General features: G+C 42.9%; 2 protein-coding genes across 15 annotated transcripts; both read left to right on the top strand.

The window, feature by feature from the left end:
• The first annotated feature begins 15027 nt into the window (after positions 1 to 15027).
• On the top strand, positions 15028 to 86716 carry LOC104066636 (potassium voltage-gated channel subfamily A member 6-like). Of its 11 annotated transcripts, XM_054059434.1 has the most exons (6): positions 15028 to 22233; positions 22534 to 22620; positions 24513 to 24708; positions 26390 to 26536; positions 26942 to 27201; positions 41825 to 44339. In XM_054059434.1, exon 1 carries the CDS (start codon positions 15158 to 15160, stop codon positions 17687 to 17689), a length of 2532 nt encoding a protein of 843 aa, XP_053915409.1. In that variant the 5' UTR covers positions 15028 to 15157; the 3' UTR covers positions 17690 to 22233; positions 22534 to 22620; positions 24513 to 24708; positions 26390 to 26536; positions 26942 to 27201; positions 41825 to 44339. The 11 variants fall into 11 exon arrangements, with proteins under 11 accessions (XP_053915409.1, XP_053915440.1, XP_053915386.1 ...); XM_054059465.1 differs by lacking the exons at positions 26390 to 26536; positions 26942 to 27201 and adding an exon at positions 39977 to 40089 and having other exon boundaries at positions 24534 to 24708; XM_054059411.1 differs by lacking the exons at positions 26390 to 26536; positions 26942 to 27201 and adding an exon at positions 39977 to 40089.
• On the top strand, positions 64930 to 123398 carry KCNA1 (potassium voltage-gated channel subfamily A member 1). 4 transcript variants are annotated; one of them, XM_054059491.1, is made up of 4 exons: positions 64930 to 65013; positions 111036 to 111411; positions 113702 to 114222; positions 115005 to 123398. In XM_054059491.1, exon 4 carries the CDS (start codon positions 115472 to 115474, stop codon positions 116945 to 116947), a length of 1476 nt encoding a protein of 491 aa, XP_053915466.1. In that variant the 5' UTR covers positions 64930 to 65013; positions 111036 to 111411; positions 113702 to 114222; positions 115005 to 115471; the 3' UTR covers positions 116948 to 123398. The 4 variants fall into 4 exon arrangements, with proteins under 4 accessions (XP_053915466.1, XP_053915472.1, XP_053915481.1 ...); XM_054059497.1 differs by lacking the exons at positions 64930 to 65013; positions 111036 to 111411 and having other exon boundaries at positions 113351 to 114222; positions 115005 to 115173; positions 115270 to 123398; XM_054059506.1 differs by lacking the exons at positions 64930 to 65013; positions 111036 to 111411 and having other exon boundaries at positions 113351 to 114222; positions 115008 to 123398.
• Positions 123399 to 128759: the final 5361 nt, after the last annotated feature.

Raw genomic sequence — 128759 nt, 5'->3', positions numbered from 1 at the left:
CTGAATGCTGCACCCAAGAATGTCCAGCTGAGATGTGCTCTGTGTGACAAGAGAGTGATGGCACATTGCCACACATGGATATGGGTTTATTAGAGCATCGCACTGAGGCAAAGATAACCTCAGCTCTGGCGCTCACTCTTCCACTGACATTTTTTGTGTCCCTGGGCCCTCAGCTTGCTGGGTCATTAACCCATCTACAAAATAGGGCCCATGTAAGGTTGGCCTGTTCCAAAGCCGTATGCTTTTTAGGGATTTGTTAGTTCATCTGGAGAAGATTGCAATGGGGCTAACACACAGAGAGCGCTGAATATGCCTGCACCAAAAACACAACTGCTCATTTTCTAAAGCCATGACTTAAAGCCCACTGAGCTGTTTTCTGTGAGTAAATAATAGAACAAATTTACCACAGATTTCGTAGCCATCCAGTCCTGATTTCTCTTGAAGTAAATATTTGAAACTTCACAGTGAAAAGCCGATGTGGAGCCGTGTTATTGTACAGAGTGCTTCTGAAGTGCCTGCATTAAGGTAAGCCTTCCACTCTTCACTATTCTTGCTGTGCATTGGTCATTTTCTCTTCAATGTCTGAAACTACTGAAGCAGGAAAGTAATCCACGAAGAGAGAATAGTGAATGCAACACTTTTTAATGTGCATTTTCAGATACATTGTGCAAAAACTCCCTAAATGATGAAAAAACATTTTCATGCATAAACTTATAAGGATACATATTTCTGTAAGTAATAATTCTGTAAGTAAGAACAACACTGCAACCAAACTTTTGACAGCAATTCTAAAGGTGAGTCAAGAAGTTTGTGTGAAAGACATTACTAAACCATGGAATAATTATTTCTAAAAAGACCCTTCAAAAACAGGGACTTGCAGATTTCCAGCAAATTTTCAATACTAAACTTGACCTAACTGAGCATAACAGGGAGAGAAAAGGTGGTTATGTTCTGAGAAAGGGCCCACTCACTTAATTTGTTCCCAAACTACCCCAGAATAAAAAGATTGTTTCATCTGAAGCTTTCAGGCTCAATACACCTTTTGTTTTACACGGAGCTTGAGATATTCACCTCCTGTCACTTTTCTGGTGAAGTGTTTTACCTCCTTTATAACTTGATCAGAAGATCTTTGTACTCAGCAGGATGTTCCCTTTAATACCAGTCAGGTTGCGATGATTTGTGCATCTCAGTTTTGAAAGAAAGGACTAATGATTCAGAAGTGCATTTGTTTTGAATGTCTAAAGTCAGGCACCTTGAGGAGCTGATCCTGACAAGTGGTAAGAAACTGTTTTGAGAAAGCAGATTTCCTTTTCTCAGGGTGTACCAAAAAACCCCAAACACAGCAGTTCCTTGTGGAAATGTACTAATGACCTCATGCATAAAGTACAGTCTTCTCTTGGAGCAACATTCTTAGTGTCTGAGATCTGAATTTACACCTGAGACAGAGTGTGGTTCCTCTCCAACAAGCACAGAAGGAAAAAAGTGTCTCTGTTGGTGTCCCCTATCAGGCTATAAATAACTATCTAGTTTATAATTTTAATTTAAATCTGTGTCTGCTGAAAAGTCCGTTCATTTTCAATTCTGATCTAGGATCAAATTCTGCACATGGGTATTATTCGGGGACTGAGCAGTCTTCCCCAGTGTTCTGTGGGTCTCTTGGACCCTCATATTTACTTCAATAATGCCAATGGTTGCAGTGGAATTTCTGCACGTTTACCCAGGGATGAGCAATAACACTCTGAATTCAGAAGCTTAGTGGACGCTTCTTCACTTGTCTTCCTGTGAATCAAAAAATGGAGATCAGACATACATTTATTCAAACAATGAAGATGATAGTCCTTTGTTCTTGAGGCTGTGGAAATTAGTCTTTAAACAGGGCTGACTGGGAATCCTCTGTGAGAACAGTTTTTCTATGGAAAATGTGTGTTGTCAGACACCCTCATTTTATGGAGAGAAAGCTTTTATTTCTCCCTCTCTCACACAGAATGACAGCAGGGAGGGATCCTTGATTGTCTGCTCACAAGGTTCCAGCTTCAGAATAAGAGTGAAACTCAGGAGCCCTTCTCAAGGGGGGATGCACAGCAACCACCTTCCTGCCATCCTCACTCAGCAGCACCTTTGGCAATGAGGCACTGGGAGAGGGGAGAAGCAGAAAGATATGGGACTTTGTTCCTCAGCTATATGTTCCTATAAATAACTAATGTGAAATTCAGGGAAAATGGGGGAAGAAATAAAGGCATAGATAAGGCAAAAAAACCCCTTAGTGGCATGCATGCAGTAAGTCAGAATTTCCACTACCACATTTCTGAAGCAGAGAACTAAAAAAAACTGGAAGATGAGCACATGAAGTTCTTTCAGGTATTCATTTGATTGGGTGTAAGAGGACAGGTGAATTCATCTGACATGAGGCAGAAGTAGTCTGTGCAGCTTGACATTGCTTTTTGGCTACAGTGTTTTGCTTCAGCTAGATCCATCTGCAATTTTTCACATAACTCAGAAATAAACAGCAGACGAGGAATCTCCTCATAGCAGTATAGCAATATATAGCATGGCCATGGATATCTCCAAGTCTATCAGTATAAGCTGTATAGGCTTACCTGTAATTGAAGGAACGCTGGAAGAAAATCCATTTAATGGTTTTTCAGTAGCAATGGTGTCCTAATAATACATGCAGAGGAATGAATCTAAGGTCAGTGTTGGCCATAGTAGATGTCAAGAAGACTGGAGAAAGAGCAGTCCTATTTCAGAAACATCTGCCAAGGTGGCCGAAAGGCACTGGAACAAGCTGCCCAGGGAGGTGGTTGAGTCATCTTCCCTGGAGATATTTAAGGGACAAGTGGACAAGGTGCTGAGGGACATGGTTTTAGGGACTGTTAGGAATGGTTGGACTTGATGACCCAGGGGTCCCTTCCAACCTAGTCATTCTATGATTCTATGATTTTATGATTCTATGATTCTATGAAAGGAGAGGAAAGCAATTTGATCTCTGAAATGTTCACTTGGGATGTGGGTATTCCTGCTTGGTAAAGATCACTGGTTGGCTACAGAAAAACAAATCTGCACAAAGGCCCTCTTCAGAAAGCTTGGGAAATATTTTTTTTTGTTTAATCTTCCTTGTACATTGTTTGAGGTGCACACATTGAGCATTTTATTGGGCTACAATGGTCCCTACAGCCTGGGCATCAGGTGTTGCAAATAACTCAGCATCTTTCTTTGCAGAATTATTGGTCATTTTGAGCTCACAAAAATAGACAGGATCCTTAAGGCTCCATTCCAATAGCTGGCTCTGATGACAGCTCAAAATGCCTTACAGAATGAAATACAGTTAATGCTATTTCTGTCCTGAGCTAATCCATGGCTTGGGATTATTTTTTCTTTTTTTTCCTTAGTTTTTCTTAAATATTAATAGCAACGTCTCTATAAAAGATCTGAAGTCCAGAATTCCACATTTACCAATTAATTAGTTAAACCATTCCTCACATTAGATGCTATTTATACTCAAAAATCTAAAAGAGAGCTTCTCAACTGTGTAAAAACCAGCAGCATTAGGATCACTATCGCTACATGAAATGCTTCCCTTGGGAAAAATCCTAGAGAATCTGCTCCTGAGAAACTACTGGAAATGAGAGAGATTTTGTTTGTTTTTAAAAGTCTAGAATACTTCTTTTATTTTTAGATGTCTGGCAATTAATCCAGCTGCTTTAAGGATGCTTAACCTCTTCATGTAATCAAGTGAGGTTGCTTATTTGTCATCCAACATCAAGAAGTCAACAATGTTTTTGATTACATAGACCTGTCAGTTTGGCTATGTTTCCTGATCGGCAGTATTATTGTGATGAAATCTTGTTTGCAAATACTTAGTTCTCAGGGTCTGGCTGGCCTATTACACTGACAGGGTATAACAGAAAAGGGCTAGGTGATTGTATTTTTTGTAAAGAAAACTTCCTTCCTAAAAATCAAGAACTATACTACTCAATTGAAAAGGGCCAGTATAGGATGTTGTGTATAAGCAGAAACTGAAATATCTGTTTTTTTCCAGGGCTGTGAAACTGAAACATGACAGCAACTTAAGTGTGTAAGTTCAAAACCAGTTTCCACGACAAATTTAAGGCTGCTCTTAATTTTTTAATGAATAATTTAGGGATTTTCCTACAGGGGCTAATTGATTTCAGTGAGAGCAAAGTCTGAAAGAAATTCTGTTGTGAACTGCAGAGACTAGAGTTTAAAACCTCGCTGAAAATTTATAGGAGAGGCATAATGTATTTTTCATAGAAAGCAATAAAATATTAATTCCTTTTTAGTGATTTAGATGAGTACTATAAAAAAGTTTCAGAATTGGGGCAAAAGAACTACATTATTTAACCACAGCCTCTTCATTACATGTTATTAAAAATATGTTCAATATCTTGAGAGGAAAAAGACTTTTATAGTTCTGGTTATTAGAGTAAAAAATTAAAATCGCTTTAGTCTTGGGAGAGAGAACAGAGGCTGTAAAATGTTTCCCCCACTTTCTTTCCTTTGTCTTCTAAAGAAGCAAGCATCAACATTATAATTAAGGAATTTTGTCTGACATCTTTATGGGCACATCCCCTGTGCTGGAACAGCATTTTACAAGACTGCTCATCAGAACAATCCTCAGCAAAGTTAAAGCCTAGCTCTACGAACAGTGACACATTGGGACAGCTGTAGTCCCTCTGAGTGATCCCAAAGAGGTTAGTAGGATTCTACCAATTGAGGAAAGTTGCTCCCTTGCCTGTCCCTACAATAGTACCTAAGTTACTATATAAGGCTTCTCCCGAGTAGAAAATTGCGCAATATTTGCTTGTTACAATCATAATCCATTGGGTGTTGACATCCACACAGCAAGCTGTGATCCAGCAAGAATATACAAGGTTAACTGTATGTATGTCTCATTAAACTCAGAGGGTGATCCAGGAAGGTCCCTGCTTTATTTTGCAATCAGCTTTTGCCTGCTCAGGGCTTTTTTATAAAAAAAAAGAATGGTGCTGCTGTTATTCCTCCTCACAAGAAACGAGGCTTGGTTTGGCAGCCATTAGGAAACTTTGATATAAGCGGATAAGACAGCTCTAATAGGAGGGATGTCATGGAAAGAGTGTGATTCATTGCTTTGAGCTGTGCACAGAACTCAAATACTTGGTTTAATTTAGTGTTAGGTGCCAAACTACATATCTATAGTTCGACACCAGGACTAGGAGGGCTCACCTTTTTCTTTGCCCTTCTTCCTCTTTTAAGGATTCTTTCCTGAATGTCTCAGGTCGATCACATTTCAGTTAGACAAGTAGGTAATAGCACCATACACATGCACCGTAAGGAGCAGTTGGAAAATATACCCTCTCCTTGGAACTCCTTACATTCTAGGAAGTTTCATAATGGAGTTGAACCAGATCTGCTTCCCAGATTAACAGATAAGGCTTTAAAGTGCATTTAATGCTTAAAGTTTTGATTTTACCCATTCCTAAATCTTGAAAAATCCTAAAATTGTAGGACTTATATCAGAAAGATGTGCAGTATAGCTTCCTATTTCCATTGCTGTTTAACACATTTTTCAGGGTTCACTGAGTTGAAGGACAACGATGGTATATACAGCCAGGAAAGCATAGTGGCTGTTGCTTCCTGTATGATGCACATTTAAGCACAAGGGAACACTATCGCTGATAAATAAAAGTAAGCATCATCCACTTCTTTAGCCTCCTCCAGTGAGCCAGTCTTTTCATCAAAAAAGGGAATAAAGTTGGTCAGATGATACGATTTGCCTTTGATTAATTCATGCAGGCTTCTCCCAGTCACCTTCTCATTCTTCATGTGGCAGGAAATGTCTTCAAGCAGGATTTGCTCTATAGTCTTCCCAGAGATGGCAGTGAGGTTGACTGGCCTGCAGCTACCTGAGGCCTCCTTCTTGAAAATGGGGTTTTTATTTGCCTTTCAGACAGCAGGAACCTTTCTCTGGTCACCATGACCTTTGAAGATGATAGAAACTGGCCTCTGAATGACATTGGCAGACTCCATCAGCACCATAAAAAGCATCCTAACTGATCCCACAGACTTGTGTACGTTCAGTTGGCTTAAGGGCTCCCGAACTCCATTGTCCTCTGTTGTGGATAATGCTTCACTCCCACAGTCTATGCTTTTAATTTCAGTGTCCTCAGAGGCCTGAGGTCCAACTTTACTAGTAAAAACTAGTGAAAAAAAACCCAAAACAATCAATAGTTCAGTCTTTTCCTTGTCTTTTTTCCCTATCCTGTACCTCACTGAGCAACAGGATCACTTATCTATTAGCCTTCCTTTTTCCGCCTGTTTACTCATGGATCCCATTTTCATCGCCCTGAAATCTGATTCAGACTGAAAGCTTATGGTTCTTTAGTGGCTTTCAGAAAGCCCAGGAGTGAATAAAGATGATTTTGCATGGGTAATTCCTACCAGAAATTTCATCCTTACCTTACAAGTAGTCCTTATGGTTTTCATTCAGCTTCTGTGCAACGCCCCACTAATTTTCAGCAGTTTTTATCCAGGGGAAAAGATGGCTTATATTATAAGGCTGATGCTTACATCTGTTTCTTATTGCTTTGTATTCGAACATCATTCCAGTGGTCAAGAGGAGGGGAAATGATTTCTGTTCTTTTTACAGATTAAGATTGGAGAACTGTGTAAATGGAAACAGTCTGTGTACTGTTTTTTCTACATCAGGTTCCTCTGGTGAGTTTTAATTGTGTTTAGTGGCTAGTTGGTCTATATTCAATGCAAAAAAACCCTCCTAAAATATTGTCACTAAGCACCATGACCATCCTACTGTTACATTTGAAGAGTCTGGTAAAGCCCTCCTCACTCCAGCTAGAAGGTTTTTTAAGAGTGTTCACACAGCATTTTTTCATGTTGGTCATCTACCTTGGGGCTAATTTGCTCATTTGTTTTCATTTGGAACACTTCTGATAAAAAAGAAAAAAAAAGGAAAAAATTATTTGGCTGCTTATGAAACAAAGTTGGTAGAAAATGTTTCGCTTTGCCTGTCAAAAATTATTACATTAATTTTTCTGCAAAGCTCTACTCATCTTTGAGCAGAGATGGAAAATTTGGCAGGGAGGTTGTTCTGATGTCATCATGTGCTTTTTGCCATCCTTGAGGAAATTCGTTTAAATATATTCCTTAACATGTATTTCCTCAGACTTGTCAGAGATTTACTACCGAAATCCCTGAGGATTCCCTTGCACTGAGAAGACCAGATGTTCCACATCAGTGGGGTGGAGGCGCTGTACTGGATTAACCAAGACCTTGCTGCTCCTGTCCATGTAGGATGGATGGGATAATGGACAGCAAACCTGAGAACTGTTTCTTCAGGGCTCTTTGTGCCCTCGGGCAGGACACTGGGGAAGTGGGAAAGTGTGTGTGTCAGGTGCAGATGTGCAAGGAGTGGGATGAAGGGAAAGGCAGCATGAGATGAGAGAAGGAATGCAGTGCTGTCTGCTTTGGCTTCACAGGTAGGGACATGACTCTTCTTTGGCCAGATGAGTTCTAGAAGTTTCACTATTTCCATTCCACAGAAATTCCTGTGAATGGCAGTTACAAGTTATGGAATGGCCAAACTCTTTCCCTCCTTTTTTCCAGGTGGGATTGGGATGGACAAGGAGAGCAAGCACAGCAAGAGCTGTGTGGCTTCAGGGAGCAATATGCCCTTCTGCTTTCCCTTTTATGTGCAGCCAGGCAGTCTACTGCCTACACTCACCCTAACAATACCCAGTGAGAAAAAATGGAAAGACAACCTTTATAGACACCCTTCATTCAAAGAAAAGATAGTGAAGATGCTTTACAGGTCATGGCAGATGTAAGGCAGAGAGATACAGTGTTTACACGTACAAAGGCATTACCAGTCTATAGTATGAGGACAGACAGATATGGTCTTTGGGACACCAATGAGTTGCATGGAACCACGGTCAGGGAAAGAACTTTGTGCAGATAGAATATTCCTCACAGCACTGCGTATGCGTGGGGACACACATGGGATATGACAAGGGCTTACCTTGGGAGTTGTGGGTTTGCTTCCCATCAGAAATACACAAATCTCATTAAAATATTTCTTTATCATTCTCTCTCAGTAGTGACATGCCATGGTGGCATAAAATAAAGGAGGTGACACGTTACAACAAATTTAAATGTAACAAGTTTCCACAGGTTTTATTTTTGGGGGAGGGTGTTTCTGATTTGGGGATGTTTAATATGTTCATATATAAAAATACATTTATATAAACATTAAAACTTAATAGTGTTTAAAAGAGGCTACGTGTGCATGTGTACACATGTCTGTAGAGATGTCCTCAATGGAAGTTCCACTGGCTGACACGCTCTCAGGTGTGGGTGTTTAAGGGATGCTACAAGTGGCTGCCATCTCCAGCAGCTCCAGGATCCAGCAATTTCCTCTGCCCAGATGCTGGAGCCCAGCGCCATGTGCCCAAAGACCCAAAGGTCTCTGTCCTGGGCCACAGGACATGCCTGCTGCTTTTCCATTTGCAGGCTGGACCAGTAGAGAGGCTGAGTGTGTATCGCAGAGACACGCACACCTGTGCTATGCAAGCTGCCACAGGTGAGGTGCTCCCTTCAATAACACCCACGTGTAACCCTACCAGGACTCATGGAAAACAAAACTATCAGCTGGTAAATCACTTTCCTCTTCTTCTCTACCTGCTCAGGGTTGAAGTTCACTAGTGAAGGCACACACGGCACTCTAGGTTCACAGGCACAGGCAATTCACACTCACAAATCCCTTAAGTACCAGCTCCATAGGGCCCCTGCTCACCAGCTAGTCCAGCTTTGTGGAAGACACAAGCACTCTCCCCTCAGCAGCCACAGCCTGGGACCCACCATCCTGCTCTAGCCACCAGAGCTCAGCCCCTCACTCCCTTTGCTTCCCCCCAGCAGCTTCCCCAAAAACACACGACAGTCCTGACTCAGAGGCTAGGCTGAGCCCTTCATCCGCCCCAGCACCTGGCACCACCACCTGGGGTCCTACACCCCTTCTGACTCCAGAGCCCAGAGCTCGCACCACGTCCACTTGCACGATGCCCCCCATTGCTGGCACCTCATCCTTACAGCTCTGACACCGGACAGGGGAGAGAGACTGTAGGGAGACAGGAGTGAAGGAAAGATTTAATGAAGACGCAATACAAACCATGACAATCAGTTGCTGGGCTTGGTCAGATAAGTGTTTGCATTCCATGAGCAGCTGCTCATACATAACCCATATCTTTTCATACCCTCTCCTCTCTGTTCACTCCCCTCCCTCTAAACTTCCCTCAACGAGCTTTGCACAGTCCCCCAGGCTCCCCTCGAATATCCCAAACCCTCCTGTTCCTCTTGTTGCCCTCTTCTTACCAATTACAAAGCCCATGCTGGCCCTCTCCAAAGCTGTGCCTGGAGTTTCTAGATGTCTCATCGATTAGTGGCTGAAGAATTCTGGTCTTTATCATTGCTTTCCTTTGTCATTGTTATACCTGCTCTATCAGATTTGTGTCTTTGGCTGTCTTTCTTCCCCTTTATCACCTTTGCAATGAAAGGGGCCTTCACTGATTACCTTTATGAAGCAGATTCTTTTTCCTTCCACACACCTTCACACTAGGTCTGTAGCACTAAGGCAGGTCATTAACAGGACCACTCAGGAGAAAGTTACAGGATGTAACTTTGACATAAGACATAAGACAATGTCACTTACTTCTCTTTTCCAACATACAGCTACATAGTCTCACTTTGTTAATATTAGCTCCATAATGAATAACTGATAATGGTGGTGTTTTGTACAACACTGCTGTCTCTAACCCCCATTGCATTATACGCATGCAAATATGAGCCCACTTTAAATGTTATGGTTGCAAACTCTGCCAGCTAAAAATCATTAGAAGTGCCACTGGCAGCATGTACAATCTGATCTTAGCCAGGACTCCTAGCAAGGCCTTTTTTATTCAGGATAAAATGACTTTCCTCATCATGCACTTGCAATAACGAGGAGAGCTGTAAATATCACTTGCACACAAATGCAGGAGATGTACCAGATGCCACAAAAGGATTTTGAAGAGTTGCTTGTCATTTTGGAAACCGTGCCCTTTACTTGCACGGAAGGGGGGGCCTGTTGAAATATTCTGCATTTGGGGAACTGAGCCAAACTTAGAAGAATTAGGAACAGAAGGGATAGGAAATGAGCTAATATAAGAAAAGTGAACTAAAAGGAGTGAAAGAGGATAGAAATAGGAACAGAAGGAGCAAACATGGTCAGGAACCAAGGCACTCGATGGCAGCATAAACATTTGGGACCAGCTCAGGGGACTGTAGGGTAGAAATAAATTAAGGGATGGAAACTGAATGATGGAATGCAGGAGCAAAAAGGAGTTAAACAGTACCAAAAGAGCACAAAGTCCAGCTGAAGGGTGAACAGACATCTCAGAGGAGTTGTACCGGATACTGCAGAACCTGAATTTGGACACAGTGTTTGTACATCTCAGCAATCCTGAGCTGCCTAGCAAATAGTTGCAAAGCTTCCATCTTTTTTTCCAGTCATGTGTCTACATACTGTTGTTATCTTCTGTCTCACTCACTCATTTGCTCAGATGCATTGTGTTGTGTTGTGACACTAAAAATTGTGATCATCTAGGTAGCATGTTTTTCACCTGGTGACAAATAGAGCCCTAGAGTTCCTTGAATACTTCTAGGGGGTCTCTCTCTCTGAGAAAAAAATAGTTACATGGAAAATACTTAAAAGATTTGGAAATAGAGGTTTAGAAAATGTTTAAAAGAGGTTTACAAGTCACTCATCTGTAGGATAAAAGTTCAGGATTTTTCTTTTCAATTTTAGTTTTCTGAAAGCCCAAGAGAAAGAAAGCATTAAAAGCACTTTAGGTTTACAGAGGAAAGTAATTGAAAGCTAGGAAATGCCCACATGAAAGTGGTACAACCTGATTTCCCTTCCCCTTTTCCCTTTATGCCAGCATTGTGACAAAATTTTTAGTTACATACTGGTATATTTTTGACAATACAAGAGCCTGTCCGCGTTCAATGCACAGAAAAGACCATGCTCCAGGAACAGACCTGGGCAATACAGCAAGTGAGACTGTCATCTTCATCGTGAAAGTATAACTCTTCCTTCAGCAGGTGATGGTGGCACATGCATCCTATTCAAAACATAGTGTAGAGAGAGCCTGTGTAGGATTTTGTAGAGACTAGCGCATCGGAAACTATACACCCTTTTGTTATAAAATTGCAACTGTAACATTGTTGGTACTGGGAGACAGTTTGTGCATGCACGTGAATTCATTGTGCTATGGCTGATGATGTATCACTATAAATAACAACTCCACTGAGTTGCTGGTTTGTCTTCAAATGTGTAACTAATAGGGAAAGGAGGAAACTTTATATAGAAGAATGAAAGATGACAGAAGTTCTGAGAACTGGAACGGATTCTTTCCTATTAGAGAATAGTCAGAGTTGTTCCTATCTTGTGAAAACTAGGAAGTGTTATCACACACATTGTGGCAATGGTGGATACTGCAGTGTGTTTGGTGCACAAAGAGAGTATTGTCAGATGTGTGACATCTCCTCAACCCATTACCATCTGATGCTTTTGAGTGTGTGTAGCATTTTCCCAGATGACGAGAGTAATGTTTCAGACCTATGCACTAACTTGAGCTAGGATAGAGGCTAAAGGCACTAAAGAATTTAGCCATTACCATTTGATACTAGATCAGTTGGCTGCTCTGATGCCTGGAAGGCTGTTAATAAACAGATAGGTTTGTTACTAGTTCCTAGTAAGAGAACAAAAAAAAGAGAACTCCAGTTTCTCAGTGGTATGGCTAACAGCTTCAGGGCTTAAGCTAGTTCTGCTTCCCTCTCCTGTTTAGCACTTTCATTTTTAGAACTATGATTCTGAGTATGTAGGGAGGTATGAAGTTGGCTCTAATTACTACTTGGCGTAAATGTAAATGACCATTTCAAATGCAGATGCTTTGCCAGCTATTACATTTTTTTAATTATTATTTCCTTGGCTGTTGCTCTTTTTAGATCATCAGGATTTGTTTCACATGTGGAATATTTTGGCTCCCGGGAGATGAATTCTACCTCAGAGTCTCAAGCCTGTGAGAGGTTATGTTGTCCCTTCAAGGCTGCATGTTAAGGTGTTTATGTATGGTTTCAGAGGTCTGTAGCTCACAAAAGGTTCTGCAGGTATGAAGGATTGTTTGTTTTTCTTCTGGTCTCTTCATTTGATATGGTCACATGAGCAAAGTATCTCTAGCTGTTCTCCTGGTTGCCCGGTGTCTCCTTCTAGTAAGCCAGTGAGTCAGACACCTTCTTCATCACTTGCTGGGCAGGGTCCAGACCCAGTAGGATTTCTGCAGAAGGGATATGAAAAGTATACTTACTTTGGTAACAGGCAGCCACTGGCCTGCAAGTAAGTGAAGAAATTAGTAGGCTCAGAAGGAGGAGATGCTCCAAAACAGGGAAGAGTACCTGAATGTGGGAAGCAGGAGATAGTCCAGCACAGGAGCCATGGAGGAGAGAATTGCAAAGTTCAAGAGAAGATATGGAATGACTGGGAAATTCAGGGAGGCAGGAAGTTGCTAAGAAGTTCTCCAAGTGCTATTTGGGGTATGTTAATTTTGGAATGCTTACCTTGGGGGTCTCTGATTTTGGCTTTCCTGCAAAAATGCTACATGCCCATAATTTCGTGGCAGCTGCAGTGCTGAGCACATCAAATTCAGCAAAAGGGTGCTAAAGGAAATACAAAGGATGTCACTATTACCCAAAACGCTGACTCACGTTCAAGGGTATGCAAGACATCCAAGGAACTATTCAGCTTGTTGAAGTTGAACAGTCTGTGACACAGATTGGCAGGTGCCTGTAAGGGCCAGGCTTGGGAGGCAATGTCCCTCCATCTTATGGAGTAGGGTTAGAGCCCAGAATCAGGTGTTCTCCTGTGCTAGTCAGCAACAATTTTTCCCATATACCTATAAAGGGGGTTTTGTGCACCTTGGAATTGGTGATTGACATAGCCTGGGAGAAGATGTGGTCATCCTAAACTCTTGAACGTGACATACCTGATACTGTGAACACAGCCACCACCTCAAAGATAAGCTTAATGGCATCTTTAGGTGGCACCCATCTCGTGGTGTTCACTTCAGACCTAACAGCCAAATAACTGCAGGAAGTGTTAAGGTAATGCTGTGTGGTTCTCTGGAGTGCTGCTTTGGGGTTTGTGTCTTGCCCATTCCTGGTAGCTCTAGATCTCCCTTGCTGCTCTTCTCCAGCTTTGTAAATCATGTACCATCACAAGATGCTGTCCCAGCAAGATCCGCACGGAGGCTGAATGGTGGCAGCTGGCATCACCTCTTAATATAGAAGTGAGGCGTGCGGCTGCACAGGCAGTGTGGTGCCGATCAGTTTGGGAACAGGCTGTGTGCTAAAATGAGTTTAGTTGCATGTTGCAAAGGCTTCTGGGGTTGAGACTGCGTCTGAGGTGCAGCGTTAAGTACACACAGGGAAATACAGTGACTTCTTAAGGGCTTTCAGTAGCAAACGCAGGCAGTATGTAGAAGCCTGGGTGCCAGCTCAGAGATGGACCAGGGCAGAAAGAGAACAGAGTGGGCAGACGTGGCCGGATGGGACTGCAGCTTGCATGCAGGCACTTGAGCTATACGTAACACTGGTAGCTCAGGTAACATGAAGACCAGAGCTGTGGCAACATGAAATATCTGTGTGGGCTGGAAAAGCATCCTGCAAACCATTGTGGAGCTCCACACTGTCTCTGCTATGCTTGAAGCTTGCTCATTTAAAACCAGTACAGGATGAGCTCAATCACAGCAGTGTTTGCAATGTAGATATGCCCTGTGTCCTCTTATAAACCTCAGTAGATTTTCAATCTCTCCCCAAATCTGTTTTTAAAGGGTTTTTCAATAGTTAACCACATGAATGAATAAATCATAATTATGATTCAAATAATCCTGTGAATGAATAATTCAGTGTAATAATTGGAAAGGAATCTCAGCAAGAAGCATTTTACTATTACAAAGGTAAACAGTGATTAATTTTTTTTGAAAGAATCTCCAGTAAAGTGTTTTTCATCTGCTTGCCATACCCTAATCATGTATAATATAATAAGAAAGAAAAAGACGCTTCCTTGTGCTACAGCCACCTTCATATAAATGAAAAAATATGCCTCCTTATGCAACAGCCATCTTCAACGCTAATGAGTGGCAAAGGAAAAAGGATTAAGTGACATTTAAATCATATTCACCTCCTTCCTGAGGACAGAGCCAATCAAGGCAGCCACAGTCAGCTGGTCAAAATGTCCAGAGCGTGAAGTAACTAATATTTCCAGCTAGTTAGAGAGGAACTGGGAGGAGACGGAGAGGGGAACGTTTTCTTCTAGATCTCTGCTGCTAAGAGATAGTGTAAGCTAAGCATATGGCTCACAGCCAGCAAAGGCATACTATGATGATAAAAGCCTGCTTAATAATATTCAGCACTGACAACAGGTTTTCAAGGGGAAGCCAGACTTTTGTCCAGAGATGGAAGCAACCTCACCTGTTGGCTCCATTTTCTGGAGGAAGTCCACTGTCATGAGTTTCTCTATGCTTTCAGATGCCAAGCGCGACGTGCATGGAGGTTTCTGAAGGCAAAGAAAACCCCAAAACCTGTTAAGTCATTCCCTGTGAAATGCAGCGTTGGCTCCCAGGGAGACGAAGCGCTGACGAGGGTGGTGAACAAAAAAAATGAACAGGCTCACCTGTTTGATACCTGGGAAAATAGGCAAAACTCTATCCACTCTTAAATGAGAGGAGGGAAACTGCTTTTCCCCAGTTTGCTGTGTGACAGGTTGTTTCCATCTGTGCGGATGGTGCGATGCCACTGCATCATGGCAATGCCATTTATTAACGGAGCTCCGCGAGCCGCAGGCATGGAGTGACCGGCTCAAGGTCAACCACAGCCTGCGGCAGGGACACCAACGCCACCAAAGCCTCCCGGATCCCACCGCCCGCAGCCAGCGCTGTTTCGCAGCGCCCCTCGGGGCCCGGACTGGAGGATCGGGGAAGCTTTTCGTGGTGGGAGAAGAAGAAATGCAGGGTCGGTGCCACCGCTTGGATGAGCAGCTGGGGACCTGCAGCCCATGGCGGGTTTTCACTCCCCACCAAAAGCCCCCGGGCTGGGGCTGCTGCGGGGGAAGAAGCGGGGCTGGTGTGTCCGAGGGCTCCTACATCTCTTTCTCCTCCCTCTCGCGTGTGTGCGCGCTCCTACACCTTCTGATCCTCTCTCTGTCCCCTCCCGCATGTGTGTGGCACCTACACCTCCTCCTCTTCCCCCTTCGTGTGCGTGTGTGTCTGTGCTCCTACACCTCCTTCTCCATCCCTCTCTCTCTCCCTCTCCCTTTCCCGTGTGTGTGTGTCGGTCCTACACCGTCTCCTCTCCCCCCTTCGTGTGTGTGTGTGTCTGTGTGCTCCCACACCTCCTCCCTCTCCCTCTCCCCTCCCGTGCCTCTGTGTGTGTGGCTCCTACACCTTCTCCTCCTCTCTGTGTCTCCTCCCGTGTGTGTGTATTAAGAGGCTCCTACACCTTCTCCTCTACCCCCTTCGTGTGTATCGGTGTGTGCTCCTACACCTCCTTCCTCCTTCTCCATCGCTCCCCCTCCCCTCCCGTGTGTGCGGAGGGCTCCTACACCTCCTCCTCCTTTCTCTGCCCCCTCCCGCGCGCGTGTGTCTGTGTGTGCTCCCACACCCTCTTCTCCTCCTTTTCCCTCTCCCTCCTTCTCCCTGTCCCCTGCCGTGTGTCTGTGCGCTCCTACACCTTCTTCTCCCCTCTCTTTCGCTCATCCCTTCCCGTGTGTGTGCGTGTGTGCGCGCTCCTACACGTCCTTCTCCTCCTCTCTCTCCCCGTGTGCGTGTGCGCTCCCACACCTCCTCTCTCTCTGTCTCCCCCACCCCTCTCCCCTCCCGTGTCTCCGTGTGTGCGCGGCTCGGAGGGCAAAGCCGGGCGCGCCGCGCAGCATCGCGGAGCGCCGGCAGCGGAGCCGGGAGCGGAGCCGGGGCGCAACAGGCGGTGGGATGCCGGCGGGCAGCGCTGCCGCCCGCTGAAGGCTCGGGCGGTCGCGATGCGGGCGGAGGAGCCGCTGGCGCTGGCGGCGCCGCGGGCGGCGGGCGGCGAGGCGGAGGCGCCGGGCGAGGAGCGGAGCGGCGGCAGCTGCTGCAGCAGCGAGCGGTTGGTCATCAACATCTCCGGGCTGCGGTTCGAGACGCAGCTGAGGACCCTCTCCATCTTCCCGGACACGCTGCTGGGCGACCCCAGCCGACGGGTGCGCTACTTCGACCCCCTCCGCAACGAGTACTTCTTCGACCGCAACCGACCCAGCTTCGACGCCATCCTCTACTATTACCAGTCCGGGGGGCGGCTGCGCCGGCCGGTCCATGTGCCCCTGGACATTTTCCTGGAGGAGATCCGCTTCTACCAGCTGGGCCAGGAGGCCATCGAAACCTTCCGGGAGGACGAGGGCTTCATTCAAGAGGAGGAGAAGCCCCTGCCCCAGCATCACTTCCAGCGCCAGGTTTGGCTGCTCTTTGAGTATCCTGAGAGCTCTGGGCCGGCCAGGGCCATTGCCATCGTCTCCGTGCTGGTCATCCTCATCTCCATCGTCATCTTCTGCCTGGAGACCCTGCCCGAGTTTCGCCAGGAGCCCAAGGGCACCCAGACTGGCTTTGGGGAGTCATCGCTGCCAGGGGACGAGGCACTGCTGCTGCCGCCACCGCCACCACCAAGCGGGACTCCGACCCCCCTGCACCCTGCCGCTGGCACCGGCCCCTTCTTCACCGATCCCTTCTTCCTCATAGAGACCCTGTGCATCATCTGGTTTTCCTTTGAGCTTCTTGTCCGCTTCTTTGCCTGCCCCAGCAAGCCTGAGTTCTCCCGCAACATCATGAATATCATTGACATCGTGGCCATCATCCCCTACTTCATCACCCTGGGCACTGAGCTGGCCCAGCAGCAGCAACAGAAACAACAGCCTGGCAGCAGCAGCAACAATGGGGGCCAGCAGCAAGCCATGTCCCTGGCCATCCTCAGAGTCATCCGCCTGGTCAGAGTCTTCAGGATCTTCAAGCTCTCCAGGCACTCCAAGGGACTGCAGATCTTGGGGAAGACTCTCCAAGCCAGCATGAGGGAGCTGGGCCTCCTCATCTTCTTCCTTTTCATCGGGGTGATCCTCTTCTCCAGTGCTGTCTACTTTGCAGAGACCGATGACCCCGACTCCCTGTTCACCAGCATCCCTGATGCTTTTTGGTGGGCAGTGGTGTCTATGACCACTGTGGGCTATGGGGACATGTACCCCATGACAATTGGTGGCAAGATTGTGGGCTCCTTGTGTGCCATCGCGGGTGTGCTCACCATTGCCCTTCCTGTCCCTGTCATCGTGTCCAACTTCAACTACTTTTACCACCGAGAGACTGATCATGAAGAGCAGTGCCAGTACACCCATGTCACCTGTGGCCAGCAGCAGTCGCCCTTCTCTGAGCCCAAGAAGGGGGACAGTAATCAGTCTCTCAGCAAATCTGAATTCCTGGAAGCTGAAGACCTGGAGTCCATGAAGTATGCCAACTTCATTCCTCCCAACAACCAGGGTTACAAAGAGAAGAAAATGCTGACAGAGGTGTGATCAGTTTTGTTGTTCTGAGTCCAGACATGAAGCTGCAAGCTGCTACACAGCCGTCTTCCTACTAGCAGCTGGATCTATTCAGCATTTACATGCCAGACTGTGAATTATGATACCGTAAACAGAATGATTGTGATAATGGGCTTTTCTGTCCTGATTTGCTGTTTCTTGTTACTGTGTGTAGCCAGAAATGTTCTTGCTTTATTCTGTGGAGTGCTAGCTGTCATCCCCCACTCCTTCATGTATTTCTTGCTCTGTTTTTGAAGACTGCTTTAATCCAGTATTTGCTCTGAAACCTGGCCTTTCTATTCCACTAGCAGAGAAGCCCTTGCCACTATTTCAGCTGGAGGATCCATCAGCGAGTAAACAGTTAAAGGGGCGACAAACATCTGGCTTGAGCTGTGTCCTTAGTTCCTGTGCCAGCGCAGTGCCCTTGGCTGTGGGATCAGTCACGCCTGCCATGCCATTGCCTTTGAATAATGGAAACGCTGTAGCCAGCATCACAGTGAGTTCTGCAGCTGTAGGGGAAAGTCAGCAAGCAGATGCCTTCCTTCTTCGCAGCCCTTGGCATTCTAAAGGTCCTCTTGCTTTGTGTTTCAAAAAAGGTCCATAGTTCTGAAAGCTCTTCACTACTTGTGACCATATACCATTTATCAAAAACTGGCTTAAAGAAATCAACAGACTCGGTGCAAGATTCTCTGTGTTTTGAGCTTATTTATGCCAGTGCCCTGATGTTAATTGGGTTTTACAGTACCAACTTAATCTTCATAGTGGTAAGTGCCTTCTGACGCAAGGCACATTTCAGTAAATTCTTTTGTTATCTCCGCAGTTTATCTCCACACAACAGCACTTAATGAGATGTACATTATGCTTCAGATATCTGGTTCTGTATTCAGGCGTGTGAAAGCAAATGACTCCACTGTGTTTGCATTGAGTTGTTTGTGTAGCTAAAGGAAGTTTGCATGTTGGTATTTTGTTGACATTGCTGAAAAACCCTGACCACAGACAGTGGCACCTGTGCTGCCTGAAGATTGCACTGATTTAGCAGGTCACAGGCAGAAATTGCCCCAGGGTAAATGTGTCAACATTTGAGATTTAGACTGGCATGGATACAAACCTTCCTGAGCCATCTGCACAAATCCAACAGCATACACAGACATTTCATATGAGGGGAGAAACAGCTAGCCTTAATGAGATGCTTTTATCATATTGCTGATCTAGCCGGTTCTTGGTATTTGATGGATAGGAGGCATAGCAATGTCTTTTGCCTGCACTAGGTTTTATGAGAGCAACTTATGGTAGCAATGCAAAATGCATAGCTTGGCCTGTAGTGCTGTGTTTTCCAAGGTACCATAGATTTGCATCTCAAGATGCACATTTTGCTTCCCAGGTATTTTCTTTTTTTTTTTTTTTTTTCAATCAGCTCTGCCTTACAACCTTTAAAATGTTTCATATGCTGCCAGCAGGTGAGAAAGGCAAATGGATGCTCTCAGATTCTATTGGCAAATTTTCCTGCAAGGAAAAGTCTTCCTTGTTTTAAATCCAAGTGTATATTCTGCATTCACATGTGCACATGTGTATAAAAGCAAAGGCAGCCATTAATGCCTTGCATCATAGTGTATGATATACATATTAGAATGTACTACATATTGCATGTGACACATGTAATACATAAAGCAGACGTAATATCAAGATGCAAAATATATAGAATACATTTCTGCATACGTTTACATTATGCTTTTCAACCATAAGGCTAGGAGTGCTAAAGACATGTACTTTAATATAGTCAGAACTGACTGTAGAACTGGTTGTGAGATGGAATCTGTTTGCATCTTCATTACTCTGCTTGTTTTGTCATCTTCAGATCTGGCTCCATGCCTAGAGTGCTTTTATTGTGGCCTCTCCTCATCTGGGCCCTGATCATATGGTAGAAGTTGTTTGTGTAAATCCTAACTGCTCTGCATTTCTCCAGAGTCCTGTCATCTTCTGAAAGGTTTTTAATGTAGAGGGATCTCCCTTGGGGTCAGCACACAACTGTTATACTAAACCATCTTTTTTCTCTTTCACTAAAATCAGTAGCAGAATACTACTTGTCTTGGTTACTACAGGTCAGTCTGGGAGACAAAAGTGTGGTGTGATGAGGGCTCCATACCTTAAGAGGATTTTGCCTGAATATATAGGTGCCTGATTTCTCTTTGGTTCATCAGAACTGAGGCAAAGGTCTCTGAAAATATGGTCATTGGAAGCCATTCTGCGTCTCTTGAAGCATGTAACCAGCTGGTGGGTAAGTAATTCTGTTGAATAAGGGGAACTGAGGAAGGATCAGCATGGTGGCATCTCTGTTGACTTTGTGTAAAAAGTTGTCTTGGTCATTGAGATAATTCAGTAAAAAGCTGTTCTTGTGGTTAGTTGTTTTTCAGGGTCACTGTAATGAAATCTTTTCTGTGAGTGCGAGAGAGTGGCTCTTCTTCAAATTTTGTTTTGCTCTAGCAGGTGGTCTAGAAACTAGCAAAAGAACCTGCTATTTAAGAGGATGTTTCGAGGCTGCTGCTATCTCCCAGCAGAATGTCCATGTTTGGGGTTATTTTATGCCTGAGTGTATCAGCTGATAAAAGTTTCCTCAAAGTAAGATATAAAAAACTCAGGTTGAATGCAAGTTCGAGAGGAGGCATGAGACACACTGAGCCAGAAAATTCCCACGTTCATTTCTTTCTTGGGCCTGACCCCATTGCGCCTGCCAGGCGGGAGCCTTCCGTGCTCAGAACAGGTTGTTCTCCCAAGCAGCATAATAGACGGCTGGGTAAGGAGAGTCCAACAAAAAGACATGTGAGACGAGTTACTGGTAGCATAATCCCAATGTGTCTTAGAGATGCTCTTGTAAAGCAATTTCCTACTCTCAGGTAAAATTCAGCAGTGAGTTTCTAGCTGGCGTGTTGCCTTCATGGAGGCCTGTGTGTGCATGCAGGTGTACACACAAAGCGCTGGTGTTAAAGAACTTGGTTGCGAACAGCTAGCTTTTGTGGTTTTGCAATCCATGTTTTTCAGTTCTGAAGAGAAAGCACAAATGAAAATGTATAAAACAGGAGTAGTGTTTAGTCCGTGGGTTTTCTGTGTTAGAGCTAAGAGAAATACAAAAAGCTGACAGAAGCTCGGAAACAGTGGACTTTGATGTGGGCATGTGAATCCTTTGCTATGCATCTCGTGAAAAGCAAGGCAGTGAAGTCCCAGCATCATCAATAGTACTATATATTACAGAACTTCTGCAATTTGACATTATTATTAAGGAACCTTTCAAGTGACTGAAGTGACATAGTGGCACCTGGACCACTGACTTCACAGAAGACTTGTGTCACCAAATCACAGAGATGCTTTCAAAAATCTTACCTCAAGTTCTAAGCCCTTAGGACACCGTGCTGAATGTTTGAAATATAAATCTGTTTGTTCGTCTAGCTGTTTCCTTCTGAAGGCAGAGCACATCCTCGTGAAGCAAAGTAGACACCTCCAGGGACTTGTTTCCATAACAACCTCCCAGACTGTTTCTCTCTACCCTGTGACTTTGGCTACAAGCAAAAGCACTCGTTGAATGTTTTCTGTTCTCGGCTGTTATTACCTTGTCTTTACACTGTTTTCTTTGCTTACTAAAGATGAACCCATCACCTTATATCATCTACAGCTGTTATGTTCAACTCCAGACAGGCATTTACCAGTATTTGAAAGCAGAGACTGCAAACTAGGGAAGGAATTTTATTTATATGTCCTTGCACACAGAGAGGTGGGGAGCATGTGAAGGACAATCTGAGCACTCACAGTCAAGGGCGTGAGGGGCAACTGGCCTGTGAATCCATCATCTGAGTGCACAGTGACAAGGAACAAGAGATGCACTATCACATTAAAAAAACAATCTCACTAGGAAATAGTTTTGCTGTGGAAGAGGTTATTGCTCCTTCCTGAACCCTTGGCTGTTCTGTGACAAGCAGTTCCGCAAATGATTTTCCCAGAGGACATTTTGCACCAAGTCAGGACTGGATAGAAGTCATCTTGTTGGAGGTGAGGAAGGGAGGAGAGGAAGAATTTTAAGGAGAATATTTTTATTTTATCCACAACTTATCAACCATGTAAAAGACTAAGCACAAAAAGCATAAGACCTGCTTTGTGATATTTCGAAGTCTACATTACTGGTGGATTCCTGCACTTACCTCCAAAATAAAATTGCTATTGTGATCCTGTTTGGAAAATGTTGCAATTTAGGATTTTTGAGCTATTTTCTGGTTTGGCCCTGTTCCTTTTGATCCAGCTTTCATGGATAAAATCTCACTGCTACAGCAGCTGTGGGGGTGAAGGTACTGGACTTGATGTTCCCTCCTAGACCCTCTCTTTCAATATGCAGAGATCCCTATGGAGATGAACGATGCGTGTAAAGGAAATCCAGGGCAACAAGAGGCAGGGTAAGGCTGAAGTGTCTTCTGTACTGTGATGGAAAGAACAGCATCATCCCTAAAAGCAAAGGAAAAAAACAGCTCCAGTGTCTGCTGCTATAGCAGAAGCAGGTGAGATTTCTTTTTCTTCTGTGAAATTAACGGCTAAGGTTTTCTTGCAATTAATGAGGGAGGATTTCCTAATTAAGATTTGCAGCCTAAAGGGAGAATCTGGTTCTAGGTGAAGAAGAAAGATAATTATAAATGACAAAAATATAGTATGAGCCAGATCATCACCATCTGCTGATTCAAGTTGGCAAATCTCCATTTAATACAACTACCTTGGTTTATATTGGTCTCCAACTTCTACATCAAGTCAAAACATATGTAGTATTTGTTAAAAGGCTTATTTTTATGTGTTCTTCTCTTAAGGTCCTGCTTACATCAGGGAAAGATCTGCGGATCACATCAGGAGTTAACCACAGCTTTCCCAAAAGATCTCATCTGATTTGATTCCAAGTAAGTCAACCAAACTCAGCAAAGTTAAGTTCTGTTTGAGTTTATATTGACGAAAATAAGAGCAGCAGCATTTTATCTGGGTTTTTTTTCCCTCAGTGGTGGAAATATGCAGACAAATTCATAGAGAATTCTAAGACTAAATGAGAGTCTATCCTCAGCTGCAGCCCTAAAAGCACAAGATAGCTCTATTTACATTGCTGTAACTGAAAGCACAGTCTGAACTCTTCATCTTTCTTCACTATGAGAGTGGTGAGGCACTAGAACGGGTTGCGTAGGGAAGTAATGGATGCCCCATCCCTGGAGCTGTTAAAGCTAGGTTGAATGAGGCCTTGGGCAGCCTAGTCTAGTGGGAGGTGTCCCTGCCCATGGCAGGGGGTTTGGAACTGGATGATCTTTAAGGTCCCTTCCAACCCAAACTATTTTATGATTGTATGATTCTATGATCTGTGCTCTTTGGAGCTCATACTCCAGACAAATCCTATTCTGAAGACATTTGTAGCCATATTATCAGCAGGCTTACAGTTGAATCCCTGACTTGTAGTCATCTGCTTTACACATAAAGTTAAGGAGAGGAGCAGGTGCTTGCGGGATGAAGAGACTTAATCCTCTGATAAAATGAACAGTTGCCATTGAATGCTGAGTGTCCTTAGCTGCCACCAAACACAGATGGTTAATTACAAGAAGGAGCTCCCCTTGTGCAGGCTTAGGTCCCATATAAGGCAGGACCCTAGTCATAGAGATAAACCCAGAAAAATGTTTTTTTGGGGAAGGCAGACAGGGACTGCAGTGACATTGATTTCCAGGGTAGCTTATGTTGTTAGCACATGTCAATTCTATATGCCTTGCCTGACTGTCTGGGTTTTCACTTGCTCCAGGGAAGTCTGGGGTGTGTTGGATAACATAAGAGCCTGAGTATCATAGCATGGTTTTACACTCTGGGAAACACAGAACTGTGTCGGTGTGGGTTTTTTGTTCCTCAAGCATAAACGTTCATTGATAAACATTCACCACAGGAAATGTCCACGTGTGTAGTGCACATTAAGAGAGGCTGAAGCAATAGATTAAACTTTACTCTGTGTGACTTCTTATTGAAAGAAAAGAAAAGATTTACAAGAGGGAAAGTGCTCGTCAACTTTCATGGTCACCCAAAAATATTAAAGCTATGTTGCCTGTTCATTAGAGACAAGACTCCTGGGAAACCTTTGTCCTTATACAAAATACCATTGAAAGTTCAGTAAGTCCTTCTTTGGCTTCAGTTTCACAAAATGGATGTAGAAGAATGGAATCATTTAGGTTAGAAAAGATCTTTGAGATCATTGAGTCCAACCGTAAACCTAACACTACCAGGTCCACCACTAAACCATGTCTATAAGTGCCACTAAGGGCCACATCTGCATGTAATATATAAAGATATTTACTGTAAAGCTTTGAAAGACTTTTAGTAAAAGAGTGCTATTATTCACAAATTTACCATGCTAATTGCCAAATTTGCCTATTAAATTACCAAATTTAATTGATATTGTAGCCATTGTTTGTTTAAAGAAAATTGGAGTCTCGATTCTGCTGACTACATGAGGTTAGATAAATGTGTCCTTAAGGCTGTGAATGGTGTGACTTCTAATTTAAGTAATTTTGAGAAGAATCAGGCCCAAAGAAGAGGGCTGTAAAGCTGGATCTAGTATAGAACTCTTTAGTTGTTGTAGATGCACGTTAGTCCATATGCCTAAAAGGTTGTATACAATTTTACACCAACTGAAGATTCAGCTTTTAGACTACATATTGGTTTATTCTCTTACATTCTCTGGAGAGAAATTAAATGGTATTTTACAAGAAAACTGGAACATTACTGTCTCCTCTTGCTGCTCATTGATGCATCTGTTGTTTTCAATTAGCTTGATGGCATCCATTTTCAGGAAGCAGATGCTGCCCTCTTTTACATTGGTGCAATTCTGGAATAACTCCACTGACGTCAGTGAAGTGACTCCAAATTTATCCCCGGTGAAAGCAGAATTGGACCACAGTCTTTTTGTTTGCTTATCTGTACAGTACTCTCAGGAAGGTGCACCATTACCATACTATAAGGGGAAGGTGAGTGCCTGTCTGCTGTGCCACGCTAAAATCTTTGTGCTCTTCGCATCACTCCCATGTCTTTAGCTGGAGCAGAAGGCAGGCTGCTGTGGGGCATGCATGGTCACTAGATTTCCCATGTTGAATGGAGCAGATGCTGGTCCTAGATTCTTGACCACTTTCCCATCCCAATTTCCATCAGCCTCCTCTTGCTCAGATATGTTTTTAAAGCTAAAGAAATGTAATTGCAAGTTTTAAGAAATATAACAGAAGGGTAGCAGAGGTAGACATGGAGATGAAATCTACTCCTCCTACCGCTTTTTGCTTTTGTGCCTCTGTGAAAATTGTTGCAATCCTGGCAGGCTGGCTATAGATCTGCTGGCGTGAGACTCCATTTTCAGGGCATGCCAAGTTTAAACTAATTGGGCTACTTCTTTGCTGCGCAAACTGTGCTGATCTCAGTGATGCCATCCCTGAAACTGGACAGAAAACTTCATATAAAAGCCGTTAGCATGCTGTATGGAAAAATACCACTTGAGATGGCGCAGACAAGGGTGAATAGAAGAGGTAGTGTCGGTAAAGAACAGCTTAAATAAGCAGGCTGAAACAGTAGGGAGGATCGTAAAGGAGTTTGTTAAGGATTAGTCCTTGGATTGTTAAAAATATTACCAGTAGAGCTGAGACTATGAAAATCAGCAATTGAGCAACCTAAGTGTCATCATCAAGACTGTGGATTAGGAAACAGAACTCGATGACTGAGTGGTTGACTTAAAGAAATTGAAAGATACTAAGTAGCACATAAATTAAAGTTGTGATTGGGATTTATCAGTTTGGGAAGACGGGCAAAAAGAAAGATTGGGGGTGCTAAGATCAGTCAGAGAATCAGTTTCACTTACTGAGCCAGCAGAGTAATGCAGCCATAAAAATTGCAGGTGCATCTTTGAAAGTCTCAGAAGGAGCACATTCAGTACCATCTGGGAAATGTTAATTCTATAAAGCCTCATCTGAAAAGTGGTGTGTATTTTTGGTCACTTAAATTTTGTCAGAAAGGATGCATGGAAGATCAGCAGGAATGATCAGGTGAATGGAAAATACTTTGCAAGAGGAGGCTGGAAGAGCTTGACTTCTCTAGGTCAGCAAAAGATTTGCAAGACCTATAGTTAGAAAAATGCTAGGGGCAGAGTAGCCAAAAGAGGTAAGAGCTCTTTAAGCTAGAAGGCACCGTTGTCATTTCAACAATAGAGCAGAAACTGGCTATGAATAAAGTTGCCCTGGAAAGAAAAGGATGATTTCTAGTACAACAAACAAAGGAGGAGAAATAAAAGCTCATTCCAGGTTGAATAGGAGGAATGAATCACAGAATCACTAAGTTCGAAGACACCTCCTGGATCATCCAGTCCAACCATTCCTATCAATCACTAAACCATGCCCCTGAGCATCTCATCCATCCTTCTTTTAAATACCTCCAGAGATGGTGACTCAACCACCTCCCTGGGCAGCCTGTTCCAGTGCTCAATGACTGTTTCTGTGAAGAATTTATTCCTGATGTCCAGTGTGAACCTCCCCTGGTGCAGCTTGAAGCCATTCCCCCTTGTCCTGTCCCTGACACTTGGGAGAAGACGCCAGCTCCCTCCTCTCTACAACCTCCTTTCAGGTAGTTGTAGAGAGCAATGAGGTCTCCCCTCAGCCTCCTCTTCTCCAGGCTAAACAACCCCAGTTCCCTCAGCCGCTCCTCGTAAGACTTGTTCTCCAGCCCCTTCACCAGCTTCGTTGCTCTTCTCTGAACACGCTCCAGAGCCTCAACATCCTTCTTGAAGAGGAAGGCCCAGAACTGAACACAGTATTCGAGGTGAGGTCTCACCAGTGCCGAGTACAGGGGCAGAATAACCTCCCTGGACCTCCTGGCCACGTAGTTTCTGATGCAAGCCAAGATGCCATTGGCCTTCTTGGCCACCTGGGCACACTGATGGCTCATGTTCAGATGGCTGTTAACCAACACCTCCAGGTCCTTCTCCTTCATGCAGCTCTCCAGCCACTCTTCCCCCAGTCTGTAGCGCTGCATAGGGTTATTGTGCCCCAAGTGCAGGACCCGGCATTTGGCCTTGTTAAACCTCATGCCATTGGTCTCAGCCCAGCGGTCCAGCCTGTTCGGGTCCCTTTGCAGAGCCTCCCTACCCTCCAGCAGATCCACATTTCCACCCAGCTTAGTGTCATCCGCAAAGTTACTTAGAGTGCATTCGATCCCCTCATCCAGGTCATTGATGAAGACATTGAACAGGGCTGGACCCAGCACTGAGCCTTGGGGAACACCACTTGTGACCGGCCTCCATCTGGAGTTAACCTCATGTACCACCAATCTTTGGGCCCAGCCATCTGACCAGTTTTTCACCCAGGAGAGTATGCGCCGGTCCAGGCCAGAGGCAGAGAGTTTCTGAAGCAGAATGCTGTGAGAAACTGTGTCAAAGGCTTTACTGAAGTCCAAGAAGACTACATCCATGGCCTTTCCCTCCTCTGGTAGGTAGGTCACTTTGTCATAGAAGGTGATCAGGTTAGTTTGGCAAGACCTGCCTTTCATGAACCCGTGTTGGCTGAGCCTGATCACCTGGTTCTCTTGCTTATGCTTCATGATAGCACTCAAGATCACCTGTTCTATGACTTTGCCCAGCACTGAGGTCAGATTCACGGGCCCATAGTTTCCTGGGTCCTTCCTCCGACCCTTCTTGAAGATGGGTATAACATCAGCCAGCCTCCAGACCAGTGGAACTTCCCCAGTCAGCCAGGACTGCTGGAAGATGATGGAAAGGGGTTGAGCAAGCATGTCTACCAGCTCCCTCAATACCCTCAGGTGGATCCCATCCGGCCCCATAGACTTGTGAGTGTCTCATTGGGCAAGTAAGTCTCTAACCACCTCCTCTTGGAACATGGGGGCTTTGTTCTGCTCCTCTGTCTCCTGGGTATGAACACACAGGGAACAACTTTCCTTGCTGCTAATGACTGAGGCAAAGAAGGCATTAAGTTCCTCAGCCTTGTCCTCATCTTTTGTCACAGTTGTTGCCTTTACATCTAATACGGACCAAATAGTCTCCCTGGTCCCCCTCTTATTGATAAAGTATTTATAGAAAGATTTTTTGTATCTTTCATTGACTTGGCCAATGTGAGCTCTAGTTGGCTTTAGCCCTCCTGATTCTTCCTCTGCACGATCTCACTTCCTCCCTGTAGTCTACCCAAGACGCCTGTCCCTTCTTCCGAAGTTTATAGGCATTCATATTCTTTTTGATGTTCACCCATATCTCCCTGGTCAACCAGGCTGTTTTTTTCCCCCACCGGCTCATTCTCCGACACATGGGGACAGCTTGCTCCTGCGCTGCTAGGATTTCCTTCTTGAAGAGTACCCAGCACTCATGGGTTCCCTTGCCCTTAAGGACTGTCTCCCATAGAACTTCATGAACCAGCCTTCTGAACAGTCCAAAGTCTGCCCTCTGGAAGTTCAGTGTGGCCGTTGTGCTACCCTACCTCCTCACCTCACCTAGAACTGAGAATTGTATTATCTCACGATTGCTTTGCCCCAGGCATTCTCCACCGTCACATTCCCGACAAGGCCTTCTGTGTTCACAAACAGCAGGTCCAGGAGGGCGCCTTCCTTTGTTGGCTCATTCACCAGTTGTGTGAGGAAGTTGTCATCCACACACTCCAGGAACCTCCTAGACTGCTTCCTTTCTGCTATATTGTACTTCCAGCAGACATTGGGAAGAGTGAAGTCTCCCACAAGGACAAGAGCTAACGAACTTGAGACTTCTCTCTCTTCTTGTTTATAGAAGAGCTCAACAGCTTCTTCTTTTTGGCTGGGTGGTCTACAACAGACTCCCATCACAATATCCTCCTTCTTGTGGGCTCCTCTAATTTCACCCACAGGCACTCAATCCTGTCATCACCATAATCGAGTTTGAGGATATCGAAGTGCTCTCTAAGATAGAGGGCTACTCCACCACCTCTCCTACCTTTCCTATCCTGCCTGAAGCGTTTATATCCCACCATGGCAGCACTCCAATTATATGAGTTGTCCCACCACATTTCCGTGATGGCAACTACAGTAGCTTCCAGTTCCTCCTGCTTATTGCCCATGCTGCGTGCATTGGTGTAAATGCACTTCTGCTGGGCTGATAATCCCTCCGCTCTCATAAGGGGAGTAGTGTTCATTCCCAAATGAGTGGTACTTAGGTTATCTTACCCATCAGTGCCAGTTACATGCTTTCCTTCACCAGATGTACTTGCCCCCACTTGTTCTGTATTGATATAGTGGAGGTCCTCAGCAGTACACCATCTCTCAGGCACTGGAGTTCCACTTCCAGGCTCCCTCCTGACTAGCCTGATTTAATCCTCCTCTGCCTTCACGTCTAGTTTAAAGCTCTATTTATGAGCCCTGCTAGATTTTTGGTGAGGATTTTTGTACCCCTAGGAGAGAAGCATGCCCCATCCCTGGTGAGCAAGCCTGGAGGTGCATGGGCCAGTCCATGATCAAAAACCCCAAGGTTTTGCTCCTCACTGCAGGTTTGGAGCCAGGTATTAATCAACTGATTCTTCTTGATCTCTCCCTCTTCTTTCCTTGTTGTTGGAATGGAGGTAAACACTACTTGCACTCCAGAGCCCTTCACCATTTTCCCCAGAGCCCTAAAGTCCCTCTTAATTGCCCTCAGCGTCCTCCCCTGTATGTCACTGTTGCCTATTTGAAACACTAGCAGTGGGTAATAATCCGTGGGTTTCACCAGGGAAGGAAGTTTTCTAGTGATGTCTTTCACTGAGGCCCCAGGCAGGCAGCAGACCTCCCTGTGCAGTGGGTCCGGTCTGCTGATAGGGCCCTCTGTTCCCTTCAGAAGGGAATCCCCCAAGACAATCACTCTTCTTTTTCTCAGAGGTTGTTTTGATGTTCTTTTGAGGATGGCGCAGCCTAGGGAATGTTTTTAGGCTGTGGGAGCCATCCTCTTTGTCTGCGGGGATTGATTCCACTTGCAGTGCTTTGTATTTATTCTGCAAAGGAACTTGGGGGTTTGTTGTGTGAATGGGGACAACAGGCTTTCTGCTCCGGGCAGGAACTTGCTGCCATTCCCCATCATTTTTCTCCTCAGTCTTACAGTTGGTGGATGGGTAGTTCACAACTGTGCTTGCTCTGGCAGCCTGCTTAGTTTGTGAGAGGGTGCTGCTCCACTGGTCTGTTTCCCTCTCACACTCCCTGATAGTCCCCAGTCTAGTTCCTTCCTGCCTTAGCTCTGCCGCCAAGCAGAGGAGTTCCCTGAGTGAGCACAGCTTCCACAAGTGAAGTCGGTACCGCTGATGTGATTCAGTGTGGGAGAGGGGCACTCCCTGCAGCCCAGTGCCTGCGTGGCTGCATGTGCCCACTGAGGCTCTGTCTGGGTGGCTACCTCCATTCTGGCTGGTGCAGCACCTGGAGCAGCTTTAATTTTATGCCGGGTGGCCACCATGGTCCTCAGTCCCTTCCGGCCGGGCTCCAGCCCCTCTCTCTTCCCTCCCTGCTCACCCTGACCGCTTGAACTGCCGCTCAAACTGCCCTGTTTTTCTAACACACGTGGCACTTCTAACACTCCCCACACCTGTTCGCCATGCTCCTGTTCGCTGTGCTCCAGGTCGACATGCTCCCTAGGGGTCATTTAAATCTCCTGCGGTAGCCAGATTTCTTGTGTCCTGCAGCTCATTTGCCGTGCTGCACCCATTTAGCTACAAAATGCCAAATCTTGATGATTTTATTATTTATAGTTGGGGTGTGTGGGTAGGAGAGAGAACTGGTAGAGGAGCTGTGAGTCTTGGGAGATATTTTTCCCTATAGGACCAGGGGAAGAGAAAGGAGTTGGGTAGGATGGGGCAGGGAATATCAGGCCACTCTAGGAGCTAGTCTAGAGACAGAGAGGAAGTCCATGCTCTTTGACAAGACACCAGTCTCTGTTCACTGCTCTTCCCCAAAATGTGGAACCTCTGCTGACCTTGTCTGGCACTTTGTCCCTATCCAGAGCTCTCTGGGTCTATGATGACCTTTGTCCTTCCTGGGGTCTCTGACAATTCCTCACTATTGTGAATTCTCTGTAGTTATTGGAACAGTGTATTGCACTGGCTTTTGAGAAAAGCTTTGAGCCAGCTCTGTTGCAGCTCAGCCAACATAACTGATTTGGATGCAGAAATCAACAGTGATGCATGACCTTCAACAGCTTATGTTGAATGTAAGGTCAGAGTGGTTGATAGCAATGGCCACTCTGGCCTGAAGAGGCAATTTTCTGTTCCAGGCACTGTTTTAGCAGAGACAGAACAACGCTTTGTATTTCCTCTTTTACCTCTTTCTGTTCATTTCATCTTGCGTGAAAGTGATAAAATATCTCCTTGAGCTCAGCAGATAGAATAGATATTGGCCAAGGTGGAAGCTTCACCTATCCATCCATCTGCGTGTCACAAAATTATCAAGAAAAATCTAGTTCTTATACTTTGCCCTTGAGCCTTCTAGCATGTTGCTGCACTTGTTCATTTCTGTGAGGAAATCATCATCTTGTGATTTGTAACTAGATTTTGGCTAGCAAATTCAGCTCTTTAACTTTGAAATAGCTCTGTTTTTTCTCTCTTACATAGGAAAAAAAAAAGCAAAGCAAAGACATTTTACAAATAACCATGGACAATAATGAAAGCATGTGAAGATGGACACCACTTGAGCTTTATCAGTAACATTAGCAGGATGGTGCACACGAACCTGCTTGTCCATAAGTTGTCTAAAAGGCTTATCCCAAGTGCTTGGTATAATTTCTTGAGTTATGGCAGTAAGCAGAATTAGAAGGGAATTATTTGTAACAATTACAGAGAAAGCCAAAGAGCTTCATTTGAACAATGAACAGTGTTGCGTCTGTTTTGGAGCTTGGTTCACTTTGACATTGATGGAAAGAGCCACTGTCAGTATATGTTTATGTGCTACTTAGTTTACTGTTCTTGTATCTTGTATGCCATTGTGTATAGGAGCCTCAGTCTTGAAGCCTGCAACACTTAATTGGTAAAAGTCCTAATGCAGCTATCACTACACAAACAGAGAGCATAAAGCTGTTCAAAGGGCTTCTTATGATTAAAACAGTATATACTGCTTCAGAGATCAGAAAACTTTCCAATTATTAGAGAGCATTACTACATTTTGATTTTATAGTCAGGATAGAATTAGACATAATTAGGCATGGAGACTGGTGGAAAAGCAAGAGTCTAAGTTAGCAGAACCCAAAACTCTTTCTTCAGTGCTGCAGAACAGATCATCATATCTTGGCCCTGGCAGCCATGTCTTTTAGCAGGGAGTTGTTGACTTTGCAAGAGAGTATGGGTAAAAAGCACAGGAGCAAATCCTACAAGTAAATTTTGTTGATTCACGAGGCTATATAAGAAGCACGGAAGATGCGTTTATCGTGAATCTTCAAGTAGTCTGATTTATTTATGCATAAATAGTGTTTACACACTTTTTTTTTTTTTTGCTTTGCATTGCAAAGTAAACAGTTCAAGAACACGCTCCAGTGTGTGAAACACTAATGTGCTCTTAGCTTGTGACCAAGTTCTGACCTTATTTGCCCTTTCCATTCTTCAGTTTTAAGCTTTTCTCAGGCAAGACCTGCATTCTCATAATGGACTTGTATTTTTAAGTGTAGTGCTGTCATTAAACAGAATGGATCTCTAGGCAGAAGCTTCTTAGTGATGGAAGAACGGACCTGCTTTGAGTTTGAATCCCACTGCATCATCAGTACATAAAATACAAAGGCACAGAGTAGATATTTACCTGTTGGTCTTGTTTAGTATCAGATGGCTGAACATCTACTTTATACTGTAATTTTTCTTTAGACAAGTACCACAAATATATTGTGTATTTCTCAAGCTCTGAGTTGGTTTGCAAGCTCTTGGGGGTTTTGGTGGAGTGTTTTGGGTTTTTTAAGTGTGTGGGATTGTCTTTGGTTTAGGAGAGTTTCTTTTTAAAATACTTTTTTTTGAAGCAGTATAGGAGTAGCCATTGGTAGTTCTCTCTTACTAGTAGTGTAGTTCCAGTGTCAGCTCCAATACTTCCTTGCATTCAGATAGATGATATTCAGATGAAGTGAAGAAGAGGTGAAATGACAGACTGAATGGTATGAATACTACAGCATGTATTATGAGTGACACAAGGGATGTTCCAGTACTTTGGCTATAGCTGAGGCATGCCAGTTGTTCTCTTCTGCAGCTGGAAAACCTGCACAAGTGAAAAAGTTGTTTAATGAGCCAATACTGCTTTTAAAATGCAGTGCAACTTACTAGAATATGTTATTACAAATTCTGAGCTCTCCCTGTTTCCATTCAGCAGGTAATCTTTTCAGATATTTTTACTCACAGATTATGTAATAGGAAAAGAAAAAGATTACTGATAATTTTCTAGGTTTATTGGGAGGAAGAATGAAAGTGGAAGGTGTTTTCTGCAATGTGCTGTGTGCTGTAGCAGTCTTTAAAAAAAACTGCACACATTTCAGAACTGCCATTGACACTTAGACAAGTGGATTTCAGAGAAGATGAGTAGTAAGCTCTTCTTTGCATAGTAACCATTAATCAACATTTCCACAAATGTCTGAATACGTATTGATCAAGCCAGCTGCAGCTGTGATATAGCTATGACTGGTTTAAGAGACTGATGCAGCTTTCTTCTCCATCCTCCGTCCCCCAGTCATGTAACTTACGTAGCAGAAAAGTCATCTGTTGGTACTTCTGGCCCTGGCATTTCTGTAAGTTGAATCAAAAGGTTGCATGCAATCTTTCATTAGTTGAGAGACCACATAATGAGAGGGGTCTTGTATTTAAATATCGGACTTTGAGTCAAGGAGACAATCCCCAGTTCTATCGCTTGACATTTGGATGTCAAATCCCACATATCTCAGTGCTTCAGCAATAAAATGGGACTGCATTATGTCATTTGGGTGATCCCTTTTCCTAAACCATTTAGACAGGTAGATCTTTTTGAGTGTGTCCCATCTCTTACTTAATACCAGGCACAGATGGAGACCCCTGCTCCCTAAGGACGCTGTGTTGTATTACTGTCATAACAGTAGTAACTAACATATGGGTGGTGAGGATCAAACATACACAGAAAACACTTGGCTTTGTGCATGAGACTCATGGAATATCCAAATACTAACAAGTCCTGCTGTTACCTAGTTCGATGTTGGCTTTGGGCCAGTGCTTTGGCCATGCTGATCTGATTTCTATTTTTTTCAGGCTCAGACACAAAATACTCAATGCAACCCCCTCATTCGTGACACTCTGTTCCCTTGCAGGCTGCCTTATAATTAAAGGCATGCAAAATATTTCTATCTGACAAAGCCCAGAGCTGACTTACTGCAAGGTAAATTGAGAGCCCGTTGAATGTGCCATGGAGATAACATGCTGACATCAACTTTTCACAGCTAGACCAAAAGAAGAAAATTTATGCAGGTTTTAATTTTCGCCCCTTGAATTTCTATCAGGGACCAAAGTATTAAGGAAGCAGAAGAAAACATGCTGGAGGGAGGAGTTGTTCACCATCGCTCTCATGGATTTATATTAGCTCTCCAGGCAAGATGATTTGGATGCTAGCAGCAAACTGGTACTGAGCAGTCAAATCTGCTCTTTGAATCTGACAAGATCATTTATTTACAAATTTTCACTGGCATTGTTAAGAAGTAATCCTCCTAAATGCTTTGTTAGTTTTTGTTCCTTTATGGTCTTTCAGAGGGATAAGAGTATACGTAGAATGGCAATTATGGCTCCTGATAGTTTATATTTAGTCATATATTGGTGATTCAGAAACAAGCATATGTGAACAGGCCCAGATGAATCCTCTTTCAGATTCCTTCCTATTCTATAGTGTATTTAGGTGCCTGAGTCACTTACATTTGGAGAGGGCCCATTGTCTTTGTGCCCACTAGGATGCCTGAAAATTTTTCTTGATGGCCAAAATATTTTAACATCCCTACCATTGCAGAGATGGTTTCAGGCAAGTGAAGCCAAATTCTCAGCTAGTATTCATACATCAGCACATTTTAACTTTGATGCCAATTAGGCAGGGTGGTACAAAGTGCTATAGAAGTCTAGTTTTTCAGCTGATCAATTTTCCATCTGGTTTGGAAAGGACACCTATTATCTTGAAAATTCAGTGTCCTGCAGTATAACTGAAGTTCCTGTAGCATAACTGAAGTTCCCATTTGGATGATTTTGAGTTTTGTCTGTCAGATCTGTGACAGTACCATACGAGTCTCTGGACAGGCTGATACAGGCGTGTTCTGGGTCTGGATCTGATACGGATCTGACATTTTTCTCAAGCCTGAATTTCCCCAACTGTAGCAGGGATATAAAGTCTTTCTCTCCTCAGCATGCAGCTGAGCGTTTATCCTTGATGAGGGTCTATAGGAACAATCAATGTATTCATTGATAGACTCATTTTTCTCCAGGTGATGCAAATGGCCCTTTTTCCTACAGGGAATCACAAGCAGACAGTATGAAGCAGGGCTGGGAGGCTGGACTTTGGTTTGCAGTTGGGGCAGTTGGTTACTGTGGGACCTCCAGTCAGCTTCTCTGTAAGCTTGTTTCTGATTTCTGTGATTGTAACTTCCATAAAAAGCATCATCAATCATTTTCACAGCTGGAAACAGCATAATGGGATGTACACCCTCTTTAGTTGCTTCACTGACATTGCCAGTGTTAGTATTTTCCTGTAGCCCTATGTCCCTTTCCATGCTTCCCATCAGTGATCAAAAGCTGGCTACTGGGATTTTAGGCAGCTATAGTGGGGGTATAAATACTTAAGTAATCAGCCAGGCACTCAGAAGATGCTATAAATCTCACTCCCAGAAGTTTGATGTGGATTTGTGTAAGATAGCATTTAAAAAATTGCCACTTAACGCCTAACCACACCATGGCCACAGTGGTTGTCGGGAATTTTTGGTGGTATTTTATTGAAACAGAGTTGGACTAATAGCAAGCATGTTTGAAAATCCTGCCTCTGGCTCTAAGCTGGGTTATTATGTGACAGTGAATGAGCAACAGCAGCAAAGGGTCCTTTGAACCCAAATCACCCACTTCTTAGGGACTGGGGAGCTATAAATTAACTTGTTGCTCGTATTTACGTTGCTGGTTTTGGTCACGCTCCTTGTGTTCAGGTGGGTATTGCTTTGGTGATCCCTTGAGTGCATGACCTGCACCATGCCACCTCTACTCACACCTCCAGGTATGGAGTCCACCAAAGTAATGCCTTCCCTCACAGTGCTTTCTTTGAACTCCACAACTTCATCAAAGCATGGCGACTTGCCTACAAATGAATGCGTTTTCTTACAGTTTATTAGTACTTTACCATACCAGCCTGATGTGTCTCAGCTATGAAGGAAAAGTTAAATATTGCTGCATATGTGGGGTCAGTGTTAAGCCTTGGGGAGGAACAGAGAAAGATTTGAGCCAGAGTGACCCTGGAGAATCTTTGGAGGGGCAAGAGGTAAGGAGCTGAGATGACAGTTACTGCTGCCACAAGCATGGTAGCAGTCTTCTTGTACCCAGGCCCCTTTCCACACTTCCCATCAGCAGCCACAAGCCTGGCTTCCCAGGGCTTGGGTATATGCAGAGCAGATGTCAGGATGATGGCTACTTTGCTATACTGAATAGCCCGTTGTCCTTAGCAACTGCTGTCTTTGCCTGTGCTGTAGACGCAGCGCTAATATTTTGTTGTGATTTTGTGTCCTGGCTCCGTAGGTATGTCCATACTGCAAAAAAAACATTTGAAAAAGCAATGAAGATAAAACAGATAAGGATTTAACAGGGGATAGCAACTGAAGTTAAAGCTGATAAGGAAAGTTAGACTCAAGTAAAACTCAAGTTGCTTCACATTCTCAGCTACTTTAAGCTGAAATAATTCATCTTGCTGATTCTTGATAAGAACAAGCATATCATGCTGAATTTTAATTTAAAGTCCTTGACTCTGCAATTCTTCCAGAATACTCAGCTTGAAGGGATGCTTTGTGAGTCTAGGGAAGAATCTAAACCCTGTGTCATAGGATCCTCAAACACTGATGAGAAGGTTTTGAAATCTGACGCACAGTCCAGATTTTAATGTCTGTGGTTTGGCTCCATCTTTGACCCATAAATGGGAGAGGATTGTGAGACTGTGTGGACGCTGCAGCAGTTGAGCTGCAGCGCATGTGCCTAGTGTATCCATGCATACGCATCTACAGGCTTCAGCTCCCTTCAGTCCACGCTTGATAGCTGTAGGCTGCACAAACTCCAAGCTTTGGTGGTGATGTTAAGTAGAATGCAAATGATGTGGGAATCAGTAAACTGTTAACTGAATTTGGTTTTATACAGTACTTTGAACTTATGAAGTGTGTTGTAAGCAATAGCTGTTATTAATTAGTTTTAGGCTTACCAAATACGATTTCTCAGTAGCAAAAAGAAGCAGTTGTTCTGGAGGTTGTTGTACAGCTACCAGGCTAACCCTTTTGAGGTTAAACTTACTGTTGTTTATTCAAGCAAAATGCCTACGGAAGGCAGATGGTGATCTTTCTGAGAAAAGACACAGAGGATCAGCTGGTGTGCCAGCATGGGAGAGTCTGTGGAATTATGCTGAATTCTGGAAAGCCTCAAAATTCAAAGGAAAAACCTGTGATGTGGATAAGTCTGCCTTACACTGGCTGTTGCTGTCAGGAAGTGCTACCAAAAGCCAGGGACGCGTTTGTGGAGTGGCATAGTGCCATCTTGTGGACCACGGAGGTATTTGACAAGGCAATACATGGATCTGCGACCTGTAGTGCAACAGCATGTTGGCAGCTTATGGGAGAAGTGAGTTTGGCCATGAAGGATTTGCATGAGGAGAGTGGCCTGCCTCCACATTCAAAGTACTTTAGCAGTTTCCTTTGCTACTGGAGAGCTATCTAGATGGCCACAGCTGGGGTGTGTCATGGGGTCTCCCCAGTGCTTGTAAAGCTCTCTATCCTGGCTATGCAGAAGCAGGGCTTACAGGACAGAAACCTCCCCTGGTAATAGAGTTGCAGACTTTTATTTTAAAGCTGAGTGTGAATCAGCTCTTTCAGGTCATGAAAGGGCAGTTTCTTTTTGTGCAGCGAACAGAACCCACAGTGTTAGGAGAGTCCCCTGGCCACCAGGTATCAGAGGAGGCTGGTTTACAGGCATGTTGTCCTTGATGCTGAAGCTTCATGGGACATAGGATTAATGATGCAGAAGGCTAAATATGGTTCCAGAGCATTCCTTGATGCAGGGATTCAGACCTCTTGCTTTTCACTCCTTCCTTGTTTCTGCCAGCAACCTGTTAGATCTAACTTGTCATTCTGTCAGCGGAGCTTGAAATCTTAGCCCTCTGCAAAGACCACGTGAATAGGCAGCTCTGGGTGGCCAAATTGCTAATGCCTGTAGCTTTGGAGGCAGATGCAACATTGGAGAACACAGAAGGAAGGTGTCTGATATCCTGGTTAATCCTGAGCTGGTTTATAAGAGGAAGCAACTAACGCCCTTTGGCTCTTCCCGTTCTGGTGTGATTTGAGAGAAAGTAGTGTTGGTCAGCCCATTAGGTGTGGAGCGTGGCCTGTCAGACACGCTCATGTGTAGTGAGGTATGGGCTGGTGGTATGTGCTGGGGAGGCGTGAAGCATAAGGCAGCCTGAGTGGCACTGCCATTTGCCATAGGCATGTGGAGGAGTTCAGTGTATTCTGTGCTTTATGCATCTGCAGAGTTCTGTGGCGGCTGAGGACAAGGGTTCAGCCTTGCTACACTGGAATTAGGCACATGCAGGGGGATGGAAGTGGGACATTGTCACATGAGCTATTTTCTGGACCAAGTCAATATAGTTGTCACAAAATGTCATAAAAGACATTAAATCCAACAATGTCCTTTCTAACTGTTTATGTCAGAATTCATCAGAATGTTTGCTTGAAAGTTGAGATTCCTCAAGGGAGTTCCAGATAGTTCCTAGAAGTGCAATTTGCATGTGGTCAGCACTCTGTGGGGTTAAACTGAGGATTTAATTTGAGGAAGTACAATGGATTATTGAGAGTTTCCCTGAATATTTTGATTCATTCAGTCAAACTAAATCTACCAGTTGTCTCATGTGAGGCAGTGATGCGTCTTTCCACTTGAACAGTAACATCAGGTGATTTTGTATGTTTGTTGCCTTAGATTTTCTTTGCTGCATGAATACACTGGAAGGAGTTCGTAACTTTATCCTCACATTAGAAACAAACTTGCTTGTTTTCAGTTCTGTTGCTCTGTTTTGCTTCTACGTTTTGAGATGAGCACTATAAATACATTGGACCTAGATCATAGAATCATGGAATCATAGAATGATTTTGATTGGAAGAGACCTTAAAGATTATCCAATTCCAATTCCCCTGCCATGGGCAGAGACACCTCACAGAATCACAGAATCACAGAATCACCAGGTTGGAAAGGACCCACAGGATCATCGAGTCCAACCATTCCTAACACTTCCTAAACCATGTCCCTAAGCGCTTCATCCACCCTTTCCTTAAACACCTCCACTACATCAGGCCACCCAAGGCTCCATCCAACCTGGCCTTGAACACTTTCAGGGATGAGGCATCTAGAACTTCCATGGACAACCTGTGCCAGTGTCTCACCACCCTTATTGTGCAGAATTTCTTCCTAATGTCTAGTCTAAATCTTCCCCTCTCCAATTTAAAGCCATTCCAGCCTATCAGTCCATGCCCCTGTAAAAAGTCCCTCCCAGCTTTCCTGTAGCCCCTTCAAGTACTAGGAGGCTGCTATACGGTCTCCTCGGAGCACTCTCTTCTCCAGGCTGAACAACCCCAGCTCTCTCAGCCTGTCCTCACAGCAGAAGTGCACCAGCCCTCTGATCATCTTTGTAGCCTCCTCTGGACCCATTCCAAGAGTTCCATATCCTTCTTCTGTTGAAGATTCCAAAACTGGTAACAATACTCCAGGTGGGGTCTCACAAGAGCAGAGCAGAGGGGCAGAATCCTCACATAGACAGGCAGATGACATTACAAACTTTAACCATGCAATACGTCAAGTGCAAGAGGAGTCTTGTTTGCTGCTAAGGAGCCTTACCAAATAGATTTACAAATCATTCGGAGCATGTATTTTTCCCCTGTAGATCAGGAAATAAGCTATAAGGAAGCATAATTTATGATTTGTAAGCATTTGTTGGATTATTAATGCATGCAGTGGATAAAAGAATATCCTAGATATCAAATACTGAATGTATAGACTGTCATTTTCTACTTTTTTCTAGAAGAACATCTCTACTGACTTTGGGGAAGACCCACATTAGATACATCGGTATAAAACTAAGTACAATCAGAGCATCGAAGTGCACTGTTACTGTGCAGGAAAAAACACTGTGATGTAGGTTCACTTAATGCAACTGTTGCACATATCCGTCTCTGCCTGTGAATTGTTTGATGGGGTCTGACTTATCGAACTCCAAGCAATCACTAGTATCCAGTTATTGTTGCTCTGGATTTTTGAAAAATTTCTTTCTATCTTTACTGGCTTGTTCAGTCTCTGTAAGCCCTGTTTTGAAAACTTCCCTCTCCTACATACAAATCTGCAGGACAAAGCTTACATAAAAGAAAATTCAGTGAGAGAATTTTGCTTTGAAGATCAGTACAGATTCAGCCTGCAAATCAGAGATTTCTCACTAATGTGGTGAATTCAGAGCAAGTGGGCCACACATTTTTTGGTAGAGCTGGCCTTTTCCTAGGGTAGATTTTGAAGGGCAAATGCATTTTACAAATGTTCAATTTTTTGCGTATCTCTATATATCTGTAGTCAGTGCCTGTATATGTAGCTTCTGCGTGCCTGTGAATCTGTTTATATATATTGATAGAAGCATGAATATATATTATAGTTATATTTATACATTTCATGTAGCACTGCCATTTTCTCCTTTCTGAATATAGATAGAGCTGGTGACAAAGCTTGTTCACTTCGTAGGCTTCTCCTATGTCTCATGTTTCTCCCATTTCTTTCATTCTCCTCCTGTTGTCTGTGGCAATGTTGCAAGCAATCTTCTAGCCTAGGGCTTTCCTACTGGTCCACTAGTTTTATAGCCTAGTCTTGCTTTTCTTTTGCTGGCTAATACAGTCATTGTCAAGCAGCAGCAGGAAGCTGCAGGACCACGAGGACTAGAAAGTGTATGATCTTCATGGTGGAACAGGCTGCTTTCACACTTCTATACTGAGTGGGAAGTGGAACTGTCTTGGTGGAAAATAAGGTGTAAAAATATAAATTATATGAATTCCTCACCGTGTGAGTCTTACGCTTCTCATAGCATTTAGGCAGGCACGTACTTAACTTCTTCAAGCTCATGACTAGCTCTGTCAACTACTAACACAATTAGATTAAGTATGTACCTCAGAGTTTTGTTGTGCAAGACTGCAAATATTTTTAATAGCTCATGAAGAGCCCTTTAGGTTTCAGGTGTCACTGACATAGATGGACCTAGAGCTAGAATGGATTGCATCAAAGTGTGACAATGGAGAAGTCTCTGAAGGAAGAAAAGTTCTTGCAGGCCCGACATGTTTTCCGTTCGTTGCCTCAATAAATTGTATTGGATCTGATTATAAAAGAATTTTGAAAAATTTCCTCTCTTGCACTGACAGACTTTCCTGGCCCTGGCATGGGAGAAGAGACTTATATGCCAAATTGTTAATATAGATCTATCTTAAAAGTATTTAAAATTAGACACCAAAGAAATGACTATGAATGTAAAAATGTTCCAGTTACAGTAAAGGTCAGACCTTGGGTCTCGCTCTTTGGAGCAGCACAGCACTGCAATGCATCCTTCTAGTATGCGTATTTCATCTCCTGCAAGAAGAGACGTGTATAAATCCCAGCAACTGTAAGGAAAAAAACCCCATAAATCAAATCCCACTGGGTGTCAAGGGGCGTAGAAAATGTAGCACTTTCCATCGTAGCCAGATGTAGTTCTATCAACAAGATATCTCAAATTCAGTCCCTTCAAACATTATCATTAAGAAACAAACTTTTGGGTTGACGTGTCTTAACTGTGAGCCATGCAAACTTACACCTTTGTCTTGGGCATTTTTTTAACACGTAACTTTTTTTTTCTTGATAGACTGAATTCTGGATGCTGCAAGGCTGTCATGTCAGGATGCTGCGAAAGAGGTTGTTGCATCTTCTTACTGTAGAGTTGGTGAAGTTCCCCTGTCTTAAGGGAATACAACATTTATATACAGGAAACAGGTTTCCTTCCTTTATGGTATTCTTGTTGCTGTTGTTTTTAAAGGAGTTAAGGCTCTTGATTCCAGGAAACTAAAACTAGATGTGAATGGGGGTTGGAGGGAGGAGGCAGGGAGAATCCCATACAATATTCATGTGTCTGATTTCTGGGAAAGCTAAATAAAGCAGGATTCAGTTTCCAGCAGCAATTTTTAAGCTGTTCATCAAAAGCCCCAGATAAGCACCAAGTCCTGTGGGAAACTGGAAATGGACATGAGGCACCTCCAAAAGACTCTCATTGAAACTTATTTTAAACCCTTTTTCCAGTGGAGGATCCAGTCCTGGCAAACACTTAAGGTCAGCCGTTAGAAGAGCAAAGAACATTCTCTAGAGAACTGATCAAGTGGCCAAAGTCTGTCTGTTTGTCTGCTTGTCTTTTGGCCCTGGAATACTGTGCTTTTTAAAACTGTGTTTTCATAACTCAGATATATGGTAGATGTTCACATAGCTCTACAAGTAATAATCGTCCTATTCCTGAGTAATATGATATCTGAGGTATGGGCCCAAACAAGAGGTATTTCTCATTTAGTTATGAATTGTCTTGCTTTAGCATACATACAGTGAATTCTTGTTGTGAACATGTGAGTCTATTGCCTGTTCTAAAGGACTTAGTGACTTAGTTTCAGTGACTGTAGAAAGTTTCACTGAAGTAGCAGTGTTTGTAGTCTTTCATGTGATTTAGAAGGCACAATAGCCAGGTAGTTCTGAAAATGTAATGCAATTGTGTGCAGCATTCCCAGAAAATGCTTTGAAGTCTTTTTGCATTGCACCATTGTGATAAAAACTGCTGTTGCTTTTCAAGCTCCACAAGTCCACACTGTGCCATGCTGAAGGTGATGGGAAACCAAATTAACACTGAAAAGTGAAAGAGAGGGTTGCTCTGACCTAGAGCCCCCTCCCTTTGTCAGCGGCAAAGGTGAGCCATGCAGCCAAAAATCCACAGACAAAGGTGGACCTGTGCATGTGTTCAGCTCTTTGCATAGGAGAATTGGAGGATGAGGAGAGAGGGAATTGATTCCAGGAGGGGAGAGACTGAGAAGAAGAGTGAAGGTACTCTGAAAATGATGACTGGGATTGTAGGAGGGTACCCTGATGGATGCTGGGCATCCAACTTCCCTCAGACTCCTTATTAATAGCATCCTATACATCTTTATCAGTGACTTTAAGTCTGTATGGCAGTCATCCCAGCTGATGTGTGAGTGAAGAGTGGTAGAAGGCAGATCACTCTCATTTGGCAGCTCTCAGCACCTGTAACAGATGATGACTGTAATATCTCCTTGTGACTGCTGGCTGAGGATCTGATCCTCTGATGTGCTGTGACTTCATGACTACCTATGGCTCAAACAGGCTTATAGGATTGGGCTTACAGGAACCACGTGGAGCCAGATCAAAAGATACTTCTGGAGCAGATCTACTCAGTAGTCCTGGGTGTGGATCTGAGCCCACAATTTTCATGTGGTAACACTGACTCCACAGTCACATTGTTTGGCACAAACAGCACAGACGTACTATACATCTTAATGCAGGCCAGCTTGCAGTGTGGACTTCTCTAAGTCACTGTACCCTGAGCTGTGTGGTAAAGTCATGTTGCTGACTGTGAGTGGCCAGAATTGCCTAGGACCTTTCTTGCAAGGGCAGTTGTTTTCAGGCTCAACCTAAGTGCAGGCTGCCTTTACAAAGGTGTGAATATGCTGCAGAAGTCCATGAGTACCTTCAGATATGTGGCATGCAAGTATGAGATTTTAGACCATACTGTGTGCCAGTGCAAACAGCAGGGATGTTAGTTACAGGATCACTTTTCTTTTGCTGTGAAACCTTGTCCCAATGTATTATTTCGAGGAAGACAGCTGGGATTTGCAGGCCACATAATGTGGTAAGTAATTCCATCTCCCTGATTGGAGCTAGGCTGATGTATGCAACTCTGGTCCAGCATTTTTGAGAAAGTGTGGATGGTAGAAGGTTTTTGTTTGTTTGTTGCACCAAAAACTTGAAGCCTTTTAATTAAAGTACTCGAGGTAAAAATAATTTTTACATGGAGCATTGAAAATGCAGTTCTTAGGCTATTTTTTAGATTCAGACTTAGAGAATACAAGTTCTTTGTAGAGAATCCCACATGCGGTGGAAGAAGAGGTTATTTGGCTTGAAAATTAATCAAGGAGATAGGACTCAACTGAGCTTTGAACAGCAATCGTTGTTCTTATTGGTGGTGTCATAATATGTGCTTGACTCAAACTCAACAATGCACAGGCCCAGAACTTGATGAAACCATGTAACTAGATATTTGTGATTATTCCTGCCAGTGTGATCCACTGTTAAATAGGCTAGACGTATGAATAAAATAAATATTTTTTAAAGTGTGGTGTTTTGGGTTTTTTTATGTCAAAAAGACTGTTTAAATTCTTGCACTTCATTATGTTCATATGAAATATTCTATGTGGAATTAATACAACTGTGTAGCTTTCTTAGGACAGTTGACAGCCACTCGCAGAAGTGCATTTTTCCCCATCAGAGACAGTTACTGCCCTACTGCACTGAACACCAGCCACACGGAAAGATGCCAAGGTAACTTAGCCTATCCTCTTCCTGGTACTGCAGCGATGATCTCTCCATTCTGTGACAGAGCAGCCAAGGTCACTCAAGCATACATCAAACTGAAATGCTTTCATGGGTAGAGATCAGCATAGTGCTACTGAGGAGTGTGTATGTCTCATCACACCTGCTGCTGCTGCCTCTGTCCCTCCCCTTTTCACCTCATGGCCCTAACAGTTGATGAATGTGTTTTAAAGGACTTTCTCCTTTTCTATACAATATCTGGCTCCATTCCAGCCCTTGCCCGAGGAAAAATGTTTTTGAAGGTACCTCTGAGGTGCCTTTGCATCGTCCAGATTCTGGGTCTTGTTGGAAATGCAGGCAAAATAGAGCTGTCTCAGGCACTTCTCTGAGTGTTGCTGCCTCTCAGGAGAGCTAGTTTTGCTCCATCAGGTTTACTGTATCTGGGAATGCTCAATTGCTCCAAGTTGCTCCTCACATCTTTTGCTTGCTCCTTGACTTGGCAGCAACAAATGTAAGTCCATGTGTGCAGAGGTTAACAACCAATAGGCATTCTGTCTGCTTTACTGTCACACTGAAAGAGGGTCATAAGACAGTCAACAAAAATGCCAGACCCTGTTCCCTTCACTAGATGCAATGGTATGTATCTTGCTGAATGAATGAAGGACGATTCATACATAGCACTTGTTTTCTTCTAGCTTGACAGAGTGACAGCACTGTTACCAACGTGTATGTTATGCTCATCTGCTCCCCTCATTATGAGACCTGACTGTCTCTAATCATAGCCTTACACACCATCATTTGAGGTGCTTGGCTTTCTGATTCCTTGAGCCTTGGACTCTCACTTTCAAATTTGAGTTCCCCCCCCATCTTTTGCTTGACTTAAACAGCCTTTTTTTTTCCTCACAGCTCCCTTATTTCAAACCAATCTCATTCTGGCCCCACGTGCCTACTTGCTTCCTCTCTTTTCCTTCTTCTTTCAGTCTAGGTGATTCTTCACACCTCTTTTGGAGGAAAGGAAAGTTAATGTCCCAAAAACATCTACATTAAAGTGAATGGCGCAAATGCCATTGAGGAATCAAAATGTATCTAGGTTCCCATTATTATGGACGCTATCACTAGAATCCCTGCATCAGTGGTGGTCACAACCTGCAGCAATGTGTACAAATGAAGTTGCTTACAACTGCCAAAGTGTTTTACAAGGAGGTGCATTATGTCCAGATATGCTACAGGCAACAGCATCGGATAAAGCTTCTCCCGTTGAGTCAAAACAAAAAAAAAAGTCAATTCTAATTAATCAGGTTCAGGTTACGGTTCAGATCTAATCATGTCAAATAATACAGACCCCCATATTTTCCTATCACCACCACCTCTCCCCCTTATCTGTTTATTAGGGAAAACTCAAAATGCTCCTAGGGAAAAAAAAAAGAAAAAAGATTTTTCCTATGAAAATGCCCATTTTATCCAGAGGGCAACAAAGATGTGAAGTACTGCCCAAGAAGGAGTGGTCATCTCATCTTTCTCTGGCTACGTTAGGTGGTCGTTCATCAGAACTGTAAATGGATAATGGAGAGAAAAGCATTTCTCCTCAGGCTGTAAGCTTAGTCCTGACCTCCACTCTTTTAAATACAGAATAAAAATGCCATCCCATAGAAATACAAAATTTTGCACAGAGCCATACTGCATTTATAGAATCATAGAATCATAGAACAGTTTGCGTTGGAAAGGGCCTTAAAGATCATCCAGTTCCAAGCCCCCTGCGGTGGGCGGGCACACCTCCAACTAGACCAGGCTGCCCAAGGCCCCATCCAACCTGGCCTTGAACACCTACAGGGATGGAGCATCCACGACTTCTATGGGCAACCTGTGCCAGTGTCCCACCACTCTCATAGTGAAGAAATTCCTCCTTATGTCCAGTCTAAATCTGCCCCATGCTGTATTATCATTAGCAACTTCCTGCATGCTTCATGATTCATGCCTATGAGACCCTTCACCACTTTATCCCCTCATACTGGCACCATCCCTAATTCTATGGTCTTTTTCATTTGGACAAGCTGTCTTCTTTTATCAGGGCAGTGTGACATACAGTCTCAGTTATGGACACAAGCTGATCTTTTCTACTCTCACAAGAGAAGTAGACAGAAATTGAGGCTAATGGGCTATGCACACAAAAAGAAGGGAAGGATGCACTTTCAGTTTTAGTAATGCTGAGGGGAAAACAAATCTTTACGTGGCTTCCTTCTGAAATGTGGGATTCAGAGAGTCCTGGCTAAAGTTACAACTACTCCAGGACTGGGTCTCCAAGCCCCAGAAATCTATCTTCCTATATTTCCTCAAATGTAATGGGAAGTCCTGTGACACCTTCTCAGTCTGATTTACTGCAGTGTAACTGCTGTATGACAGATGAGCCAAAGAGCTTTTTGATCCAGTCAGATTTAGGGTAAGTTTGGGGTCTTGTTTTTCGAGGAAGAATTGAGGAAGGCACAAATTGTAGAAGGCTAATCCAGGAGCTGATCAGCTGAACTACATCTGCCATAAAGGTCTATAGAGCCCAAGGTATATGAGATCACAGCTGCATTCATGGGTAATATAGGTATAAAAGAAACAGCAGAAGAAAGAAGAAGCAGCAGCAAGGAGTCCAAATTTATTAATTTTTCAAGTATAGCATTTATATTTGCTATTGTAACTGGCCTATTATAATAGGGTAATATAATATAATATAACTGGCATAATATAATAAGCTAATAAGCTAATATAATAGGCCAATAGAAGTGAATTAGTGATCCCAGTAGATACAATTTGGAAAGTCATTGAATTAGAAAAGATGAAATCAAAGACAGACTAGTATCTCTCCTATTAAGTAACAGTGGCAGAAATTGTGTTGTAGATACAGAGAATGAATGCTGACGAATCACCAGAACCGAGTGGTATTCACTCATGACTTTCAAGAGAAATAGTGGAATTACTTACGACACTATATAATTCATTGAAGTGCAGAGAATAGCAAACATGGTGTTACTCTTTAAAATAGCTTCCACAAGGTTGTCTAAGGAACTGTGGTCTGGTAAATTTGACATTTTTGCTAAGTAAATTAATAGACAATATAAAAAAAATTGAATCCATGAATGCCTGATAAGTGATAAATATTTCTTTGAAGAAGCAAACAAGCACAATGATAATGGTGAGCCTACTTTGTTAGGTTAGATTCCCAGAAGGCTTTAGAGGGAACTGCACAGCCACCAGGTAAGAGGGAAGAACCTGCTATGGTTAAAAATGGGAAACGGGGCAGTCTCTGGCTAACTGATAGAATGGAGAGAAGACACTGTAGACAGAGTCTGTCCTGAGACTTGTGCTGTTCCACACCTTCACATTTGACCTGGCAGAGGCGAGTGACCAGTGGGGTAGTGAACCTCACTGATGATACAAAGCTCTTCAAGGCAGTAAAGAAAAAGACTGATTGTAAAAATGTTGCAGAAGGACCTTGCAAGGTTGAGTGACAGTGCAGTGAAAGTTCAGATAAAATTCTGTGTAGGTAAATGTAAAGTGATGGGTATGGGCAAAAATAATCCTAGCTTCACAGTGACAGGCACTGAGTTGGTGGACTGAGGATATGTAGTTATGATAGATATCGCTGTAACAAATCATCTCAGTGTTCAGTTGCAGTCTAAATAGCAAATCAAATGTAAGTCTCTGCTTGAGGCTTGCAAGTCCTGCTACTCCATCTTCAGTCTGTAACTGGACAATGTTAGATGAAGGTGGGTCAGCAATGTAAGCAATAGCTCTGTTTGAGCAGTGACTGAGTGGCCTGGCACTGTTCCACCTGGAAAAGAGACTGTGGTGGTATGGAAAGGATGACAGAAGTCTGTGTGAATGACATGGGGAGCTTGAATAAAATTGAGTTACCTGTTTCTTCTTAGTAACTAAAGTAGAAGTACTCAAATAAAGCTGTTGGGATCCAAGTTCAAAACATAATGAAGGAAGCAGAACTGGGGAGCTCATTGACAGAGTGGTGAGGAAGCAAGAAATTTAAATGGAAATAAGGGGAGACCTGATAAGCACATTAGAAGAGATTCATAGAATCATAGAGTGGTTAGGATTGGAAGGGACCTGAAAGATCATCCAGTTCCAATCCACCTGCCATGGGCAGGGACACATCCCACCGGATTAGGTTGCTCAAAGCCTCATACAACATGGCCTTGAAGATCATGTACAGTAAACCCTGAGAGCCAGAAAAAGTTAGAAGATGGGGAATTGCCATATATGTTCGTTCTGTTCCTGTTTTTCTTCAGGTGTCTGCTTGTGGTCATTGCTAGAGACGAGTGTGGTGCTAGATGGCCCCTTGATCTGAACCAGTTCTTATGGTTAATTCCAAAAAGGCTGGGCCTCATCTGCTTCACTTACAGTCACATAACAAGTCAGATCTTACAGTTAGGTGCAGACTACAAGTAAATCAACAGTCTAATTTAAATTGGAAAAATCCAGACAAATCACAGCTGTTTTATTTTTGTCTATTATATTAGCAAAACATTTCACCTATTGCACAACACCAAGGTCCTAGTGAATAGGACTGGTTCTTCAGCTGGTGAAATTTAACCCCATTAACGAGAACTGTTCCAGAGAAGAGACAAACTAGCAATCAGCCCCATCTATCTAGTAGGTAGCAAACTATTTATTCTTTAGACTTGCTAGTATTCATGCAGAAGATAGAAACAAAAACCTAGATCTAGAACAAAATCAGATCAACTTAAATAGTAAATTATACTAGATGGGGTTGAACAACTTTAGCCTTTCAATGAGACTTAGATCTGACCTTTCCCAAGCTCCAATGTTGTTAAAAACCTGTTTGCCAATCTTTGTTTTCATTTGAATTTTGTCTAAATATTGCTGGTGGAGATGAGAATAACACTAAAGTAAATTCCAGCTAACTGACAAACATCTATTTTTATTAGTTGCCTTTATGGAGTCCTTAAAACTTGCCCACAGGACCTTAAAAAGTCTTGAATAGTAGCTTGATGGATATAAGCTACACTATGTGGAGTTCATCCTTACTTTTCAAATTAGTTATAGGCATCAGGTATCCATTCCTGGGAAATCAGCAAGTCAATAGATACTACACTGAGCATCTGAAGTTTGTCAAGAAGGGATACAAGGAGTTGTCACCAGAGCAAGATAGGAGTTCTGCATGTATTTGTCTTTGTGACTTGGCCAAATCTGTTTTCATTAATACCCTCTCCAAAGAACTGAACTGAAGTGGTGGTGGTCTTGGTGACACCATCAGGTAACACAAGGCCTGTACAGCACACTCTTGCAGTTTTAAATGGGAAAAAAAGTCTACTCCTTCCCTCAGATCCAGCTGAGCCAGTGCAATTCATGTGTTTGCCTCTGAATGGAGCAGTCTGTGTGTTGTTTTTGTCCATATTAATAGCTCCTAATAGCCCAGGGCATTTCCTGGGTAGCAATTTGCATACTCATAAGGGAATAATTTCCTTGTTTATTAATAGAAAAATAATTTACAGCATGTTTTGAAGTTAACCAGAAAATGACCGTTTCACAGAATCACAGAATCACTTGGTTGGAAAAGATCTCCTGGATCATCAAGTCTAACCATTCCTATCAATCACTAAACCATGCCACTGAGTATCTCATCCACCCTTCTTTTATATACCTTCAGGGATGGTGACTCATCCACCTCCCTGGGCAGCCTGTTCCAGTGCCCAATGACCCTTTCCATGAAAAATTTTTTTCTGATGTCCAGCCTGAACCTCCCCTGGTGCAGCTTGAGGCCATTCCCCTTGTTCTATCCCCTGTCACTTGGGAGAAGACACCAGCTCCTTCCTCTCTACAATCTCCTTTCAGGTAGTTGTAGAGAGTAATGAGGTCTCCCCTCAGCCTCCTCTTCTCCAGGCTAAACAACCCCAGTTCCCTCAGCTGCTCCTCGTCAGACTTATTCTCCAGCCCCTTCACCAGCTTTGTTGCTCTTCTCTGAACACACTTCAGAGCCTCAACATCCTTCTTGTGGTGAGGTGCCCAGAACTGAACACAGCATTCGAGGTGCGGTCTCACCAGTGCTGGGTACAAAGGGAGAATAACCTCCCTGGACCTGCTGGTCACGCCATTTCTGATACAAGCCAAGAAGCCATTGGCCTTCTTGGCCACCTGAGCACACTGATGGCTCATGTTCAGTCGGCTGTCAACCAACACCCCCAGGCCCTTCTCCTCCATGCAGCTCTCCAGCCACTCTTCCCCCAGTCTGCAGCACTGCACAGGGTTGTTGTGCCCCAAGTGCAGGACCCAGAATTTGGCCTTGTTAAACTTCATGCCATTGGTCTCAGCCCAGCGGTCCAGCCTGTTCGGGTCCCTTTGCAGAGCCTCCCTACCCTCCAGCAGATCCACATTTCCACCCAGCTTAGTGTCATCCGCAAAGTTACTTAGAGTGCATTCGATCCCCTCATCCAGGTCATTGATGAAGACATTGAACAGGGCTGGACCCAGCACTGAGCCTTGGGGAACACCACTTGTGACCAGCCTCCATCTGGAGTTAACTTCATGTACCACCAATCTTTGGGCCCAGCCATCTGACCAGTTTTTCACCCAGGAGAGTATGCGCCTGTCCACACCAAAGGCAGATAGTTTCTGAAGCAGAATGCTGTGAGAAACTGTGTCAAAGGCTTTACTGAAGTCCAAGAAGACTACATCCATGGCCTTTCCCTCCTCTGGTAGGTAGGTCACTTTGTCATAGAAGGCGATCAGGTTAGTTTGGCAAGACCTGCCTTTCATGAACCCGTGTTGGCTGAACCTGATCACCTGGTTCTCTTGCTTATGCTTCATGATAGCACTCAAGATCCCCTGTTCCATGACTTTGCCCAGCACTGAGGTCAGACTCATGGGCCCATAGTTTCCTGGGTCCTCCCTCCGACCCTTCTTGAAGATGGGTATAACATCAGCCAGCCTCCAGAAAGTGGAACTTTCCCAGTCAGCCAGGACTGCTGGAAGATGATGGAAAGGGGTTGAGCAAGCATGTCTACCAGCTCCCTCAATACCCTCAGGTGGATCCCATCCAGCCCCATAGACTTGTGAGTGTCTCATTGGGCAAGTAAGTCTCTAACCACCTCCTCTTGGAACATGGGAGCTTTGTTCTGCTCCTCTGTCTCCTGGGTATGAACACAAAGGGAACAACTTTCCTTGCTACTAAAGACTGGGCAAAGAAGGCATTAAGTTCCTCAGCCTTGTCCTCATCTTTTGTCACAGTTGTTGCCTTTACATCTAATACGGACCAAATAGTCTCCCTGGTCCCCCTCTTATTGATAAAGTATTTATAGAAAGATTTTTTGTATCTTTCATTGACTTGGCCAATGTGAGCTCTAGTTGGCTTTAGCCCTCCTGATTCTTCCTCTGCACGATCTCACTTCCTCCCTGTAGTCTACCCAAGACGCCTGTCCCTTCTTCCGAAGTTTATAGACATTCATATTCTTTTTGATGTTCACCCATATCTCCCTGGTCAACCAGGCTGTTTTTTCCCCCACTGGCTCATTCTCCGACACATGGGGACAGCTTGCTCCTGCGCTGCTAGGATTTCCTTCCTGAAGAGTACCCAGCATTCATGGATTCCCTTGCCCTTAAGGACTGTCTCCCATAGGACTTCATGAACCAGCCTTCTGAACAGTCCAAAGTCTGCCCTCTGGAAGTTCAGTGTGGCCGTTGTGCTACCCCCCTCCTCACTTCACCTAGAACTGAGAATTGTATTATCTCACGATTGCTTTGCCCCAGGCATCCTCCAGCTGTCACATCCCCAACAAGGGGACACAAACAGTACACAAACAGTAAGTCCAGGAGGGACTGTACACAAACAGTAAGTCCAGGAGGGTGCCTTCCCTTGTCAGGTCTTCCACCAGTTGTGTGAGGAAGTTGTCATCCACACATTCCAGGAACCTCCTCGACTGTTCCTCTCCACTGAATTGTACTTCCAGCAGACATCGGGAAGAGTGAAGTCTCCCACAAGGACAAGAGCTAACGAACTTGAGAATTCTCCCAGTTGTTTATAGAAGAGCTCATCAGCTTCTTCTTCTTGGCTGGGTGGTCTACAACAGACTCCCATCACAATATCCTCCTTCTTGTGGGCTCCTCTGATTTTTACCGACAGGCACTCAATCCTGTCATCACCATAATCGAGCTTGAGGATATTGAAGTGCTCTCTAAGATAGAGGGCTAATCCACCACCTCTCCTACCTTTCCTATCCTGCCTGAAGCATTTATATCCCACCATAGCAGAACTCCAATTATACGAGTCGTCCCACCACATTTCCATGATGGCAACTATGTCGTAATTTCCTTGCCCTACAATTTCAAGTGCGTTGTGATAGTCAAAGATGCATCATGTAACCACGATCTCTATTATGCTCGCAGTGAACAAGCCTGGAGTGGACTGTGAACCCAGCTTGGTGTCCTTAGGGTCAGCAAGTTCAGCCAGCCGCGTGGGAGAAGCAAATGCTCATTTAAGACTTGCTTTGCTGTGATCTCTTGATCTTTCTTTGCATGCAATTGTGAGGGTCGAGAATAGCAGGACCCCCTCCCCAGTGATTTGTAGGAAGCAGCATGGGGATAGTAAGAATCCAAGCCTAAGTGCTCAGTAGAGCAGAATATGTCTTTACCTGAATATTGTTTGGGAGCTGGAGGTGTCTGTGGAGGCTCAGTGCATACACATCTTTGTGAAGCAGGAGCTGAAGGTAGCATAGCAACACCCCTGGTTTGGGTGACATTTAAAGTGATCTCGGGAAGGTGTAAAGGAGATCCTATGTTTCAGAAAGTCACCTCCTTTCCTAACACACTTCACTATACAGACATGTTTTGTTGCAGATACTTCCAAATCAGCCAGGTACGGTTGCCTACTGCAGTTGCTCACTTTCTGTCTTCTGATTACACTGCACATACAGTATAGTCATTTTGTTGCTTATATCACCATAAAAATAACCACCTAGGACTTTTGTTCATACCAGGCACTCCTGATGGTGACCAGGCTCGGAGCACGGTAGTTCCAAATGGGAGGGACCAAGTGGCAAAGATGCAAATATGCTGCAGTATCTTTAGTATGGGGACCAGATTTTTGCTTCCCTGCTAGGACCTGCTTGGTACTGTGTAGTCCTACTATAACTCAGCCACTCTGCCTCCCTCTGGAATTGCTTCTTGTGTGATCCCTGTTGGCCTCACTGTGGCAGTGGAGAGGGAGACAAAGGGATTACCCTTCCTGCTAGTTTATGGAACTCCCCTTCTCCCAGGGAGTCATCAGATCTCTGCATGCCCTGGTCAGGGAAACACTGTCCCTAGAAAGCAATGTGGATCTCAAAGCCTGCGGGGAAAGGTGGGGTGAAGTGCTAAGTCTCAGTGCTGTCTCACACTATGGGCAGTCCCCAGAAGTAACGTTGACTTTACCCTGTCTTTGGGAACTGCTCCATCCATGAGGTGAGATTAGCAAGGAGCTGGGGGTTGGTGATGGAAGAGAGAGATGGAGAGAGGGCGTTATTACTGCTAATGATGCTTGGTGGTGCTGTGATACTGTTTGATATCTGTGTTGTGAAAGATTCAGACTGTATCATCCATGACTATAGCTCATACAGATCAGTGTGAGAAGCACTGTGGCCCTTACAAGTGGAGTCAGATGTATCAGGGTTACTTTCATGGAGTATACACAGAGAAGGGTATACTGGGTTTCAGTCATACTAAACTACTTGGTCTGGTCTAGTTTAAACACTAATGGGATGGAGAGGGGACACTGCAGCAGGATGAAATACAGGTATGAGAAGAAAAAAGTTAATATATATATATGCAGATTCTGATTGTGCATACACTGATGTGAGTGTCTGGGGTGGCACTGCAGTAAGGCTGGCAAGATCAATGTGACTGTATTTGATTGAGAAGGAGGAAAGCTGACATATTACCTTTCCTTAGCTGCATCTGCTCTGGCCTGTCTTGTTCGTTTTTTTGTTTATTGGTTTTGTTTTGTTTTGTTTCCAGTTCTGATTCCTGTTGAGTTCCTTTCCCCTGAAAAGTGTGACTATACCAGGAAACCTTTCTCTCCTCTGCAGTTTAGTCACTGTTCAAGGCACAACTCAGCAGAGGTTTATCTTCAAGGCTGGGTGCACTGCGTTCATATGGTTTGCAGTCTTCCCAATGAGAGGGAAATGTAATGAGGGAAATATAATGCACAATACTTGGAGCGACTTTAAAGGTGGATTCTGAGTTTTATTTCCACAAGAAGCTAAGGTGGCATTTGTGCTAATAAATTAAACTGACTAGTCCTGGACACTGGAACCAACACAACACAGTGATTGCTGATGTGGATTTTGCTGATGACAACTAATACGCTCCCTAATAATTTGAGGAACTGAGAGTCTAGGAGTTAGAACAACCCCAAATGAACAGTTTGCATGGGGCCAGAATGTTTTGACAGACTTCAGGCCTCATAACTTCCCAGCATAAGGCATGTTATTGATTGTGATGCTTCAGGATGAAATTTATGACAATCAGATTAAATATGATGACTCTTGCTACTTCATAAAACTCAGGGAGAATTTCTTGCACTGAATTCAGACATTTTGGGCTTACTGGCTTGAATTAATTTAGTAGAAATCTCTAGAGAAGCATGATTCTCAAAGAAAATCCATCTTTTGAAAGAGATGCTGAAGGTTCGATCAGCTGCTCGCTCTTGGATTCTGTAGAACTGTACAACAAGCCCGCAAGGGAAATGGCTGGTGTGACATCTGTTGCATTAGATATTTCCTGGCCAAGCCAGGACAATGCTCTTCACACTTCTGAGCGAGCTCCAGGAAGGAACACTTTAGCAACAACTATTTGGTGTTGCTTATCTGCTCTTCCTCTCAGGTTTACTAAAATCAGAGGCTTGTAGAATTTTGCAAGGGACCGTGTAGCCAGAGACTTCTGCTCAAGTTTTTAGTAAATCAGCAATTCTGAAGGTCCCTCCTGCTTGCCTGCTCCACTATAGTATCCAAATTTTGGAGTCCACTCTGTTAATTCTTCTGTAGAGTGAGCTAAGATCCCTTTGTCCAACCCTTCTGCTCTAGGCAAACTATAGGAAGCAAGTCCACCCACATCAGCTGTTCTATAGTGCGTAGTTTTCCTCTCATTTATAACCCTTCTGTCACAATTATATCGCTTCAGCTTTCTCCTTTAATGGCCCCTGCCTCTCCCCAGCTCTGACCCTGTCATTGCAGACCTCTATTTTTCCCTTTGTCTCTGCTGTGGCTGGGCTGTGAGGAGGAGAGCCCTCCAGGAGAGGGCGCAGGATGCATTCGAAGATGAACTGGAGAAAGTTTGAATGCCTGATTTATTTCTTCTTCTGTTTTTTTTTCTGTTCCTCTATAGCTCTGTTTCAGGCGTGTAAATACTTATCATATGGATAAGTGTCTCTAGGACACTCTATATTTTTCTGGTTTTTTGTTTCTGTTTTTTTTTAGTACAGACTATGTAGCTGTTTGCTTTATTTATTTTATATCCTACCCCCCCCCCAAATCTGTTCATGAATTAGTGTCCATGGAGCTGCCCATGCATGCTGGTTTAAAACTCTCCAAGTGGGAAAACTATGCTGACATGACAGTATTGGTGACTTTAGACTTGTGCTGTACTGGCTTCTCCTTTATTGTTTTGGTGATAAAATGTGGGTCCTTTGCCTCACTAGTGTGGGGTGTTATGCCATTGCTGATGGAAGTAGGGGGTGGATGCCTGCTGAGGTTGTCCGTTCAGGGTAACTCGTGGATTTAGATGGGAAAGGTTCAAGGGTGACAGTGTGAGAACAGCTAGTTGCACCACAGGTCTGTTTTGTCAATAGGTTGAACTTCCACTGTTTCCTTCCCTTTTCTAATTTGATTACTTTATATGATCATAGCAGTCCTTTCTGGCTTTAAAAATGATGCCAGATACATTCCCCAGATGATGAGTCTTATATAAAATTATATGAAACATCCCGTTGAAATTGATGAGAGGGGTACTGTTCCAATTTAGAGGTTACAGGGTGACACAAAAAAGCGTAAGAAAAATTATCCTTTTCTACTTAGCTTCTGGAATTTGAGTAGTTATAGAGTTGACCTTGCCAATCCTAAAGCATCTGATTTTGCATGAAAGGAAGCTTGTTATGGACGAGGAAATGCAGCAGTGTTCCCCATATGTGAAGTGGACAGACCTGAGGCTGCAGAGGGCTGAGAACTGTGCCACCAAGGGTTGTCACCAGATTCCTTCTCATGGCAGGGCTGTGGCATTTAAAGTTTCTCTGAGAAAAAAAATATCCATTTTTGAAACAGGAATTATTCTATCATATTGCACTTCAAAATCTTTTTAATTACTGTTGCTATTAATCATGGTGGAATTTATCAGCATGAAGTAACAGCACTGTAATGCTCTCAACCCTTTTTCATTATTAAATATGATGTCATCTTATAGATGAATCTCTAGCCTCAAGATTTTACAGCAGGTGCTCTTCTGCCTCTTTGACAGTGAAGTCTTCTATTAGCTGTGGACAATGGCCCCAAGGACAAAAGCCCTGCTCTGACGTCAGCCACTGTGCTGGACCTACATCTTTTCTCGAGGGCAGTGGCAGCAGATACCTTTGTTATGGTATTTGGCAAACCTTTGTTCCCATGGTCACTTAGCTGTTTGAAGACATTGTTGCTACAAGCGACAAACACAAGTGTGGCCCAGGCTCGTGCAAGACAGTACAGAATAACCAGACTCTTTGGGTCTTAACGTATCTGGAGTCAAGAGACACTCTTTTTCCTGTCCTGTGGCTGCCACAAATGAAGTCTGTCAGAATTTGGTACTGTAGCCTGTGACTGGGGATGCTAGGGACCACAGCAAAGCAGATAGTGAGTAGTCAGGAATGGGCATGTGCTAAATCAGAGAGGTCTATTACAGAGGTCCTGATTTTAGTAACTGAAATTCTATTTATTGCCACCAGGAGATACCCAAACTGTTGCCAGCTTGTAAAAACGGCTCCTTAGTCTCATGTTCAATCAATTGCTAGGAGAAGGAAATGTATTTGGAGGGAATAGACAGAACAGATATTTAGGCACATGTAAAGTCTTTCCTTCAGGTTACAGCAGGAGCTCAGTCAATAGAATCATGTGCATACAAATTGCAGCAAGAAGTGACAGCAAACTGAGCTTATGTGCTCCCAGTGTCTAAAAGCTGTAGCTTTCTCAATGTCAGAAAGTGGCTTGTTCCTGTGAAATAGGACTGGTGTCTCACTGATGGAGCAACCACATCCTGTTGTGAGCTGTAGTAGCTAAGGTGGTATGGGAGATAGAAGGCATACCTAGAGGATTAGAGATGGAACTGGCGGGACATTTCTAGATTTTCTGCTGGCTGGATAGCTGGGATCTAATGCAAGCCAGACAAGCCTACTTGATTCCAGTTAATATTGCTTGTAGAGCCAGAGGGAACAGAACAAGCTCACAAAGCTCACTGAAGAGCACACTTTTGAGGTGTGGTCAGAATGTCTAGTAGCAGTGGTGGCCTTATGTGGTGATCCAGGGACTGGTTTATTCCTCTAGAAAAAGCAAACTCTTTCAGACAGGGAAGACTCTAACGATGTGATGAAGTTCTCAAAGAACTAACAAGAAATGGTTATGATTTTACTCCAAAAGTCATGCCAAGTAGGGATCAAAGCATTTTCTTATCTTGGCCAATCCAGGCTACACCAAATGCACCAGTAGTGCAGCTGCTGAATCTGACAGTCACCACAAAATGTTGCACTGGGGTGGATGCAGGAAACAAATTCCACTCTGACCACTAGTAACATTCCCTGCTGGGGTAGGGTGTCACTTCTAACAGGATGACTGTGATTAAGATGGTTATCCTGTCATTATCTGAATTGCATCTTTTGGGGATGGTTAAGATGACAGAGGCTGTGTATCTGGCAATTAGAGCAACAGAAAGTTCTTTGCTACTAATAAAACAATATATTTAAGGGCACTTGAACCATCTCCTCTTAAGACTCATGTCAGACCTTTGTCTTCATAAAGTTACTGTCCACTGGCCTCATCCGACAAATGCAAGACTTTAAGCCCAGGATTCATTCTGGGGCTGTTGTTTCAGTCCATGCCTCCCCTTTAAAGACTGCAGTGGCATGAAAAGGAAATATGTCAGAAAAAATGTCTCCAAACAATTTTCTCTAGGGACTGGACACAAATTCTTCCACGGGGGCTAGTTAGGGACACAGCTGGAGGTTTCCATGCTGAAACACTTTGCTGAGATGGATAATAAGTTAATGTGTCCTTTCTTCCCAACTAAGGTCAGGCAGACACTCCTTTTTTCTTGGTCCTGCTGACATGGATTTCCTGAGTCATTGCTTATTTCTTTCTCTGTGTCATTGTACCTGCTCACCTGAATATCAACTGTATGCTGCTGGCATGAGGACTTGTTTCTGCTCTTCCAAGGGCTGTATATCAATGTTGAATAATCCAGTAAGAAGTCTCTAGAGCTTGTGTACTGCAAGTTGTTAAACTGGACTGACTTTGGCTCCATGCACGGAGAAAAAAATTGCTCCTTTTAAAACACTGATTCATGTCTTAGAGTGTAGTAAATACTGCCCTACAGAACAGAAGCAAATTCAGCTTCATAGAATAATAGAATCATAGAATGGTTTGGGTCAGAAGGGACCTTAAAGATCACCCAGTTCCAACCCTCCTGCCATGGGCAAGGACACCTACCCCCAGACCAGGCTGCTCAAGGCCCCATCCAGACTGGTCTTGAAATCTTCCAGGGAGGGGGCACCCACGACTTCCCTGGGCAACCTGGGCCAGTGCCTCACCACCCTCATTGTGAAGAATTTCTTCCTTACATCTAGTCTAAGTCTTCCCCCTTTCAATGCAAAGACATTCCCCCTAGTCCTATCACTACATGCCTTTGTAAAAAGTCCCTCCCCAGCTTTCTTTTTCACCCCCTTCAGGTACTGGAAGATCACTATGAGGTCTACTTGCAGCCTTCTCCAGGCTGAACAACCCCAAATCTCTTAGCTTATCCTCGTATGGGACGTGCTCTAGTCCTCTGATCATCTTTGCAGCCCTCCTGTGGACCTGTTCCAACAGTTCCGTACCCTTCTTATGTTGAGAATTCCAGAACTGCACACAATACTCCAGGTGGGGTCTCACAAGAGCAGAATAGAGGGGCAGAATCACCTCCCTCACCCTGCTGGCCACGCTTCTTTTGATGCAGCCCAGGATACAGTTGGCCTTCTGGGCTGTGAGTGCACATTGCCAGCTCATATCGAGCTTCTCATCAATCAGCACCCTTCTCCGCAGTGCTGCTCTCCATGACATCATCCCCCATCCCACACTGAAACCACTGATGATCTTTAAGGTCCCTTCCCACCCAAACTATTCTATGATTCTATGATTCCACGATTCTATGATTGCCTTGACCCAGGTGTAGGACCTTGCACTTGGCCTTGTTGAACCTCATGAGAGATCCACTTCTCCAGCTTGTCCAGGCCCCTCTGGTTGACATCCCGTCCTTCTGGTGTGACAACTGCACTACTCAGCTTGGTGTCATCTGCAAACTTGCTGAGGGTACACTCAATCTCACTGTCAATATCATTGATGAAGATATTAAACAGCACTGATCCCAGTATGGATCCCTGAGGGACACCACTTGTCATGGATTGCCATTTGAACATCAAGACGTTGACAACAACTCTCTAAATGTGACCATCCAAGCAATTCCTATTGACCCAACACTCCACCCATCAAATCCATATCTCTCCAATTTAGAGAGAAGGATGTTGTGGGGGACGGTGTCAAAGGCTTTACAGAAGTCGAGATAGATCACATCCATTGGTTTACCTGTGTCCACTGATGCGGTTACTCCAATATAGAAAGCCACTAGGTTGGTTATACAGGACTTGCCCCTGGTGAAGCCATGCTGGCTGTCACTAATCACCTCTGAGTCCTCCAGGTGCTTTAGCATAGCTTCTAGGAGGATCTGCTCCATGATCTTCCCAGGCACAGAAGTGAGGTTGACAGGTTCCCAGGGTCATCTTGTCTACCCTTTTTAAAAATCAGGACAACATTACCCTTCTTCCAGTCACCAGGGACTTCTGACTGCCATGACTTCTCAAATATCATGAAGAGTGGCTTGGCAACGACAACAGCCAATTCCCTCAGGAACCCAGGATGCATCTTGTCAGATCCCATAGACTTATGTTTAGGTTCCTCATGTGGTCAGGAACCTGATCCTCCCCTACAGTGGGAAGGGCTTTACCACGCTGGTCACCATCTTGTTGTCCATTGACCCAGGAGGAGTGAGAAGAGCCATTGTTTTTCTTAACAGTTTGCAGTGAGGCAGTTTGTTTTAAGGTATTTGAAGCCATTTTAATTGCTCTCTTAGTTAGATTATGTTCATTTCTCCTCACTGCCTTCTTGATCTCAAGACAGGATATAACACACTGGAACATTTTTCTCCCGCCAACACTGGTGCTTTTTCATCCACAGGAAGTTCCTCCAACTGTACCTTTGTAATCTTCAAAATATCTTCCACCTTTTCCTCTTCTTCCTCACCTGTTTGACCCTCTCTTTTTGTCTTAAAAAATAAGCCAAATGCTTCCTTGAATTTTTCTAAATGCAGACTCACCATTCATTTTGCTGATTGCTTCTGGTGGACAGAAAGGTCATTATTTGCCTTGTCCAAAGGTCTTTGTGGTAAGCTAGCCCTCCCAGAATAGAAGGGATAATTGTAATGCCATTTGTGGCTGTGGTGGTTGAGGGGAGGGAAACTCCTTTCTTATGCTCATTATTTCCACAGTCCTTAGGGCTGTGGACTTTTGCAGAATGTCTAACATTAACACTCGGTTTTTGCAGCATCAGGAAAATATCTGAGGACTGAGATATCTGTTGTAGGGGAGAAGAATGGCCAAGTGACTTTTCTTATCAACCATCTTATGGTTTGGGATTTCAAATTCAAAAAGCCATATCAGGCTTCATAACACAGCAAAACTGTATTTCTATAGGTCTTGCCATTATTTTCCATTGTTTTCCCTTGGTTACATGCCATTCTTAAGTATGATGAGGTTTCTGGAAAATAATTCAGCTCAGATGTTTTATGTTTCTTTTTGTTTTGCATCTATGCATTCAGCTTGATTTTGAAGATCCTTGAGAGAAGGCCTAACACAGGCTGAAAGGTTAATCTTCTCTCTGCATCCTAGAGTGCCAGTCCATTGCACTTGCTGGGAATATCATCTGCAGAGCAGAGCATTGCTATTGGCACCTGCTAGTGGGCAGAGAAATGATAGGTTGGAGCTCTGCGGTGGATTGCACCTGGCTGTGGACCTGCTGGAGAATGGTCACTCTGCTCTATGGTGAAACAAGTGACCAATGATTTGCTTAGCTGGTTTTCAGATTTAAGAGTTTGGAATATTTTTGTTGAAATGAAGTTATGTTGGAGGCAATACGTCTCAAGAGAAGAGGCAGGAAAATGTCAGAGTGTTCAGGTGGTGAAGTCACCCTATTCTTGCTCATAGTCTGCAGGTTTAGGTATTACAAATGAAGAGAAGAACTGGAATTTCCCCTGGGAGTTCCTGCTCTAAGCTTGGTAAAGCTTCTTGTTCCACTGCAATGTTTCTCCCAGAAGCAATGAGAGCTGAGGCAGGTTGAGGTTTATGTAGCCCTGTAGAGGAGCAGACAGTGAGGGAGAACTCTGTTGTGACATCCTTCAGCTGGAGCACGCCAGAGAAACCTGGCTGCTGACCCTGCGAGGTGGGCACTGATGATGATTGGAGGTCAGGAGGCTTCATGGCGCTTCCCTTCCATGGCTCCAGATGTAACACAATTTACCTGCATTCTGGGCTAGAAATCAAAACTGGGATAATCAAAGTTCAAGTAAGGAAACCCTAGATACCAAACATGCTTACTTTTGTATCAAACATCACCTGGCAAGGAGGATCACAAGAATAAAATAATCCCAATAAAGGAACTGTTGTTGCACCTTCAGGGGCCACCATTCAGAGACCCTGCAACCTGTGATGGCAAATACGCAAGGCTCATCTTCTGCTAAGTCCAGTCCTTGGTAAATACTGCACTGTATTTGAGAAAGCACAAGTACACTTAGGTAAGTGTTCAAGTAAACAAAACATCTACAATAAGCGTTTGCTTGTAAAGCAGCTGCCCAAAGCACAGGCACAACCTCATCTGACTGAATTTTGTGACTACCTTAAAGGAAGATAATACCCTGGAGGCTCATAACTATTCTCTAGGGTGACAAAGTGGCATTTCTGGGGCTGTCCGACCTCTCCAGTACCAGTGGCTTGCCTTTCTATTGCACTTCTGCCAAGAAGTCAGGCTAGGTTTTTCCTCCCCTGTAACTCTCTAAGTCAGAAATGGATCATGTTATTTCTAACAAGTGACCATGGCCATTTTAAATGGCTCCCCTTTCCACTGGTGTCTTCCCAGATGGTAATGAGAAGGAAATCTGGTGAGGGGTAGTCTGTGAGCAAATTGCAGATTTGATATATGTGTCAGGATTTTAACCTGTGAGAATACACAGTCCTCATGCCTGTCTGCGTTGACTGGTTGCTGCCCAGGTATATCCCACCAGCTTCATCTGTCGACCCCTTTCCAAACTGTTTGTTGGCCAGTGCCAAGGGAAAGTAGGTCAGCTAACTTGGAGACCATCTCTGATTAACCTCCAGCAGTTAGATGTGTGGTTTTGGCCACTGGAGGGCTCCAGTTTTATTTCACAAACATGACAAAATGATACTTAAAACTACCATGGTAGTGGGCCAGAAGGGGGGGATCTAAAATCCTGCAGAAGCCTCATGCCTTATCCTGATGCTTGGGCATGTAAGTTGAAAGTGGGATGTCCAGCTTCCTGCATCATGAACAATCAAGGATGTGGGACATTTGCTTAAAATTCTTTGGATTATTACAATGATTTTCTCGGCCTCCTGAGGTCTGTCTCTGTGCCAGTGCAGCAAGGATATACTTATAAAATCCTTTTTTGTGTAAAGCAGCATTGGCACTGGAGAACGGAGGCAGCAGGGTGTGTGGAAGGAGAGGACGGTGGGAGAAGCAGAGATAGATACATGCCACTTCTGTGAGGTGCTTTTATCAGGGGCTGGGCAGAGGTAGGAAGGAAGGGTATCTCCTGGTTTCACCTGCTTGAATTTATTAAAATTCTGCCTTTTTCTCTCTTCTCCCCTCATTGAGGGACCTGCAGCACAGGAGGGAATTAGGGAGGAAGCTTTTTATTGCAGAGCACTGCAATGAATTAATTGCTTGTCCTTGAAGGAACCACACGTTTTATAGCTGACCCTGAGCTTTATCATCAGGAAAGCTTTTTTATTTCCTTCTTTTTTTTTTTTCCACCTCCCTCAGCTCTATTCCTATTTTTAGACCTTGCTGTTTTCTCAGGGGCTTCACAGTCTATTTTTAAAAGACTTTGCAGGCTGCCAAACCATTGTTATTTTCTCCAGGGTGGCATCAACATAGTACCTATAGTAAACATGTCCAAAGTTTGCAATACATATTTTTTTAAAGAAGACATACATTACTGTAGAATGTGAAAAATGCTTTTGCAAATGCAGTCCCACTGTGAAGTGCTTTATTTCCACAGAGCTTCCTTTTACTTGCCTCATGACTTTCCCCTTTTCCGAAACACCGTTGGTCTGACCGTCAAATTGCTCACTGCTGCATGAACCTGATCTGTACATTATTAGATCATCTACAGTGACTGTAAATCAGGTTTGGTCCAAGTTTTGCAGCACGTGTAATGTTTTTATAAAGATCTTTTTCTTGCCTGTTAGATTGGGAATGAGTTAAACAGCTCAGCTTTGAAAGCAATGTAAGGAAGAGTTTGAAGGGCTTAAAATATGTACAGTAGCAAATATAAGTAATAATTATTGTGATATCATTAATTTCAGTGGCATTTTTCAAATGAATCTGGGATAATCACAGCTTTTTACCTGTGGGGAGAAAGAAAAAAAAAATTAAAGGAAGGAAAAAGTCAGGAACAGTTATGTAAAGATGTGGGAGCAGATGTACTACTGGTGTAAGTTGGCACTGCTCCACTGATGTCAGTCAAACTAGTTGATATGGGGGAACATTTGTCTGCAAGAGAAGCTAGTCTCAGATTCATCAGTGAGCTGCAGTGGCTTCATAAGCTACCACACATCAGCTTAACCCATTGTTTGCCCATGTCATGCTCTGATCCCTTCACAAATGTGAGGTACAACGTCTATATTAAATGTCTTTCATAGATGCTTAAGCCAGTGTCTTTTCTATACTTCCTGATGCAAACAACATTTCTCAAAAGGACATTTTCTGCTCTTTAAACCATGTACGGTCATTCCTTGCAATGTAATAGCTCGGTCGTGTTGTTGAGCTGTAAGTTTACAGGCCACAGACATATGCAGGGTGTCTGCTTGACAACTTCTTCTGTGAATGCCATGGGAAGAGGACAGAGGGAATGTCTGCATGGAAGGTGGTGAGCAATCTTTCTATAGAATCTTAAGGGTATTTAGAAATGTAAAATTCCTTACTTCAGTAGAAGTTGAGATCATAAATATTTTTGTACATTTGAACTCTAGTAAGGACTATGGATGCTGGACACAGAAATAATGCAGAGGGCACAAGAACGTTTTTTTTTATTTGCACAATCCTTGCTCTGAATCCTTTCCCTGAAACATTAAACATCCGTGAGCTTCACAAGCTGGGGGTATTTGTTTCAATTACAAACAACCAAGGGGTTTCTCTCCCATGAATTTGTCCAGTTGCCTTTGAAGCCTTGTAAGCAATTACCATCTACAACATTCTGCAGCAAGGAATTCCATAACTCAGTTCTCCCACAGGGAGAATCACCTCCTCTTGTTTAAACCTGTCCCTTATTTTTTGCCTCCTCTTTCATAACTTGACTTCACTGGACTGCTTTAAGGCTCTAAAGTGCCTTGTATTTGGTTTTGGTTCATGAAAGGCCTGTCTCAAGTTCAACAGGAGACCTGTGACCTTTTGTGAACCTAACTCAAGGCTTGTGTTTGTAACCAAATCAGAGAAGTTTTGCCTAGGTTTGCATTTCATTGCAGATGACTTGTATTCTTCTAATCCCATTGGGCAAAGAACTATCTTTTCAAAGCCCCCAAGAAAGCTGCCTAACTTCAAGTTATTCTGGCACCAGCCCTCTGCACCATACCCTGAAACCTTAGAAGCCACCAGTTCTGGTTCATGCTCTTGGCAGCTGAGCAGGCTGGCTAGTTTTGAAGGTAAAATTGCCATAGCAGATGGCTGTGATGTTAGCAGGGAATTTACATATTCAGAGCTATGGATAAGCTAGGGTGTCTTTTCTCAGAGCGAATGGCAATCAAGAGCACGCTCACATACCCACCCACATCTGCACACTAACATCCCAGTGCTACGTAGTGCCTGAAGAGCGGAGGAGCCAGCCTGTCTGTCACACACCAACTCTTATGTGCTGCTGTACCCCACAGTCTGTGTCTGCTCAGGAGGGCTGTTGGCTCTGTCTGCACTGCTGAATAGCAGAGGTGTTTCACGAATAGATGAACCTGCATTGTTCATAGGGGAATAATACTGAAATGATGCAGAGCCTCCATCTTGGGCATATTCTTTTAGGTACCTTCATGACCTGTGCCCAGTCAGTAGTCCTAGGTTGCTGTTGTATTTCCACTGCAAACTGGGTATCAGCAGTTTGTAGCACTGCTTTTCTGAAGTAGTGGCTTGTAGGAGGCTCAAAGTCTGACAGGAGTCAAAGTGTTGGGACAGGAAGATTAAGAATAATAGGAATCAATGATACTTTAGATGCTGGTGTTGCAGTGTAGACGGCTGGAGAGAGAAAAAGCTGTAACCCCTCACAAAGTTTCCTCTAAAAGTGTCTGTAAGAGCTAAGTATCTAAATACAATGTGCTGAAGCATGGTCAGAGCCTGTGATGACTCAGGAAAGATACCAGCAGGTAATAAGATTTGAGCTACCAACTCCTTGAATTCTTTCCTGCCCCTAGACTAACTGCATTATTTTTTATCTTTAAACATTCCTGCTATGTGAAAAAAAAAATCCACCAATGATACCAGTTCTGAGTCCTGTCAGCACATTTTTATGCTGGCATATTTAGGATTAAATCCATTGGAGTTCAATAAGTATAAAGCAGCACTTGATAAGTGAAGTAGTGGTAGTAGTAGGCTATTTAGATAAGGGAAAGGGAGGCATATGCTGTCAGTAAGTACTTGACACCTCACAGTATTGTCCCCAATTGTCCCCAATTGGTTGGCCGAGGCGGTTTTTAAGCCACTGTATCTCTTGCAAGTTAAATTCATGTCCTCAGGCTTGGAGAACAATGTTATCTGCCCCATGGGAGGCAAATTTAGATAATGAAGTATACTTTGCTGCAGAACTGTCCTTATCACTACAGCATTTGAAGACCATATCTGCTAAGTTATATGACTCATGTATCAGCTCTGTCCTTTTCACCTCTGGCTGCATTTGCACAATTAATGACCCTTGATATGGTATCGTTACAGTATTGAATCAGCAGGACCACCTGGGTCTGAAACAAGGTATGGTGGTTTATCCTGCTTCTGCTGAACTATTGATAGCACATGTGTTAGTTGCTTGCAGTAGTTGCAGGAAGGATAGCACTCGCTCTGACACAGAGCTTGATGCAGTGGAGTTAACCTTGTACATGATGGTGTGCATTCTAATGGGCAAAGTGACTTTATATGCTTTTTCTGTGTCATTGTGCCACTTTGCTTGAGCACCAGGAGTCTTAAAAACAAATTTGCAGTATCACTACACAGAGTATAGACTCTTCCTATGTAGTATTCTTGTGCTTATTATATAGCGGGTATCAGAGATACATTTGAAGCGTGGGTGGAAACCAGTGAGGCATCCCTTTATCTGTAATGTCCTGGAGTTTTACAGTCTCTTGCTGGACCATGCAAACATGCAAGTACTGGGGTATGGATTTAGTGTCATCCTTAAGAGACGGCACTTGCAAAGCTGTTGCTCCTCATCTCCCTAGTTGCTTTATTCCACAAAGAAATGATCCCTGTGACCACACCAGCATTCTGACCATTTGGTCCTGGTTTCCAGACTGTCTTTGGCAGACATCTGCACACAACCTAGAAACTCCCTCCCCTGAAGTACAGGAGCGAAACCTTTCATTCAGTTTCTAACCAAGCTATTTCTTTAGATCTGCATGCAAAAACCTTCTGCTTCTCAGGCTGCAATTTCTGGGTTAATGCTCTGCAGAGACCTTGCTGATGTTTCAGGGGAGTTGGATAGTTTTCAGGTAATGGGTTACCTCTTTGCTTCCAGCTGCTAGACAGCGCAGCAAGAAGCTAAAAATATATTTCAGCCTACACCTAAAGTCAGTTCTCCACGTGAGGGGTTTGTGCAGCTGCCACAGGGTTCTTAAGTAATTGCACATGGGAGAGGACATAATCCTTATTTTTGTGAATAGAGGGGGAGGTGCACATGAGAAAAATCCCTCTATGAAAAGGCTGTGGAGCCCAGTGCTTTGATGCCTGTATTGAAAAAGCATCAGCTAAATGCTCACAGATTTAGACCAACCAATCATGTGTGAGTGCTATTTTTGGAAAGCACAGCACAGAAATAAGGCACATGCATCACATGTGAATTGGGAAAGTGGAATCTATTTTTGGAGCCTGTTTGCATATGTGCTGAGTCAAGGCTTGCACAAAGAGCAAGCCTGTACTTAACATCTCTTAAATCCACCTTAACAAGGTTGTTAGCTTTCAAGCAATTAGTGGGTCCCACAAAATCATCTCCCCCTCTGATTTTAATAACATCACAGTGCTGTGGGGAGACTAATTAGAAAACCCAAAAAATTAATTTGAGAAAGGGAGCCGTAAGAAAAGGGGAAACAATTTAGAGTTGAAGGGGAATGGGTTCTAGAAAAGTAAAGGCCAGGTAAGTGTAGAAAGGCCACAAAAGCATTATAAAGTAAGTGTAGAAAGGCCACAAAAGCATTATAAAGTATGGAAAAGCAGGAATGGCTCTGAAATAAGGTGGGAAATTTAAACCTTATTCTATCTTTGCTAAGGCAAACCTACATATAAGGAGCAGCCCCTTGAGAAAACAAGAATTCGAGGAAGAAAGTGGAACAGCATTGCATGAATTACAGCCAACTCTGGCTCTGTGGGCATGGAAGAAAAGCCCTACGTTACTAGGACTGTCAGGCTGCACAGCAAAGGAATGCTAGCTGAGGATAAAAGATGAGCTAGCTGGCTGGTGTTGGTTTCTGCGGATGCACTGTGTTCTGCAGGACATTTTGCAGACTGCCTTCCAGAGCAGTGCTGCTGTCATTGTGTGTGATAGAAACTAAAACAAAGGTCACTGTATGGTCAGAGGTTTTGCCTAGTAAGGAATGCTTCTTTATCAACTATTTCCAGTAGGCAAAGAACTCAAATACTGGAAAAAATTAGGCTGCTGCTGACTGGTGTGGTCATTAGAGGGGACTTTAGATCCTTGTTGTCTCCTCTCTTGCCGTGCCATTGACATCATTGTGCTCCGGTGCTACATTTTACCTTCTGCTGTTGGGCAGCAGCACAAATCTACAGAGAGGGTGAGAGTAGTGAAGACAGGGAGGCTCTGTACACTCAGGTCTGGCACTGGAGAACCTTCTTGGTCCTATATGCAAAGAAATGGTGTTGCAGGAATGGAGGACCTCGTGCTAGCACACTAGCAGGAACAGCAGCCAGCCAGAGGGGGCTGGAACACGGCTTGTCAAGGGCAGGACTATTCTTTATGAGCAGATAGTCATAACTGGCAAACCACACACTGCATTATGAGCATTGGATAAAGATGATGAGGCAAAGTGAATAGAGCAAGCTGGGGCTGCTTGCCCAGTTGTCCTGTTTTACAGCCAGGATAGCACACAGATGAGCAGAAGGTGAGCTAGGATGTGGAGCAACTTGACCTGGACCCTTTACCTGCCCACTCTTACCGTCCAGCAAGTCTCTTGACTTGGAGGGAAGTGGTGGTACGAAATGACATAACAACTACAATACAGATAGCTGCTCTCCTCTGGAGAGGTACCAACGACATACCTGCAGCTCACTGGAGCTGTTCCCATAGTTGAGGAAAAGGCTGGAAGGACAAAGATGGGTTTCTGTTCAAATGAAAACCAGAAGGTGAATGGAGTCAGACAATATTTACAGCTTCCACTCATACAGCTCTGTGGGGAAGGGAAAGTGTTTTTATACTAAACAAGATGGGAAAGACAGCAAGAGCAATCTGAGAATTGGCTTGTTGGTGGAGGTCCAGATCAGGTCTGGAGCAGGAACACTCTATTTTTCACATAAAAACCAGCCCTTCAGAGTTTGTAATTATGTTTTAAAGCCCTTGTCCTGGTGAGGTTGGTTGCAGAGATTGACCTGAGTGCCATCTAGTGATCTAAAGGCATAAATAAGTGGTATTCCAGCCAAAAGACCATACCACATTGCAGCAGTCATGCTGCACAGTTCAGTCAGGAAAAGCAAAGAAGCAGCTCAAGTTAAGGAGGTAGATCTCCAGTGAGTAGATAGCAGTTTCCTGGAGGCCAAGTCTAGTGATGTGCAGAAGAATAGTTTGACATCAGACACGTGAGCAGCTCAGCTGTGTTCAGCTGATCCCCCAAAAATCTGCACTGCTGCAGAATGTGCAAAGTTCTTGTGTTTCCCAGATTGGATAGCAAATGAAAACTCTTCTGTTACAATCTACATGAAAGCTGACAAGATGTATCCGTGAGCAGGACGCATTGGGTTTCATATATTCACCCAAAAGCCTTCTGAGGGCGCAGGTGTAGAAGGATTTGACTAATATCGTCTTGTGTTTCCATCTGATGATACTAGATCACCCTAGAGGATGCCTTTCAGAGGTTAGCAGTGCTTTCTGAAGGCCATCAGTTGCACTGCTCATTCAGGTCTTGTGTGGCTGCTTCACATATGCACAGCATATTGTCTGTAGGACTGTAGGTAGATATCACATCAGCAAGGGGGAAAGACATTAGCCCCGTTTTCCTGCTCCCCTGACAGGAGTGGCACTACCCCTGTGTATCCTCTTGCAGGCTGGTGGAGAGGTATGAAGAGCTGCAGCGGTGTAAGGTGGAAGAACCCTTACACTTCCACCTTAAGTGATGTATGATTTGTACATACTTAAGGATATAGAGGCTTATAGCTATAAGGCTATAGAGAAAAAGGGAGCAGCAGTACCCTGACACAGCTAGCATCCTTCTTGTGCTGGTATTACCATGTCGTTCAGCAGGATAAGGTGAAGAGGTAGGATTCATGCTGATCTCCGTAGAGGAGCAGTGTTGACTCAATTTATTTATTCAGTTGCTAGAATAATAATGTCAACACGGAGACAGATGTCAACACAAGAACTGACACATACTTATAAACAGGGTGACACATGGCATGAAGCATGCCTGGCAGACTGCCTGCCATGTATGCACTCCTCGTGTGTTAAATTGAAGTGCAACTAGACCTATGTGGTCCTCTTGGGCTCCTCTCTGTCTTAGGTAGATGTGGTTAGGAGGACGAGTCTGTTCAAATGACATATATTCCATTTTTCCTCTTGTAATCAGAGAGAAAAAAAAGTGAAATCCACTTCATTGTGTGATTAGGGATTTCAAGACCTAGTCTTGAAGGTGAGCTTGAGTTTAAAAGCAGAATGGCTTAAAACAAGAATAAAAATAAGCAAATATTTGTATCATTTCCAGATTTGGAAAGTGGATACCAGTCAAACAAATGCCAACATAACAATGCCCACAGTACAAAATAAATCAGAATTCTCCTCCAGTTTTCAGTGTACGCTATTAAGGGCTTGAATACATATCCAAAATGTGGAAAGGCAGAGGAAAATGACAAAGATCTCCACTTTTAAGCAGTTCTACTAGAAAACCTTTTTCATTTGGACACCATCTTGTTCTTCTTTGAGATTGATCAAGAAGATAACAGAAAGCGGCACCTTTGCAGATCTTGGTTTAGATTGGTTTCTGATTAAAACCAGTTAATTTCATAATCTTCCTTTCTGCAACCATAAATCACCAGCCCTAGAGCCTAGGTTGACTCTAAATGTAACTTGGAACTGCTGGAAATCTGAGCAGTCATTTCATTCAATACTTGGCTTATGTTCAGGAACTTTGGTGAACCTAACCTGAGATTCATGCTTGTAATCAAATCTAAGCAGAGATCGGTTTTGCCTGGGTTTTAGTGTCCTGTAAGAAGGTACCCACCTTCCTACCTGTCTTCACCTTGACTGGACAGTGGATTGTCTATCTCCGTGCATATCATCAGTAGCCTTTCAGGTTATATAGCCAGCCTCCTTGTCCTGAAACTACTAACCCGTCCATTTGTGCTTCATTCTCATAAAACTTGCTTATTCTGCTTACTGATCCCTGCAGCTGACGTGGTTGGCTCTGTTCAAGGAATGACTCTTCACCCAGATGGTAGGAAGCCTGACAAAGATTCTTTCCAGAGCTATGTGCAAATTGTGCAGTCTTCTCTTGGATGGATTAGAGTCAAAAGCACCATAACTGCAAACCCACGCACCTACCTTTGCAAACTGGCATTCCAGGACCATACAGGAAAACAGAATGCCTGCCTGACCCACACAAGTCTGCCATGCTGACAAACCTCATGGGCTGTAAGCAGAATTAGAGATAACAGATTAGCTTAATTCACATTTCGTTTCCTACTCATAGTATCAGAATGGCCATTTTCCCCTGGAGAAACTGAAGTACAGCAAATCAAAATACTTTTTTTAGAGGTCAGGCATACATCCAGGCACAGAACATTGGACAGTGATTGCATTATGTACCGAACTGATGATCTTAGTGTTAAATCAGTATCGTCTATATTGCTTTGCAAACATATTGTGACTGAAAACTTGTGTTTGCATCATCATTACCCTCAAGTTGTCTTCACTGTCTGACTGCTTGAGTCTGAAGAATTATGACACAATCTCAGGGGACTCTATGATGCTCACAAATAGGTGATTATCAATAAATTGCTATTTAAAATCCCAGTTATGTTAGCTTACATAGATCAGATAAATGAATTACATAGTTGTTCTGTTTCTGGATTGCAGAATGTCTCAGACTCTTGCTAGTCGGGAAGAAATAATCTCATCAATACATTTAAAAAGGACTTCCTTTGAATATTGTGAATGACTGGCTTCTTTGAACTGTTTGACCACTAAACCTTTCCTTTTTTTTTCAAGAAACCTAGTTTTTAAGATAATTCACAAGGTTTAATACCAGAGCTTGCTAATAGTTCTCAGAAGCAAAGGGACCCTGGTATATAATTTTTGTTTTCAAAGCAAATGCCATGTAAGATGCTAGCAAATGCCAGGTAAGAACTTTTGCTAATAGCAGTAGGAAATGTGACACACTGGGCACATCTCTCTTGTGAGGACATAGTAAAATCCTCTGGTTCTTGACATAGACCGTCTCTTTTAGAGCTAGAAGTTCTGAAATAAATAAGCTGTGAGCTTCTTAGGGTATCCCAGACAGTCCTGGTGATTTACAGGCATGGCACTTGGCACTCCTCTATAACAGCAGCTGAAAGCAGGGATATCCTCAGTCATTTCTGGTGGCATCAGATTCCATGATTAAGCAACGAAACTGAGTCATGGAGATCCCTTTGATAGCCAAGAGAGGCCTTTTGTTTCTCTGAAGCCGGCTTTGGCTGGTGGTCAGCTGGGTCACTGGGCTCCCGGAGACTGCACTGGTTGGATTTCCTCTGATTGCAGACTAAGCTTCAACAACCAGCCTGTATTACAGACACAGTCCCAGGCCTGTGCAGATTGAAAATGCTTTAGTCAGATGTGTACCTGTCATGCATACAATAAAACCAGCTACAACAGTCCTTTTTCAAGACTAGGGCTAAAATGTATTTTGTGTTGTGAATGTCTCTTATCTGTGTGTGGCTTTGCACTGGGAGCTATAACCTAGCAAAACCTCTATTGATACTGTACGCACAGGGTAAGTCATGCAGTCTACACTAGTGATGGTAGTGAAGTACGGTTACTTCATCAGCTGAATATGGGAATAATATATGAACAATCACTAAGCTCATTTTTACTTTTTGGAAGAGGTACAGGTCCTGATGCTGGTCTTAATATCTGGATTAGAAGTAGCACCACTGAAGCTGATGAAAATTCAGTGGCGTTTGAACCCGGTCCACAGCACACACCCATCTCTCTCTGGGTGACCGAATTGGTGACAACTCCCACTGTGTGGCATCTATATCTGCAGGTACCCCATTAGATACGTCTGTGGTTAATGGCAATAGAGCTCAGTTATTGTATAGGCATGGATCCAGCAAAGAGCACTCGAAGAACATCAGAAGCATTGTTGACTTCATTAAGACTGTATGTATGTATAAACAGCTGCTTAAGAGCCCTGTTGGACCAAGCTTTATGTATCTAATAAAGAGACCTGAAGGTTGAGGTTCATCTCTGAACATGACTTTATTTGGTTTAAGTCATACGTCACATTGGAATAATGATATTGGGTAGGAGATATGACTATTTTTATGGCTATGTGTAATATTTTCCCCTCCTGCCAAAGTGCCTTTCTGAGTGACAAATGTGTAGGTTTCCTGCTTCCCTGGATCTGAAGAAGCAGAGGAGGTTTGCCAGGTGCCAGGTGGTCCCTTTCCCTGTTTAGACAAGCAGTGCCAATGGAATGATGGAAATGACCTGGCTGTAAACTGGTAATGATCAGCCCGCAGATGCACTTTCGCAAGTGGAGCATCAGCAGGCTGAGGCAGAACAGGAACTTCTTATTTACCCAGCTCACCATCTGCATCAAAGTGGCACCATCCTCCCATCCCTGTACACAAACTGGAAAGCTGCCCCCAAGAGCAGCATGCCCATTTAACTCATTGTAGCCTTCTGAGAAACCAAAACCTTCTTGTTATTCCGGCATTACCATTTTTCTTCCCCAGGACAGTTGCTGTAGTCTGGACCTGCATGACAAATTGTAACAATTTAGCACTAGAAAGATCAAGGAAACAAAGCAGTATATGGAAATGGAGGACTGATTCTATTTGCTAACTTGTTGACATTTCCCTATGATAAGTTTTAAGCATACTATTGGTCTCTGCTAGACTTTACCAAAGGAAGAGCCATTAGTTAAGATTAAAGTAAGATATTTTTTTTCTTAGGTAGTGAAGGCAGGAATGAATCGGTTGTTGTAGCCAAGTATGTAATCACCAGAGGATCTTGCCACAGATGATGACAAGGCCATCAGTTACAAGGCTCAGTTAAACACTACAGCCTCCATGGACTTAATCACTGCCAGATGCCATGCTAAACATGGCTTTTCCCTCCCTCTAGCTACAGAAACGATGATTGTAATTGTTTCAGTGAAGATATGTTCATCAGGTAGTGTGCTAATGCTGCAGTTTTCCTAGTAAAGGTGAATGTGATCCTCTAATCATTTCACAATGAAACTTAAGCTACTGGATGGAAAGTACCATGAAGCACTATCTCCGGATGAAGCCACAGTTTGTCTAACTGCTAGTTTTTTTCAAGTTTGCAGTGACAGAGAGCATAAAGAAGTGCATGCATGATGCCTAATAGGTTCTCTGTACAGGAGCTTCTTCAGTTCGAATTCTTATCTTTGTTTGCTACATGGGTGTTCTGAAGCCTGCCCACTCTCAAACTGACTGAAAATCAGATTATTCCTCTGAGACAGGTAAAACATCTGCAGGCATCTATTCTGAGCTTAGCAGGGTGGCACCTGATAGGTTGTTCAGCAAAACTCTTCCCACTTCTGTACCCATCCTTGCACCTGTATGACAAGGTAAGGCAGGAGGACAGTGAATTCACCAGATCTATGAGTGTCTGTTAGGTCATCAAGATATTGCTACTGGAAGTATCCTAGGCTTAGCCTTTGCCCAGATGGGAGTTGCTAGACACTTTTCCTCTCCTCATGACACATCCTTGATTATTTCTGTTCTTTCGTGGGTTTGGACTTGCCAAGGAAATCTTTGTCCTCTAACTTTTTCTGCTTATTTTTAATTATTCTTATTAGTAATCAAAAAATAGAAAATTATTCTGTACTTCGTGTCTAGCTGAAACAAATGATCTCTCCTTCTCTTACACTTGCTTTTCAAGAACTGAAATTCTGCCATAACTCCAGTGCTTCCCAGTGTCCTTAAATGCAGTAAAGATGTTTTCTTCTTCAATGGTTTCTACCCTTTCTGCTCCCCTCTGACAAATGAAGGTGTTTTTTTAAATGTAAAACAAGCAGGTCTTTTTCTCTGTACTGGTGAGCTGTTTATACCAAGATTACTCCCAGAGAGGATTGCCAATATCTTCAGGACAGCAGTCCCATTTTCTGTTTCTGAAGGCTTTACATCTTCCTTCTAGAAGAAGTGATTTTACTTGTCTTACTCTTAGCTTGACAATTTGTTGGAGAAAGCCAGGCACTGGCTCCAAAGAGTACCTTTGTCAACACCCATTGTGCTAGACACAAGCTATCTATATTTACAACCAGCTTTCATAAAGCAACTACAATTTCTTTCTCATGAGATTTCTGCTGCTATGTAGATCTGTAGACAGCTCTCAAGCTCTTCATTTACCAGTACAAAGACCACTGATATAAGTAATGTGTGTGGATCTGCCATGGTCATCCTGCCTGTAGTGCAGTTACCCTCTCAGTGCAGAGCAGATGTGATACAGCAACCATTCTGTGCAAGGGGTGTTCCTGTGTGCATGTCTTCACCTAGTCCTTTATCACTTCTTACCTCAGCATCAGTCTGTGTAATACAAGACTTTCTTGGAGCTTTGAGAAACTTTTTTTTTTTTTTCTTATTTTCTACCCCAGCTGCAAGGCTTGAGGTGTTTTCTTCTGCAACAGTTTCTACCACTTTTTGGTGAATATACAGACCATGATGTTCTGACACTTCTTTCAGGTCATTTCATGACCTGATTCCCACTGAGCATTAACACTCAGAGATAAATACCTTGAATTACAGGAGGCAAACTGAACTCCATGCTGCTTGCATTGGGCCTAAGAGTTTCCAGACTTTAAGTTCTTGAAACATACAGGGTTTTGTAGACTCTGGGGGTTTTTTTGTGTATATCTTGTACTTTATTATGTTTTACTGTTTTAATAAAGATGGAATTTTAAATTATGAAAATTTTCAGTGTAAAACTTTAATTAAAATATCAGTTGTTTTCATGTGTTTAACTGTCTCACTCAAGGTGCCTGGAAATTAATCAAAGGAGCAATGGAATTTGGGTCATCCTGGGGATATGCCATTGCACCCGTCAAATCTCAGCATATGCCTAAACACGATTTTGTCTGTTTCTCCATTCAGTTTTGCAGCGACCATAAGTAGAACATGAAGTATGACTTTGACCCATTGTAAAGCAAATCCTGATGAAGAAAACATGTTTCAGTTTGAAGGGAGTAAAACAGATACTTTCCAAGATGCTAGTGAAATACCTATGGGAAGACAGGATAAGCCTAGTGAAAGCTGGGAGGAGGTCACAAAGTCCTTATGCACATACAGTCTAACAAATCAGCACAATATTTTTGCAGTTTTCCTCAGCTTAAGAAAACCCACTTGATGTTTCTTACATTGGTGGAGTTTTCTTACCCATAGTGGGAGTTTGTTTACTGTTACACGTTTGTAGAAGGTGTGAAAGAGCTTTTGTAGAAAAGATGCTGATAGTGAGGTAATTAAAGGCAGGGTGATGAATGTGTGAGGCCTGCCATGCTAGCTGTCAGCACTGGATTCACGACTGTACAGCGCTTGTGTTTCCTACACCTATGCTGAATGCCTCCTCTTCTTAATGCCTCTGCTCCTTCACCCCTGAGACTCACCCCTGCCCATCTCCCAGCTCTCCGGGTGGAGTAAGAAATGAGAAGTGCAGCCTGAGATTTCCGCAGCCATCCTGCTGTGCTCATCACTGTATCATGGGCTACACCAAAAGAAGTGTGGCCAGCAGGACAAAGAAGGTGATTGTGTCTCTCTACTCTGCTCTTGTGAGACGCCAGCTGGAGTATTGTGTCCAGCTCTGCTATCCTCAACATAAGAAGGATATGAAACTGTTGGAATGGGTCTAGAGGAGGGCCATGAAGACGAAAGTGGGCTGGAGCAGCTCCCATATGAGGACAGGCAGAGAGAGCAGGGGCTGTTCAGCCTGGAGAAAACAAGCCTCCAAAGAGACCTTATAACGACCTTCCAGTACCTGAAGGAGCTATAAGAAAGATGAGGAGGGACTTTTTACAAGGGCATGGAGTAATAGGACAAGAGGGATTGGCTTTAAATTGGAGAGGGGAAGATTTAGACTAGACATTAGGAACAAATTCTTCAAGATGAGGGTGGTGAGGCACTTGCACAGGTTGCCCAGGGAAGCTGCAGATGCCTCACTCCTGGAGGTGTTCAAGACTGGATTGGATGGGGCTTGGAGCAGCCTGGTCTGGTGGGAGGTGGCCCTGCCCATGGCAGAAGGGTTGGAACTGGATGATCTTTAAGGTCACTTCTAATCCAAACCATTCTGTAATTTTGTGATTCTATGATCACTAGCCAGCTCCTTCCTCTCAGCCTGAGAAAATGGAGTGAGGGTTGCTCTGCTCGCAGCTCCAATGTTCCTACTCTTGTCACAGCTCCGAAAAGCAGAGATTTAGGGCTTCATTTTATTTCGTGTGACAACTTCCCATTTTATTTTCTGTCAAATCTTGTAGTGGGGGGCTGAGGTAAGTGACCTCCTCAGTCCCTCACTGAACCTCTGTCTCCTGTGTTGTTCATTACTTCTACTTTTCTGCTGGGAGCTGGATAGCCTTGCCAGTACTTCATTAGTCTTGCCAACTGGTGCAGCCTGAGCTGACAGAGGCAGGGTTAGAAAACATCACTTTATTTCCTCAGTAATTAATTAATGTCTGTTCTCGATCTGTTTTATGACTAGCAACTAACCCGCAATTCAGAGCACCTGTGAGGGCAATAGCTGAATTTGAACAGCTTCTGGTACTGCGGTTCCAGCCCTCAATAGCCTGTGCTAACCTATCCTTTTCCCGGAGTCTCAAATTTTAGCCTTGGTCAGTGAAGTCCAGTAACTCTAGAAGGTTATTTTCCTGTTTGGCCTTCTGAGCTTGCATGGAAATTGTGTTGCTGATTACTGAACATTCCTTAGAAATTTGGTGATAATATTGTTCTAGCCTCATAGTATCAAGTTAGCTCCTCTTCTATTCTGTGGGGAAAAATTTTGCCCTAGTCCTATTCCAGTTCTGCTGAAATCCTGAAACTCCTTTGAAAAAAATGCACAGCTTTCATTCCTTGTTTTCATTAGGGACAATACCACGGAGTGAGGGATGTGGGGACAGGTGCTATATGATGTTGGCAGTTGCCAGTCTTCCCTGCTCCACTGCTGGGGTGGGTAGCCCAGCTAGATGTTACTCCACGTTCAGTGTGCAGTACAGCCACTAATATTCTGAGAGGTGATGCAAAGGCACACGACCAGTAGAAATGCTGGGATGCGACCACGGAAACAATAAAGCAGACTGTGATTTCAATGGCCTATGCATACAACAGGTCAGTCTGAAGTAGAGATGTATCTGTACGTGTGTGTGTGTGTGTGTGTGTGTGTGTGTGTGTGTATGCACACACATACACACACCTCTCTTTGTCTGCAGTCAGCTAATGTGACTGTCTCTGCAGCACGACTGGGTGTTACAAGATTCTCTGGCTGGTGGTTGAATTCACGGCTTTATTTTGACAAAAGTCAGCCTGAAAGAAGGTCTGTATGGGGTCTTGTGGTGGAAATCAATTGGTGCAGGTCTCAGATGCCAGACATTCAGTCCCAACTAGTCTTCTGGAAAAAGGGTAAGGTACAAAGGACAAGCTAGATGTGATTTCCTTCCATTTGTGAATCAGACAGTTCCTGCAAGCTGCAGGAATCAGGACAGTTCCCATTACTTTGGGAATAAGCTATCTATGTATTTTGTAAGTATATGAGAGTATATTGAGCTAGCAGCACAGCTCCAGGCTGCCCAGTACCCCTTGCCAATGATGCCAGAGGTTTCCCTTGCTGGAAACTTTCTGCTTGTGTTCCCAGCAATTAAAGAGATATTGTACTCTTCCCATTGGAATTATGCATTTATGCCACACACGACTGTGGCTTGTTCTTCCAAAAATGAGATCCATTTCTTTATCTCACTGGTATCCCACTGCCAGAAATTTAATGATTATGCTCTTCCAGCTGTGGACATCCCATGGATTTCTTTTTTTTTCCAACTAGAAGAATATTTGTCCTTCTTATTCTCAATGTGGATAGGTCCTATAGTCACAGTCACCTATTTTTCTGCTAGACACTAAACTCTGTTTTCCAAACTTTGCCTTGCAAATGTGCTGTCATTACATCTTTTCACTCTAAGTTGTCCTCTGTCTGATTTCTACACAATAGTCTTTCTTTCACTCTAATGTGGTTTAAGGAGCTTTGTGACAAGCCAGTGTAGTATCTGCCAAGGGGTTACATTTTTCCTTTTGCAGCTTGTAACAGATGTCAGAGAACGAGAAGCCTAAAGGAGAACCTTTGTGCACAGTACACAGGCAAAAAAAACCAAATACCAAAATAAGTGGCAATTGAAGAATTTCAGCCAGCTTTCACTGTTCTTCAGGGCAGCCACAAATCAACTGCAAAAATATAGCCAAACATTGTCATGCAGAGCATCCCTACTGGTGACAGATACGCTGAGCATTGGATTGTTCATTTACAAATCTTCCTTCATTCATGCAGCTTAGGGGGATTTGCTGAATTAGTTTTAATTTCTTATTTTTTTTTTCTATTGAAATACCTACCAGCAGTAATTCACAAATGCTTTTCAATTCAGAGGACAGTTAAAGAAGATTATTTACCATATTTTGTTTTAACTAACACCATGGTTGGACTGATGGCCTCAGTCCGGCATTGACAAGTAGTACCTTTTATTAGGGCAGGTGATAAAGCTGGCAAACATAGGCAAGCTTTCTGCCACACAGTCTTGTCATCAATCTGAATGCTATGTTTATAATCATGTTACTCCGATGTAAGTCAACAGAAATCAATGGAGTTACATTAATATAATATTAGAGTAAACCAGCTCTAAATCAGACCATGAGTTTTTGTGGTTGATGAGCTCTGAAGCAGAGCTTTATTTCCTGCAAAGGTCAGGGTGATGGATTGTGCATCAAGTTTTACGTCTTCTGCTATGTATTTATTTCTAAGTGGGCTTTCATAAAACAGCAAAACAGGGCATGTATTGTCCTTCCACACAAGCTAGCAATTTTCTGAATTGATCAGAAAAACTAGGTTCTCGATCCTCCTGGATTTGATAGAAAGACTGTGTCTGTTGCAGTAAACCCATATGTGTCTGGGAGCATTCCTGGGCATTGGAATGTGACTGTCTCTGCTAGCAAAGCCCTGCAAGTGCTCAGGCATGAACTCGACCTGTCCTAACGAGCACTCTGGTTTGCATGCAGCCGTCTCATGTCGATGGATGTGATCATTTACAAGTGCAGATGTAAGTCCTTCCATACCAGCTGGCATCTGTGCCCAAGAATGCTGCTGGTTAGTCTAGTACAGTGCAGATGTAACCAAACTGGCTGCAGACAAAAGCGTATTAAAACAGTCAGAACCTCCTACACCTGACCAACGCACAAGGATCTGCTCTGAAAATTCAAGGTGTGCAAAGGAAAGATGACAATGTTGGAAGCATGTGGGGCAAAAAGTGTCAGCTCTTGCAGGGAATGGGGGGATGCTACTGTGTCAGTTACATTACTTTTACCTCCATGACACTGAAGAAAAGCTGAGACACAGAAGTTCTCTGCTGCTGGGAAATGCTTTGAAACCTGCTGATAAAAGATGCGGCATATTCGCCATCCAGGCGCCTTTGCTAGGATGCTTCAAGCCCCTTTGTTCCCAGAGAAAAGTTCCTCCAGAGTAGGGACAGAAAGATGGGAGTGATTCAGTGCAAATAAATGAGACTCCTGCTTTATTTGAGTCAACTGCTGGAGGATTCACTCCCTTTATGGGAAAACAGCATCCTAATATAACACTAAGCTACAAAATCTAACCTTCTCTGTTGTAACACAATACATCCCATACTTACAGGGTTATCTATTACAGCTGTTTGTTAATAGTGGTTAGTCCTTTTATTGGCATTATCTGCCTTGCATAAACAAGACATTCAAGCCAGAGATCAGAGCAAAAGGCTTCTAATCCAGGATAAATGTAAAACCGCCATACATAGTCTTGTTCCCACTGATGCCAGTGATAACTTTCTTGCTGATTTTAATGGGAGCAGACTCCAGGCTTCCTAAAAGAAACCTCCAGAAGCAACTTATTCGGAGAATATTTTTCTCTTCCCCTCAGCCACAAAGCTGTTGTAGTTCTTCAAGGACAAATACACAAAGTCATTAGGAAAAAATGCTGTAACAGTGTTTCAAAAGTTTACTGTCCAGGAGAGCGAGTAAAGTATATTTCCTTTGAATCTCAGGCTACACATTACCTTCAGAGAAAGCTGCAGAAGTGGGAACAGCTCTCTCAGGACCCGATGGCAGTTGGTTTATAGGATGTGTTTTAACTGTGCTAGGAGCTTTGAACTTCAAAAGGTGTCTTTGAGTGCCTGCTCTGAAATTTTTCTGTAGAAGAGACTCGTAGTCTCAGCGGGATGAAGACACCTGCTCAAGTGGTGTCTGGGCCCTGCAGCCCTATGCGTGCAGGTCAGAAGATCGTGTGGCAGGTAGTTCACAGTCTCTTTTCAATTGGGCTGCAAGCAGTTGAGAGGGCAGCACTTAATTAATTCAATAGTGAAACTTTCTGCACATTTTTTATGCTGTTAATAATTTGCTAACATTTTAAACCTTTACCTCTGAGGTTTTAATACTGTCAGGATCCACACCACCTTTTGCCAAAAGAAAAATTCATTACAGCTTTTCTGCTGAACTTTCATTCTCAGAAATCAACACACCAACTCCCCTTTTCCCCAGGAATATTCTGCCCCTCAAAATGCGGTTTCTCTGTGATAGAGCTTGCTGGATCAGCATGGACTTATACTATTTTCTGTGTTTTCAGCTTCTAACAATCCTGTCTGATAGTAGAAATCATGAATCTTTTGGTGTTAAAAGCTGTTGCAGGGTGGATGGGCACTTTGTACACTCATGGAAGACTTGACTTGTGCACCCTCATCATCCATGGCTGATCAGTTGTCATTTTGGGACATGAAAGTGCATTCCTGGAGAACCAAGGGATTCAGGGCTGGAAGTATTTGTGCATGGCAGGCTGGATAAAGCAGAGGCATAGTGATGGCAGAGTCAGAGATGAACCTAGTCATACTACAGCTCAATTCTTTACATTACAGCTTGTACTGCATTGGGTAGGAATACTGGGAAAAGAAAGGAGAATCATCATTCCTAGACCCTGTCCTTACATCCAGATAAATCTATGTGAAAAAGTCAGATCTTTTCATGACCACTGCGGAAAAATAGAATATGATAAAATAAGATTTTTGGTGCATAGGACAAAGCTGCCCTTAGGTCGTATAACTTTTCTTACTGATGCTTAAATGACCTAAATCAAGGTGACAGAGATGTTAGCAGCATTATCTGAAGTACTGTTCTTAGGAATGAGTTGTTCTTTAGAACAATTTGCATTCAGCACAGAGAGTTAAGCACAAGTGGGTTTAAAATGAGGCTCACGTGTCATCATTTTCCAGCTCTTATTATCTGTGGTGTGACTAATGCAGGATTACTCTTCATCTGTGCTCATGACTAACTTATCTCTGTCCTGTATCCCTCTGCAGAACCTTGTTCCAAATTGCCACTCAGAACCTTAATTGCTGCTCCATCTCCCAGAGAAGGGAGGTACACGTGATTGTGTTCAGTCTCTCTTTTCCCATCCATCCCAGGATAGTATTTGGGCACTTCTCAGAGAAAGGAAGACTACAGATTCTCCTGCTGGGGAAAATGAACTCACAAGGAGTACTGACTGCCGGTTTGCTTCTCTCTACTGTTCTCTACGCCATGATTATTGTTTGAATGCTTTTAAATTCCTCAAATGAGTCTTGAGGATGGCCACAATTGCTTGTGCATTTAATGGTGGGTAAGAAAACAATTAATGAAAGTGCAATGAACCTACAGAAGACCAATGCAGAAATGGAAAGATTGCCTTTGTTAATTTTTTTTCCTTTTGCTATGGATTTACTCTCCCAGAAGATGCTACAGAACCCAGACAGATGCCAGACAGTCAAAATTAATAGTGAATATGTTAGTAAGCATGGTTCTTCACTACTCTGGAACAGAAGTATTGAATGAATGCTGCCCCATTTCTCCATTGAATTTCATAATGAAGGGATATTTGCACAGTAAAGATGTTCTTCAACATCATCAAGATGGACATAAAGTAAAGCTACAAAAAATGTGTTCTGAAGAAAGAAGAATATTTTTGCTTCTACTTATTTTTGGGTAATTGTTGCCTATCTCAGAGCATTTTACAGATTGAAAAGTATTAACAACATTTTTTCCAACACACAACTTTTGCAAAAAAAACTAAATAAGTTCCTGGGGAAAAAATGAAAAAAAGATTTAGAAAGATTTTGTCTGAGAACCAGATTTAGATTTGAGGCCTTGGTTTAGTGAAATGCTTATTATGCAAATTTTTAACCTTATCCATTGGAGCATATATTACATAGACTATTTGAACTGTTCTGTTACTTAAAATCAGGTATGTTCTAAAGTATCTTGGTTAACAGAATCTTGAGTCAGTCACTATTAAACATGTCTGCTGTCTGATTAGCTAAATCTATCCAATTTCAGAACAGATTTTGCATAACAATTTGTTAATGCTATCACGTACAATACAGAGCTTTCATGCTAGAGGATAACATATTAATCATTGTTTAATCCCCTCACTTCTTGATTAAATTATAAGTAGAGTCTTTGGAATTCTATGTGAAACATAGGAAAGTATAGCAAAAGAGAGGATGAAAAATTGACCTGACAAATCAAAATTTAAAGGGAGAAAGGGGAAGAAAGAGAACTATTTTTCATATTTCCATTACCTCTTTGTTTCAAGACAATGAGTAAATAAATAAATAGACAATTTCAGGCAAACCTGAGTAGCAATTCAATCTTTTTTTTGACAACTAAATTAAACAGCCCCTCAACTTGCAAAGCTTAGTTGTGTGCCTGAACCATGTGAGACCTGATATTCATGCTGAGGCTAAATCCATTCATCAAGACTTGCAGTGTTGAACTTTCTTGGGCCAAGGAAAGGCAGCAGACATATAGATAGAGTGTAATGATACAGGATCCAAGAATGATGAGAAAAGAGCTGAAAAATCACATGCTAAGAAGAACTTGTGAGTTGGTGGGTGGTTGAGCTCAGCCTCCAAGCGATCATGACTTCAAAGGAGGCTAATTACTTTCATTTGTCTGGCATGGTGCCTGTGTAAAGGGTGCAAATAAAAGTTTTGAGTTGCCCAATCTCTATGAAAAACAGACATTCCTAAGATTCAGAGGACTGATCCAGAGACTGAAAAGATAGCTGTAGGTTTCAGGAAAGTCATATTTTGTTTAAAAATTGTATTCAGCAAATCTTTTGTGTTCTTCCAATTAATTTTCAGACAACATTTTTTTTTTTAACTTCGAAAGTTATTTTAAAATAGCTGCAGGATCCTAGAATTGGTACTTCTTTTTATGTGATCGCATGTGCAAGAAAATTAAGATCTATTTCCACTTCTGCCACAGATGTTGTGTGCTGATAGATAAGTCAGACACAGGCGGATGCATCTAACATACAGATGTGTATTATATGTTATGCATATCTGATACATGTCTCATTTTCCCATAAAACCTCCTTTCTATCTGTTTGGATTGTAGACTGTTTAGGCACGGACTATTAGATCATTTAGACTGTCTGGATGGTACCACAAAACAATATATTACAAACATGCTATCTTATAGTAATATAAGAAATGAACAGATAAGTGATCTGTGTCCTTAACTTTATGGAAATGTGCAAATATTCTAGGCTGTAAAACTCAAAACTACATGAGATGAGATGTAGGTACAAATCTCATGGCTTTGTGAGAGAAAAAACAATTAATTATTTCAAAAAGAACTCTAAGGAAAAATTATCTTCAAAAACTAAAAATGTGCTCCTAAAGAGAGGAATAAGAGAAAAACAGTAACAAACCTATCAAATAATGATTACATCATCACATATCCCATGGGGACTTCTTAGACTCCTTGAAGGAGTTTCTGATGAAAAATTCCTGCTGAGATCTGAATCCTATGGCAGGATTGTCATTGCGATCCCCCCCCCACATACACTTAAATGGAAATACCAATTTTTGCAGGCTGTAAATTTAAATGTGATTACTTTGAGTCTAAACGTCCTATGGGTACCCCCTAAAAAATAGTATTCGTCAGCTCTGCAAAGTGAAAAGTCTTCTGGACAAAATAAATGACACTGTTCTTTGCATTTCCTGATGTGCTGCTTAATCCACTGTTTAACCTGCTGCCTTGTCTCCAACATCTTCACTCCGCTGGTCAGAATCAGTATTTTCGTAGGCAGATTGCTGATACCTTCAGATCACTTTGTACTTACTCATAGAAGAGATGATGGAGTACTACATTCATTTACTTGCTTGTTTAAAAAACTTCTAAGATAAAAAAAATCACCAGGAATAATAATTATTTTAAAATGAAAAAAAAATGCTCTAATCTAACCCAAAATGTTCATTACAGAAGCAACAAATAGCAGCATTTCTATCAGTCACTCAGATTGAAAAGGTTCACATGATTCAACAAATGAAAATTTTGAACTCAGGTTTGGTTAATACAAGAAAAAAATACTCCATCTGCTATATCCTAGAGGGAATTAGAAAATTCAAATAAAAAATTTAATTTTCATGGGAAAGTGCTTAGATTTCTGCCTAGAAGGATAATATAAAAGCAAATTTCTTCAAGGTACTTATATTCCCAGACCTAAATATACGGTCTGATAATAAACTGGAATTTTTACCCTGGAATTCAAGCTGATAAATAAAATCTCTGCTTGCCTAGACCTGAGACATTTCAAGATCTGCTGGACATCAGAGCTGCAGTCTTTAGGTTGTTGGAAGCCCTGCTTGGCTGGAATACAAGTAATTCTTTATTCAACCAAAGAAAGTTGCTTTGGACTTTAGTACGGGTGTGTATTGTTTTTTGTATTAAATGGTCATTTTAGAAGAATCTTTATAAATAATTTTGTGTCCTGTCTCTCAACAAACTGAGGCCTTTGATTCCTTGTTTTCTTAGGACTTCTTTAATCTACTTAGATGATATTAATTTTCAAGCACAATATTATGGGATAAAATTCATTCTGATTCAGGTCAGCAGGACCCCATTAGCTTTAGCATGAATAGCATGAGGCACAAGTTATTTCTAAGTCTTTTACAAGAGGGTTCAATATCTTACTAAAATGCCAGTGTTCAGAGACTTTTATCTTTGCACAATACATTAAATATATGCAAACGAGAATCTGATACAAAATTCATAGAATCAGCAGATTGGAAAAGACCTCTGAGATCATCGAGTCCAACCATACCCATATGCCACTAAACTATATCCTTAAGTACCTCATCTACACATCTTTTAAATTCCTGCAGGGACAGTGACTCAACCACCTCCCTGGGCAGCCTCTGCCAGTGCCTGATGACCCTTTCAGTGAAAAATTTTTCCCTAATGTCCAATCTGAACCTCCCCTAGTGCTGCTTGAGACCATTCCCCCTTTTCCTATCACCTGTCACTTGGGAGAAGAGACCACCTCACTACAATCTCCTTTCAGGCAGTTGTAGACAGTGATAAGATCTCCCCTCAGGTCCTCTTCCCCAGGCTAAACAGTCCCAGTTCCCTCAACCATTCCTCATAAGACTTGTTCTCCAGCCCACTCACCAGCGTCACTGCTCTTCTCTGGACGCGCTCCAGAGCCTCAGCGTCCTTCTTGTAGTGAGTAGCCCAGAACTGAACACAGTATTCAAGGTGCAACCTCACCAGTGCCAAGTACAGGGGCACAATCACTGCCCTACCTCTGCTGGCCACGTTGTTTCTGACACAGGCCAAAATGCTACTGGTCTTGGCCACCTGGGCACACTGCTGGCTTCTGTTCAGCCATTGTCAACCAACACCCCCAGGTCCTTCTCCTCCAGGCAGCTTTCCAGCCACTCTTCTCCATGCCTGTAACTCTGCACAGGGTTGTTGTGTCCCAAGCAGTTTTGCGGTTGTATTGCAGTGCTACATCTGAGAGAGGAGCAGGAAATGGTGGCACAAGGTAAATGTCTTCAAGTATCCATGTTTGAACTAAAAAGTCCATAGAAAACAAATTTAAATTTGATCAAATTGATATGATTTATACAATTTAAACAATATCAGCCAATGCAGCTCAAAGTGGCCTTCCTGTCATTCTGTATACAAGTGACTGCAGATACAGTTTTTTGATTTAGTTCACAGCAGACAGCTGGTGCTCTGCCATCCACTCCTAGAGTGAAACGAAAATTTTGCATGAGCTGAGAACAAGTTTGATTTGTGGCCTGCCCAGCACTTACAGTTCCCACCATCCTTTGAAGGAAAGGTTCACCTCAACAAATCTTGTATCAAATGCACCATGTGCATGCTGATCTTAAAAATGACCTCTCTGAGAAAGTAGAAGATGCTGTAGATTCTGATAAACACCTTTGTTTTGCGCAAAAAGGGTTCAGTGCAACACTGTCCTTTCCCCCTCTCCTCCACCTTCTCCCTCCTTTTCCCTTTTCCCTTCTCCCTGTTTTCCTAAATGCTGATTGAACTCCAATCAAAAACCCTCTGAAGAGGAATTGCAGGTTGTGTTGAAGACCTGACATATACACTATGCGCTGCAGTAGATGCGTTATAATCTCAAAGCCTTTACACCAAGTAAATTCAAGAGCTCCGCTAGCCTGTAAACACTGGAAATTAATGACATGACAGCCTCAGGAAATAGGACTTCAGATGTGCAAGTGCCCCATGGGAGGAACTCATTACAAGAGTTACAGTAAATTGCCACTGAATGAATGCTGGAGGAGCTTCCCACACTTCATAAGCTTGATCGTGTCTGATTTTAAGGGCTAAGTGAATTTTGACATGATTAAGTACTAGAAACTATGATCATCCGAAAAGTCTTTGATTTCCAGGCTTCTTATATCAACTTGCGGTGATAACAAGGCACAGCATGCATTACAGAATCACAAGGTTGGAAAGGACCCATTGGATCATCGAGTCCAACCATTCCTAACACTCCCTAAACCATGTCCCTAAGCACTTCATCCACCCGTTCCTTAAACACCTCCAGGGAAGGCGACTCGACCACCTCCCTGGGCAGCCTGTTCCAGTACCCAATGACTCTTACTGTGAAGAATTTTTTTCTGATATCCAACCTGAACCTCCCCTGACGGAGCTTCAGGCCATTCCCTCTTGTCCTGTCCCCTGTCACCTGGGAGAAGAGGCCAGCTCCCTCCTCTCCACAACCTCCTTTCAGGTAGTTGTAGAGAGTAATAAGGTCTCCCCTCAGCCTCCTCTTCTCCAGGTTAAACAACCCCAGCTCTCTCAGCCGCTCCTCGTACGACTTGTTCTCCAGCCCCCTCACCAGCTTCGTTGCTCTTCTCTGGACACGCTCCAGAGCCTCAACATCCTTCTTGTGGTGAGGGGTCCAGAACTGAACACAGTACTCAAGGTGCGGTCTCACCAGTGCTGAGTACAGAGGGAGAATCACCTCCCTGGACCTGCTGGTGACCCCATTTCTGATACAAGCCAAGATGCCGTTGGCCTTCTTGGCCACCTGGGCACACTGGTGGCTCATGTTCAGTCGGCTGTCAACCAGCACCCCCAGGTCCTTCTCTTCCGTGCAGCTCTCCAGCCATTCTTCCCCCAGTCTGTAGCGCTGCATAGGGTTGTTGTGCCCCAAGTGCAGGACCCGGCATTTGGCCTTGTTAAACCTCATCCCATTGGTCTCGGCCCAGCGGTCCAGCCTGTTCAGATCCCTTTGCAGAGCCTCCCTACCCTCCAGCAGATCGACACTTCCTCCCAGCTTAGTGTCATCTGCAAACTTGCTGAGGGTGCACTCAATGCCTTCATCCAGGTCATTGATAAAGACATCGAACAGAGCTGGACCCAGTACTGAGCCCTGAGGAACTCCACTTGTGACTGGCCTCCAGCTGGAGTTAACTCCGTTGACCACCACTCTCTGGGCCCGGCCATCCAACCAGTTTTCAACCCAGGAGAGTGTGCGCCTGTCCAGGCCAGAGGCTGACAGTTTCTGCAGCAGAATGCTGTGAGAAACTGTGTCAAAGGCTTTACTGAAGTCCAAGAAGACTACATCCACAGCCTTTCCCCCATCCAGTAGTTGAGTGATTTTGTCATAGAAGGTGATCAGGTTAGTTTGGCAAGATCTGCCTTTTGTAAACCCATGTTGACTGGGCCTGATCACCCGGTTCTCTTGCATGTGCTTCATGATAGCACTCAAGATCACCTGTTCCATGACTTTCCCTGGCACTGAGGTGAGACTGACAGGCCTGTAGTTCCCCGGATCCTCTCTGCAACCCTTCTTGTATATGGGCACAACATCAGCCAGCCTTCAGTCTAGTGGAACTTCCCCAGTCAGCCAGGACCTCTGGAAGATGATGGATAGGGGTTTGGAAAGGACATCCGCCAGCTCCTTCAATACTCTTGGGTGGATCCCATCCGGCCCCATAGACTTGTGGGCGTCTAGCTGGGCAAGCAAGTCTCTAACCGCCTCCTCTTGGATCACGGGAGCCTCAATCTGCCCCTCTAACTCTTGGATTTGTAAACATAAGGAACAACTTTCTTTGCTATTAAAGACTGAGGCGAAGAAGGCATTAAGTACCTCAGCCTTGTCCTTATCCCCTGTCACTGTTATTCCTTCTGCATTGTAGCATCTTGCTTGAGGATTTGTTTGTTTGTTTTAAATTAATGGCTAGCTTCTGAGCTATGCAAGTATATGCTAGCTGAGGCTCTGCTGCTGGGATTTTAGACCAGTTTTGTATATATGTGAGGTGGTGGGAGTTCGGGAGAATGGAATTGCATAAAAGCATAGTCCACGTTTTTTTTATTTTTGGCCCCAAAAATTGCTGTTGTTGATATTTGGTATGGTTGCACAGCTGGTGGAAACAAAGCGGGAGGGGGTGTGTGGGGTGTGTGTGACATCAAAGAAACAAGGCAAAATGGAACAAACACATAGTACACATAGTACAACTTGCATGACTGTTGGTCTCCTGCTGCATGAATCCATCTCTGATAAGAGACATCTATGTAGTTTCTGAAAATTAAGGGCAGTAGGATTAAAAATTTTGAGGAAAATGTGTTCTTAACAGGAAAGTACCTTCTTGCATTTGATGAATTGCTTATTTAAGTTAATAAATAGCAGCCCTGTGTGTGTGAACAAGCAGAGCCCTAAACATGCAGAAATGCAACTGTTGGTCAAAAAGTTCACCTGTCTGGACAAATGCCTATGTTATTTGTGGGTAGGGGCCTTTCCGACAGGAACTCTTTCCTTTGTGGTGTGGGAACAGAGTCAAATGTGGTGTGTGTTAAGGTTTGGGTGACGTGTGTGATCTTGACTTCAGTGAGGTTTGTGTCATAAGGGAAGATTGCAAGTTTTCATCCTCATCTAGAAGTTGACTTACGCACCATTACTGCTGGGATTTGAGACATTGCCAGGCAGATACTGATAGGAAAAAAGTATGTTGGGGTTATCTTTGGGGCAGAATCAGTAGTCTTGCCAAATTACACCAGGAGCAGTTTAGAAACATGTTCAGCCCTGGACAGGGTTGCACTGGCTGCCGGCAGTGAACAGTGTTTCTGAGTTTGGGGACACCACTAGTTCTGATTAAAAATACAAGTAGAAGTACATCTTTTCTGACCCAACATCTGTTTTCTATCTAATCTGCTCATTGCTAACAATCCACTTGGAGTCTATGTCTGTTCTACAGTGAAATCTATGTCTGTTCTACAGTGAATCTATGTCTGTTCTAAAGTGAAAAGCTCAAGTAAAAATACAACTAATTGTTGAGAAGAAAATTTAGGCACACATCTGTATTAAGTAAGGGCATGCAATAACAATCATTGGTCTATTCGAAATAATGTTTGCTGATGGGGTAGCTGAGAGAGTGAATTGAAAAGAACCTGTGAAGAAACACAAGAGCCCTCCAGACTTCCACAAAATTTTTTTATTTGTTTTTTTTTTGTTTGTTTGTTTTATTAGCAAGAAAAGATGTGCTGAAGTGTTCTGGAAGGTAATTCTGGTGTAATCTATCACATAGATTTTTTTTTTTAATTGTTTTTTACTTCACATTTCCAGGGAGGGATTCTCCCATACTGGAATCCCACCCTGGGGTTCACCTGATGCGTCTTTTATTTCCTTCCTCTCACAAGTTATCCTCTTTTTGGTGTTAAGTTTGGTGTAAGTTCAAGTCCACAATAACATAGACATCTCAGTTTTCCATATGCTATGTGACTCAGGTGACTCAGGCTTTACTGAAATGTATGCAACATCATGCTGACTGCTTGTGGTGTAGGCCATATAGCGTAGCTCATATAGCTTCTTTGCTTAATGCCATATCTAATGAAATGGAGATAGACAGTATTGCCAAACCTTGGGAACTGGAGGAAAGGAAGGGATTATTATGAATCCCTATTTGAGCAGTTCGTCTGCTTTGACAAACACAAAAGATAATAGAGTCAGCCTGTGTACGTGCTTGTAAGGTGTTGGAAAATGTGGTATTAAGTGCTGGGTATGTGTCAGCCATTTCATTAGGTTGGTACTGAACTGGAGCACTGTGTACAGTGTTAGTGGACACTGTGGTGTTGACAGCACTATCTTTCCAGTGACACAAACTGATATCCTAATCACTTATGCTCTCTAAGAGATCAATTACACTTTTCTCAAGTGTTGTAGGGCCATTAACCTTAGCTTACCGCTCAAATTCAGTGTAGTTAATTATAGCCTAAGTAGCTAAGCTTTCATCTTGCAATGGCAAACCTGCAATTCTTCGTAGCCCAAAGTGACGCACAAGAGTGTTGTGTGCTGCTAAATGGTTGCCATGTTCCGCTCTAGAAGTGTCTCTGGTTTTCACAGTTTTAAGGTGAAAGATAGGAGATTTATATTAGATATTAGGAAGAAATATTTCTACTATGAGGGTGGTGAGGCCCTAGCCCAGGTTGCCCAGAGAAGCTGTGGCTGCTCCATCCCTGGAGGTGTTCAGGCCAGGTTGGATGGGGCTTTGAACAATCTGATCCAGTGAGAAGTGTCCCTGCCCATGGCAGTGGGGTTGGAATTGGATGGGCTTTAAGGTCCCTTCCAAACCAAACCATTCTATGATTCTGTGATACTATGATTCACGTCCACACTGGATTCCTCTCATACACATTTACCCTCCTTCCATCTATGAAAGACCAGAAATAAGATTTTAGTATTTTTGAGTCCAAAGAGGCCTGGAGACAAGACTTATTTTTTTTTTTTATCTGAGATTTCTGCTGAGCTCTTGAATGTTTAATTCATATCTTTTATACAGGGTTTCCCCATCTGCCTTTCACTTATTCCCTGAGATCCTCCCCTAGGCTGTTTTAGGGAAGCCTGGCTGCCACAGTAGTCTCTGATGAGATTAGTCATAATAATGCTGCAGAGTTAAGCTTCTTATACTGAAGCTTGGGAGAGTTGGTAATATTATCCAAAGAGCAAAAGGCTGAGCAATGTTTGGCCTGTGTTGTTTTATTTAAATTAAGGCTTGAGGTGGTGGCAGGTCTGCTACAAATACACAGGCTTCTTTCCATCAGAAGTAAAGACAAATTTCCTTGAGGGTTACTACAGGACACATGACATTCAGTTCTATATTACCTATGATACCTGGACACAAGTAGTACTTCACTTATTTCCACCTCACCTCCCACCAGACCAGACTGCTCAAGGCTCCATCCAACCTGGCCTTGAACACTTCCAGGGAGGGGGCACCCCTGGCCAACCTGTGCCAGTGCGTCACCACCTTCATCATGAAGAATTTCTTCCTAATGTCTAGTCTAAATCTTCCCCCTTCCAATTTAAAGCTATTATTACACTGAAGAGAAGTCACATTGAGCACTGAAGTTAGCTACACATCATAATGCAACAGCATCAAGAGTATGAACAGCAATAACACTGCTTAATGCTGTCTTGTATTTTTTGCAAATGAAAACAATTTCCTTTTTCCAGTATGAATTTTTTGCAGTTGCCATTTCCACCATTTGTGTGTCATCCCATAAGGGTATTGTGAATTGCTCTGAGTAATTAAAGTGTATTGTTTTGGCTATGACTGGATAAACATTATTTGATGCATTTTGTAATCCTCTCTTAAGCAGGATGCCCTGGTATGACTTTCATTTAGCGATCCCATGAAAATGTTGCTTCATTAGTGCCCTGCTTAGGCACACAGGCATGAAACTAACATTTCATGTCTATCCACGATGCTTTCTATACACTGAGAACAATAATATCTAGCTACTGTCTTTGCATGGTCAGTTTGCAGTTCCTAATTAGTCTGCGGCATTAGCCTATCTTTTACAGTAACTACAGAATCTGAACCTTGAAAACTAACCCCACAAAAAAAAAAAACCCTAAAACAAATGAGGGACATTTATGAATGAAAAGTTCTGATGGATGGAGACAATTGCGTTTGATGGTATTGAGGACCTTCTCTTCTTCAAATCTCAGAAGACAGCTCAGTAGTCAGCTCATCTCAAAATGATTAAATAATTTCAAAAGACTTGCTTTGGGTTTCTTTTATTTTTTTTTTGTTTTCCCCAGGGAACTTCCTGAGTTCACCGAGAATGTTGCTGCACTTCCATCCTCTTTCTTGTCATTATTCAGCACTGTGATGTAGAGATAGGAGTCTTGATTAATAGTGTGTAGATCAGGGGCTAGGTTAAGACTACCTAGAGAAAACATGCCCTGCCCCACCCCATCGCCATGCTCCGAAGACTTTAATATCCCAAAGTGACGAACACTGGAGCTTTTCTTCCTCTGTGATCTAGTGAGGTTTGTCAAAGGTGAAGCAGACATGAAAAGGAGCCTGGGTTCTACTAACACGTCTTCACATTCCCATTTCTTTATAACTCAGAGCTTGGGAAACTGTTCAGTTTCATGATCTGTACCCTATATTATTTCTCTTGCATCAGCCACAAAGGCTCATCTGATTGTCCGTTGCACATCTTTCTTGCCTTGTGCAGCAACTCTCAGCTTTTAGTTCTTGTATCTGAGCCTCTGGGACATTCTCGCTTACTGAGATGAGAAAGAGAATCAGGGAGATGCTCAGTCCCTGATTCCCTCTCTTCATCATCAGGGCTAAACAAAGCATGCTGCTCTCAATTAATTTTCTCCAGACCTACTTTCACTGTTGTCTTCTATGTGCAGTTTTCTGGATCTTCACTGCTGCATATGATCTCCCTTTGTATCAGCCTCGTGCTATTATCACAATAATTGTATATTAGAAGGTGCGGAATTAATATGGAGAAGATGAAGGCATACAATTTCCCAGTCACAATTGCCAAGAAGTAATGCATCCTGTTAAGTACCACAATTTAACATTGAATTGGGCTGAAACAGAAGGGTAAGAGTACTTCAGCAATGTAGTTTATTTCAGTCCAGGTTTAAGTTATACTTTTTTTAGGATATCAAATAATCCAACACATACATATTGATAAAGTTTTCTCCAAAAATGAGATTTTTGCAGAAATCACTTTTTACACTGGAAAAGAAAGCACTTTCTCACAAACATCTGCATTCATCAATGGAATTAAATAGTTAATAAAGTCTAAGTTGTTAATTGAAGGGTCCCAAATAGTGTATCAGAATTGCAGTTTCCAGTGACTGTGATCTTTTGATCCATAGACACGTGCAAATTAGATTATTGTAGTGTTTTTCACACTATTGCAATACTGTTCCTGAGTTTTGCACTGGTGACAATCTGTCATTTTCTTTGTTGTTTATAGTATCTGTACGTGGATGAAGGGAGGGGGGAGGCAGGTGCTACTTTGATTTGGTCATCCTAAATATCATCTTTCAGATTTCAGTTTAAGGTGGCAAATTGCAACTTCCATAGATTTGAATCTCAGGACTTTTTGTCAGTGTCCACACTTCATGTAAATCTGGCAACAAAATAACAGACTTATCAGCCACATAGCAATATCTTGGCTCATGCTGGCTTGAAATGTAGTTATTAACAAGTTCAAATGTGTTGATAGCCTTGATTATCACTTAGGATAACAAATGTTTACTAGAAAATGATAACACTGTGAAGCAAATAACCATGCTTAAAATTACATTTTGACATACATCTACTTGGGAAAGTCACATAAAGAAAATGTAACATAGCAAAAATACTAGTAGGTACAATTTAAGTTCAGGACAATGAACTTTACACCACAAGTCTCTATGGATAAAAAAAGCTCAAATGAAGAGCTTGTGTAAAATAGCCATTCCAGGCTTTTTCCTATTCCCATTTCCATTTCTGTTGTGTGTACATATCTCTAAAGAATAGCCTTGCATTCAAAGCACACTTTTGCCATGAAAGCTATTGATTTAAGAGATAATTCTTTTAAGTCAGGTTTATTTAAGCCTGAAAAATACACAGAGGAAGTTAAAGAAAAATATACTCAGATGTACAACATTTTAATGTGATTATTTTCATTTTTGGGCAGGAACACAGAGCACTGGAGGAAAAAATTTCTTTTTAAAGACAGAAATTCAGTGTCTGAAAACCAGTAAATATAGAGGGAAATAACTGTCTCCAAGAGCCTGAGGTATCTGAATTCATTATCACTGAATGTGATAAGGTATTATAGACCTTTAGAATTAGTTATCAGATTTCTGTCCATACTTTCCTATTTTCACGGAGTCTTGTCTAAGACACTGTGACTGAAGCCTAGTAACCTGTGACTTTCACTCTCTTATTATCTTTAGCCAGATGGCCAATGACTGTGTTCATCCACACAGAGACTTCTGTGTCTAGCATTTTCTTGCAACTCAGCAGAATAAAGTGGGTTTGGACACTGGAAGCTTTGGAGAGGCTTTTAGGAGAGCCTAATGGTGCTCTGAAACATGTACTTTGAAATATACCTCCACTTCAACAGTCTGTTGTTGCTTCACCCATAGTAGGTGCAGAATAGGAAAGCACTCTCGTTCCTCAAATTCTCTGATCTGTACTCTGAGTCATAACTTGCACTGTTGAGGAGGTGAGTTTGCTCCAGGTACACACTTCTGCCTGCTATTCCTGTTATGTAGGTGGTACTCTCTTGCAGAGGGCAGCATGACATGCTGGAGGTGATATCCTAAACTTGCACAGATTTGCAAGGCATGACAACCCTCATTTACCTGAGTCAAAACTCCAGCAAAGCTAGGGAAAATTCTGCAGAGCGTATTTAATTCCACTTTGTTGGGAAAAGTGCTCCTGACTGCAAGTAGCTTGATTTTTCTGTGGTTTTGGAAATATAATCTGATCCCTTGGACTTAGCTGAAATAGTTTGTATGGTCTTTTTTTTGCTTTCAAGTTAAAACAAGTATTTCACAAACATGCACCAGGATAACATAAAAATAAATTTATATTCCTGACACAAGGAGATAAAATTAACATTTTAGCTATGATGTTTGCATTTCCCATTTTATTCTTTTTTTTTTTTCCAATACTTAAATATTTATTCTGGATGCTGAAATGATACTATCTTTGACCTATTCTGATTTACAATATAGCATTGTATTTATTGTACATGGTAGCGGAAATGCTGTTTACATTGAGCATTTTGCCAAACTCCTTGGAAAATAATGATTCTAAATAAATTGAAACATACTGCTTTCTTGCAGATATCCTTGTTTAAATGCATTAAAAAAAAAAAGGCTGAAGTGTGCAACACTTTCAAAAAGAGATATCTGGTTTTAAAAATATCAATGTAAATCTTTACCTTAAAAATACAAGAAGGATTTCCCAGTTCTGCAAATTGCTTTAATATAGTTGTAGTGGGATGCATTCCACAGGTTGAAAGTCAGTTTAACAGTGCCAGTGAAGAACTGCTTGACTCAAAGGGAGCAGAGAATCACCCTCTCCTCCAGAAAGTGCTAGCAAGTTAGCATGGCTAGAGCACTCAGCCAAAACATGCATTAGGTGTCAGAAATGGCATCACCATTGGTACAGATGACACTGATAATACCAGAATAACCTAGATGGCATTTGCACAAGCTTCATCATGAGATATCTAAATGAGACATATCCCAGAACTATTGTGATATCTCCATTGCTTGCCTTATTGCTTGCCTTGTTCATCAGACATAAAATCAAGTCCAAAACAAGGATCCAATGGAGTAATTTCAATAGGGTCTCTATGAAAGGAATGCATGTGCTCGCCCAGCTCTGCCTCAGCAACTGGAAAGCTGATGGTGTGCTACAGCTGCTCCTCAATAAACTGGAAAAATGGTGAAAAACGGAAGGACAGAAGTATCACTGTAGAGATGCTTAGATTTTGTAAGAAGCTGCTGGAAGCTTCTAGTATGTTTGACAGAGCCAATGCCAGCTGACTCGAAGATAGGACTGCTGCTAGCCAAGGCCGAGTCCATTGCAATGTTAGTAGCATCTCTGTGATATCATATTTAAGAAGAGAGAAAAAGATCCTGTGCAACTGCAGCTGGAGAGAGGAGTGAGAATGTGTGAAAGAAACAACTCTACAGGCTCCAAGGTCAGTAGATAAGGAGAGGGACGAAGTGCTCCTTCACCAAAGCAGAGATTCCATTACAGCTGGTGATGAAGACCATAGTGAGGCAAGCTGTGCCCCTAGAGTCCACGGAGGTTGACAGTGGAGCAGATATTTTCCTGCAGCTCATGGACGACCCAGCATCGAAGCCGATGAATTCCTAAAGGAGGCTGTGGCCCTCTAGGGAGTTTGTGCTGGAGCAGTCTCCTGGCAGGACCTGTGGACCTGTGGGAGAGAGGAGCCCAGGCTGGAGCAGGTTTGCTGGTAGGACTTGTGACCCCTTGGGGGACGTGCACTGGAACAGTCTGTTTCTGAAGGACCGCAGCCCTTGGAAATCTGTGCTGGAGCAGTTAATGAAGATGTGCAGCCTGTGCGAAGGACTCACACTGGAGAAGTTCTTGGAGGTCAGTCTCCCATGGCAGGGAACGCATGCTGTGTCAGGGGCAGAGGGTGAGGAACAACCCCAACTCTCTCAGCCTGTCTTCATACAGGAGGTGCTCCAGCCCTCTGATCATCTTTGTGGCCCTCTTCTGGACCCTGTCCAACAGCTCCATATCCTTCTTATGTTGAGGATTCCAGAACTGCACACAATAGTCCAGATGAGGTCTCATGAGAGCTGAGCAGAGGGGCAGAATCACTTCCTTCGACCTGCTGGCCACGCTTCTTTTGATGCAGCCCAGGATATGATTAGCCTTCTGGGCTGCGAGTGCACATTGCCAGCTCATGTCAAGCTTCTCATCGACCAGCACCCCCAAGTCCTTCCCTGCAGGGCTGCTCTCAATCACAGCATCCCTCATTCCGTACTGAAACCACAAATTGCCCCGACCCAGGTGTAACACCTTGCACTTGGCCTTGTTGAACCTCATGAGGTTCTCACAGCCCCAGTTCTTCAGCTCATCCAGGCCCCTCCACATGACATCCCGTCCTTCTGGTGTGACAACTGCACCACTCATCTTGGTGTCATCTGCAAACTTGCTGAGGGTGCACTCAATCTCACTGTCTATATCATTGATAAAGATATTAAACAGCACCGGTCCAAGCATGGATCCCTGAGGGACACCACTTGTCATGGATCTCCATGTGTACATCAAGTCGTTGACTACTACCTTCTGAATATGACCATCCAGCCAATTTCTTATCCACAAAACAGTCCACCCATCAAATCCATTAATCTCCAATTTAGAGAAAAGGATGTTGTGGAGGACTGTGTCAAAGGCTTTACAGAAGTCCTGATAGATAACATCCCTTGGTTTTCTCATGTCCACGGCTGTGCTTGCCCCATCACAGAAAGCCACTAGGTTGGTCATACAGGACATGTCCCTGGTGAAGCCATGCTGGCTGCCACTAATCACCTCCATGTCCTCCATGTGCTTTTGCATGTCCTCTAGGAGGATCAGTTCCATGATCTTCCCAGGCACAGAGGTGAAGTTGACAGGTTTGTAGCTCCCAGGGTCATGTTGTCTACCCTTGTTAAAAATGAGGACAATGTTACCTTTCTTCCAGTCACCACAGACTTCTCCTGACTGCCATGACTTTTCATATATCATAGAGAGTGTCTTGGCAGCCACATCCACCGGTTTCCTCAGGACTCTGGGATACACTTCATCAGGTCCCATAGACTTACACATGTTCAGGTTCCTCAGGTGGTTATGAACCTGATCCTCCCCTGCAGTGGGAGGGTCTTTATCCCCCTGGTTCCCGCGTTGTTGTCCATTGGCCCAGGATGCATGAGGAGAGTGATTGTCAGTGCAAATAATCTGTTGAGTACCTCAGCTTTCTCCTCGTCTGTTGATATGTGGCCACCATTTTCATTCCTCAGTGGGGGTACACTTTCTTTAACCTTCCTTTTCTGATTGACATACCTGCAGAAACCTGTAGAATTAAACTAATTTCCCCACACTGAGTCTGTTTTGCCCATGATGTAATTGCTGAGTGATCTCTCCCTGTCCTTATCTCAACCCATGAGCCTTTCATTAAATGTTCACTCTCCTGTCCAGCTAAGGAGAAGAGTGACAGAGCAGCTTTGGTGGACACCCGACAGCCAGTGAGGGTTAACCCACAACAACAAGTAACTGAGGAACTAATAAAAGTAATTCTCACCCTCTTTAAAGATGCAATTTCAGGCTGTCTATAGATATCTTGTGGACTCCTCGCTGCAGCATCTGATGCCTCATTTGAAGGTTGCTTTTGGTTTTGCTACAACTAAAAGTTTGTTTAGGCTTGTCTGTTAAAAATGAATGTTTTTAATTCTACAACATCATGTGCAGTCATTCAGCAAAAGCTGAGACATGATGTGATAATAGTGGGGAAAAAGAGTAGGATATGAAAGATACAATGCCACAAGTCTAGCTAGAGATCTTCAGCAACATGTTCCATTCAAAGTGGAGGTGCTCTGCCCCTCCTCTGCCAAGAGCATAGGAAAATAAGAGCTTTTTAAGAAACAGGGCTTGGGATTTTAGCTAACTTTGTAGTTTCTCCATAGGATTATGTCAACCATGTCAATAAGAGCTAGCATGAGGGCCAGCTGCACGCCGTCGGTAGGCATTTGCTTATTTCTTAGTTATTTGAATCAATGCGCTCAGATTGCTGAAAGCCCCATGATAGGAGATACCTGCCATGGATCATCTGCCAAGTGGGTTTTTTTCCTCTTTGTCTGCTGCTTCATAGTAAGATGCAGATGATGGAAAAATTAGCTGGCTTGTCTTGGCAGCGGGCAGTACTGCATTGCCATCTGCTGCAAAGCAAAAGGTGTTCCAGGATGGCTGCAGATGGTTGCAAGTTGGGGGACGAAATTAAGGAGGAGGACTTAGGATAGGTATTGGAGGCAAGGAGACTGGAAAGATTTGGATCACCATTTCCTGCTAAGCAACCTGAGTTATATAAGCAATAGGGCTTATGGCACAGGAGATGCTTTTGGTTTATGACTGCATTAAGAACACCTCTACTAGTGAGGAAGTACTGTTTCCTCTCGGCAGGGACAGGGCAGTGGGACTTTCTGTTACAGCTAGAGAACTATCCAGTAAAAACAGAAGGCAGCACAGTAGGGAAAGTAGCACAAAAAGGACCTAGGAAAGATTTATTTTCTTAAGTGATCAAAGTTGGACAGCGCCATGGGTCATATTCCATTAGGAACAAACAGTGCTATTTGTCCTTCTCCAGCTTCCCAGCTTTTCTACTGACTGTCAAGCTGAAGATTTTTGTATTCTCTACTGGCATGGACATGTAATAAACTTCATCTAGAGAGACTTCAGTCTACATGGATAAGACAAGATAAAAGATGGGTAGGGAAAGGAAAGTGTCTGGACCAAGATAACACTGTAGCTGAGGGCCAGAAGTGTGAACCAGCACTAGCATCAACCGCCTAGAACATTATCTAGGATCCAAGTTTCAGCATCTAGCATTTCATGCTGTCAGACATGTTGCCATTCCTTCTTGTTGTCAAGGACCACACTGTGTCTCTAACTGAGAAGAGTAGTGACTCTGTGAGCTTGCACTCCTCCACCCACTTTAGGATTTATCCTCTGGACAAAAAGATTATTCTGCTTGGAGTTTGATGCTTTTTCATTACCAATTTTTCTCTGCATCTCTCAATGGGTCTGAATTTCTGATCCCCTGCCTATTCAGATATTACCAATATCAGGATGCAATTTTCAAGTTAGATTTACATTCTCTGCGTATTTTCTTTTTCCTGCTAAGAAAGGAAAAAATAAAGTATCAGTCCTCCTACAAAGAAACTCTGAGAGCTCATGGCCCTAGGAAGTGGTGAAGGTGGGTGTGTTTATTTGGTTTTATTGAAAGATTCTTAAGTATCAAAGTAGCTCAGACACAAAGAGAAGTAAAAGCCAAAATCATAAATTCACCTTTATAAGCCTATACAATAGCCTAAGCAGTGTCATTTGACAGAATTATAGATCAGAATCAGCTCCTTTGTGCTGCATACTGCAAAACTGAGCTGTGATAGATGCAGGAGTCACTGCCAAAGGTCCTGCAGAAAGTAGGCAAGATGAATGATAACAGATTACCATAATGATGCATAAACCAGAAACCCAAGGAAATAAACTCGTATACAGTATGCAAAAGGCACCTGAAGATATCTTTCACAGTTTGGTTGTTACCTTCAAAAGCAGCAACATTTAGGCACTGACTTGCTGATTTTGGCATGTTTCCCAATTTGCCATATTCTGTGCAAATACATTTTCCTTTTTTTTTTTTTTTTTTTTTTTTTTTGTGGAAAACAGAGACTCTGCCATGCTTGATCAGATCAATGAACTGTCAGAAGAGATCTCCTGCATTTAGTCCTGGCTGGTGCCTGATGCTTTGGTAAAAGCTCCCCCTTGACTTATTTTCCCAGCCAGATATGTAATGGTGCCGGTAAGAGACATACATTACTTCCAGAACACTCTGGGGAATCATTGCACACCATAAACCATGAGTTTTGATTATCAGTATGTTAGATATTAAAGGTACAGCTGCAAGAAACAGCCAGAGCATCAGCCAGACCATCTTGAACACAGCAGTTTTATTCCATTGATGTGACCCACTGCAGAATTTTCTGTAGCTCAGCTGACTCTATGGTGGGTAAAAATCATTCTTGTGCAGAGAACATGCACAGGGCTTATGAATCACTTGAATGTCCTTTAAATCCTCAAAGCAGGGATTAAGTAGGACTTAAGAGGAACATATGACTTGTGCTTGTCCTCAATACACTGGTGACTTTCACGTTATGTGAAGAAATATCTTCTTTGATTGTTCTGTATTTACTTGGTGTTAATGTCCCTGATGTCCCTGAATGCCTTTGTTGTTTCTCTGGCTACCATAAAAAAGCAGCTTGGTCTGCTCATACAGCATTTTGACAAAGGAGGATTCCACACTGGAGTGGGCCCTCCAACCACTGTTGTATTAACACTTAACAGTATTCTGATTAATTTAATGCTCCAAGTCATAATTCACAGATTATTCATCTTGCTGGCTAAATTAGTAGAGCCCTTTGTCCTTCGTGGGCTAGTTGGCAAAGCACATCTCTGCACAAGCAAATCTGATTTCTGTTCTCTATTGCCATATACCAATTCCTTTCTAATGAGGATTTTCCTTTATCTCCTTCAGTTGATTGTTTCCGCTGATTTTGCAGCAGGAAGGTCAAAGTTCTGCTCCATGACATGATTTTCCAGCTGGTAGCAACACAGTGAGAGATCTGTAGTCATAGCTGCCTGTGTGTTAGGAGGGTGACCTTTTTTAAAATAAAGTTTACTCTAAAAAATTTACAGCTGTGGACAATGTGAAACTACTCACAATTTGTCATACATTTGATAAATTTCAGTGATCAGTTAAAGAATGATTTGTTTTGTGTTAAAATACTTTATTTTATATAAATCTACTGTTACAGATAAAGATACCATCCAATACCACATCTTAATCATTCTATTTCTATTTCATTTTATTAATTAAGCAAAATGTCACGATTATTTTTCTACTTCTGCACTGTTGCAGGAAAATCACAGAAGTGTCATAGAACAGTTTGGATTGGAAGGGACCTTAAAGATCATCTGGTTCCACCCTCCACTGCCATGGGCAGGGACACGTTCAGGCCTAGGTAAAATTTTCATAAGGAAACCTGCAATCTGTCCATAGATATATAAGTGGTAGTTTGTGAATTCTGTAAAATTATAAGCAAATGGGTTAAAAAGTCCATATTCCTTAGCAAAAAAGATGGATTTGCCATGTATAAGGTATGCCACAACATAGGAGGCTAGGGTGGAAGGTAGTATCCGTTCTCGCAGGCACGTTTCACCAGCTCATGGAAGGCACCTTAGGTGATATGTTCGCATGTGTGGACAGAGGTAAGCATAAGGTTTCTGGTTTTAAGCTTTCTCAGTGAGGGTAAGGAAAATCAAAGGTTGTGACTGGATAACAGGTTCTGAATCCAAATAAAGCTAGTGAGTGGGTTGAGCATGGAACAAGGATTGTGCCTTCACCAAAAGCACGCCTGCTAGTTCAATCACTGGATCAGCTTCAGGCTTCAGGTAAACAGCTGGCATGCTTCTACAATGAGTGGGTTTGCTGGGTCCTGCCATATATCACAGTGCCTGAGATGCTTACCCAGGATTATGTTGCTGCAGTCCCATGTTGGTGAACTGGCTTTGGCCATCAGATGACCCATCCCAAAGCACCTCTTTGAGTGAAGTATTAAGATGATGTTCATTAAGATAGAGTAAGAACAGAGGTTCAGTATTCCAATTCAGATTTGTAGAGTACTAGCAAGTGTCTTTGCCTTTTATACTATACTGTTATTAGTGGAATATTTTCAAGTAGCTGCTCATAAGATATTTTGCACTGTGCTGTTACGTTTGCCCTAAAGCATACCTCTTGTCACACTTACTGCTACCTATACCTTGCTGAAAGGCTCTTCCTGGCACGAATTGCATTAGCAGTGTGTTTCTCTGCTTCATATTACAATGAGCTCATTATTCTGGGATCAGTTCTAAAACACTACTAAAGTCAGAAAATACTGCCGTACAGTCGAATGCTAGCTCATGGAATAGTGCTTTGAGGCAATGGGACACAGACAAGAGGCAGTGCAGATGAATGTCATTTTTGTACATAATGCACAAGAATTTGAAATGTGGGACATAGCAAGGCAAAAGCTTTAGAAATTCAAAAGCAAGTAATTTGTAAATAAGTCAGCAAGTTGCCATGTGGGTTGGAAAGATTTATCTGAAGTGTAATAGCCCTCCTGCAACGTGCTTACTAAGCCCTCAGTGGCATTTTGAACACCATGAGACTTGATTTTTAGACTTCAAGAGAAAATAAATGACAAAAGGAGGTGCTCAGAACTGGAGTGCTAGGATCTAACAAAGCACTTAAAGAAATGCACCCAGCAGAACGTGGAGCATTCCTTTCTGCAATAGACCACACAGAAGAGGCGAGGCTCCCGTCTTGCAGAAAAGGAATAGGTCACAAACCTCTAGAGTCCAAAATAGACTCTGGCCCAGACATAAGTAGGACAACACACAGAAAAGCAAGACTGAGAAGCTAGAACAAGAGCAGTGCCCAAGGCACAGAAAAGATTGGACAGTAATGGACTGATAGTCTCTGAGGAGCTTCTAGCTGCCTTCGTTTTGGGTAAGACTATTTTATATGCTTAATATCACCTGAGGACAAGGCTTCAAAGCATATGAGTCTTTAATAATCAGTAGCTGCCAGTATTTTTGTTTATTCAGATTCCTTCTTTTTATATAAATAATTGCTTCTGCTTCACTTCAGCTCTCTCTCCAGTATACACTAACCAATTTGGCCAGGCAGGTCAGTAAGCACTTTAAGAACAAAGCAGCCTATTCCTGAAAGAGTACATACCACTGTAATTCTCATCTGAGGCTATCAAAACACCCCTTGCTAGGCACTTTTGTCTCCCCTGCATGCTGCTAATAATGCAAGAGGAAGCCATTCTGCCAAAGCAGATCTGCACCGCAGTCTGCACTGGGAGGTTTCATCACAGAAGGACAACAGCACAGGGAGCATTTCCAATCCTCTGCCAGACACGGGTAGTTGAACTATCTGCTCAGCATTTCTGGCCTCTGTGTGGTTCTTTCAAGCTTTTTGTACACATAGAGCTGAGGCTGCAAATCTTGAGTTCCTCCAAGAGAAATAAAACCCCTTACTGCAGGGCTTTCATTTTACTCCAGACCTTTGAAGTTATTCCTCTTTTCCTATTTGTGCTGCTACGCTGCACAAGAAGCCTGGTGCTGATGTCTTCTGTAAGGCCCTGCACTTGCTTGGTCTTTGCTCAGGTTGTGTCAAGTCATAGACTCATAGAATCATAAAATAGTTTGTGTTGGAAGACAGCTTTACAGGTCATCTAGTCCAACTCTCCTGCAATGAGCAGCGGCATCTTCAACCTGACCTTGAATGTTTCTAGGGATGGGGCATCTACCACCACTGGGCAATCTGTTCCAATGCTTCACCACTCTCATAGTAAAAAATTTATTCCTTAGTCATTTGTTCCAGCTCTGCAGCTATCTTCAGTTGTTCTTTACCACTGTCCCATCACTGTAGTTATTACCTATGATCCTTGCCAGAATGCAGCTGCTTTCCATTAGCCATTACCCACGCTGCTCCTCACTGCCCATTTCGTATCTGCTCCACTCTGAACAGCAGCTGCAAATGACTGGCTCTTTTCCTGCTTTTCTTCTTGTCAATGGCCTGTCCAGCATAACCCCCCTCTCTCCACACCCTCTTCTTCTGTGAATGCATTCCTTGCTTCCACTAATATTGTTGTGGCTCAGCATTGACAGGTAATGATCTCCTGACTGTCTTGTTTTTCCTATCAATCCCTCCACTGTTTATGCTGCCAACTTCGTTTGCTCTTGCTTTTTTCATTTTTGATACCCACGGCAAGACATCTGGTGCTCAAATCTGCCCTGTTAAGTGCTGAATCACATACATTCTGCTGCAGTGTGCTACAAGTTGTATTAGGATTGAGTGTGTCAGGCATGCCATACTGTGGAAAGGCACTGCTTGTTTTCCGATCAGTTCTTGCCAGAACTTCCTCCAGAGTCACCTCTCAGAAAGCAGACTGCCCATCTCCTGTCCTTAAAAATGATCATTTGCAAAGGCATCTCAAAGTGACAGAAGGATCATAACTGCTCAGTGTACCCTGTACACGCTTCATGCTGGGTCGTCTATGCTCTGCAATGCATATTGGTGTCTGGCCAGTGGAAATAGTCTGGCTCAAATAAAGTACCCTCTATCCCTAGGTATGAAGCTATTCATTTCCTGATGTTCAGCTGCAGGGATTACTGCTTGTCCTGCTTTAAATAAAATCCCATCTTGCACATGTGCGCGCACACACACACACAAAAAACATTCAGTCCTTTGCCCAGTAAAAAGATGGGCACCGTCTGTGGTCCTTCTTCCTTTCGGTACAGCCACTTGTTGTGTACAAACAGTTTTAATGCCTTTACATCCAACCCAGACAGCGTTCGGGAGCACTCTTCACTTCCTCAAGGTGCTTTCTTTTTGCTGGAGCTCACACTGCATCTTTATGACATGCCAAAAAGTAGCACAATGGGATTGTCCCACCCTCCCCTGCCAAAGCAGTGACTCCTTGTTTCTCAGAGTCAATCTTGGTTGTGTCAGGACTTCACTAGTAAGTGCTCGAGATGCTGACTTTGCAGCAGTGTGTCTCCAAGCTTTCTGTAGCTCTATCTGTTCCAGGGGTTTATAGCAATTTGGGACTGGTTCCCTGCATTGGATTGCCTTTACCCCACCACATGGGGCTCTGATTAATGCCAAATTGTGCCTACATGTGTGAACTGCTGAAACAAATCTTGTGTCCTGTGGGTGGGAAGATAAACAAGAAGAATCTAGTAGTTTATCTTCTCTATGAAATCCTTGAAATCCTTCATCGCTTTTGTTCTGGACATTTCCTTAGTGGGTCTACGATATAATTGGTGTCACTCAAAAGTTCACAGATATTCAGATCACTGTTCTCTGCAAGCTGCAGCTCACCTGCATCCAGGCTGATATACTGTTCTTAGCATCTCCGTAGTCACATTCACAGTCTGGAGTCATGATTGGAGACTCTCTCTTCTTCAACACTTTCAGTTGCAGTAGATAGTGTCATCAGCTACTGCCCTGGTGTCTGGAAATCCCTCCATTACACATTTCATTTTCCGCTGGGAACAGTGTAGTCATGATCATGTTCCCGGCATTCACACTGTCAGATATGATAAATGCGATCATGAATCTCGTTCAATATCCTGCCCTAAATTGTAAGAAACACTGAATACTTTTGGATTTGATACATCAAATTGAGCCTGACTTCTACTGCTTCTAAACACTGATGACTTCTGTATTCATGGATTTGGCATCCATGTAGACTCTTGTTTATCCAGGTGCCTCTTGTTTTTCTTTTTCCACTGTCACTTATTCTCTGCTCTTTTCTGTAGGTTTCTTGACATCTCTCCTTTACAGTTTTCATTCAGCAACATTGAGAGTGCCCACACAATTTCACATTTTTGCAGCTTGAATGTTAGGTCCCCAGTCAGATTTTGAGGTAGGCATTGGTCTCCTTAAACTATAAGGTGATACACTTTTTGGAATTAAAAATGGGGCCCATGGAGAATTCTCCATCTGCTCCCTCAGACTGAAGATATTCTGGTGGTGTACTATGCCTACGGCTTGGCTTGTTTAGTGATGGATGGACTTTTTGAGTGTTCATTATGATAAGACCAAGTGATAATGTGCCATATTTCATGGCAACTTAGCAAAAGCTTGTATCTGTCCTTTGGCCTCAAAATAGCCTCAGCTGTAAAACATTGCCATACATTTGAAGTCCTACTGCTACGGTCTGATGTTGCTGTTTATGAGTGTTCCTGGAGGTCTATTGCAGTTGACCTTGCAGTCCAGCTAGGATTAAATTTGACTCTGATTCAGTGGGAGAGCTCTAATTATAGCTAGATTATTTGTGCACTGAGAGTACCCTGAAATGCCTTGATTTGCTAAGCCACATTTTACTTTCTCAGAAAACTCAGCTAGCTGATGATGCCTGTGTTCATCACCACTCTGTCTTCAGCCTCAAGCTTGGGGCTTTCCTAACAAGAATTGTTGTGCCATAAGGATCAACACTTCCTGATTCTTTCCTAACCAGTTCAAGTAGAAATGTCCTGGGTGGGGGGGGGGGGGGGTGGAGGGGGGTGGTGTCTTCAGCTATGTGTCAGCTTTGTTGAAACATCTTTCCTATAAGCTGGAATCTTCCTCCAAATGATCTCATACAAGAGAAATCTCAGTGTTCCCAGTTTTTGGCTGTGATTTACAAAGACCCATTGCCAGAACTACCAGAACTACTTTATGGATTTACACGAATGTACTTGCTCTGGTGTTGTTCTGCCCTCCCCAGGTGTTCCCCTTCTCTGACAGCAGTGCTTCATGTGATGCTTGCCCTCTGTGACATGAAGAAAGTTCGCTCTCTGGTCTTGACACTCCAATGGCAATAGCATTCATGAATAAAGTTCTTGCTCCAAGACTTGTATAAGGTCTCAAACTAAGTAATAAAATCACGAGAAGCCCAAGTGAGTACTGTTAAGAAAGAAGTTGTGTATTAAATATCTGAGTATGCTCAGAAAAATCACATAAAGATGAAACTGTTGCGAAGTCATTCAGGGTGTCTTCTCCAAATGCTGCTCCCTCTGTGCAAAAAGTGGAGCAGAAATATTTTAAAACATTTAGTGCGCAGGTCTCAAAAATTGCACTCTCCTCAGAGGTCAAACCAACCTGCTTGAGCAGGGTGCACTTTCCATAGCAAGCAGCCAGCTGGACAAAACTCTAGGAAAGAAAATCTGGGAGCGGGAAAGGAAGTAAAAGAAGAATGTGATATTAAAACTGCAAAAATATTGTTGCTAAGCATTTTTATTTACACTTCGAGTGTTTTCCTCTTATAGACACATGCTCACAAGAATTTGGTGTTCTCTGTAGTGTGGCTTGCGCATTGTGGGATGGATTAGCACCTTGACTTTCCATTTTGTCTGATTATATGTCTCCCTTGGAGATGGACAAAAGCAGGATCAGTCCTTTCCTAATACAGCACATTTTCTGTTTTCCCTGACTAGCCATCCTTCCATTGCCATACTTTGCCCCTATCCAATCCACAGAGGTGGAATAAAAAGCAGCAAGGTAGTAGCAACTTTTTTCTCCAGGCTAGTCCTGGCAGCAAGACTGTATATGTAAGTGAGGGAAATTTCTGATTCCTTCTTCACAGAGATGGACTCCAAAGCGCTCATCCTGCCTCTCTGTAGCCTCTTTTGATCACAGAGGGCCAAACTTTAAGGCTTTAAAAAGGAGCAGGACAAACAAGGAAATGATATGACAAGAGGGAACAAAAGTCATTGTCATCTACCATTAGCCATCAGTATGCTTTGAAGCACGAGATTTGATTATCCCAGTCATAACAATGCCTAATAATACTGGAGGAGAGTAAGAAGGCTCATAAATCAGTATTAAAAAATTTACAAGATCCTTTGTTCCCAACAAGGAGTAAAATCCAGCTGTCAATACCACAAGCCCACCCTTGTCTCTACCCGTTGACTCTTTCCGGGCCATAGGTCATCGTGACTCATAGTGAGTCTGCAAGGCAAATTTAGGCCTAAACATCTTCTTCATGCATAGCACCCTGTCACCAAATGACATTAAATGATGTCTATGTTGACACCTGCGCAACTCATTTGTAGAGGTCATTTATGCAGCTCTAAATACTCATTTATGCAGCTCTAAATAAAGCTATAATGTTACTGGAATATTTTCCAGGCATAGATGAATTCTATCTACAATGCTTATGAAGATCTGCACGGTTCAATCAACCAGGACATCACTCGCCACTATGGATTTTGTGATGATTTCTACCACACAAACTGCCTCTTCATGTCAAGGAAAATTAGCATGTTGAGTGTGTCACTCACAACACCTACATGAATGATGTCATGCTGGGAGATCCACTCTGCTTCTGCATCTGTTGATTTTAGTCAATAGTTTTCAGGTTCCATGGTGACAGTGTTTAATGCCTATTTCACTATGTAAAAAACAATGGTTCTTTTTTAAATCAGTTTCAGATTTACAGTTATTCTATACATTTTTCTTTAATCCTTACAATACACCAAGAATTTTAATCAACAACTCAATTCTCTTTCTCTTGGAAGAAAAATAAATAAATCTGTTCTTTCTTGCCAGGGCAAATCTTTTGTTTGCCAGATCAAAAGATGGCACCCTCAGCGTTTTTACAAGACTGAACTTTGAACTTGCAGAAACTATTCTGCTTTTGCTGTGCTGATCTGTCTTTAACACAAGGAGTCTACCAGTTTCTGCTGCCTACAAAGAGTTACATCAGCAGCCAACAAAGATGGCTCAGCCATCCTCACCCTGTGATGTTCAGAATGCCCGCCGATTCCCCATCTGCTTGTGCTCATCCACACCACCATGCCAGGCTGGATGCACTTTCGACACAAGTCGAAGTGTTGCTCGTGATGAATGGCTATCGGAGAGGTGTAATGCTGTTTGCTTTGTACGACCAGACCTAACAAACACAAGGCTGGGTCATCAGTAAGAGGTAAGGAAATGGACAGGAACTGCTTTTTTTTGACATCTAGGGAAGCAGAAAGATGCCTAGTGGGATTTTTAAAAGCATCTGCTTTAAATGTTGTTTTGTTTTAAATACTGCCTGTTGTTTATCTCAAGCTTTTGATTGTTGCAACTTGTAGTTTCTCTGTGAAACCTTCTCATACTGAACAGAACTTCTCAGTTTGACCCTTGAGGGGGATTACCAGTTCAACTACTGGTGGCCATTTTCTGTAACACAGAAAGTATGAAATAGCAGCAGCCTGACTTCAAATTTGGCAGCAAGTTGGAGTCTCCTTCCATTCCTCAGCATTTAAATCAAGCCTCTTAGCCGTGTAATGTGTAACAATGACCTCTTTGCAAGACCTAGTTTTACTGCTCATCAATTTATGTACCTTAACAAGATTCTCAATGACCCTACAGTTAATAGTCCAATTTTCTTAGAAAGATATCTACCGTCCAGCGTGATTGCTTGTCAGTAATGTTAGTTAGACTGGAATGAGGAATCACAGAGTTCAAATCTATTCAAAATGTGGAGGTGGGTAGCAATATCCCTGTCTGTACTTTCACTACTCTGTAATGTGAAAATATAATTAATTTTTTTTTGCTGCTGGTAGGCCCACAGCTTCCAATGAGAATTTGGATTCTGCTGTGCTGAGGTATCCCTCAGAACAAAACAGCCTAAGCAGTTGTGACAGGCAAAGAAAGCACTTTCAGACCTGTTTTTCAGATACAAAAAGAACAGATACACTTGCCTGCAATCATGCAGGAAACGAAGCGCAGAGCAGCACCTTGAACTCAGGCCTCTGATTGTCAGATCTGCATTTTTATCACACTCCTGAGCATACGTTTGTCTTTGAACTAGCACAGGGGGATATAATACTGCACCAGAGCTGGGCGAGTGCTAGCTCATAGAGCTGTTTCTGCAAAGCAGTTCCAAGTGCACTGAATGCAGAGCAGTGAGCTCTCTGCAGCATATCATCCAGACATGGAATTCACTGCCATAAGAGGATGTTGAGTCAAAGGCCGAGTTTCTTGAGGGGATGAAAAATGCCCTGGTTAGTTAAGGTCACAAGATTGGCTTGCTTTTTTTGAGGGGGTTTAGGTTGTACAGGGCCTGGAGCTGCTGAGTTCAGGGCTGGGTGCTGATGCCGAGCTGCTAAACCGTCAGCCAGAAAATCAGGGATTGTGATTTTCACTAGCAGAATAGTCTCTCTTTTTATTTAGCGTTTTGATTGTTTTGCCTGGAGTAGCAGAAAGAGACTTTTCTCTGGCTCACAACTTCACCAGAAGTTTCTCACAAAACTTTCAGCATATGTGATGCTCACTGAAAAGAAAAAAAAAAAAAAAGCCTACACAAAGCTAGAGAGGGAATCTGTTTCTTTTCCTTCACACTTTTATTCCCACCAAGGCTAGTGAATGCGGCATGCAAAGTAGCTAGGATTACAGCACAGCAGAACTAGAGGATTTTAGAATGGCTTGTACTTCAGAAAAAAACAAACAAACCATGCCCTCAACAAAAAAACCACAAAAACCAAACACCCCACAACAACAAAACATGGGGATAACTAAGAGGAAGAGGAGACAGAAAAGGTCTGTGAGGTCAGGAGGTCTTATAAGTATTTTCGGACTGACAAGGGGGTGATATTAAGTAAGGGTAACATATTATGCAGTAGAAAGCTAACGAGACCAGGTCTGTTAAACGTGGGCTTGCTGTTACTTTGCTCTGGAATGCTTCGCATTACACAGGCCCAGGTTGTATTTGAATGCCTCTCCCGCTTTGACGAAGTGAGCAGCAGGCTTTTATATAATGTATATGATCACATACTCGTAGGGAACAATCCTGCACTGGCAGGCGAGGGAAGATGATGACATAACGGGTCTTCTCCATCTCAAAGTTATGTGATTCATCAGTTAAATGAATTCAGTGGGATAAAACATTATGAAAGGGCAATTTCCCTGCAGCACACTGCCTGCTGATTAACTCTTCCCTCCCAATTTCGGCCACACAGCTCGGGATCAGCCTCCTCCCGCAATGCTGGGAGGCTCTGGCAGCACAGCAGAGTCCACCTTGGAGTGGGGTTCCTCGGGGGCTCCGGGCACTGCAGCATCTCTCTCCGTGCGGGATGTGTAAAGCCCTGCACCACTCCTGCCACCTCTCCTCCCTCCGGTCCCGTGTTCTCACCCCCCCGCCCCGCTCCCCAAGCTGCACCAAACCGCTCTCAGGTTTCTGCTGATACTGCAGCGTCAAGAAATGGCTCGAGTTTGCTCCTTGCTCTTAGGCATTCAGCAGCCCTCTCGCTCCTGCCACACGCGCCCAGCTCCTGCCTCCTCCTGCTGCTGCTGCCGGGACGAGCCAAGCCCAGCTCCGGGGATGCGGCTGCAGGACTGCGGCTCTCTCCCAGCTCCTCAGCCGCCGCTCCTGCTCCAGCTGCCTTAAGGGAAGAGAGCGCGACAGCCGGCATCTCTCCAGAACCCTTTGATTTCATTTACTAACCAGACTTTTGGAAAAGGTACTTTGCGCTCTCTTCCTCCCACCCCCCACTGCGGTTCTCGGCAGAAACTAATTAAACCCACTCGCCCTTGGTGCGCCTAAGACAGTGTATGAATATTTCAGTGTCTCACAGGCAGCCCTGTAAAGCGATCGCTGTATTATTAAGAGGGGTGCAAGAGGAGGAGAAGGGTTGAGTTTGCCTCTGCGGTTTTTGTTTTGGTTTGGTTTTTTTTGGATGATGCTGCAAGGCGACTTGACGCATTCCGGCACTGGCTGCTACTCCTAACCAGCGCATCTGACTGGGAGCAGGTAAGGAAAAACCCTTTCTCACTCCGCGCTGTTGGACTCTATTTGAACAGTTTGGGTCTGGGATGTCGATCTCCATCCTTTTGGTTTTCTCTCAGTTGTGTTTAGCTGTTGCAAAGGAAGAGAGGAGATGCTTTGCTCCCCTTTCCCCTACCCCCCCCCCCATTGGTGTGATGAAGTTGTCAGCGCTCAGCTAAGTCTCTACTGTCTGTGAAGTGGGGAATGTGGTGGTCAAGAGACATAGTGCAGGAGCTGACCCTGATGAAGTTTCCTAGGAAGCCCTCCCAATGCACTCAGGGCACTGCAGTCCACACTGGCCCTTTCCTACCTTGGGGGCCTTGGTGTGGGTTCGGGGATGTGTGGAAACGCATAGAGCTCTGCATGTTCTGCTGTGGAGGGTAAAGTGGGAGGATGTTCTTGCTGGTGTGAAAGCCAATGTATTGCGCCTGAACGTGTATGTGTGATGGGGCTTGGGGACTAGTTTATTATGTTTCTCTCCTCTCTGGCAGCCTCCATCCTGCAAGTGAGTGTTACACCTTCAAAAGCAGAGTATCTCCATCTCTCCCTCCCCAGCGTACAATAGGAGAGGACTGGGGCAGTGAGGGGAGGGGGAGGGCAGGTGATGGAAATTTGCTGAGTTGGCATTGCAAGGACTCGCCTCCCAGCTGCCCCGTGATTTATTTATTTATTTACCTATTCATTTCTATGTATCTATCTATCTATTTATTTATTTATTTATGTATATGTGTGTGTGTGTGTGCGTGTGTGTGGTAACTTTGTGACAGCAGCCACAGCGATGGTCAAGTCGGCGACAAAAGAGGACGGATCACGTTAAAGGCAAAAGGAGACGGCTGGGGAGGGAACCCCAGCCTTGGGGTGCACCCCATAGACCTTCAGCCTCCTGGCTTGGGGAACAGGACCCCTCATCTTACCTGCCCTCTTTCCCCCCTAAAGGTACTTCTTCCCTCTTTCTTTACCCTCCTGTCATCCCTAATGCCTTTCCCTTCATCCCACCTCTCCTTCTCCCTTTTGGATATTTCCATCCTTTAGGCTACATCCCTTCCTCAAGCTCTCCGCCCAGACTCATCATCCCTTCCCGTGGACTGTGAGCCCCTACCCCTGCCCCCATTCCCTACCCCCACCCCCTCAGACTCCACTGAACTGCCCCAGGACTCTCTGCTCTCCTCTATCCACCTATCAAGTCCCTCTCCTCTCCTACCCTGCCCTTGCGTCTTCCTTCCCGTGTGCCACCATGACCGTGATGGCTGGAGAGAACATGGATGAGACTTCTGCACTACCTGGCCACCCCCAGGATAGCTACCAGCCTGCTGCCCATGACGACCATGAGTGCTGTGAGCGTGTAGTGATTAACATTGCTGGACTGCGCTTTGAGACACAGCTGAAGACCCTAGCCCAGTTCCCCAACACACTGCTGGGCAACCCTAAGAAACGCATGCGGTACTTTGACCCCTTGCGCAATGAGTACTTCTTTGACCGGAACCGGCCCAGCTTTGATGCCATCCTCTACTACTATCAGTCTGGGGGGAGGCTTCGCCGGCCAGTCAATGTGCCCTTGGACATGTTCTCAGAGGAGATCAAATTTTATGAGCTGGGTGAGGAGGCCATGGAGAAGTTCCGGGAAGATGAAGGATTCATCAAAGATGAAGAGAGACCCTTGCCAGAGGGGGAGTACCAGCGCCAAGTATGGCTCCTCTTTGAATACCCAGAGAGCTCTGGGCCTGCAAGGGTCATTGCAATAGTCTCTGTCATGGTGATCCTCATCTCCATTGTGATCTTCTGCCTAGAGACGTTACCTGAGCTAAAGGAGGACAAGGATTATACATTGCCTCGCATCGACAACACCACCCAGGTCTACAAATCAAATATCTTCACAGATCCCTTCTTTGTTGTGGAGACCCTGTGCATAATCTGGTTCTCTTTCGAGTTGGTGGTGCGCTTCTTTTCTTGCCCCAGTAAGACTGATTTCTTCAAGAATATAATGAACTTCATTGACATTGTGGCCATCATCCCTTACTTTATCACCCTGGGCACTGAAATGGCCGAGCGGGAGGGGACTCAGAAAGGAGAGCAGGCTACCTCCTTGGCCATCCTGAGAGTCATCAGACTGGTAAGAGTCTTTCGAATCTTCAAACTCTCCCGGCACTCTAAGGGCCTCCAGATTTTGGGACAGACCCTCAAAGCAAGTATGAGAGAGCTAGGTTTACTAATCTTCTTCCTGTTCATTGGGGTGATCTTATTCTCTAGTGCGGTATATTTTGCTGAGGCTGAAGAACCTGAGTCTCATTTCACAAGTATCCCTGATGCTTTCTGGTGGGCGGTGGTATCCATGACCACTGTGGGCTATGGTGACATGTACCCTGTGACAATTGGAGGCAAAATCGTAGGCTCCTTGTGTGCCATCGCTGGTGTGCTGACAATTGCCCTGCCTGTACCTGTCATCGTGTCCAACTTCAACTACTTCTACCACCGAGAAACAGAAGGGGAAGAACAGGCTCAGTTGCTTCATGTTAGCTCCCCTAATTTAGCATCTGACAGTGATCTCAGTCGCCGCAGCTCCTCCACAATCAGCAAATCTGAGTACATGGAAATCGAAGAGGATATGAATAATAGCATAGACAATTTTAGAGAGGCTAATCTCAGAACTGGCAACTGCACTGTAGCCAACCAAAACTGCGTTAATAAAAGCAAGCTGCTGACTGATGTGTAAACAAAAAAAAACCAAAATCCCCACTCACAGCTTGAGGACTTTAGTGACACAGTCACACTTTGTAGATGCTTTACTGATAGTCTTTGAATGCTTTCTTTACCTCGTAAATGCCTTGTTGCATTGCGAATTTTTGCTCAGCGATAAAGAAGCTTCCAGGATCCATGAAAGATAGGTTTTGTTTATTTTTAAAAAATGTTTTCCACCTGGTAAATGATAAACATTTGAACTAATTTAGTTTTAAGCTGTGTGATGCTAGACCTAAAGTTTTCCTCTTCCATTTCCCTTTTTCTTTTCTTTTTGAAGTTAACTTAAACTAAGCAAGAGAGTTTTTAGAGCTATAAAACATACGCATGGATTCCAGTAAAAGTATTCTGCAAAACTGCACAGTTGCAAGAAAGTGCATAAAATAATAATAAAAAAACCCCAACAATGAAAACCTGCAGCAAGCATTTGCTACGATTTTTATGAAGGAGCGCAAATTTTCCTTCCGACTCCTAGGTGAAAGATTACATACTTCCTATATACAGATCCACACAGCACCTTATTAAAAACATGCTTAGGCCAGTTCTCTTTTGCTGTCCATAGGAGAACTATTCTAAAATGAAAATAACAAACAAAACTGAAGACAAAACATCTGCAATGCTGCTAAGTTCTTTTACGTGCAGATGATTTGAAAATACTTTTCCTTTACCCTGTCCAGAACTAGATACAAAACTTTAAGCCCCTCTGTTGCAAGATAGCACAATGGAGTTTAATATAAGCATGTTTGAATTTGATACTATTTATTTTATAATCGCATGCCTGAAACGTTACCTCAAACAATAGCAGATAAGCTTTCGTTTCAACCCAATCTTCTAAAAATAGGTCCTTTAACTCTCTTTTTTCTTTTCTTTTGTTTTGTTTTTCTTTTTGATTTGTATTCACCGGAAGTGCACTCCTTAATTTATTACATCGTTGACTAGTAATTTAAAGTACTGTATTTAAGTGCGTATGTTAGTCAAATGGGAACAATAACTTTTGGAGATCGAAGCATGTTCAAATATTCAGCATTATGGCCTATTTGATTAAGGTGTAACTTGAATTAATTAATGCATGAATTCAATAATAATAACAATAATAATAATAACAATAAAAACAAAATAAAAAAGTGCTCGACAGACTGAGGGCCTGAATGAACTGATTACAGAAACCTGATTGTTTTCCTGCATTGCCAGGGAAATTTGTTGGCTTTTGTCCAGGCATTGTTGGAAAGGAACATATCCCATCCCTTAAAGGGAAAGCTATAGGGAAAATTAAGAAGTCAAGTTATATAGAGCAACACCTAAAACGTAGTATCCTTTATAGCTGAAAGGTGCAGATGCATGCTTTTTGGTGCATTCTCAGAATGTAAATGAAACTTATCTATTATATGCATCCAAATAGCAGCAGCTGGTTTCTTTTGAAGTCATCAGTTGAGACTTTTTTTGTATTCCCCTAAAACTCACTGAAGAAACTCAACAGATTGATAGTTGCACTAGTGCCTTTATTTTACATCCCCTAAACTGCTGGAAGTGCCTCCAGGACCTAAGCCAATCAGATAGTGAAAGAAAGGGCAAGGCAGAACTGCCTCCTGGCACAGCATGGAAAGGGGTAGAGAGGGAAAGAAAGAGGAAGTGTGAGTGAGAGGGATGCAGAAAAGGCAGGCAGAAACCACCAGCGCCAATGGGATACCTTCCTTCCCTTGTCAGTCCAATGCTACAAGGCCCAGCATTTGCTTCTGCCAGGTAACTCGTAGTTGTGTTTGTGCAAGACTTCAAGTTTTCCTAGGTTGTTCATAGAGACATTGCTGCTATGGTTGTATCTGCTCTTCCTTTCCCTGAGATGACTTTTCGGTAGCCTTTCCCAGCCTGGCAGGACACAGAAGGAGCTAAGGACCAGCATGAACTGCAGCATTGCCCAGTCAGGCAAACAGATTGCAGGGCTGTGTTCTTCTTTCCCTTGGATTCCCCAGCAGGTAGGTGAGAGACGCCTTCCAGTGTCCTCACATCCTTGCTTCTTTTATCCCCTTTTGGCAGTCTGCCAGATCTTAGATCCCATCACAGATCCTTTGAGCCACATTTTTCTTTCTGGTCCCTAATCTTACTCCCACCATGATGTGATGAAGGAAGCAACACTAGGAAAATGTATCTTCTGCAATATGCCAGCCTTGATTGCTAGGCCCTGGAAGATCTGAGTTAATTTAGGCACTAATCTTTATTTTTTAAATGGACAAAGTTGAGGATCTTCATTCTGCACTTAGCATGTGGCCAACTGCTGTTGAACACTTCTTCCACATTGTACAGATCCTTTCTTCCCTTATCCTTCTTATATATGTATATATATGTATAAATATATATATGTGTGTCTGTGTATGTCTGTGTCGCACACAGGCGCAGATACGCATGTATGTAAAATCAAGGCACTTAGAGTTAAAAACCAACACTAACTCTGCAGATACGCACAAGCCTGACATGCCAGGTTTACAGAAAGACTTGATTTTATTTCTCACTGTGTGGCTTCTGTGAATCTTAACAATGAGAAAGCGATAAAGAACTGAGGGAGCTCTAACTCCTGTAAGAACTGCAAATCATCAGATAAAACAGGGCATTACCTCCTTTACGTAGATGTTGTAAAGCTTCCTTCCTGTCCCTCCCCCACCCCCTTCACAGCCCTGCCCATTGTACACCTTTCTCCCCACTCAAATCTGATGGTCCTGATCTTCCCAAACTCTTGACTTCTAGGCTATGACTTTTCATGTCAAAACAGACTTGAATGCTGCACTCAGCTTGTAAAACAACCAACTAACTAAACTAAACAGCAATAATCAATTCAGTGCTGCGGGACTGATGATCAGAAAGCAGCATCTGAGAGATGAGGCCTCACTTCGGTAACTTAACTTCTGCCACAGTTGCGTATGCACACCTTAGTTTAACGAGTGGAATGATAATCATTCTGCATATGTAAAGAAAAATGTGCTGCATGCAGCAATTCTTCTTAATCAGGAGACTGGGGTGGATCATTAGGACTAGAGGTGGTCTAGGGAGCTTTACTGTTGCTTTGTCCATTTATAGCTCACTGCAAAGGATCTCAATACATATGGAGTACAGGAATTAGCCTTATGTAGCATAGGCATGTGTTTTTGGCAAGTTTGACACACAAAAAATAGACAAACAAAAAGTTCTTACTCCTTTTACAGAGGAGTGCTGAAACATCTTTGTGGGCCTGAAGGTGCACTTACAGACTGCCAGTTTTTACCAGTAAGAATCTTTTTCTTGATTTTTCTTTTTTTTTTTTTTTCTTTTTTTTTCCCCTCCCCTCCTTTTGGAGTATGTTTCTTTTTGTCACACATGGGGTTGTTTATGTCAGTGCAAGAGGACTTGAAATGAGCTGATGGCTAATTTAGTGCATCTCTGAAAGACTGAAGAGAACTTCGTTCATTTGGTAGGAACATCACAGAAGTAATGCCCACATCATACTGGACAGGGAAGCTAGTAGATATGGCAGTCTTAGTTGGGCTGTAGTTTGCAGCAAGGCAGCAATTCCAGCATAAGGAGTTACTGCCCAAGCCTCCTTTACCAGCCACTGTTCTGTGCCTCACTATGCTTCTTGGTTGTCCTCATACAGCTTTTTATTCATCCATTCAGGGAAGGGGATGAGGGAATTTATCTGGTGTGAGCAAAGCAGCACTGCACTGTGGTGCAGAGGCAGGAATGAAGTGGAGAGGCAGTGGGCAGGAATCCTGTAGGCTGATATTGTTGCCAAAATTTCCCATCTGGTCCTGCCATCCTTAGCTATAGAGCATTAGAGAACATGCAGAGGAGCCGGCAGCAGAGTGAAAATTAGAGGCTCTGTACCCCTTTCCTTCGTAGAGCTGAGAGGTTGCTGCCAGACTGCCAAGAGCTCAAATCCTTTGTGTGGCAGCTCCAGCAGAGATGATGAACTGGATTTATTTGTCTTCATGAGGGAGCTAGCATGCAGTAAGCCAGGGTGTGAGTTGACAGCATCCTAGCAAACCCATGGAGATTCCCTGCATGGAGTCTCTGTCTTAAGCCTTATCTCCATTGGGGACTTCAGGAAAGCTAATCCGAATTGATGAAAGGTGTGCATTTAAAGTAGATTTGTTAAGCTGTTTTAAAGCCCAGCATGGACATTCTGTTGCAGCATAAAAGCAACCTTAATCTGATTTGGAGTCATTCTTTTTGGAAGGAAAGTAAGCTGAATTGAATTAAGGTTGCTTTAATTCTGAACACAATGGGGCTTAATACAGTTTACCTCATCTGCCTCACAAGTTCATTCAGATAGATGAGCCTTTAGTAACCATGAAATATATTGGAACTGACCCTGCTTTGCAGAGGGTGGCTAGGCGGAGTGTGCCCACGTGCTATAAAACTCTTAGTACATGAATGCTGGTAAATCACAGCCTGGCTTACTGAGGGCTAACATGTTGTTCCTGTTAGCAATTCTAGTGATTTTCTTTCTTTGTTCCTGGTTTACACATTTGTAGGTGTGAGGATAATCAATCCTGCTGCCTTCTGGAAGGTTGGCAATAATCATGGCCCAAGGATTTTTTCCATTTACGAAGTCTCTTACTGTTGATCATACAGACAAGCACTTGAAAGACAGTATGTTGCTCTAGAGACAGGACAAAATTCAGCAAAAGTCCTCTTGTTTTCAGCAGTGATTTTGCCCAACCAGAGATTTCAGGGATCAGACCCTTCTTAGCAATTCGGCTGTGTATCATTCATTAGAGGCTGCATTGGCCCAAATCAACAACTGGAGTAGAGGCAACTTTTACTGACAAATATTTTACTAAGGGACAACTGTTTTCATTAGATAGAAGTACAGAAAGTTTCTTTCTGTTATGAGAGAGTTGAAGCCCAAGTGTAACGTAAAAACCTGCTTATTTTTACATATAAGGTACTGAGGGCAAATTTCTCTTTTCCACAGTTCACACTTGGACAGTGTAGTGTCTTATATGGACATGTATTAACCCCCAAAAAACCCCAAAACCACAACACTAGGACAGGAACATCTGAAATTTAGAAATAGATGGGAAGTTGTATTTTAGAATAAGATCTGCATGTGTGTATGGAGAAAATATATTCCTTTCCAAATATTAGCTTGAGAACTGTTTTTAGAGGGGTGCCATTCTGGATTAATTTATTTCCCCTAATATGAAGAAGGAAGTACTGCAGCTCTTCCAGGAATGGTCTGATACTGTAGGCTTCCCTCAGCCTGATACCACTGGTGGTCAGAGTAATTTCAGTCTCGCAGGAATGCAAATCCAGTTCCAAAGTGTGATTTAACCTTCATAGCCAAAGAGCTGGGTGGAATTGGAAAGCTGTCCTTGCAATTGCACAACATGGCAAGTTTGTTCCAGACCTGCCTATTGCAAATCTGAAATCTAAGATGCTTTAACCAGGGACCTACATTTCAGTTTTGGTTGGACTTATTTCAGGCTGAGTTTCTTTTTCTGTTTTCTACTCTTCTGGCTTTACTCAATCAGGCATAGAGAATTTATTTTTCCTGAAATGCTTATCAAGTATTCTTAAAGGTGTCAGTATTTGTATCTGCAAAATGAAACTTCAGGTTGTTCTACAGTTTCACTCAGTACAGATGAACGTGCCACTGGTGCGGTCAACAATTTATGCGGTCAAGGCATACTATGCTTTGATATTTTCAAAGGAAATAAAATGAAACTGAGGTCTTAACTAAAATTTGTCTCCAAGCGTCTGTTAATATCTATGTAATTCTGTATATTTCACCTGTTCACAGGCTTTAGCGAATGTTGCTACAAGTTATAAAAAATAACCATCTTCCATTTCTAGTTTCTATAATAAAATGAAGACGTTGCATTCAGTTCCTTTAGGTGCATCAGTCTTTGATCCATATTATCGTTTCAATGACATTTCTATAATGTAATTGGGATCAAATGTATATTTTACTTTTGTACAAAAGTAAAAATGATATTTTTATGACTAAATTCAGCAAACCCTTACCTATAACCTGCTAAGATGAAATTTTATTTTCCTTTCCTTTACATGTAAACCATTGTTTTTGCAGTATGTTGGTTTGAAATGAATAAATAACAGCTGTCAATAGAACTGTATGTGGCCTCTCAGACATACCTCTGATTTTAAAGATGAAATATTACTGATGTGAAATAAACTGATTAGTCTCCATATGAAAGTGCACCATCAGGGCAACAAACCATTTAAGCTGACACAGCTGTACCTAATTTCACCATTTATAAATCGCTTACACTTTGGGTCAAGTATGGACTTCATTGTCACATTACAGCTCATTTTACTTCAGTACTGAAACCATTTGACTTATCCTTTTTAAAACATCTAATGTTATGAGTTCTTGAACTATTTCAAATGCATAGTTTTCACCTATGCAATTTTACCTGCTTCTGTACTTGTTCGTCTGTTCGTACTTGGCATTAATTAAAGATAATTTTTAAGTATCTTAATCAGGATTATGCTGTCTGGTTATTTTCTGGAGTTTTGTTTCTCTGTTGTCACTACCAGCCAGTACTATCTGAAATGAATGATTGGTTCATTGATGGCTTTCTTATTGAATGGTTTAAGAAATGGCAATGTAGTGAGTGGGAAATATGTCTGTGGGTTCTGAGAGGCTTGTAAATGTCAACTCAAGCTTTACAGTACAATTTAGCCAAGGGTTTGGCTTTTATAGGTTTTGGATTTAGCCTTGGGTGAGTAATGTGAGTAATGTCAGGCCAAACTCTGCTTGCCTTCACTGCTGAGGCAGCACTCAGTTCCAGCAAAACCAGTGGAAATAAGATTAAGCCTGCTGATTGTGTTCTCTAATGACTGTGGGTATCAATTAGCATGTTATGGCCGCATTCCTGAAGCTGAACCACGGCCTATAGCATTCTCATATAATTGCTGACTTGAAATGAGGCTTCAAACAACTGTGTGACTGATCATGGGTTTTGGTTTGGATTGAATGTAAGCAAGTCAAACTCCCTTGCTCTTGTTTTATTTTTGAAAATGGTTTTGTTTTTTCCAAGGTGAGTTTCATCCAGACTGGTCCGATACAGTCATGTTTGCTATGTCGCAACATTGTGTTATATATAAAGAAAGCAATGGCATAAATACTAATTACTTTATGTCGAAGGTATTGTGTTTAGATGTCTATCTATAAAGACCGCCAGGTCTCTCTGTAGATAGATGCAGTTTGTAACAGAGGGATGCATACATGGTAGAGTGCTGATTACATATGGTGAAATGAAGTGAAAGAAACCGTAACATAATATGAGGAAGAATATTTTGTGTGGCCTGTCATGTGATTTTATTTATTTGTTTTACTTTCTTGGTCAAGAAAAGCTTTTGTCGATTACATCCTCGTTCATCAATAGCTTAAAGTATATTTAGTCAGTCTTATTGAATCTTACTTATAAATTGAAATAAATTGTTTTGTTGAGTTGGCAGTAAGGATTTGCAGTTATCGGTCGTCAATGGGTCTAGTCCAAGTCATTTTTCTGTTAGCTGCTCTGTGGTGACATTCTTAATTCGATGAGACACTCGTGTCCATGCCTCACTTCAAGAGTGTGATCTCTGTCATTGAGTTTTGTCAGCTCTACATGTGTCTAAAGTCTCAATACTTCTTCCTTTTTTCTTTTCTGTGTAAAAATCTTCCTCAGTATGAATCTTCTCCCTTTTGTACTTAGCCAAGATCCTGTTGAATTCTTTGGATCAAATTGTAGTGTTGCTGCATAGGCTCATTTCCTGAGTCTACAATTCACCTGCCATATAACCTATTTATGTTGCTGCATAGGCTCATTTCCTGAGTCTACAATTCACCTGCCATATAACCTATTTTGTGTCCCTCTACAAGTTTCCTCTCATTTTGGCCACATTTCATCTTGTGAAATACTACCTCTAGAGCCTTCACTGCTGAGGTCCTTCATGGTCTATCTCCTCACACCTGCTATGGATCTAGCTCAAAAAACTCCTTTCTCTTAGAACTGAGAATGGCAATTCTTGTATCACAATCATACATTTTTTTCAAAGAAAGGTCTTGCCTATTTCCATTTGTGCTGCCTCCTCTGTGTGAAGAATGCTCCTGCAAGGTTCCTTTGGCCATGCTGCTAACAGAATAACATTAATTCATTATGATTCCTCATCTTTCCCACAGCCTGTGCAGTCACTTTACCCCTGGATATATCTTGTACTGTGATGTGGTCAGTTTTGCAAGGTGGAAATATTCAAGCAAAACTATGCACGTCTAGAACCAGATCCTGTAATATGTTTGTTTCCCTCTAAAACGACTCCATGAAAAAAAAAATCAACACTGTGTACTGGGTTAGTTGAGTTTCTTAGTTGAGTTCTCACTTAAGCTCAAAAGTAAATAGGTTTTTTCTTTTCCCCAACATTTTTTTTCCCCAACATGCAAATCCTCCTATCTTGTCTTTCATGCTTCATCAATTACAAATATTATGTGTGTTGAGTCCTTCCTTTGGTTACACCAAGTTGCCTCCTTATCTTGTAGGTTTTCTCTGAAGCAGCCTACAGTGAGGGAAAAATTGTGGCTTTGTAATTTGTGACTTAAATAACAGACATGTTGATGATCTGTGAAATAAGCTCCTCTTTCTTCTTCAGCCACACTGGTACTCAGGTTATAAGAGGAGTAAAGAGCAATTCAACAGACTTTCAACACAGAGAGGGAGAGAGTCCATTCAGTGACAAGGTTCTCTTTTTGTATGCTACCTCCTTTATATGATATTGATAATTTCAATGTGAATTTGATTTACCTAAGAGTTAGTCTTGGAAGCTACTCAGCTTACATGTATTGTTTGATTAAGGGATACAAAATAATTGCTTTATGGAAACATATGTATGATATGCACTCCCTTGCCGTGCAGAAACTAGGTATTTATGTTTCAATGAATGAGAATCCTAATACTCCACAGCATAAAATGACTCTGACTTCTGAAAGCAAAAAGAAACTTTTTTCACAGGTGTGACATTAACCACTGTTGAGGTTTTATCCTTCTTCTAAAGCATCTGGAGCAGCTGCCTTCAGGGCTAGCCGCCTGACTGCCAGAGAAAATCAGACCATCAGATTCAGTGCTATCCCTGAGAGCAGCTGCTATGTACTGCTGCAGCCAAACTATGCAAATATGCACAGGGAACTGTTGTACTCTTGAAGTACACCAGAGCTCACAGAAGTAAAAAGGATGGTATCTTTTCACCTCAGAAGATTGTAGAAAGACCATGATTTTGTGTTCCTTTTCAGTCTGCTAAGAAAAGAAGATGAGAAATGTTCTGTACTCAAAGCTTCTAACAGGTACTTTTAGAGCTGCATTATATACCATGGTTGATCTTTCTATAAAAATGCTCACTTTATAGAGTGTTGATATTAAGCATTTGAAAAGTCAAAGAAGCTTTAATTAGCACAACAATACTTCAATCTACTCAGTTCTCTAAGAGCTTCCTAAAATACCTCACAATTTGTTCCAATGAGAAGACAATTATAACTCTTGAATAGAAACCTTTTACAGCTAGAAGATGAAATGTAATTGTAGGTGGTATATTTGGTGACCTCCTCTCACTAGACAGGAACACTTGCACATTTGGCTTTTCAGCAGGGGAGCCTGCAGTTGTCACTGTGTCATGAAGAAAGCTGCATAAAAAAGGCTGGAGGATCCCTAAAAGGGGGACAGGTTGAGGACAAATGTGTTTCAAGGGTCACCATTTTCATCCTACCTTGAATTGATTTTGACCGTTAACCTAATGGTCAAAATTTCCACCCTACCTCATTAACAGGAGAGCGTGAGAAATGGAAGGGTCACCTGTATTCAGTTCATATAAGAAGCCTGCTATTTGAACACTCTGATGAAATATGAAGTGGGGTTTAGTGTCCCACAGTTTCCTCAGCTGATACCGTTGATACAACCTGACATCACTTAGAAAGATTTCGTTAATCTTTCATTTGTACAAATAGTAAGAGGGCGAATGCTTCAGGGCTTGACAATCCAAATGTACCCACTATAGTGGGCATATGTGGGTGGTTTCCTTTGTCATTTCAGTCCCTGTAAGAAATAACTCATATTTTTCATGTTGATATATACAGACAGAGTGACTGGGGAAAATAGTGGCTAAGCTCACAGTTGCACTCTGGTGATGCACACATCCACATTCACGGAGTCACATTCTGTTTTTACAGTTGCTCAATCACTTTTGGTAGAGTTGTTTCTGTTTGACAAAGTATAAGTAGGGCCTGAACCAGGCCCGTAGCTCAGTATAAAGCTAAACTTTATTGAGAACAGTTCAGTGTTGAGTGAGACAGAAAAAACAGCCATCCAAAAGTCTAGCTCTCCAGACAAGTAATGGAAGGATTCTCCTACTATTTTTCCATGAATACAGAGGATGTAATATAGACTTGAACTATTTGGTTTTGTAGGAATTTGAAAAGATAAGGAAGAAATGAATGTTTCTCAAAATGCATTTGAACGGCTTCCTCTGGAAGAGGGGGAATTTCTGAAGCCAATTTTTTTTTTTTCCTTGAGTTGAATTATCTTGCTATCACATACTTGGGAAAGAATAAAAAAAATATCTCTGTTACTTGGGATATATGCCTTTGTTTTGTTTATTTAGATGATAAAAATGAATGGTGTTCCAAGAGAAGAACAATTACTGCTAATGGGGCTTTAATGTAAACTCTTGTCATACTTAGCATTTAAATCCTGAAGAGGGTATGATATGAATATTGCAGGAGCAGCCGCTGGATATGTACAGTAACAGCAGTATTCAGAAGGTGATATCTCTGCAGCATGGTGGCTCTGCAGTTCTGGAGTATCAGCCACAACTGCCCATGGGAATGTAATAATGTATCAGGAAGTGAGGGGTGGCTACTGAGCTGAAAAGTGACCCTGGGCCGTTGCTTCAGTGAGGCAGTGGTTCAACAAAAGAATTCATCAACTTTAAGTCTCCAAATACAAAATGAGAACTCTTGTTGCCTATGAGAAAAGAAGCGATCTGATATAAACTTGCTTGTCCTGAACAAATTTGTTTTTGTATATTTGGTGTGGAGACTACGAAGCCACGGGCTCAGTCCTTCTGGGGAAATGTTAAATTGATCAACATGGCAGTAAGTGACACCCTGTCGGCACTTGGGGTGAGAAATGCAATAAGGTCTTGGTGACGTTAAAAACAGGGATGCTATCCTGATGTCTGGACAGAACTGGAGTTCTGCTGTTGTCTACTCTGACTTTGTGTCTGTTTGCTCTCTAAATATTTCATGCGCTGTACTTGTTGTTTGGTAACATTCCAGTATTCTGTTGAACAGCAGTCATGTTTTGTCTCAGAAGTAGCTGCATTTCAAAAAATGGGAAGGGAGCTTGTGTGTCAGTTTATTAAATTGGTAAACAGTTTGGGAACTGTTCAGGATGACACGTGCTCTGTTAATGTAGGGTATCAGTCTATATATTGAAGGATACTAAATGGCAATCTGAAACTATGGTTGTCAATATCTTCAATTATTAATTAAAGATGGTAGAAAGGAAGCTGACTATCGCTGCATAGTATGCAGCCACTATTGATAATGCATATTCAAAGCATGCATTCTGTCTGACAGGGCTGTGATGGATTTTTCCTGGTCCTCAGATATCTGTGATCTCATTCACTCAAGACACTTTAAAAAGGCTGCCGATGTCTGCCAACATACAGAGCAACTCAGTCTTGCTTCAGAATAGAGCAAGGTGTCCACATAATCCCACACCTTAGGTTAGAATATCTGTGATTGGGAGACAGGCGGCAGAGTGGAG

This window comes from Cuculus canorus, chromosome 1 (genome assembly GCF_017976375.1).
Source record: "Cuculus canorus isolate bCucCan1 chromosome 1, bCucCan1.pri, whole genome shotgun sequence".
In the NCBI taxonomy this organism is placed as follows: domain Eukaryota; kingdom Metazoa; phylum Chordata; class Aves; order Cuculiformes; family Cuculidae; genus Cuculus; species Cuculus canorus.
This window is presented reverse-complemented; position numbering and strand designations above follow the sequence as displayed.

What these genes read in the sequence shown, in the direction of transcription:
- KCNA1 (XM_054059491.1), top strand. Translation starts at nt 115,472, where the DNA reads ATGACCGTGATGGCTGGAGAGAACATGGATGAGACTTCTGCACTACCT.
- LOC104066636 (XM_054059475.1), top strand. Translation starts at nt 15,158, where the DNA reads ATGGCGGGTTTTCACTCCCCACCAAAAGCCCCCGGGCTGGGGCTGCTG.